The sequence below is a fragment of the Lonchura striata genome, chromosome 5 (genome assembly GCF_046129695.1).
Source record: "Lonchura striata isolate bLonStr1 chromosome 5, bLonStr1.mat, whole genome shotgun sequence".
Lineage (NCBI taxonomy): Eukaryota > Metazoa > Chordata > Aves > Passeriformes > Estrildidae > Lonchura > Lonchura striata.
In genome coordinates this window covers 28,612,208-28,735,036 of record NC_134607.1, presented here as the reverse complement: position 1 = coordinate 28,735,036, position 122,829 = coordinate 28,612,208, and the positions used below count along the sequence as shown (strand labels likewise).

General features: G+C 38.4%; 1 long non-coding RNA gene across 1 annotated transcript; it reads right to left on the bottom strand.

The window, feature by feature from the left end:
* Positions 1-41,185: 41,185 nt before the first annotated feature.
* Positions 41,186-122,620, bottom strand: LOC144246266 (uncharacterized). Its single transcript, XR_013339940.1, has 3 exons — positions 122,595-122,620; positions 106,662-106,746; positions 41,186-41,397 (listed from the first exon to the last, which is right to left on the bottom strand). It is a non-coding gene; the product is annotated as an uncharacterized LOC144246266 (long non-coding RNA).
* Between the last annotated feature and the right edge of the window lie 209 nt (positions 122,621-122,829).

Here is a 122,829-nt window from a genome sequence, read left to right as displayed (position 1 = left end):
TGGTATTATTTAGTAGTCTGAAAATAGTACACTTATTTTTGCAATAAAAATCAGGTACTGTATAAAGGTTTTTGGGTTCTTCAATAATTCACAAAAATTGACTTGAGATTTAGTTATGAGGAGTTTCAAATAAATTCTTATTATATGTTTTCTCTATCTTACATTCTTAAGATGAAAAGCAGAGGCATTCATCTCACCTCATTTTACACAGCTACAATGACAACAAGTTCATCTAATCTACTTGTATAACTTCCTTTTATTTTCAGTAACACATATGGGCATTTCCAGAATGCATCTCATCCCAATGAAGAGATGAAAAATGAGTCAGATGAGTCACAGCACAAATGTCTATTCCTGTGAACAGTTGCCAAAGGAAGCTTTGGTCAGCAACTCAGGTGCAGAATTCTAATGTGTAAATAACTAGTCAGGAAGTCTGGTGACACCAGCAGCCAGAAAAAAGTGGGACATAATAAATAATAAGAGACTTTAGAAAGCAGGATGGATGGGTTTTCTCATGACAAGAGTTAAAGGAAGGAGCAAATCTAGGAAAGAAAGTTCATATTTAAGTTCCTGGGATGAGGAGTTCAAGCCACAGATGACAAAAGCAGAAAATGGCCAATGATGTTTCATTGAAAGAAAGGAAATGAGGAGCCTAGCAAAATGCTCAAAGAAAAATGTGAAATGAAAAAATCGGACAAAATGGGCAAGTATCCCTTTGCTGAAAACAGGGAGACTGGGTATACCTTCTATTTCACTCCTTTAAAGGGAAATTATTTATGCTCCTCTGTAAGGTCTGTTGGAAAGAAGAAAGCAAAGAGGCTGGTGCTCCTCTGCCCCATCAGCACCGCTCAGTGAAATATCTGAACTCCCAGGCATGGGGCACAGTAGCAACTCTGATGTGATGCAACTCCCCTTTCAGTAACACTGCTACCTCTAACCTGCAACCCAGAGTCACTTTAATAACAGCCTCAGATCTCTGATTTGCCCTAATACTCCTTATAGTCAAAGGGAGTGTTTTTCCCTTTGACTTTCTCTGCGGTCAGCTACATTATGTCTATAATAACAGTCTTTATCAAGATCCTGATTTTGATCCAAATTTTCCATCACAGTTGTGCACTTCTTTCCTTATGTGGGCTTATTTCACATCCTTAATATTAATTAAATGCAGAGGAGTTGGTTTTTTCACATTAATTTCTTTTCTCAGATTTGTTCCTTTCTTTTTTCTCCAGTAATTGCAGTAGGATTAACTGCATTGTTAGAGTTCTGAACACAAATAAGAGGGTTTTTCCCTTTCTTTTCGCTGACTACATTTCTATTACTTCAATCATAAGTATTGTTAACAACATTAAAGACCACAGCAGATGTGAACCAGGCTATAGTGAGAGAATATTTTGATTCCACAAAAAGGTTTCGTGCTGAAACATAATGTTCTTGCTTCCCAGCTATTACAGGGCAAACTAGCATGCACTTTTGAAAGTTAATATCTAATTTTCTAGATGTCTGCTGCCAATCTGTTTTCATTCTACTTCAATATAGAAGGCAATGAGAAGGGATTTTGCAAAGATTACTACTGGGCTCATTATTATTGCACAAGTAGTTCTGGAAAACAAAATACCAAAACTCAGCTGATGATGACATAGTTATGCAACAAACTCAACTGCCCAGAACTCGGAGCTTGGAATGAGCCCCTAGAGGGGACCTCAGTCTCACACCCTGACAATGTAAATAAGCCCAACTTATCTTTTATGCTATGGCTTTAGCTGTATTGCAAAATGGGATTTATGTAGGAACTGAAGGGTTATGCAGACTTTAACCTCTCTTTTCACCCCATGTTTTGAAGATAAACTAGGCCAGGAATGACCATTGAAAGCTGCTGCCATCTCACAGCTGCAGAACCCCTTCAAAATACGTTGTCTGAAAACAGGTAGAAATCCTTCCAAGACTAAACTTGGTCTCTGTCATGTATGAGGTTATGGGCAATTTAATTGGTGGTCCTGGTGCCTCCAGCCTGGGCACTGCTGCCCACAGACCCCAGACACTCACAGGTGTCTTGTGTGGCATCTCTCAACTCTCCTGAGTTGCTCCCTCTGCTATCCTGCAGGCAGGGAATAAAGCAAAATGGAATGACTTCTGTAATTCTGGAGAAATTGGCAATATATTTATTCTTCTGGAGTGACTTGCCTCTACCAGAGGAGACAAATGAAGCTTTTGGCTCCAGAACAGAAGAAAGTAGATTCCTTCCTACCAGGAAGACTTCCTGAAAAAAACGGAGGTTGGCTTTGCCCCTACTTTTGCTAGAGGTGTTTTCCTAAATATGACCTGGAACCATGTTTGAATTTCAAGCTGATAGAGTCTTTGAAGTTTTACAACATATGCAGTATTTTGTTTCAATTATATTCCAGCTCTTATCCAACCTCAATTGTTTGATTATAATAATATCCACCTGAAATGTACATTGACAATTCAAGAATAAGGCTAGCGGAATAATGAGTAACTAGCAGTTAATAAAGAGTAGAAAAAATTAAAATAAAAAAAAGCATACAAAAAGTGTTAGAAACCCATACAAAATCCATAAAGTTGCATTAAAGAATTGCAGGAAAATTGAGCCAAGTTTAAACCAGAAAAAACATTCTGTAATATGTTCTCTACCAAAAGTGGGTACAAGAATTGCTGTTTCTTTTCCTAATTAAGGAAAAGAGCTTTCTAGGGATGCCCTCAGAACATTACAAGATGCTCTGAGGAGATGCAAAATCATAATGGAAATATGTTTGTTTTCAGTGTGAATACAAGCACTTGTGAACCCAGTTTTTAGAGGAACAGAGATAACAGATGCTGGCACAAATGCCTTCTTATATTCTGTCAAATAATTAGGCAGCACTAGATATTTTAGTCTAGATCAATTATTTCAAACACTCAAGCTAACAAATTTAATAAAGTCTAGGGCATCTATGAAGAAATATTTACAGGACCAAAAACAATTCAGTTACCATATTTTCAGAAGATACCTTCCCCACTTTCAAGTGGAGCTGAGCCAGCAGAATGTGTGCACACTCATCAGTGCGCTGAAAAGCAGAGCAGTGCTGATGGAAGGTCTCTTCCTTGTTTTGACAGCGTGCTTTAGGCAGGGGCTTAGTTATCGTACTTGTGACATAGGTCATAAGATAATCTTTTCCCTCATGTAGGATAAGAGATCTCGTTTAAACAGAAGAGGTTGTGAAGGACAAAAAAATAGGTGGCAATAGCAGAGTTGGAAACTGAAATATTTAATTTTCAGTTCAGTAAAACTTCTTTAACTGAAGAAGACCATCTTTGTAATTCTAAATTTATCTACCTCCAACACCTTCCCCCCCCCCCCCCCACCCCTTATCCAACAGCCTTTCCTTTCAAATAAAAAGTTTGTATATGAACTAAAATTTATAAGACAAAAATATTTCTGGGAGAATGTATGATGTGCTTGTCACACAAACAAGCACTACACAGTGACTCCCAAACATAAGATGTGACATTCAGGTGCTCAGGTTCACTGAAAATGCCATTCATGAAAGGGAGAGCTGAAACAGCCTCTTATTGCTACCTGTGCAAAAGAGAAAAAAAAAAAAAAAGTAAATTATGTATTCTATTTCTAAAGATAAGTGAGAGCAGAATAAAGGAAAAGGTGTACCCCTCCCCAGAAGAAGATGCTTCAGAAGGTCCATGAGCTCTTTCTCTCCCTCACAGAAGCTCACATTTTAATGTCACAAGGCATACATTAAATTAAGGATTTCTGTCTAAGCAATTATAGCATTTGAGAGAGTTTGTTCAGCAGTTGTTGAAAATAAGTATCAGCTACTCTGGTCAATTAAATTTCACAGCTCAAAATGACAGAAGGAGCTTACTCCATTAGCACAAGCAGTAGGGAAGAAGATATCTGAACATGGAAATTATTCTTGCTAAAGGAAAACTGGAAAGGCTATTGTCTCTTGCCAAATTATATTACAATTTTTAAAAGAAATATTAATTGATTTTATATACTAGAAGGATGAAAACTGTTAGCTGCTCCACATGGCTGTGTTCATATTAGAAAATATATTTAAGTTTTCAGTAATAAAAACTTTCATCACCTGTTCATACCATTCTCAGTACAACTGGTCTCTAGTATCTGGGCCCTGTAGTCTACTGTAAGATGGATTATTTTACCAGTGTAATGATGGAAAATCTAGTAGGGCTATCATGTTTCCTGAGTTTTCATTGTCATAGCAGAACAGGAACTTCAATTAAACCAACTAGATCCTCCCTAAACCACAGGTTTTCTAAACATTATATATTGTTTAAAATTATTTGGTTGATCAACAAAACAAAGTCACCATATGTTTTTTCATATTCAATAGCTCTCCAGATGGGATGATTAAAAACGTACTGTAATTACATGATGTACAAAAATCAACATTATTTACATTAATTGCATGAAACCATGACTAATACAGCAGAAGGTGTCAGAGACACTTTCTGGCAGCAGATACTAATTTGTGATCCAAAAAGACACGTGCAATATCTATCCAGCCTTGTGTAACAGCTCCACGTGTCACATCACCTTTCGGAAAATACCTAAGGCACTCACAAAAAGATATGGCATGCACAGTTTGAGTCACAGGCAAAGTGAGATCTTGGACAAAAAGCTACTCTAAAAATAAAAATTAGGTACAGGATCTCAGTACCTGCTCAACCCCAGAGGGAGAAAAATAAGAAAAAAGAGGTATAGAAAGCCTCTGCAAACTGGTTGCACATAAGTCAGAATTGGCAAAGTAGTAGAGGCTGCACAAGTAAAGTAACATGTGCCCCAAACCCAGGGTGATAGTGGGAGTCCTGAGCTTCATGAACTGCTCTGGGGAAAAATCTCTACAGAGATGTCAGTGCTTAACACATTTATCTTTATAGCTCTAAAATTTTCCTAAAATTTTGCTCTACATAGACAGAAACCATATTCTGCAGTTTATAAGGAGGGACAGGGCTGCCTAATGTTGCTATACTTGTGCCTTCACATGGCACCTGCAGGACACAAGGATATGCCAGTCTGAGCTTGGATCACTCATCACCGTCCTGCCTTAAATCTCAGAGCAATTCCAACTCCTACATCAAGTACCTATGACACATCACCCGAATGTTGCTCTTTGTTCCCACTCTTAGCACACCTTCACATTTGCAGCTCTCAGTTCATATCCGCAGCGCACTCTGTCACCTCCTGCCCCGACAGAGGGTGCAGGAAGAAACGTTCTCTATTGTACTGTTTACATCTTAATCTTGCAATTTATACTTTTTTACATTTGCTGTACTCTGAGCATAAAGATCAAGGCCAGAATACTTATTTTTTTACAAGAGAGTGCCTTTTGTTTTCCCTATAATTTCAGGGTAATAGCTATTCTGCAAAATTTACTGATTTAGTCTCCCTGTGCTATCTTACGATTTGCATACATAAGTCTTATCTCTTTTAATGGTGCTGGGAAGGATGTGCATAAATCCCCACATAGAGAGATGAAATAATGTGACTCATAAGGCTTATTTATTTCACATGGGAAAACATGTTATAGCTTTTGCAATAATCTCTACAGTTCTGATTCGGTATATGAAAAACAGGGACTCCATATATTGCCGTGTAACTTCATTTAATGATTACTATAAAATCCAAAAAACATTTGCTATCAAAAAAAAAAAAGTGATTTCAAGCACTTCTTACACATTATAATATGTATTTTGACTGCTAATTAGAAATCAATTTTTTCCTACAGATATATAACATTATTTTCTTTATATTATCTTTCATAGACTCTAGATACCATGCATGCCATTTTAAATTAGTAAAATTAGATTCCTGCAATTATTCTTCACTGAATCCAGTGATAGCATTAATAATTCCTTCAAATTGTTCTTCCAGACAATGTAATTTCTTCCAGGAAAATGTACAACATGTTCTCATTGAACATTTCATTAACTACTTCCCTTAGTGCTCTTTGGATTATCTTTACTATGGCATCTGTGTTTTTGTGAAATATTTAGAGCATTGCTTCAAATTCTTCATATTTAGTGCTGATATGTGGATTTTTCACTTTTTACTAAGTTGCAAAGTCTTATGTATGCATTGAACCATAGGCATGTAGTACTCGTTTGAATTTCTACTGTAATCTGCCCATTTCTTTTCTATGTGAGCAGATGAAAAATGTGGGTCAAGGGTAACTCTTAGCCAAATGGCAGTGAATAGTGAAAGCTGAACCTATCTGATCTGGTAGATGCCTGTAATCACATGAGCTGAAATTGCTGTGGATCAGATGTCATTCTATTTGAATATTTGGAGAATCAGCAAAGTGAACTTGCTGCTAGCTGATAAAGATTTGTTAACTACAGTGGTTAATTTTTAACTGAGGGAGGAGGTCTAAAGGTATAGCAAGTTATTAAAAACATGGGTTTTTTTAAGTGAAATGCATTTCTGGTTTTCAGTATCTGATGACAGCAAATCAATACCTTAGGGTATGTTCATATATTCATGGATTCAACAAATACACATTCTTGAACTTTAGTCTGCAGGCTATCTAACTTCACTAGGAAGCATGGTTAATAGGGCTTAGAAAAACAGTGCAGATTGAAAACATTTTTTTCTGAAAAACAAAGGGGTGTTACCCCCTTGCCCTTAATGAAGATAGTTGTTCAAATATTTAAGTTTCTGAATGGACTCAGAGCTTAAGCAGTAGATGCCTCAATCCCAAGTATGCCCCCATCCATGTTACACCATCCCAAACACTTTTGAAGGCATTCAGAAGCAGAGGAAATTTTCAAAGTTAGACTTTAGCAGAGATGTTAACTCCAAAGTGGGAAAAGGAACAGAGGATCTTTGAGAAGCAAAGCAAAAGAGACAAAGAAGTAATCACAAAAAGAAACAGAGGATCTCTGGGAGGGAGAAGCATCTGAACTCACCACTAATGGAGACAAAGGCAACTCTCTGAGCTCCACTCTCAACCTTGCCTGGTGCCAGAGGGAATGTGGCCATGCTGCAGTGTCCACCAGGCACTTCAGCCCTGTTAGCTTGTCCCACTTGCCACTCTTCCTCAGCTCTTTCACAGCTCATCACAAGGTGGGGCATCTGCCCCGGCAAGCCTCCCTGGATTTTTGGAACTGGGGCTTATATCAGGGAAATGGATCCTCAAAGTCTAGGATCCTGCGCTGTGGGGGATGCTGAGGGACATCCATGCTCTCACCCCAGCACGTAGGCACAGGGTGTCAGGCACCACTAGACATTCAGCTCAGTTTCAAAGTCCCAGCAACACTGAAAGGTTTTCCATGATAGGCAGGACCTGGAGAATTTACCAAAATTTTCACAGGACAAGGGTGCTGGTCCCACAAAGCAGCACATTTTTGAGCAAGTTCAAAGTTCTGTGTGGTACATGTGAAGGGAAACTGTGGAAAGAAAGAAGGAAGGGCCTTAGATTAAGGTACAGAAGAGCCAGCAGTTGTCCTGTGGATTGTCATCTGGGATGTAAGCAGAGTGAAGGAGTTCTGTAGTAAGGCAGGATTTGATAAGATTGGATTTATTCTGTATGATCTGATTTGCATAGGTGGTGGAATCCTGCTAGTCTTTTTGGCTTCAATATTTAGATCACGGATAATGTATTATATGGCTTGACAAACTGTGGATTGAAAACACAGAGTTTGTAACAACCATTTTCCAGAACAATCCTTTGATGCAAATGCTTATTTTGATACACCTACACAAAAAGAGTCATCTCCGTAGAAACCTCATGAACCTTATGTCTTAAATAACTACTTTAAAGGACTTATCTTGAGAGTTATTGAGGACACTCTGCTCTAGCTGTCTCCTAAAATAGCAATAACTCTGGAAACTGCAGTGCTATTTTCCACTGTGTATTAACAAAAGTGTAGACATTCAACTCAGATTAATGGAAAAAGGTCAATATTTTAATAAACTGAAAAACAAGTCTTTTTACATGTTCAAATATTTTTTAACTTATTTTGTGTATTTTTTCATCTGAGCAGATTCAAATAATGCATATGCAAACTTAAATTATTTTCCACTGAATTAATCATTAGATATTGGTCTCAGATAGTCAATATTTTCTCTGTAGTCAGGGGAGAGAATAGGGTACCTGCAGACAAATATTGTGCCTATTCCCTCTTCTCACAGACTCAGTTCAGCATCCTCATCCAGGATGTACCGACATGAGAACTGACAGGAAACTGTAGGATGAAGTTTCATTTTTTAGAGATTGCAAAGAACTCTCACAACTAAGCTGTTATTTCTCCAAAAGCCACTTTTTGCTTTGGCCAGTAGCTTTATGACATCTTATATTACTCATACTATGATACTAAAATGATACTAAATACTATTAGCTCAAAACATCTTGATTAAATGCCATGCCTTTCACAGTAAGCTAAAAAAAGAAAACCGTCCTTCTGATTGCCATTTGTAACTCTGTTAACAGGTATCCTCAGTTAATACTGATATCAGGTGATTATACTCAAGCTCCTCAACTACTCTGAGAGTTTAATCTTTCAAAGTGGAGATTTTCCTTAGTCTGGAAGCAGAGTGAATCATGCTAAAGTCAAATCTTACACTGAAAAGAGCTTGAACAGAAGGTAGGCTGAAAAGAGAGGGTAGCATTAGCAACAAGAAGTGCAGAGGAAAAATAACCTGGGCTGTATTTACTGCAATGGCTTCTCCCTAGTTCCTGGAGGCCTAGAGAGGTTCTAGAGTATTGTGCCTTAAATAACTGTACAGTAACCTCTTAAAGGAGCCTTGAGTGATCAGATCATAATGCTTTGGATCATAATGCTTTGACACTGGATTCAGTATCTCTGTGAGGTGATGCTCTGTGCCATGTAGATTTACTGGCAAAGGTTGGCTTTTGTTTTAGTATTAGATCTGTGCTCTATATCCACAGCAATGTGTAAACATACCTGAAGATTTGCAAAATATTCATGGCCCAAATGGTAGTATCAGAGGATCACTGAATAAATAGTTTTGGGAAAGACCTCTGGAGGCCATCTATTCCCAGTCCTCCTCAAAGTAAACTTAATTTCAAAGCTTTAAACAGGTTTCTCAGAGTTATGTCCAGTATGTTCTCTTTAAAAGAAATCCCAAGGATGAGACAGCCTCTTCAGACAAGATGCTCCAGTGCATGATGGCTCTTGTTGTGACGTTTCCATTTAAAAGTAAATAAAAGTATAAAAATGAAGAGAATAAGCTTTTTCACTGGCCACCTACACGAAACAAAAGCAAAACAAATATTTTGTTTCAAACCAGTTTATTTTCTGTTCCTGAAAACCTACACAGCATAAACTTGAAGCAGCTAAAAGGAATGTAATACTCATTATTATGGGAAAATGAACAAGATTTGTAAAGAGGTACAGAATTGAAGACTGTCTCAGATTTACTTATCAGGAAGGATTTCCCTCAAACTCCATCCTAGAGTCGTTATTCAGGAATACTTACCCCAGTGACAGTGTCACTAATCAACCTCCCTGGAAATAAAATGGAGCAGCTGTGCCATGAAACCATGAGTTCAGAAAAGAGAGGAGTAAAATAGATGTCTGCTTGGGATTAGAGGGCACTGGAGAAGCAAGTGTTGGTGATAAATTTGAAGGAGCCTATCACTGTATTATCCAAGCAATTTTGGAACATATGATCATCTAATGCAGCCTTTCTTTTAAATGATGTAATAAAATGTACATTCAATTAGGAAGAGATTTTTTAAATTAACTTGTGGTTTGGTTGCCTGAGACTTTTTCAAGGACAGGCTCATTTCAAGAAAGTATTGAGCACTGGGAATTTGGAATTGCCCATCCCTTTCTTTTTACTGAGAGCTATACATTCAAAGGCACTGTTCAATTTATTTACAAAGAGAATAATACATAATACCCATCAATTTGGCAAAAATTACTCTTACTGGGCAGTAATGCCCTCTATGAGGAGCTTCAGGCATCTTCTCCCATAAACAGCCACTCTTTTAACCCAGAGGATAGCAGCCTTCCACAATCCCCCACAAATCCAGTCAATAGGTAATGTAATGTGTAACAAGAGACTAAGGTGTAAAGGGAAAAGGCTGGCTCTGCTTCAGAAGTTTGATGATGCATTTTCTGCAGTCTACTGTTGCAGAAGTGGATGTACACATTGAATTTTGCCTTCCGATTCCACTAAGGTTATGTTAAAATGTAAGTTTTAATTATCAAAGCCAAAAAGGGAGTGTTTTCCTTGATTTCCTTTCCCTAACCACATCAATGTTTTATATAACATTCTACATGCTGGCTATCTCTTCTTCTGCTATAAGATAAAACTGTGAACCACATCTTTCTCATATTTTTGTTTTCAGCCTAACACAGCAGGAGCCAGGGGTCTCTGGTTGCTGCACAAAATGGTACTGATAAACATTTGTTTGGATACCAGGAAATGTGACAGCAGTAAACACATTTTTAAATATTTTGCCCTGGAGTTAGAATATATGTTTGTTCATCTCAGCAGAGCATGTTAGCTGAGGTTCAGTGACTCACTAAACTGTGGTCATGTGGGCTTTTTGTGAGTTTAGTGTGAGGACAGAGGTTGCTCATGTCTGCCTGCAGTGCATGCATGGATGTACCCTGAGTCCCTTGTGGATCTCGGTCTAAATTCTAGAGCTGCACAGATAATGGATCTTTGTCAGCATGGTTGCTGAGTCAAAAATTCTGTCTGTGTGTATGCTGTGGAGGGGAGAAGCCAGCAATGTGCAAGCCACATTGTTTTGTTCTGCTTTAGTGCAAAATGCTCCATTTGAAGGGAACCTCAAGGTCAATTGGCTTTCTTTCTGAGAGTTTTGAGCAGCTCACCTACTTTTGCAGGGCTACAAGCTCCGACCAAATAGTACCAGCAAAAGTGTCCATAAGTGTATATTGCAAACAAGACCAGCTATTATTGCAAGGAGAATCTGGATGGCTGAGCCTCACACCAGGCTAGAGAAGGTGTGAAGTGCAGCTGTTACCACAGGGGAAGTTCTTCTGCTCCACCAGCTGCATCCCACCAGCACTGCACATTGCTGCAGTGTCAGTGCAACACTTTGGGATATCCCTCCTGTTCTCAGTGTAGAGAAGACCAGGAACAGATTTACCTCAGGACCTTCAGAGTTTTTCACTGTGTGATCCAATGAATGATCCAAATTTTAAAGTAGAAGAGCCACTGCACAGCCCATCTTTTCCTTCTCATACACTGCTTTTACTCTGCCCTATGTATCTCTAAATGCATCTACTTCTAAGGAAGCATAACTCCAGAATGCAAAATTTCTCAAAGCCGCTCAAAGAGAATTTGTTCTGCGTTATGTTATCAGGACAGATTTAATATTAAAACTACCAGTCAGGGCCCATTTCTTCTTCATCAGCTGGTTTTCTGATATGGCTGTCACAAGAGATGGGCACAAAACCACATCTTGTTCCCAGCCTCATGGAAAGGAGGTCTGGCAAATTAAGCCTAAGGTGCATACTGCATTCCTAATACACTGTTCAGACACATCTGCCATGCCTTAGAGACTGCCCATTACCTGTGCTGGGAGCTTCATTTCAGTGCACTGACAATACAAATTTGTTTTGAACTCATACAATAAATCCCAGCCTTAAAGAATGTTGTTGTATGAGCCAAAAGCTGTATGCAGCTTGTTGAAATCAGTTTGTGGTTCAGGATAACTACTTGATACTCTCCTTGGCATCACTGACCTCTTTCACTTTTTTATTGCTGACATCTACATATAACTGTTTCTGACATTTCCAAACTACTATTCTTAACAGATTGCATCACACTTCCTACAGACAGTGTCAATTGTTTGGCCAGTCTGAGGCAGTCTCTGCCCAAGGCACCGAGGGTGCTGAAAAGCCAATGAACTCAGCACCCAGCATGATTTGGCCTTGCTACAACAAGGTGACCTGGTGAACGAGCAACCTGGCTGCCAGTGTAGCCCTTTGGAAACAGGTGGCAGCGTGATCATGTAATTTCCTTTCCACGAGCAGCCTGGCAGGTGCTCTGTGTGCTAGACCAAGAACTTTGGTCTCTGGCCAGCAAAGGTCTGTGAGTCCCTACTGTAAAGATCAAATGCAATCACCACAGTAAAATTAAAAAAAAAAAGAAACAGGCAAACAAGCACTTCTACCCTTCTCTCTCCCCTAAATATACTAAATACATGTCTCAAAGTAAATGGGCAGCTGTGTGTTCAAGGTCAAATTCCAGATGTTGCAACTCAGTTTTGTTGCAATCCTGCAATAGCAGCAAACAAACGCTTCATGGGGAGAGAGGAAACAACTAAGAAACCACCATATGAAATAGCTCGTTTCTTCAAAATTGAATGGAGCAAAAAGTGTTATTACACAAAGCACATCAGAAACAGCAACAAACTGGGAAGATTTCTTTACAACCCTACATATAACTTGAACATCTGTGAATAACATAGTTAAGCCTCTTATTATAACATTGAAATAAAACAGGAATTCTACCTCTGTGTGATCAAATAGATACAATTCCATGATGTAGTTGTTTGAGTTAATAAGATTCCCCAAAAGTTTATGCATTCAGCTTTCATGGGCTTATCTTCAATAGTTTTCCCAAAATTACTAAGAAAAGTTTCCTTCTCAGATTAATTTTTTTCAGCTAATATTTTTTCAGCAATTTCAAATCCAAGAAAATAGAGAAAAATGCAAAAATGTCTGCTTATCTTTAAGAATTGTTTAAACCTCCTTACTGAAAGGTCATACCTCTGAGCAGAGTCCTAAGTATAGTGTGATCATATTTGCAAGAACATACTTTTTCCTACCCAATAAACTGACAAATCTAATCTCATCTGTACTGTGTAATTATAAAATCTCCATTCAGCAGAGCCTTGAAAGCTAAGAGCAGAATTCCCTGAAGCTTTTTGTTACAAAGACCACTCTCTGTTCCCTCAAATGCCCCATGTTTCTATTTGTAGCAAATGAGTGGGGCAAAGACCTTATGAAATTATGGTGATTGCTTAATGAAATACAGAGCACCATTCACACTTGCCAAGGGATTGCATGAGTGAGCTACATTCTGGCATGTAGTTGTATCTTAATGTCTACTTTCTGAATAAGACATTTTTAATAATTTTGTTATTCTTAAGATGGTTTAGGTAAAGTGTTTGTGTTGAGCCTAAGTAAGGATCAGAAGCGAGAGGGTTATATTTGCATTGCACTATGCTGCAACATGAAAAGATACTCCAGGTAGTGCCACACAAGCTGGGTCTCAAATTGGAAGCCATGTAGCTGTAGCAGCACAAAAGCTCTGCTGGCTGTAAAATTATGCTGATGCAGTTTTTCTGAGATTCACTTGTGTCAAGTCTCTACATGGTGCTAACCAGACATAGCTAGACACTGTCAAAAACAGCATCAAAACTGAAGTATGACACTTGTATTAGCTGACAAAGATAAACATCAGTGCAGGGTACATCTACACTTGGCTTATCAAATGTAAGAAATTCTTCTTATGTATACAGGAAAGATCATTATATCTAAGGTCAAACCATGTAAAATTTGAAACTGGCCTTTGGGAGAAATAGGACTGAAACTTTTGAGGATATATAAAATAATAGTCTATAATCTTTTTCAGAATGCTGAGTACCTCCTAACATCAATGAGGGCCCAGACTGCAGATATAAATCTAAAAATAATGTAGAAATTCAAAGACTTCCCCAAAGGCGCTCAAGAAAGATGAATAACTTTCTTTAATGAGCTAGATTGTATGCTGCTGCTAGAACAAGTGTGGTCCAAGCCACATGACTACTGTCCTTCCAGTAGATGAATGGTTGAATGAATGGATGAATGAATGAGTGAGTGAGTGAATGAGTAAATCATTACAAGGTCTATTACAAGCAGAGTTAGTGTTATAACGAAGCCTGGAAACAGTCTTAGATTCCTTATGTACCTGATTATGTTTAAAGTGAAAAAGCAGCAGTACAAAGAGTCTTTTACATGACGCATTTCTTGACAAAACCTTCTTCAAAAATGCTTACTTTTATATGTAAGATTACTTATCAAAGACAGATTACTCTGTGTTTTTATCAGCAGTGAAGTAGAGTCTTTAAATAAATGGGAGGAAAAAACCAAAATCTTCACCCTTAAAATAAATTTGAAATTATTTAATCAAAATTAAAGTTTCGACAGCTAAGATATTTGAGTATGTCAGCCCTGTAATTAAAAGTCTCTGTTAAAATGAAGCAGGTAATTCAGACTTTATTTCTTGCTTTGCCATACCAGAATTGTGTAACTCAACTTTTCTGGATGGGTTTCTCCAGCTTTTTTCTATCTGTGCCCTTGCCATGGGTCTTACATTGCTCAAGTATCTAATAGCAATTGTGGTCTTTGAGACACTCTTGAAATTAACTGAAAATGGTCAGTACATTAATTAGTGTTGCAATCCCTTAAATGGAATTTCTTAAGCTAAATATGCACCACTCAGAACAAGTATGAGACTGGAACAGACTAAAGATACATACAGACTCAAACACTCCTGATCTTTACAAAGGCATGAGGGAAACAGCCTGGATTCTCAATCTCTGCTTTTGACACCCAGAAGGTGGAGTCTTTGTGTTCCAGCACGAAGAAAGTCTAAATGTCCCCAGACAAGCTCTCACTGACATTAGGAACAGTCCATACTACAGTGCTTATTCAGGTACCTGCTTTGAATTTTAGAATAAGACACCACAACACACAAGAAGGCATTTCTAATCTTGTTTGTTTATTTTTCCCAATGGCTCTAAAATTTCCGGAACGCAGAGTGAGTGTTATGTTGAGGGAACTCAATGGTGTTTCCAGATTTAGGATCAATCTCTGAACAATGGCTGAAACATCTCATTTATGTGGAGGCACCTGTGCAGAGAAATATGCACATTTGTGCTTATACAACATTCTTCAGAATCACATAGATTGTGAGAGCTTAATCATTACAAAAGTCATATTATTTTTATGTTACCAGATATCTCAAACAGAAAACTTAGAAATTTGCAATAATTTTGCCAGTTACATTGCCTGAATGACATAAAAACTAATAACATTCACTATAAATATCATCATTTGAAATAACCTCAGAGAAAGCATTACTCCTGGAGAAGAATTAGCTGCTTTGAATAGCAGAAATTCTGACAAGTAGCAACAATTTTCTACCCTAGTTGTGGAAATGTTCAGTTCACAATGCAACTATGGCTACTTGAATGAAATGCTTCAGTGATTAGCAACTATATGCTTCTGGAACATAATCAAGATAATTTTGAAAAGAGACTTCTTAAAATCCTCAATTTTAAAACATAGGGTTTTTTCTATGAGTGTTACCATTGCAGTTCTCATCTCCTTTGTGTTCATTAAATGAAAAAAATACAAAAATAATCACTTTTCTTTATTTTAAATTTTTTTTTTTTGTTCTGAAAAAGAGGAAATCTTACAGTTATAGAAAAGGTCAAGGACCTCTTAAGTCTTCAACACCTAACACATCAAGTGACACTCCTCTGATTAAATCAAGTCACAAGATGTGTGCCCTACAGGCATTGGTTAAACTGTTCTGGAGCTAAGTGGATTAGACTGGCATCCTGCATTTTACTTGAAAGTGTACTATGCCAGAAAGGTCAACAATATTTCAAGGAAGTTGTTAATTGAAATCAACCAAATGAGACAACTCTCTTCCTGGAGGAAAACTTTGTCCAGCCTTGCTTTGCCTTCAGGATAATACACATCAGAACTGGCATTTAGGCATTTTGATCAGAATTTAGCTGTTGAACAGTTTGCATAGCAAAAGCAATGATTCATGCAGTTTAGCAATTCTGCCCTGATCTTCAGAAAACTGCAGCATTTCTTCAGTATTTCTTCATTACTCTTATTTAGAAAAAAAATCAGGATGACCTGTGGTTGCAAGATTTTACTTATTTTAAGTTTGTGAATTTGCAAATACGGCAACTTTTATCATGAGTATCCAGCACATCCTCTGGGGTGTTCATGTCTTGGAAAATGGAGAAATAACTTAGTTTGACTGCAGTTGTGGTTACTCCAGATTTTTGGGAAGGGGTAACACCTTCTATTTGAAGTGGTTATAATGGAGAAAAATATATACAACTTTGTGTACATATTTTTCTTATATATAAGGAAAAAAAAAAGGGGGTTTCGTCACTGTCCAGATCTTAACAGTGATCCCCTGTTCTCTAAAACTTCACCTTGTAAATATTACTGCTTCAGAAGGAATCTGTAATTTAAAACCATAGTAATACACCTTTATCTTCTTCTTTTATCTTCTTTTTTTATTGTTTTTTTAAAGTATATTTTCTCTATAATTGCAACATCTGAGGTTTGTACCAAATGAACCATAACTGGCATTTCTACATCATTATTAATTTAGTGTGTGTTAGGCAACTAATTTGGGATGAGTTTAACAGGACTCTGAAACTCCAGATCTACTGCTATTAAAGGGAGTTCAGATGTACAGTTTAAATGTAGCCATCAGCTTTGTAAGTATTACATTTTTATCAAAGCTAAGAAGTCAATAATGAAATCTTAATTTCAACTTGCTTTAATGCAATCTAAAATGATATTCCTAGAAACTTTTGCTGCAAAATAATAATTTGATTCACACTTGGCTAGACATATGACAAATTAAGAGCAGCATAACAGTAAACACTGGGCTTGGAGCAATGTTATTTCCACTTACCTTGGAGCACTCTGGCACTGGGACTATAATCTCTAGACTTGTGGGTCTCCAGTGGTGTCTGCTAAAGACCTGCAAAAAGTTCTGGTTAAATCAGCTCTACATACTTGTTCTGTTAAAAGAGTTTGCAGACTCATAGACTGCTCTAAAGATATCTAAACATAGAATTCAAAATGAGAATAATGCCCAGTGATGGACTAACTATCGTTATCTGTAATGGACATATTGAACTCCAACTGAAGTCAACAGTATGAAATGTTAACAGGACAGTACAAATATCTATCCTTGAATTAGTAATAAACAAATTTAGGAACAACTTTATTTTCTTCACCCCTTTCAAACAAGTCTTTCAAAGCAGTAGCTGTCAGCATAAGCCAAGCAAATACGTGTACAATGCAGTGAACATGGAGCTTCTGTATGGAGTTCTCTAATTCCTCTCCAAAATCAGGATAAATGTACACATAAATATAACCAACAAGTGAGAGTGTGAATGAATCTCACTTACCTTAAAATTAAATTTTCCTTCTACATGCCAAATACTACAAAAGAACTACTTATGAAAATGTACTAACTCAAGCCAGTAGATTTTAGTTGTCACCTACCTACAATTCTTGAATAAACTGCTGCAAGAACAACTCCTACAATCAGTTAGAACTTCTTGCTTAATAAAGTGTAGAAAATATTTTTTTCAGTTCAGTGACAAAAAGATTTTTATCACCAGCATTCAAAGAGTCGTGTTGTCCTACTTCTACACCATTTTACTTTCTCGTGACCATGAAGTGGTGTAACTGTTTGGCTCAATAACTGGCTAACAAGTTATACTATATTCTTCATTAAAAAAAAAACTCTTCTTAGTAAATTAAACACAAGAGTGAACACAACCCTATGAATGTAATTCAAACACAGCATATTGACAATTAATTTCTTTCCTTCTGCCAAATGTGATACCCAGCAACAGCATCAGAGAGTTGCTATGCCACACTGCTGAACAGATCCAGTGTATAATTTTTTTCTTTTTTTCTACTTTAATTTGTTTCAAGCCTTAAGATTCAATAATATATGACTCAAGATTCAATGAAAGCTTAGAATTTTTCTCATTTCTTCATCAAGAATGCTGCATTTTGCCAGATAATAACAGAAATAGGTGAGATGGAATTTCTATTAAAACAAAATATTCCTTTTCCAACTTTTATTTTAAGTAGAGGAATCTAAGCCCTTAGTATTTCCATGAAATCTGAATGCACCTCACAGAGATCATCTCTCACTCATTGTGTGAGTTGAAAGTGAATGCTGTGAGAGAAAAGTTGCAGCACAGTATTAGAGACTGCTGCCAGACTTCAAAAAATGACCTATCCCCTAAATGAGAGTACTTCACTCTTAGTCAAAAGATCATCCCAGTACGTGAGTTACCTAAATGGAGTAGCAGTGCACATAAGGGTCATTATAAGCAATAACTGACTTAAGTAAGTTATTAATATTACTTAAGATATTCTCCACCTGCACACGAGGAAGAACTTCCTTCCTGTTCAAGTGACTGCACACTGGAAAAGGTCGCCCAGAGAGGTTGTGGAGTGTCCCTCACTGGACATATTCAAGAACAGTCTGGACACAACCCTGTGCCATGTGCTTTGGGATGACCCTGCTTGAGTAGGGAGGTTGGACAAGATGACCCATTAATGTGGACCCTTCCAACCTGACCCATTCTGTGACTCTGTGATTCTGTGGAGTGTACTGTCAGACTTGTCAGTCAGCCTTACACAAAGGCAAGCTGACATTCACTGTATCTACTTGCCAAATGATTTTAGGTTTCTATAAATTTAGTCCCATATAAGTAATAAGAGCAACTGTTAGTTGCTTATACCATCATTTAGTGGTGTCATGGCTCTGTTCTCTCCCATGCCTCAGCAGGAGCAGGCAGCCCATCTCACAGGTAATCTGCCACCTGACATGCAGTGTTACTGCACTTAACACTTTTGCAGGGCTCAAAGATCTGTCTTTACCTTCATATTACCATGACCTTTGCTTATGACTATTTATTTTCTACAAGTATTTGACAGAAAGGGGAAGGCGTCAGTACACCTGTGTTTTAGTTCCACTTCCCTAAATACTCCAGCTTAAATAATATTTGTTTATATGTTCCATACCTCCAGTGTGGCTTCCTTCAGAAGGACAACTTAATGACAAGGATGCTGCACTTAAATATTAACAACCTTCCTATATCCAAAGTCTGACTAATGTGTGGGAGCAATTAAATAATTGTACTAAATGTTAGACTTGAGTGCCCTTTCTACCATATATATGGATGAGGATTCTTCACCATTGAGATTTGTTGGGACAGCAGAACTTTTTGCCTCTGAAAGAAATGGAAAAAAAAAAAATAAAAGCCACTGTTACTAGAGAAATGGTTTCAAAGGCTTTCAAATTGTATTTTCAGGAAGCACCCAGAATAGTTTGGACAAGATGAGTCAGAAAGACAGAAGCAGTATAAGACATCTCTATTGCCAATTTAGCTGGGAGTATCCAAACACCAAAGTTATTCCCAAATTACTGCATTACTGTTTCTGCAGTTTCTGTGTGTCTGGAGACATGATCAATGACTTCTCTCTGGTAAACATTTCAGCACTCTTCCCTAGAAAGCTGTGTTAAGGCTGAAGTGATCTGTGCAACACATGAAATGAGAGAGCAGCAGATTAGCAGTGGTGCACAAAACCCAGGCAGAGCAATTCGTACACATGGAACAGGGCTTAAAGTCAGCTGTGGTCTAGTGCATGCACACACTCTAACAGCAGAGCTCCTACAGACCTCTCTTTATAACTGTGACAACATTGTGACTCTGTTTCAAGCTATGTTGTTTATTTAGATAGTTATGGACATTAGTATAATGCATTTGTAAACATATGTACACACAATGTATTTAAGTAGTTTGAGGAAATTCTGTGCAAACTGACTGGTCATTGTGAAACTGGGCCCTGCCCTGAGAGGTGCACAGGACAGATCCCACCCAGGACAATGCCCCTGCAAGAGCTGAGAGAAAGGCACGATTACCCCCGCTTCAGTGGCAAAGGGTAACCAGATTTCAAGTCTGTCTTGGGTGCTTACCACTCAACAGGACACCTTGTTGGTATGTGGGCATGGAACAGACCCAGCTGCACTGGCACTCTCTCAATTGTGTCTGTTTCACATGATGCCCTCTGAGCTACCACACACTAAGTCTCCTGGTCTGAACTGCTTTCAGGCATTCTGCCACTTGCTTCTGCAGACCTGACCCCAGTGATCCTTGCTCCAAATCACGTGTTGGTCACTGCAATCATCTGAGTTTTAAAAAAAAATAAAATGCCAGAGTACAAACTGGAATGAATTCAAGCCTCATGTGACTGTGTCCTGTTCATTGTATGCTTCATTGACTTTAGCACAGACACACTGTACTAGCCACAGATATTTTGTAAATACCATCAGCAGCATAATTTGAGTCTGTTCAGATGAGGGTGGAAGAATTTTTCTTACATGGATGGTACTTTTAATGGTCTGGGTTTTGGAAGCTAAAAAGCTTAACACATAATTTCCTGAGAACACAAGAGAGACCCTTTAAAAACAATACATGCAAGAAATGAAGGTTACATTGTGACAAAAAAACGGAACTATATGTTTTATTGCTGTAAACATAATTTTAACATGAAATTACCTATAAATTAATAGAAGTAAATGCTCCCACTTTCTTATAGAAAGGATACTTTAAATAATTGAGGAGAAATACAACAATTCTTGATTTGTATTGCTCATGATGGCTTTTTTCCTCATAATTTTTTTCCTAATAATCCATCTGAATAAATATAGGCCTTTCATTCCCTTACCTACCTTGGAAAACACAAAGAGTTAGGAAGCAAAAAGAGTTTTATTGCTTGACAAACAAACAAAGAACAGTAAAATATGGTCACTCCTGGCAATGTAAACAATATCAGCAAAGTACTGGTACATTGATCCAAAGTCCTTTCTGGTTTGCGCTACTGTTAATGTAGTTATTCCGGGTTTATACTAGTGTATCAAGGACCAGAATTTGTTGCATTCAAAGATCAGTTTTATCTTTGGATCAGCTGCTCTCCTTTCTGAATATCAGGCACTGTTTTCCACAGGCTGGCATTTGAATGTTTAGTAATTTCTGTGTCGCATGAGAGAGAAATGAGTAAATATGTTAACTCACTGCTCAGTCAGGACGGCTCATCAGTCACTCTGATTAGGCACATTGAATCCACCAGCACTAAGAATATAAGAAGAAGGATAGGGCTCATCCAGCCATCAGAAAATCAAGCATCTGCTCTGTTAAGTGCAGCCAGAAGTGAGGGACAGTGATTTTGAGCAAGGGAGGTTGTTATATCTCTTCTAAAGTCTTAGAAAGTAGTGAGTTTCGCTTTGGATTCATATAATTATTTTTTAAAATAAATTTTCTTCACTGAGAATATTCTGAATTTTTGACAAGGTCTCCTTTTTAAATGGCTATGCTTAGGAGACCCATGGCCCACCTGCAAATCCTGCTGCCTGAGTGCTTAAGGATATCAAATCCTTAGAGACAAGGCTTCAAATTCTGTGCCACTGAAAGCAAATGAAGTCTGAATCACTAAAATTAACTAAAAAGGGGGAAATGGAAAATTACCAGGACACAAACAATACCTTTGGATACAAATTAGTTGCCTGTAAATATAACACTTCTTTACTCACATATACAAAGGGAACTGGTTACCAAATCTGTGGTCAGAAAGATTTTCTTCCCCACATCTCCAGACATGTTGTGTGAGATCTAAATATTTTTATTGTCTTTGTTGGGCACACAAAGTCAGGCATCATTTGCTCCATGAAGACAGCATGTCCCCATGACCAGTATCGAGTGACTCTAGCAAGAGTGCAGACTTCTGGGCATTTTTTCTGCCATATCTCCTAATGTTTATGATTAGAGCTCAGCTTGAAGGTGGTGAAACAACTAGAAACTTGAAAATAAAAAAGTCTACTTTTTACAAATGTTTTACAAGCTATCCTTGAACCAGCATTTTGGTTCCACAAAGAGCAGAAGTAAAGGCATGAGGAAGTTTCTTTGGTTCATAAATTTAATTGAGCCATAGTTATGCCAATTTTCCTGACTAATTGGGAATGATGAGATGTTAGCAAGCCCTTTAAACACTGCACTCCCACATATGTAACTCTTTACAGACCAAAGACAGGCACCCAATAATACATACAGATATGTATTGTACATGCTACATTTTTTATACAGGCACATGAAAAAGACAACTGCAGGGTTTTTTTTTTTAAGCTGCCCACAAGAATGATCTACAAGAATGTAATGAGGGGAAAAAAAGAAAAGATAGAGGGAGAGAGAAATATAGTGAGAAATTACTTTCTTCATTTGCCATTTCAGAAATAAATCAAAAAGTCAGAAATATTTTTCAAAATTTCTCGTCTGGTTAGCTTGCATCTGGCTTACAGGTTATTGTTAACCATTCTATTGATAAAACTATCAATTAATATCCTTTTCTTCTCTGACATTCTATCACTATAGATATTGCAAATCTCTTAAAGCAAAAAATTAGCATCATGTTTCCATCGCACATTTTCTAGTTTTGAGTTAAGACTAATCCACGTGTCTTCATAACTGACAGAAAATTCCAAAAAACTTGATATTTATCAGATTTTTCTGGATGTAGGTAAAAACATTTGCCCTATTTTCAGAATAGGAAAGATAGAAACAAAGAAGAACCATAACCATCAAACTATATTTAATGGAGAGTCTCCCTTGTCAAGATTTTAGTTGTCTCTCCATGACAAATATAAACTTGCTGTGGTTTCTAGCTGGGACAACAGAACTGCTCTTAGGCATTTTCTTGTAAGGTTTTTATTACCATTTCTATCCCAATAAGTTAAGAGCTGGTTTGGAGCCCTATGGTCAGGCTCAGTTCTCAGTTGATGCAAGGCACCTTGCATTCATGAAAATGAATTAAGTTAACTTTCTGAACACAAATAAACATTTGACCCCTAAAGAGCACAGCTGAAGAGCTAAACTAAACCATTTGTAAATGAGCTAAAACAGATGTTCACGTACAGTTCTGCAAAGAATTGTCAAGAACTACCCAGAGCCTCTCTTAGAGTGACACATGGTCTGACTAGGATAGGATAGGATAGGATAGGATAGGATAGGATAGGATAGGATAGGATAGGATAGGATAGGAAGTGCTGAATTACAGCATCTCCTTTGAAGAGGTGTTTTGTGCTCACTGACTGACTCTTAAGTGGAAAGATATTTGCCACACCTTCACATAAGGTTCTTGATAGATACTTCCCAGTGCCTTCTTTAAAATTCTACTATTCAATATGAATAGGAAGGTATCTAAAACTTTTTTGTGTTCTTTGATAGTTTTAAATATTTTATTTTATTTACTTTAAATTACTTCTCTCTTAATTGGTATTATGTGATTAACTTCTGTTTTGCAAGACTTTAGCAAGGATTTCTGGTCTGTACAAAGTGTAGTACAATGGTTTGAAATTCACTCTTTCATAGAATAAGATTAGAGGAGGGATATGGGATTTGAGATACATTGTTAATTCATGGCTGAATTCCCCATAATCAAATATTAACTAAAATTATTTCACTATGTAGAAATTAGAATTCTTCTCAAAATAATGATGTAAAACTGATATATCCATCCATTGATGAAGGTAAACAAGTAAAATGAAATAAAAATGTAAAAATTTGGAAATCTCACAATGTGTGACTATGGCACAAGTGGGACACTAATATTTTACTACCACAGGTTTTTTGCACTGCCTTATCATTTTCCTTTCCAACTCTCACCCTTCATTTGTTGTGTTAGGGCTGTGAATTCTCTAGCATGGGAGCTGGGTCTTTGTTCTATTCTTTGCAGGGAGATCATATCAATAATTTGTAGGGTAGAATTTCACACTGTTCCCACTGCTGTCAATGGCATTTTACATTGAACTCTTCGTGAGAAGAGTATGAGTCATATAGTACATTTCTGAAAACTCCCAGCCCTCCATACACGAGGAGTAGTAAGTCCAGTTTAGGCTGTTCCTTTTCCCTGTCCTGTTCACTTTAATTGCTTTCAGCAGAGGAAGAAAGAAACTTTCACAACCAAGCTTGCAGTTGACATTAGGTTTCTCATTTTTAGGTAACAGTTATTTTGCAAACTATTCCTGTTACTCAAGTTCATTAAGCTGATTCTACACTATTATTCATTCTTGTGCTCTTCTAAGAAGGCTGTGAGATCTGGTGATTTCAGCAAGTCTTAGAAGTAAAAGGTCAAAGTTCCAGTACAGAAGAGAAGTTGATTCAATGAAAAACCATGACTAAACCATCTTATCCTCCTGTGTCACAGCCAGCTCCACTGAGTCTGGGGAGAAATGTTATGAAGCATGACTTTGGATTAAACTACATGATTCAAACACAGTGGTTGAGGTTTCCAAAGCTAATGAGGGAAATCCCCTCAATGGTTTTGAAAACCTCAAACACTTTTAAAAGATCTATTTACATTTTATATGTAGAAAGCATAAAATACTCTGCAGATCATTCATTGCATGCAGCGTTCATTACAAGTGCAAGAATTTGGTGTTCACTATAAAATACTTGTTTCATATACTGCCTTGCCCTTCCATAGTGCCCTTGCAAAAATGTCATTGTCAATGTGTTTTAATCATTATTAGAAGCCAGCATGTGAAAGCACAGTTAAACAGAACTTGAATTTTTAAAGGTGACCTTCAAGTGGTTTTGCATTTGTTGTGTTGGAGTGAGTGAACCAGGGACATCTTCACTTTCAGCTCATTTCAACTTTCCCCGGTTGTTCTGCAGTTATTTACCAGAAGGACAGGTGGGAATGCTGATTCTGCCCCAGAAGCTGCACTTTGTACACCTCCTTATTCATAAAATATTCAGCTTGCTTTTCAGGCAGACAAAATATAAAAGTATTGGCTGGAGCTGGAAATCCCTGCAAAACCACACTCTTCCCTTCATATTCAAATTCAAGGCAGGCAAAGCCTGTGAATAATGAAGACTGACTGAGGGTATAACTTTGCTTACAATGAAGGGAGTATAAATCAGCAAAGGACAAGCACCCACTTACATTTGAGACTGATGTACACAAGCCCATAAATTGTCCAAATGAGGAAAGCTAGAAGTGGAAGTCTGGAATGCCACATGTGCCGTGACACAGGGAGCAATACTTAAAGAGCATCTTACAGAATGATTCTAAGTATCAGCACAGCCATCCAAAATAGGAACCTGAGTCAATTAGGGTCACTGAACCCGTGCTTACAAACACAGCAAATTACTCACCATCACACCATGGTGATTATGGAGTTTCAGAAGTAGGTTATTAGCAAGGTTTTCTAACTTAATCCTTCATTTACAAAGTAATGTGTTTGCCTATTGTGAGCTCAGCCTCACAGTCTTGGGGCAGCAATTAATGCTGCCTCTTCCTGAAACATTCACTGGAGGTCAAAGCTCTTGGGGGTGGCTTCCAAAAATTCTCTCTGCCTGGACACTGCTGCCACCCACAGTTTAAAAGACAACTGATTATAAACCCATATTTTTTTCAGCAGATTTCAGAGCTCTTCCAAATCTTGATCATTTTTATGAACACAATAATTTCTTCTCCCAGCAGAATTCTTTGGCAGTCAGATTTTTACACAGGCAAAGGGCACACAAGATGTGTGCCCTTCCTAACCCTGATGCTGACTGCGGAGTGCGAGTCCTTCTTAGCACCTCAATGCAAATTGTATTTACAGAGCCAACTGATACACAGCCTATGAACACTCCTGGCTTAAGTTGCCATCAACGAGGGAAATAATAGTTAAAAAAAAAAAGAAGTGTAGTCATATTTAACACAGATTCATGTCTACTGTTTCTGTATTCCCAGTAAGGTTTCAAAGCAAAGCACAGAGGTTTTGCTACTTGAATTCCAGTTAAATTGTTTGAATTTTTGCCACTATTCAAGTCTTCCTCTGTTTTCCTTAAAAGCTTTATAACAAACAGTGTATGATCTGTTCTCTGGGATATGTCAGTCCCCACAAGGAAACCGTGAACTTTTAAAAACTATTTGTATCCATCAAAAAATGAGTGCCTTGCACAAGCTGCTACTGATGGGTCTCTGTTTGGTGCAACTGCAGGGACCCTCAGCTGTGGGCCAGAGTACACGAGGAAGGAGGAAGGAATATTTCCTCCTGAAAGCCTGAGTACAGAAAGAAGTCATAGGAGGCAGATTGCACAGGCTCTCAAGGGAAGCTGTAAACCCATGCAGACCAGTGCCTAAATGCTGTAATTTTGCACAGAATGTTGAATCCTGTTTATTTTTCTTATTTCCCATTTTATTGGAGCAAAGTTAAACCTGAAAATGATCTATTGCAAAACAGATCTGCAAGTACACATAGACCATCTTACTGTTGTTTGTTATTTGTCACAGCATTTGGGCTTCTGTTCTACTTCTCTGAAGTGCTGGAGAAAATGATCTGAAGATGACATGAATCTGTGAAACATCTTAATAACTGTCACCTTTGGGATATTTTTCCTGTGATGCCTCAACATTAATATTCATGTTATTATTGCTTTTTAAAGGTTTTTAATATTAATCCTTTGGGAGAGATTTTGGAATTAAGAAATACAGAAATGCACAAACCAATATAAAATTTCTTAAAAATTAAGAATTGTAGATATTGAGCATTGTAGTCCATTACCTTATCAGTAAGGATTTTCAGATTTCTTTCTATATATTTAATCTTCAATTCTATAAAATATTTTCTATAATGTATAATTATTTTACCTGTCCCTCAGCTTTCTAGGCTGAAAACATATCATGATGTGCTTTGCCAATTTCAACTAGATTTAGAACTGAAACAGATTTTGCTCTAAAGAATATAAATCTGCTATCTGCATGCTAGGAGTTTGACCTTATGAGGGTTTTTTTAATAGGATTGTTTTTATTTTTTATAAACAACCAAAAATTGTGAGGTACTGAGTCTATTGTTACAGGACACTCAGCATCATTTAAAATTATTTTGCATTAAACTTTGACTGTTCTGCCAGATAGGCAAGCACTTACTACTCTTCATAATTTACCCTATGTCATACTTTGTACAGAAGAAATGGAGATTGGGCTGGAAGGAAAACATTTATCCACCCTCCTCCTGGAAATGATCAGTAAGACTATCTTCCTTTTATAGTGAAGAAAGTCTGCAAAACTGCTATGTGGAAAAGAGACTGTGACCTACTCCACTGCATGTTTTTAAACTGAATGTAAACCACTGATTTCAATAATAAATCTTTCAAGGAGGAAAAAAAAAAACAACAACCCATTGGGCCTAAACCAAACTGCTGTGTTTAAAGAAAACTTATTCAATATTATGGGTTAGTCAAACAAATAATGTGTGTAAGCAGCACAAGGAGTTCCACACAGGCTTTGCTTCGGAGTCTGCAGACCCCACACTGGCAGCTCACTGCATGTGTAATGCTGCACAGCAGTGGTTCCAGCTCAGAGAACCTCAGAGGATTAGAGCTGGATCCAGCTGCTGAAAAGGCACTCTTCACATAAAGGAAATGGAAAGAGAGCTGAAGAGCAGTGTGGAATTCACTCAATATTGGTAGGGATTTCTTCCCTGCCAATACAAGAACACAGATTCTGTATTTTTGCTTGTATTCTTAACCTGTGCTGCTCATTTTTTTTTTTTCACAGAAGATGAAAACCTATAATTTAATTATATAATTTAATTATATAATTAATTCATTATATAATTAATTATGTTAGTTTAATGGGACATTAGAGATTTTTCATCACATTTTTTTGCAAAACTACACATGCCTGTTCATTAATACTCTTACTCAAATACTGTAACATCATGTTTGTACTAAATAAAAATGCTTATTTATCTGATTGCCATCATCGTGTATACGCATCAAGACCCTCACTTGTGGGAATCAATTTACACAAGACATTTCTTGTTTCATATCAATGAAAACAAATCTTTCATGCTTCTGGAAGCTGTCCTTTAGCTGGTAGAAGCAATTCTGCCAATATTCTTTGTGCTCCTGTGTGGTGTGTTGACCTTGACTAGACACCAGGTGTTCACCACTGTGAACACTCCCTTCCTCAGCTGGACAGAGGAGAGAAAATATAATGAAAGGCTCATGAGTCAAAATGAGGACAGGGAGAGGTTCCTCACCAGTGACTGTCACGGCCAAAACAAACTCAACTTGGGAAAATTAGCTTATTTTATTAACAATTAAATCAGAACAATTCAATGAGAATTAAAAATAAATCTTAAAACATCTTCTTCTGTGCTTCCCTTCTTCTTAAGCTCAAATTCATTCCCAATTTCTCCACTGATTTCTCTCCAGTGGAAGAGCTCAGCTTTGGCCAACAGCAGGTCTGTCTTGTTTTTGGCTGGCATTGGCTCCATTGGACAAATGGGAAGCTTCTGGAATCTTCTGACAGAAGATGCTCCTATAGCACCCCTGCTACCAAAACATGGCAAACCCAAGATGTATTGTCTCAACATTTTGTAGTGAAATGCCACTTGAACATATTTATACAAGATAGCTGAAATTTTCTATTTTCTTTATACAAGATAGCTGAATATTAACAAGATAGCTGAAATTTTCAAATTGAACAATGAAAGAACATTTTGCTGAACAGAGAGTGAAGAGATGCTCTTTAAGTCAGGATTAGGCCTTGTGAGAGTAGCCTGGTGTTTTGGGGAATTTGTTAGGTAATGTAAATAATCCCAATTCTTGTTATGAAATTGTTGTGTTGTTAAACACTTCCATACACAGCTAGCCATCAGAAGATTTTCCAACACCTCTCCCCACCCTTTTGGAAAGTGTTACAGCACAAACAAAAATGTCATTAGCGGTGGACAAACTGTGCTTGAACTAAAGGGAAAGCCCAATGGAAAACCTGTTTTTCCCTAGGGAGGTACACACAAAATAGGAAAATCCCTAAACCAAAGAACAGAGAAGCTGTCTTTTGTGTCAGAAGGGTTCTTTTTGCTGACAGCACAATACAACAAAGATAAAGAAAGACCACAGAAGAGAAAAGGATTCAGAAAAAACTTAATGTGACAAGGGCTCCTTGACCCATTCTTATAGAACTACAAAGAACAAGTGTTTGGACCCAAAATCATCCTGCCATAGCTACACCAAGGAAACAGCAGTGGAAACAGCCTTCAGAGGTTTCTGTACACACTTTGATAGTATCTCTCCAGCTGAGTACACAGTTTAAAGAGAGGTTCCAAGCACGGGAATTTGTTCTTCTGCATCTTGCTAAACTACAAGTATGGTCCCTGGGATAGGTCCCTCTACCAAACAGTAGGCTCTCCTGGCATGGGAGTGGCCTTTCCAGTGGGTGGTTTGGATGGAGATTTTTATTTTAAGAATGTTATATATTGCTATATATTCTGTTTGCTCTGGCTGCAGAGTCTAAGAACACCAGGATTTATCATTTTATTGATATACATGTAGTCTTTCCTTTTGAGGGTCCTGAGTGCCTCCCCAAGCTCCCCTCTACATTGTAATGAAGAAGCAGGCTTGCTTAACATGCCATGCCAGATGTTCATTAGTAATTCCTCTGCTTAGACTGGTCTTCACCTCATTTTTCAATAGCAACTTAGTATTAATAAAAAATACAAGTTAAATCAGAAATATGTGCTCCCAGTGATTGTCTCTCTTGTTCCCTGTGAGAGTGGCCTTGTAAAGCTTTCAGTGGAAGTGAAAATGAAAAGATCTATTTGCACCTTGGGAAAGATGGGTGCTCCTGTAGAGAAAAGGTGACATATGATCAATGAATAGCCTGTCTCTATCTTAACAGTTTTGATACTGTGTTTTAATAACTCAGTTTGGCCTCTTTAATTTCATATATTTGTTTTATTTGTCTAGATTCTCAAGATCGTTGTACTCTTGAGGACTTTTATAGAATTCCTAATTAAGAAATAAATGGCTTCCAGGAGAGCTACCAAAGTGGTCACATCTTTTTAAATATGCAAGAAACTTAACTCAGGCATCCCAACACACCAGGAATAATGTGTTCTTGATACTTTACTGGAAATGCACTCCACCATTATCCAACATCACAGTAAACTTTGTTGTGGTCCAATGTTGAATTTCCAAAGCTGGTGGACAATTAATTCTTCCATCTCCTACTGTCCCTCTGTCACTTAGGATCCTGCTGTTCTCCTGCTTTCCTCCTACCACAACTACCCCTTCAACCACTGTCAAAAGTCAGACTCTGATTGGAATTTTCCTGGTGGCTCACTGGCAGCATTCTTCTAATCTGTACTTGGAGAAATTGCCCTTCATATGGGAAAATTTTGCACCTTCCATTGTTTGCTTTAGATCTACAAATACATGGAAATTTCTTCAGATGAGCCAAATCAGTTAATAAAGTTCAGATGGTAAATTAACAACTTCACAAATTACTTCAAGTTTTAGATCTTTGTTGAAGGGCCCTTTCTCTTCCTTGCAAAGCAATTCCTCCTCCAAAAGTTTCATTATTTCAGCAGGCCAGAGCATAACTAAAAATGGGTTCACCACCAGGATGGATATTCTTTTACTGGGCAGCTCTTTGAAATCCAAGCTAGAGGGCATGTTCATTGACACAGACACCACCACAGACTGGGACACTTGGGCCCACAGGTGTGACAAGCATAAGAGAACAGACTGTGTCAGAATGACACACTGGGAAGGACATTGTCCATTTATCATAATTTCCCCCACGTTTTATGCTCTAAATTCCTCATTTGTGCCACACAGTAAAACTGAAAAGTCTACCCACTGTGCCTGTGGTGTGACCTGCTTTCATTGTGATACATTACTTCACATCCCGTAGTTCATTGCATCAGAAAGTGACAAAAGACCTACATGGTCTTTTACCAGGAAAAGTGCAAATTGTGAGGACACATAGTGCACAGACTCTTTGACCAGTGGTGCTCCTGCAGCTCAATTTTCTTATCACAGGTGATGACTCAGCAGAAGCATGCACGCCAAATTCTGTAACATAGAGGAAGCTTAAGTTAAATTAAATTCACTTCTCATAATACAAATTAGCTGGAAAACAATGACAGAGATAATATTTTAAATATTAGTCTGAATCACACCCCAAAACTGAGAACAGTTAATTTTAAGGGGACAAACATTTTGTACCTCTGGGAATATGCACAGTGGAGATAGTGCAATGCCCTTTATTTAAGGCTGGCTTCTCACAGCTCACAGCCTGTTATCCTGTTATTTAGATGACTAAATCACAAATGCATGCTCAAAACTCCAAATTAGAATTGGCTTGGCTGTCTCTGTACACACTGTATCTGTCATGTTTAGCTACTGCTAATGTTTTGCTATCAATATAAATGAATCATCCTCTGAATCACTTCAGATTTTCTCTCAGAGATTTTTTAAGAGCCCTTATAATACTGTTATTCTGAATGTCAGCTCTCAATGAACCAGAAAGTCTGATGTCAGTGGTAAGACTCACCAATAGCTGGAACAGGCTCCAAATATCACATGGTAAATCAGATTTCCAACAGTTCTCTTTTTATTGCTTTCTCCTCTCTCTGTGACTTCATCTGTTTGCTTCTCCTCCCCAGTATGTCAGATTCATGATACTTTGGGATGGCCAATTTCTCTAGTTAGTGAATCTGCAAAACACTATAGATTTGCACTTTAGCACAGATATTGCAATAAATCTGACGAGAGAAAGTAACTTCCCATCCCAGCTGGACTAGGCACCTTCAGGTCCTTTGAAAACACATTCCAGAAACATTGAAATATAGTTTACCAGTTTAATAGAAACTGTGCCTTCATTCATCAACATTGATTTCTTACTAGATTTTTCTGAAAGACTGGGCCTTTGTCTAATGATGTTCTTAAGAGAGACATTTAGCATGGAAGAACAAGATTAAATATTTGACAGAATTAATTTCTATCAAAGTATGCATTATTCCTTCAGTCATATATGTCAAATTTATTTCAATTATATCTTTAAATCTGAACAGAAAAATATATCAATAATGTGAAGTGATTAATTAGTTATATTAATATTAGAATTAGTACTTAGTATAGCAACAGTTTGTTGGCTTTTTCAGTTTCCAAGGTAAAACAGTATTGCTTTTAGAACACCAAAATTTCCTTTAGGATTAAAAAAATGCTTATTTTCAACTAGTTCTACATTAAAAATAATGGTGGGACAACCATCCCAATGAAGTACCTTTGTTTTATGCAAAACATAGAAGAAATCTTGCCTAAGGCAATAATTTATGACATAAATGCAGAATTGCTCAGAAATACAAGACTGAAGCCAAAGAAAGTTAGTGTTTCTAGGATGCTTATGCCAATATGGATTATGTCCAAAGGCCTACCAGGACCAAGGAGTGCTGTGAGTGGCAACCTGCAGCTATCAGGGTTGCTGCCCCTTGTACAGCACTTGACAGCCCACAGGGCAGCTGGAGGGAGTCAGTCTGGCACACAGTTTGACCCACATTGGTCCCTCCTACTGTGATGGATTCTGTGTCTTTGTCACTGTCTATGAGGCATCTTTTCAAATGACCAGCTACTCAGACCTCAGCCAGGAACAAAGAGAAAGAGCTCACCAGCTGGTAATGCTCTTTATTCCATCCTTCAGCTCTAAATTTCGATTTCTGCAAGCTTTACATGGCACATGGTAAGAGGTTTCACTGTGCTTTCCATCACTCTGAATTAACAGTGATAATAATAATGCTTAACCTTTGTAGAGTTCTTTCTGTCTCCGCAATGCTTAACTAACATTAGCTAATCACATTACAACGGCTGGGCTTATAATTCCTACTCTTTACAGTGCCATGAATAATCTGATAATTATTTCTTTAGCCAATATAAACAGCTTGTCCGCTCTTCTGTCATTTTCTATTTTGCTTAAGCTATAAATATCTGATACTAACTAAAGAAGTGATGAAGTTTTTCAGGATCATCCCAAACTAAAGCAGATAATTACGTTAATATGATAGATTTGAGAATGAATATGAGAATTTTATTGCATTTTTAAAATATCTATGTTCCTAATCATGAGCATCTGCTAAGGATTACCTTGTTCAAGACTGAAAATTTATGAACTAGTTTGTCTGGAATCTGTTCATGTCAATTATTTAAAAGCACTCTGTATTTATTGCTTCAAACATTAAGTACTGACAATACTACGCCAATAGCACTATACTGTAGCAATGTATATATATAAGAGTAGGCAGAGACTGTGGTTTAAGCAGCTTACAGTGAGTATTCAAACTCTGTCTTATTGTTGAGAAGCACCAGACTGTGTCTTTCCCACACCCTTCTCCATAAATTTATAACTTCATGCTTCAGATAATCAGCAGAAGTTTCAGGAAATAAGAATTGCAAACTTACCACATTTTATCCAAGGTTAACTATTTATGTAGAATGATCTCTCAGTAGCAAATAAATGAATTTACACATTCATTAATGAAATTAATTTCTTGGACAGATAACTGCTTTTATGGGATCTCCTTATTCAGTGGAATAGCACTATTGCATTATGTCATGAGATTTACCAATTTTAGGATATGATTGATTGCCAGTGATATTGAGAATCTCAGCTGAATATAATGCAAACTGCTTGCATTGATGGTGCATCTTCTTTAGGGTTTTGATCCTTGGTTTCTATTTTAAGACCCAATTGCTTTGAGTCTGCATCCACGGGCCTCTGAACTTTATAGCCCTTGTATTATCAGTCCCCAGCTTTATCCAAGATACAACACAAACTAGACGTCAACCTTATTGGCATCTGACACAAAATCAGTCATCTCTGACCCAGTCTCTAAGAGATGAGCAGATCCCATCATTATTCCTTTAATAATACTGTTCTGCGTGCATGGTGCTTTATAAGGAAAAGATGAGTCACTGTTCCAAGAGATCTCACCCTACAAATAAGATGTGCCACGTGGAATGATGACAGTAAAATGACTGAGGAAGGAATACATTTTAATACATGAATTTATTGAAAGATTTTGTGAAAAATTCCCTTTACATTGTATCTTTTTTGTCCAACAAATACTATTCAAAAACAAAATATAAGGTGCTATGGTCAAAGTGGGACTACACACCCATTCCTCTTGCAAGCTCTTCTGTAAGTGCAGGAAGGACAAAACTTGTACAAAATAAGGTCCTGTAGCACTTTGTCAATAAGATGTTTCTTACCTTCAAATTAATAATTACTCATCTCACTAGACGCTGAACTTCAGCCCTAGTGGGAGAATAACAGTCATAATGCTACAGGTCTGAAACAAATATATTTACACAATTACAGGTACTCCAAAAACATAAGTGAACATTTCTCTTACTTTAGTCTGTGAAAGAGCATCCTCCCTCTGCACCAGGACACAGGGATCTGACAGAAAACTTATTTCAGCCCCACAGGTGCTCCTTGCAGATGTTCCCCTCAGTGACCCCAGTACCTCAGCAGCATCTACTGATACAAACCCTACCAGCAGAAGTCAGGACAAGGAAAGATCATTTTTACTTTGAAAGGCAAATCTAGCAAATTTTTACTGGGGGAAATGGCAGTTTTGACCGTCCAGCCTGTACATTGTTGATATCTTGCACACCTGCAATAATGGGCAACAGGAAACACTTATTTTCCTAGGTATTCCTTGTCATGGTATAGTAAGATGTAGTTTAATCCTTCCAGCCAAATTGGCACAAAGCAGAGTATTTCAGTCCTTGTCACCTGAATTGTCACACTGCACACCACGGGAGTATTTTGTTGAAAACAAGTAAGAAGGTACCTAAGCCCAGTAAGCGTGGGGGTCAGGAGGAAGCCATTTCCTGGGAACACCTGGAGGCTGGGAGCACCGGGACCATACAGGACTGCACAGATAGTTAGAGGAGAGAGAGTTTTTAGTTATGAGCAAAGGAAGAAAGGGTGACATAAACAGGAGTCACCAGCAATCTTGGTCAGTTTCTGCCCTGTTTTGTTATAATGGACATCTATCTGCAAGCCCTGCACCTCCCCGTGGAGCCATAAAGGAGCTCCTACAGAGATGGCAGGCTCTGAGGATACAGAGCGGGATGCAGCCCAGCGCTCCGGGGCTGCTCCATTTCCTCGGGCGTGTCCGGAGGGAATTCAGACTGGCGCAAGGCACGGCTGAGCTGTAACTCAGAGGAGGTGTCCGTCTGTCTGGAAGGGTTTCTGCACCCGAGGCAGCCGCACATGAAGCGCGGTGTTTCCCTGGAACCCCCGCCCGGTTTAGCGCGGTGTCCGCAGGAAGCCGCGTGCGACAAAGGGATGCGGCGGACAAAGGGATGAATGTGGCAGTGTCGGGAAAGCCGCTGCTCCCGGCCTGGAGCAGCGCCGCTAATTGGCCCTGGGCTCATTCTGTGTTCTTACATTGCCACCCTCTGACAGCCCGGCGGATTCAATCCCGGCCCTTCGACCCACTGCTGAGGTTTGAGCCTGAACACAACGCAGTGGAAACGCATTGTTACTGCCACGCTTTGACTTGAATCTTTTAGGTTCTTTAGCCTAAAGTCTTCACGGATATTTGTCATCTATTGGTGTATAAGAAAGATTTGTTTAAAAGCTGATTTGGGGATGTGTAGCAGAGAGATAATTCAGCTCAGCGCAAAAACCTATATCAGACTTCGTGAGTGTCCCAGAGGAATCCGAGATGAGAAATGGTGTTATCCTGTGCCTGATAAATGGCACTAAGGCATTGGCTATATAGATGGCATGCTTTGACTCCAGCCAGCAATGAAGTATCAAACAGCCATTTGCTCACTATCCTTGTGAAGGATGTGGGAGAGAATCAGAAGAGTAAAGTATGAGAGAACTTGAGGGTTGAGATAAAGATAGTTTAGTAGATAAACAAAAACAAGGACTTAATTCACCACCTCCCATGGGCTGGCAGGTGTTCAGCCATCTCCAGGAAAGCAGGGCTCTATCACGTGCAACAGTTTCTTGGGAAGACAAACACCATCACTCTGAACTGCCTCCTCCCTTCTTCCCTCAGCTTTATATACTGAATGTGATGCTATATTGTCTGGAATATCCCTTGAGTCAGCTGGGGTCAGCTGTCCTGGCTGTGTCCTCTCTCAAATTCTTGCACATCCCCAGACTATTCACTGGTGGGGCAATATAAGAGGTAGAAAAGGCCTTGAGTCTGTGTAAGCCCTGTTCAGCAACAGCAAAAATATCCCTGTGTTATCACTCCTGTTTCCGTCACAAATCCAAAATACAGCCCCATACTAGCTCCTATGAAGAAAATTAACTCTATCCCAGCCAAAACCAGCACAAAAAAAAAAAAAAAAAAAAAAAAAAAAAAAAAAGGCATTTATGAGGAGTCTCAGAAGTGTGAATAACAAAATCTTAAACAAAACTGCCCAAGTGCATTGTACACAGACACTTTGAACACTAATCCACCTACAAGAATAGCAAGCATTGCTGCTGTTGAAACTGTTTATCATTTACTGGGGGATAAATTTTGTCATCCTGACCTACCTTCCCACCAAGAGCTTGTCTGTGAAAACTTAACATTTGCATCTGTGTGAATGTCAAATTATATAACACCTAAAGGGGACAAAATGCAGGGCACAAAGTAAACACTTACATCTGCTCATATGAAATGTGAAAGGTAATTTTACATAATGATTACTTTCAGCCAGAACTGCTTACATCGAGAGAGCAGTGCATGAAGAATAACTGAAAAGCAAAAAGCTATGCATATGTTTTTGAAATAGGGAGGATTATGTATGCTGTGTATGGCATGTTACTTGATACCTTCTTAAATTATTGTATTAGTAGAAAAGAGGCATGGATAAACTGAGAAGAGCACAGCAGAGGTTTACCAAGAGAGTCAGAGGCACAGAATATGGCACACATATTGTGCAGGGCTTACACAGACTCAAGAAGATGAAGAAACTGGTTGGACAATGCCCCACACAATCTGGTTTAATTTTGATGTTAGCCTTTCTGCCTCTCAAAGTTAGACCAGACAACTTCCAGAGGGGCTTGCCAATTTACATTTTTCTGTGGCTTGGGTGTACTTTCATGGGTATGTGGACCATGTTGTTCCACCTTGTTCATCTTGGGCTTACTTCCTAGTTTAAGTCCCTTCCTATCTCAGACAAAAGTAGTGCTGTGGGGCAGGTCCCTGTTTCAGCACCAGGAAAAAAGAGGAGTTTAAACCTACCAAGGTAATACTCACTGCAAATATGGGGTGTTGTTAGTTCTTTTTTACTTTTTCTGCCATCTTGTTTCACCAAAATGTGAAGTTTTACATGTACGTTCTTCTGTCTAGAAAAATTATGCAGTTTTATTTTTGTGGCCACAGAAAAAGGCTACAGAAAAACCTCTTTTTAAAGAGACATTTTTAATAATCTATTAATGATCATTATATGAATTTAAGGCCCACAAAATATGTCACATATTACAACTTTCACTGGGATCTCACCTTAACTTTGAGTAAATAAGATGGTGAATTTTGGCATAGTACCCATAGTGTGTACAACTGAAAAATAAAAATTCTCCCAAATAACTGTTGAGGTTTGGATTTTTTTCTTAAATTTGTTTGGTTTGTTTATTTTTTTTCTTTAATAATGTGTCTCCCGTTTATTTGTTATATCTTTGGAAAGAACACCTGAAGCATCAAAAAAAGCATTCCTGGACACAGTTTATATGCAATTTGAAAATAAATGGAAACCCTTTTAAAAAGTAAAGAATATGATAGTGAGACTGAAATTCTAGGAAGTGGCACCGTCCAGTAGTAAAGGATAAATAAACAAAACTACTAAAAATAGCTTGATTTTCTTTGTTTATAAGAACAGGTGTTTCTGTTTATTCAAGGGAATAATGACTAGATTTTTTACACAATGTTTATTGCCACAGTATTTAACTACAGCTGAGAAAATCCTCAATCACAGTTCCATTTATTTACTCATCTAAATTTATATTTTTTTCTAAAAAATTTTGTATACTGCAAAGCTTTTTAAGCAAATTGTCAGAAAACACAGATGCTGAGACACTGAAATTAGAATCAATTATATAGTTAGTAAGAAAAATTTTGGATGAAATTGGAAATAAATTTTACATCTCGAAACATCCATTAAGGGAATAAAATAACCCTTCTAATTAAGAAATATCAATGAATGAGAAAAATTCAAATAAATAATAGAATAATTCAGGATAATCATATGCAACATTTTAATGAATAATTTTAAAGAAAAATCAAAATTAATTTATTTTAAAATAATGCAGAATAGAAAATATTAGTAAGAAAGTCCTTAGTGACTATCTTAAACATTAGAATATGAAATATGATTCACATGTCATATCCAAAATGCTTAGCTTTGGTATCAGCCTTCTTTGTAGCTAAAATTCAGCTTTTGATTTTCTGTCATCTGTAGCTGAAAGATTAGATCATTCTTCATTTCTCAGTTTGAAATAAATGTAGATGTATGAGGAAGAACTTATTATCCAGCAGAAAAGACTGCAAAGGATATCTTTGTTATGGTAAACATGGCTGAAAGAAAACCTAGTGAGGCTAGAGAGCATTTTGCTGAATAGATAGTCATGAATTAAAATCCTTCTCTCTTTTGCATTGTCTACAGTTGACAAGACACAAGAAGAGAGGAGACAAGAAGTTATTTAGCTTCTACTCTAAGAGAAGTCAACAGTGAAGAAGCAAGCTTGAGAAAACATGGTGAGGTGGGAGGAAAATATTTCACTTTGCTTTTGTTTTGATTATCAAAACCTATTTTAATCTGGACCAAATAAAATTAATTTTCCCGACGTTGATTTCATTTTGTCCGTGATGATAACTGCCAACTGGTCTTCCTGTCCTTGCCTTGTCCCACATGCTTTTCATCCTATCCTCTCCTCTTGTCCTGTTGCAGATGGAAATAAGAGAGTGGATGAGTGGGCGTCTGACCACCATTCAAGGTCAACCCCTTGCAATTACAGGGGACAGAAATGTAGTACAAGAATAGTAAGCAATAAAAGACTGATCTAATCAGGACTAGGGTGTTAGTGACACATTCATTAAATGACTTCTTCTCATATTAGTTTCAGTATTAAAGAAATTACTTCTAAGTGCAATAAATATAATAAATACATCATTTAAGTATAATAAAGTACAGCATTCTGGAGACACAAAGAAAAAATAAAAAGCTTTCCAGATCAATAGCAAAATGATACTCATAGCCAGAACAGAAAAGGAAAATTGTGAATGTCCAATGTGATTATTGGAATTATTGTTATCTGACATCCCATGATTTTTACTGCATAGCTATAATGATGTATTGACTAGAGAAGAGAGAACAAGGCAAACCTTGTTCCATCATGGATTTTTTTTTTTTCCTTTGTGAAACTAAGTTGTCTAATTTTGTTGTCTTTCCTAAGAAAAACTCTGGTCCAGAAAGCATTCATCATAGCAAAAATCAGTCCAAATTTCTCTTGCTTTGGAAAGCTATGAGCACGGGAAAGCAGAAGGTAATAGTGGAAACTGTTTTGCAACTGTAACTACAGTGGCCTAAATGAATGCCTGCTCTTATGTGCAAAGATGTCCCAGGTGAATACTTCTGCTTCAGAAAGTATCATTGTGCTCAAATCCCAGGCAGCTGAACAAAATGTCCTCGGTGTTTTCACGGCAGACAGCACATAGTCTCTGTGTTGTTCTGGAATGGGAGTGAGTAGGTGTACACCAGGGTGCTCACATGGTTTCCTGTTTGGGGAGGTATTTGTCTGATGTTCATTTTAACATTCTGTTTTGGGTAATTTTTCTTCTAAATTCTCCAAAGCACATAATTAAGGAAAAGGGTTAACTGGTTAATTTAATTAAGTTTAAAACTCTTTCTAAAGTGTGTGCCAGCTACTAAGAAAACATTTGGAAAAGCTTCAGTTTTATCCTTACTTTCCAGAGTGGGCATTATTCCAGCCACTGAATCAAGAGACAGAAAAACCTTCTTAGAAAACCTTATCGAGTCAGCACACATTCTTCTGTTTCCACATCAATGTCTCCCAGATGCCTTGAAGCACCAGTTTCAACAGCTTCCAACACAGTCCCCCAAACTGGCAATCTTTTGATGATGTTAGGAGGACAAGCACTGTTATAGAATCTATAGTATTCTAGCCAGGGCTACAGGATTTCACCACATCATGCCCTACACAAACACAAAAAGAAGGTCTTGCTCTACAAGAGCTATAATTTAAGAATGACAAGAGCAAAATTATTTCCCTCAAAGGGCTTACCTGAAACAAAGTTTAAAGAACTGGAAGGAAAGACGTGTATACTTCTTTTCTGTGTTGTATATCACCTTAGGAAAGCACATGCAACTCTTTCCCTCTAAAAGGTGGAAAGGGTTCACAGCCTCCAGATGTGATGTGGGGACATGTTCTGTAGATGTGCTGACCTCCATCCTCTAAGTGCACTCTTAATAAGTTCACAGATGACACTAAATTGGGCATTGATCTGCTGGAGGGTTGGAGGGTCTGCAGAGGGATTTGAACAGGGTGGATTGGTGAGCCAAGGCCAGTGGTATGAGATTCAACAAGACCAAGTGTGAGGTTCTGCACTTCAATCACAATAATGCCATGCAGAGCTACAGACTGGGGGAAGAATGGCTACAAATCTTTCCACTGGAAAAGGACCTGGGGGTGCTGCTTGACAGTAGCTGAACATGAGCCAGCATGTGCCAGGTGGTCAGCAAGGCAAATGGTATCCTGGCTTTTTTCAAAAATAGTATGGCCAGCAGAACCAAGGAAATTATTGGTTCCCTGTACTCCTCACCAGTGAGGATGCATTTTGAGTGCTGTGTTCAATGACAGGCCTCTCAATTCAGGAAAGAAATTGAGGTGCTGGAGCAAGTCCAGAGAAGGGCAACAGAGCTGGTGAAGGGTCTGGAGTACAAGTGTGATGAGGAGTGGCTGAGGAAGCTGGGATTGATTAGTCTGGAGAAAAGGAGGCTCAGGTGAGACTTTATCACTCTCTACAAGTATCTGAAAGGACGTTGTAGCCAGGTGGTGGCTGGCCTCTTCTCCCAAGAAACAAGTGATAGGGTGAGGGGAAATGGCCTCAAGCTGCAACAGGGTAGTTTAATGTTGGATATAAGGGAGAATTTCTTCACTGAAAGTGTTGTCAAGCATTGGAACAGGCTGCCCAGGGAGGTGGCAGAGTCGCCATTCCTGGGCTTGTCCAGCTAACAACTGGATGTGGCACTTAGTGCTCTGTTCTAGTTGTCTGGCTGGTGATTTGGTCAAGCTTGATGATTCTGTGATTTTGTGTGATTCTGTTATTCCATGATGGTTTTTCTCACAATTACCAGTTGCTGTACACCATCCCAACTGAGCCCATGTCCAGTCTGGGGCAAGTTTTGAAGGGCACATCTGCCTGAGGACGTACGGCAGCATATGCAGCGGACTTCAGGAGCAGGAATGCAGCACTGACCTTAGGTAACCTAAGCAGACCTTCACTTCTTGTGTTCTCTGCTGGAATGAGTCAGTGTGGCATTGGCATGAGCAATCCTCAGTTAGCCAATGGCACACATGGAAGGAGAGGGAGGATTCAGAAGTAAACAAATATTTAGGCAATGGAGCCTTTTAAAGTTCAAGATGCTTTGCTTATACAGGGTCTCAATGGAAAAGGAGAACTCAGCTGAGACTTGAAGGAGATTAAACAGATAAAAGCTGAAAAAGGAACAGGAAAAATATGTCAAATCCAAGCAAATAGGACAAAGCAACAAATTGTCAGACAGAAACAGAAGACCAGCAATTATCAGCATCAAAAATAACAAACAGGTAGTCAAAAACTAAAAACAAGAAAAAAACCCAAAACATTCACACAGGTAGATTGAGTTCAACTTCCACTATTTTTCCTTAATTCTGGTGTCTCTGTTAATCAGATTACATCTAAACCAGTGTTCTGAGAAACACAATGAGGAGCCTCAGGACTCAGCTTGCTCCAGATGGCTCTATCACAAGGTTTGTTCCAGGGTGGGAAGTGTGCAAACTCATTTCCCATGAAAACATGGCAATTCCACTCTGAGTGGAAATGTCTGGAATCTATCTAGATGCACAAGTTTCTTTCCTCTAGCACACTTTTCCATGAGGGAGACTAAACCATCTCCACACCTTTGAACAGTATACACATTAGGTTCTTCCTATTGATACACATATTTTGAAGATCAAAGATAGAATGTGAGAGAAAAGATATTTATTTCACTTACAGTATCAAAATGTAATTCCTCTGACCTGTTCAAGTTTCATAAAGGGATTTACGTGACCTATATCTAACATCTGTTTTGGGCTTCAAATTGACATTTTTATCCTTGGAAATATCTAGCTTAAAGACTTGTGTTTCAACACCAGCTGAAACAATAGCAAGCTCAAATACAACACATAGTTCAGTTTGGAAATTAAATGACTGCACCCATTCATGTTGGGATTGCCTACAATAAAAAAATGTAAAGGCAATTATGACAATAATTTTCCTACTAGTTGGTTTATGTTGCAAAAGTTCTAGAAAAAAGTTCTTTTTCCCAAAATATTGTCTGAAAACCAACTTATTTTTTTGGCTACATCCATGTGCTCCTTAATGCAATCTTTATTAGAGAAGGGAAATATATTTTACTTCTCCCAGAGTGGGAGAAGCAGAAAAATTAAGGTAACAAGCAGCTGCCTCCTCTAAAATGCTGTAGAATAATTATTTTGTAGAACAAGCTCCATGCAGAACAAGAACAGTGCTGTTCAGATGAGATGTGAGAGCCAAGACAGCAGACTTTACTGGCATGAGCAAGGGGAGGGTGCACATGGTGCTTGCAGAGTCCATAAAGTGGTTGCATAGCAATTCCTTTGGTTATTGGGGTGATGATGTTAACTAGAAAAATCAAAAGCACTTGAATTGGCAAAACAGTTTTCAGTCCAAAACATGGCTAACACAACTTGCACTATTTCTGCCTTCCTAGGTAACCTCCTTTTTTTCTCTTTTTTTTTTTTTTTTTTTTTTTTTTTGTTGTCATCCCAAAACTTGTCTGGAAAGTCAGGAAAAACACACCATTTAACATGAGAGACATTCATGTCTGTGGTGTCACACTCTCCTGAATAAAAATTACAGAAAGGGATTGAGTCATTCTCAATGGAAAAAATGGTGCAAACTTTCTGCCATGGTGGTGCGTTCAATTTTTAAGGATTTCTACAAGTGTTCCATCAAGGCTCTTGTGAACATCATTAGAAACCTGAATAACTGTCTTACACCCATAATTCAGCAATTGACATTTCCCTGTGTTTAATAATGATTTAAACCAACACAGTTTATTGGGACAAAAGGAGAACACGATAACATAGTAGCTCCAGGAAGAACTATATGACAGCATGCAAGATTGTCATTTTCTACCCCAATTTCCCAGACCTCTCCCACAGCCACAGCCAAGGTAGCTGACTGCTATCTTCCCATCATTCAGTGTCTATGTTGACAGGATTCCCTGTGGATCATTTTACAGGGCTGCCTGGCTGATTTCAGCTGAAGTAACACAAATTCAGTGATACAGGGGCTGCATCACAGCTGCTCTGCTCTGGCCTGCTGGCATTCTCCTTCAGACCCTGAACTGCTCCCACACAGCCTCCAGGGTTTCAGATGTTTTTCAGAATAGAATTAAAGGTCCTTAGTAAGCCCTCTGCCTACAACAGAAACACTTCCTAGTCAAACGTAATTTTTTTCCTCATAAGCCATTTCCAGCCCACCCAGGGCCTCCCATACCCTGGGCATGTTTGCCTGTGCACTTTTAAACATGAATGCAAACCTTATATTCACTTCAACAGTAACATTTCATAGCTTATTTTTAAACAGAAAATTTATAAACTGTTACATAACTGACATGCAGCAGAGGCTTGGCCCATCCAGTAATTCCCTCTTTTTCAAAAGCAGATGTAGGCAAAGCATTCATCAGCCTGGCAGGAACCTTTGTACCTCTCCAGGCATTTTAGGCTGCTTTCTCCTACTTCAGTGTTGGGTATTAAGAGTAAGCTCATCATCTTTATAGGCTCAGACCACCAGGTTTACAGACATTTATGGCAGCATTAGTGCCTCCAAGATAAATTATAGGAAGTAACATAAACAAGTGATTCTTATGCACATTCCTATGTGGTCTGTAAGTGGCAGACAGAGGCAGAAAAAGCACATGGATGACAGTCTTGTTCCCACACAGGAACAAATCAGGCTTTGTCACCTGTAAAGTAGCTGCTAACATGAGAAAAAAATCCAATGGTTCCAGAAACTGTTATTGAAACTGATTAGTACTTCTTAACCACTCGTACATGGTGAGGGTAAAAATAAGGACCAAAGCAATAAACAGTCCTACCTCCCACCCCACCCCCAGCCTGCAGCAGAGTGAACAGAGGGATTACAAGGGAGAAACGGAAAGTCCAGGTTTCCCTGGGCCACTGGCTTAACGGTTGTCTGTGTGACTGTGGTTTCCAACACAGAATCAAAATAGTTTCTAGTAGCAACGAGTCATAAACATTTGAGAACCTGATGGTAATGAACTCACTCTCCAACTAACAAACAATAGAGTCATGAAGTACTACAATTTCAGTCCTGTAAATATAACACCAGCAAATATTGGTGAGCTGCTTCAATCCAAGCACCTCACTCTGGGCTAATACCATTCTTTAGAAAACAAACACATGCAGATGGGATTTGTTGTCAGAATAGGATCAGGATTGTAAATGAGTGAGGTCATTCCCAATAATGCTGCTGTTGTAGGAGCAGGTCCTTGGTAGTTGCTGGGAACAGCATGTTGTTTATTATCAGACAAACACATAACATTAGTCTTCCTCTGTTTCAAGAAAAGAGGACACACAGCATTTAGTAAGAGTTATGTAGATTACTTTTCAAATCTGCAAGGGAAATGTCTCTCCTTTTACAATGAGTTTGCATCATAAGCACAATTCTTTGCCAAAGAGTGATAAATACAAATCTGTTGTGACACAGGACTTCTGCTTCATTCACCTCATTATAATCTTCTCAGGAAATTGAGTCTTATTACACATGGAAGCAGTGGAGCAGAGCAAGGCAAAGTTACCTCCCAAGGAAACATCTGTCAGGATCAGTGGCAAAAGCAGATTCCCACTTGTCCAGAGTCTTGAGGCACATTCCCTCTATTTGTCACATTATAGTGTGGAAATACTTTGATAACTAACAGTGAAAGATAGTAGGAAGAAGCAAGAATACCTATCAGGTTTTTTTCTTAGATAATGATGTACCATCAATGGTACAATGAAAAACGTTCCTTTTTTCAAGACAAATATGAGAGTAGAAAAACATCCTGTAGAAAAGATCAGAATTAGATTTTCAACTAAATCAATAAGGATCATGTTCTGTGAGCCCAGGAGAGCATACAAGTTTCAGATTTACCTCTCCATCCACTTCACCAGCTTTCCTTATTTCTTAAATACATTTCATAATAAGAAGATATTTTTTCAAATAGAAGGGTTAAGCTGAAACCAAAAGAAGTTTGTGTCCTTGATAAAAACATGATGAATGAATATGGGGAACAAAAGTCCCTGTCCCGAAACACATGGTTGATCACAATTCTGTGCTGACACTTGTATCCTTTATGATCAGTTACCTAGACAGATACTTTATTGTATACCTATCTGTTGGTAGCTACCTGCTTTGAAAATTAGCCTAATTATTCCTGGATTCACCTGACCTGATTTAAAGGATGAGTCAATGAAAGCCAGGTGATATAAGGGAGCAAATGCTTTCATTGTGTGCCTCTCTCCCCACCTGCTGTTGAGGGAGCCAAGGTGACTGCTTCTACTTTTATGTCCCATACTGTACCCAGATCTTGTTGAGGCGTAACTGTGCCCAGATGTCCAAATTACAGGGATTGGATTCTGACTCCAGCAGATTGTCACACTGGAAACTTCAGCAGAAACAAGATTGCACGAAGATTTAAAGGAAGGGTATAAAATGTATTTAGATTCACTGGGGAGAGGAGCTTTAGCTGAGTTTTCCCATTAACAGGATCCTTCCAAATACTCAGTTTCTTTCTCACAATTTACCTGGAGACTCAGCTATGATAAAAGAATGTATTGGCTAGTAGCATCATGCACACCAAAGGGTCAAAGCTGAAACTGCCTGTTTGTGTGCCTGTCCAGGCTTTCTGCTGCAAAGGACTGTACAAAAGCTAGTTTTTTCCAGAAGTGACAGTGACGAACTCTGCCCAGGCCTCTTGGAAACTCATACAACATACTTCAAATGGGTGCAGCACATTCTCCCATCCCGTTCCATATCTGGCTGGATCTGCTACAGACTGTCTTAATCTTTCCTCACATCCAAATAAGTCCAAGAGTGGCCTCAGTGGATGCAGCAATCAGCTCTCTTTAAAGAATGATGAAAAATGAAGATTTCTGACAATCTTGTTGCTTCCAAAATTGTACAAGGGCACACTGTAAAGCTGGCTGTGCTTAATATTATGAATGCCAGTGGAGCTTAAAGATTTTTCCACTACCTTCAAGGGGAGTAACTGTTGAACTCAGACTGAGAGAGGGAGGCAAACTGTTGAACACAGACAGAGAGACACAGAGACAACACCTCGTTTAAGGAACAACTGACAGATTGAAGGAAAACTGGGAACTTCTGTCAAAAAGATTCTTCTGTGAAATAGGATCTTACCTGCTTATAACTAATAACGCCAACAGATTAACAGATCATATATAAGTTCTCTCCAGGATAGGTGCAGGGCCAGTTTCAGGCTAAGTAGCTTGAGAAATTAGTATTTTGATACTTTGACAGCCATGAGCTTTGGCTGGGGAAGGAAAACACAAGGCAGGACAGAGAGACAGCTGTCAGGACATCAACCAATGTGAAGCTTGCTGCCCCTGAAGAAGACAGACACCCTTATTTCCCATCACCAGCCCATAGCTAACAAAAACCTGCACCTTCTAAGACCAGTGTGAGTCAATGGGGATTTTGAGGTTTGGCTGCCAGCATAGCACTTAGCCAGCACTCAGGTTGTTTTGCTGTCCTCTGGAAATGCATCACTTTCCGAGATTCCATTCACTGACCAATGGTCAGCCTTGGTGCTGTGTGTACTCTGTCTCCGTACATATCTTTTTTAGTAACATTTAATTTAAGCTGTTTGATTTTTTAAAGTGAAATCAGATCTATCTTGTTACAGACCATAGAAGTGAAAAGGGACCTAGATTAAAATCCAGTCTAGATCTGCAGATAGAAGTCATTCTGCATGGCTATACAAGGTATGGTGAACACGGGGCATGCACAAACAAAGTGATCTTAGAAAGGTTTGTGTTGGAAGGAACCATACAGATCATCCAGTTCTAATCCTCCTGCCATGGACAGGGGCACCTTACACTAGACCAGGTAAAAATATCAAAGCATTATATAATTATATATCTTGACAGACACTTTGAAGTGGTTGAGTGTCAAGGTGATCAATTAGAACGTTAAAAAATATTCATTCTCTGGTGTCAAGATTATTCAAACACTGGCTGAAAAAATCTGCTACAACCTAAAATTTATTTAGTTCAAAATTAGTACAGTGGTTTTGGAATCACCACAATAAAAAAAAAAAAAAACCATCAATTAATAACACTTGCAAAATGAGGATCTATCCTGCAGAAAGACTGAAGAAAATCATACCTTTTACATGGGGACCAAAGCACAGCTACATTAAATCATAAATTCACCAATAAAAGGCAATTTGGGCAGAATTATAGAGGAGTAGAGTTCATCTGCTACACAGAGGACATGTCCTGCATTGATTCCTGTATTCCAGTGGCCATAAATGCACCCAGCCAGCAGAGTTCAGAGGTGGCTTTCTCCATCTTTCCAGCCACAGCTAGAATATATATAGCTCTTAGTATTTCTTTTTCATGTAATAAAAGAGGATGCAACAAATGAAGATAAAACTGGATGTAAGATTTACTTTAACTAGACATGCATAAGGCAAATTAAACCATAATTCATTAAATACAAATTCTGCAGTGATCAGTAAAGGTTATTGCCTCAAGATATGCCCTGGATATTATGTGTAACTCCACAGTCATCCACTTCTGTAATCGAACTATTTACTAACAGAGTGTTGGGACAATTCAGACCTAGGGGATAGGTGTGTGGGGTAAGAAGAATTAAATGCTGGAAGTTTGTTGGTAAATGTGAAGAGTGTTAGCAATGTAGTACTAATGTATCTTACACCTTTGTCTGAACTTTTCTATCATCTCATTTTCTGTTGCATTTTGCAGTGACAAATTAATTTCATTTATAAGATTTCAATGCCCTCATAGGTGCATATTTTCATATGTATGTGTACATTTTATTGTTAATTTGAGGTCAGTTTGTAGGAAAACAGGAGTGGTCACACAGTTCTGAGCCCCATGATGGTTTCAAACCCCACAGAAAATTACTGCTTGCAAGATGAGGCACATTTATGCAGCAGCAGCACCATAGTCTTATCATTTATTATTTTAACTTACTAAAAAACTAATTTACTAACTTACTCATATGTTTGCTCACTAACTGATCCTTTGAGTAACGATTCTGCACTGTGGACAACAAAAATTATATATACATACATACATACATACATATATATATGTATATGTGTATGTGTCTGTACATATATATACACACATCTTTATTATTATTTTAATATGTACTACACATTCAGAAGAAACTTAGGCCACAGTGGTTTTATAGCAGGTCTGTTACTGGATTATCATCTGATTCAGTGCATTTGAAATAATATAAACATCACAGTATTGTCAGAAATTCTGACAAGAACATCACTTTTAAATTATGGAAATGTTTGGAGGGCAAACCATTTACAATGGACACAGTGAAGCATTAAAAAATATTGAATAATGTGACAGGATGGGGAGAAAGGAATATGATCACCATTTTCTTTCCAGGTATTTTGCCAGACTGATCTTCTTGCAATACAGTCAAGGGCTAATATGGATATATATATTTTTTTTTTTTTTCAAAATTGGGAAATTTCATATGTTTTTTTTGCCTAAGGCCACACTTAAAAGTGTCCACCTAAGTATTTAGCCAACAGCTTGGAGTAAGAGTCAGTTTTGTCACAAATGTAAGTTTGCAAGACCAAAACATTGAAAAAGAAAATATTAATGACATTTGATGATGATAGGTAACACACTAACCTTTCCACATACAGAATTTCCTAGCATTTACTTCAGTGGCCCATTTTTTCTGTCAGAAATATACCATGAGTTTATTGTTACATTTAAATTTCTCTCAATTTCTCTGCAAAAGAAATGCAATTCTATGAAAAGCTGAGAAAATTATAATTCTGATGAAAAGATTTCCCACCCTTACCTTTCTTTTAACTTTTTTATATTTGACAGCCAAGTTGTGAAAGATCAATGATAGAGCTTTGGGCTCAATTATGCCATCTCTAAGTCTCTCTAGCTAATTTATACACTAGAGATGCTTAAATTGATTCTCTTGTGTAACTTAACATGCACTGAAAGTTCTGCCATTGGGAAGAACGTCAATCAAATCAGGAAGATCCACGCAGAAAGCAAGAACAGATGGTAGGTGATGAGTGCTCATTTTGGAAAACAGAGAAAATAATATAAAAGAGTTTTTTTTTTACTAAGGAAGCTACTTTTTTTGTTTGTCATTGTTTGATACGTAAGCAGTTTTTCCTGTTAGATATATCTTTAAAATTTATGGGTTAAACACAGTTTCTTAATCAACCACTCAGCAGTACCTAGATTACAGGCTAAAATGACTATGACAATTGTACACGTAGGTAAGTATGTGATACTGAAATCTGCTAGAACAGAGGTAGCTTTCCCGTGTCATTCTCAGGGCATTTCTGCCAGTAATCCTCAAAATTGAGAGTGTCAAGTATTATTCAAGCAAATTACAAAATAAATTAATTTGAAGTGAAAATTGCATTTTGTAAACAGTTTATATTTGTCTAAAATATCACATTAGTTTCAATTATAGGGTTATAGATTTGTGAATTTTTTTCAGACACTGCAGTAATTATGAAAAAATTCAAAATTTGGTATAGATCATGATGTGTGTGTGGATATTACATGATAACACTCTGCTATGAATGAGACAGATCAGAAATAAATTCTCTTTATTGTCCTACATGTCTCTTTTTCAATCTCTTCCTCTTTCTTCTCCAAATAACAAAGGAGAGAGTCCTAGGGTTAATAATAAAGATGGAAGCTACATGATCTGATCTTCATTCTTAATCACTGTGCAAATTTTTGCTTGATTATTTGTACCTGTTATTCGCTATGGCCCAAATTTCCTTTAAGCCAATATCTGCCATACTGACTTTCACTCTAAATCTCTCCTTGAAAGTGGCACACCTTGTGAGGAAGGTGTTGCAGAAGTGTAAAGACAGCCCAGGAACCCCAGACTGAAGCTTCAGGTGTCAGCTCTGATGGGGTAACAGTTCAATAATACACTGTGCTGCCAGACAGATTGCTTAAATCTCAGGAAAGAGTCATATGAATGTTTCAATAAATGCTTACTCATAAAATGTAGGAAAAGAAAAAGCTGTTATGAATAGCCATAATATCATGGATATTTCAAACTTCACACTGCCAGTGAAAAAAAATCTCCACTATTTCTGAAAACAAGAGATAATAAAAGCACCATCTCAGTGGAATAGAAAGTTTATCTTTGAAGAATAATAGGCTATGAACAAACATTTAAGGAGCTTTTAAACATTGTATTTGTACTGCCACCAAATATTTAGCAAAATGAGAAGCACTAGAAGCTGGCTTAAACAAATTCAGGCAAATTTTGACAGAGTAAGAAATCAATAATGTTCTTCCAATACTTGAAAAGAATAAGGGGTATTTATTAGCTGTGGATTGATTCTATGTGGAATTGTTAAGTGGTTAATTGGAGATTCAGCAAAGAATGTAAGGTAATAAACATATGCAAGAACAGTTAGTGTATTTATTTCTGTGTCTGCCTGACCCAAAAGTCTTGTTATATTTTCTGGAAACATTTTAAATCTAGCTAGAAAATATACCTGAGTTCTTACTGTAACCCTGGATTTTTATGAGTTAATTGACTTAGTACTTTTGACTTAAAAAAGCATTTGCTACACGTGGCACTGGCAAGGTCTACATTTGAGACACTAAAAGCATTGGCTAACTGAGAAATCTTAGAACAGTCACTGTAAAGTCATTGATGAGTAGGACATTTTCTAGCAAAATCCTGCAGAAATTACTTTTTGGTCCTGTTCTCTTTTACCAGTGATGTAAACAGGGATTGATTGCCTTTTCTGGCCTATCTAGAAGACACAATATTTGAAAGGGTTATACATAATTGGGATGACAAATCACTATAAAAGAATAATCTCAATCGTGCATCTAAAAAAGTCACAAAAAAGCAAAATGTGTTTTAATTTGACCTGTAACCAGTTCATTATGGGAAGTGGTGGTCTCAACATATCTGGAAGTGGTCACTTTAAACATTTTTATGGATTTAATTTGGTTTCTTCAGAAAATCCTTAACGACTGTGAACTCAAACATTTATGTAGCATGGTCATGGCAATTTGGCTTGGAAATATTAATTATAGGAAACTGTGAGTCCATCTTTTTGGGGAGAAAGCAAAACCTGCACTGCCTTTCAGGTTCTCATCATTCCTGAAGCTCTGTAGTATAAAAATGCCTGTAACACATCTATCCTAAAACATCCTGAAGAAATTATCTTTCCTCAGATACTTAGAAGCTACTGTGGTTTTGCCACTTGATGGATGAGCAGCAACTGGCCTTGCAGCCCACAGAGGAAAAGCTGAAGAAGAGCCATAAAGGATGTGATTCAAGTAGAAAAAGTTCACTGTCAGGTGTCAGGTTTTGTAGCCTCATGGAACCCTGCAGAACAAACTAATCCCCATAATTCAGGTTAGGAGCTGATTTGCATAGTTTAGGTTTGGAAGGCTGTAACAGCAAGGGTCCACGGGAGCAGCAGAAATGCTGTGGGTGATGTGAGAGGCCAGCAGGCACCCCAGACACCTTTGGGATGCAGCCTCCGTGAGCGCCCGGAGTGTCCCTCAGTGCCAGGGCTGCACACCTCGGGCCTGGGGGACAGCACTGCCCTTCTCATGGAATCAGCCCCAGCTGAGTGCACAGAGAGCATCAGGCAAACAGCAGCCACGGTTCTGTCTGGCCTCCAGCTCTGAGCAACCACTCCACAGCCTGCCACAGCCATTCTGGATTTCAGGCTTTCTTCTGGTCTTTCCTGCTTTCCTCCCTAAAGACGACAGCTGGTGGATCCAGACAAAAATTAGACAAAAATAGCATTAGATCCAACCTGTTCTCAGAAACCCAGGTACTTGGTTGAAACGAGAGAAAAAAAGTAAAAGCAACTGGAAAAATATTTTCCTTCTGAAGTCTCTTTCAGTTAATTTGTTTGCATGTAGTAATAGCAGATAAAAATTCAGGCTGAAGTGTAGCTTTGAAGCTGGCAGTATATCTCAAGTTTATTTTTTTTACCCCAGCAGTATCAGAGACTTTGATTTGGAATGTACACAACAAAGGTATAATCTTTCAGATTCAGATTAAAGAAAAACAAAACCACGATTCTTGTCATGTGAAGCCGTAATATTGCCCAGGTTTTTGCTTTTGTATCATCCAGAGTTGGTCACCCGGGATACAAATTATAAAGCTCTAAATCCTACAGCCAATCACTGTGCCTTTTAAGGGGGTGTTGGTTTCACGTGCTGAAGTGTGTGCACCAGTTTATAGCAGTAAGAAAAGCTCCTTTCTGCTTGCCATAAACTGAGCTGACTCAAGTCACTACAGTAAGGTGGTTGTTTAAAGTGGGTTTCTCCAAATGTGGCATCTTGCTCAACAGCTGGTTCTAGTTAACTACTGAGAAAATTGTTGTGTTGAATCCATATTAAATTTCAAAACAGGACTGAGTATAAAGCTAGAAGCTCACCTTATTTGTACAAAGAAAATTACTACAGAACAAATGTTATTGGCCAGTTCACACTTGGAGAATTAAGTGCTATCACATGGCAATTTTTGTCCTAAATCTGATGCTTGTAATTTCTGCTAGAAATGCTCATTTAAGTATCCTTTGTAACCATGCCTAAGAGTACACTGAAGTTAGCTTTCCCTGAGATCTGTTATGCACCATATTACACAAAGTAAGTCTTCATGTACTGTGACTGCATGTAACTTCTGATAGTACCAGAAACCATCATTTATATTTATAGAGTAAATTTAAAGCATAGTGATTTATTTCAATTTTTTGTGTAGTTAACCATAGTATATTTTTACTGGAAAATCACATTATGTATCATAGTTTAACAGCTGATTTAGTCTTGTAAAAAGCTAAACATAATGCATGTACTCATGCCTTCTTCAGCTGATTTAAGGCAATTAAGCAAACAGAATACAGCCTTTTAATGTACAGTCTCATCCCACTTCTGGCTGTCAAGCAGTTTTTAGTGATCTCAGCATTATGACACCTCATCTCATCCAGACAGCTCGTCACTCTTGTTCAAGTGGACTGATCTTAACCGAATGAAGCATCAGATACTCAGCTGCAATTAAACAAGCCACTCCAGAAGATATTACAATATATTTTTCCTAAAGAATTCAAAAACATGTTCTCACAAATTGCATATCCATCCAATTGACTTTTAGAACCCACAATCTAGGTTTTATTTTATTTAAACTTGCAATGTTCCTTTAATTTCCTAATCTGCCTGTTCTGGGGCATTTGATCATGCCTGTTTCACCACCATCAGCAATGAAACAATGAAATTTAGTGCAGTAGCAGCAGAACAGGAAAAATAAGTTTATATTTTGTTACATCTTATTCCTATGCCTATGTCCAGCAGCTGCAGTGAAGAATTACTTCCTGCTTCTGTGGTTCCTCCTTCCTTCTGAATACATGGATTTCTGGATATCTCCAAATGTTGTCTCAGTTGGCCACTGATTTTTTCCAGTTCTTTTGCCCAGTTTTTCTGTATTACACTTCTGACTTGAAAAATTTACATCTTGCCTCATCAATTGCTTATTAATTCTTAATTTCACCCATCAGTGAAAAACTATCTGAATGGTACAGGAAGAATGATACAGGCATTTGTCAGTGGTGCCTGGTGACAGGAACAGAGGCAGTGGGCACAAAGTGAAACAGAGAAGGTGACATTTGAGCACAGAACACTTGAGTGCTGTGCTCCTGACCAAGCACTGGCATAGATTGCCCAGGGAGGTTGAAGTCTCTCACCTTGCAGATAGTCAAAAAACAGCTAGGCAGAGTTCTGGGAAGCTGTAGGTGGTCAGGCTTCTTCCCCAAAGGGAATCAGTGAGAATTTTCATCACTGGAAATTAAAACAACTATCAATCAGTGGATTCCTTAAGGGATGTGGAAGCAGAGATTGTCAAACCTATGAATAAAAGTGAAACAGTAGGTGGGCATGAGGGAATTGTGGGATAAGTGTGATCATTTCACTCCTTTCACTGTGGCTCTTGCCATCCATAACACTTTCCTGAGGAAGATCCCACCACAGCCAGCAGAGCACCAACAAACCTCAGGTGTGTGGAGAAAACTGATCAGACTGGAACAATGGCCATGTTTCAGAAATATCTAATTAAAATGAGGTCAAGCTTTATATTAAAGGACTGTCAGTTCCTGAAGACTAAGTGAGGAGGGTTTTCCTGCTCTTAGCCCATAATTTAATCTCAAAGAAGTGAAGTGTTTTTATAATGTTATTGTAATAAATATATCTATTTTCCTGTCTACAAGTTTCAGTTTTTCTAAGACAACTTGTCATACCCCAGCCCTCATCAGAGAGGCTGGATTTCCTCTGTTATTTCCTTTGGTGGATGTTGAACTTCCTAATATAAGAAAAAATATTTGATTCTTAGCAAGTAGTATTTTAAAAACACAAACATAAAATAATTTTATATTAATACTTCAATCTCACTAGGATTTCAAGCTGCTTAAATGTCCTGTAAATCTTTATATTTGTATAATGCCTAGAATACTAATAAGACTGATAATGTGTTAGTATCTGACTATAACATATCATTTTAAAAATGTATTCTATAAGCAAAATTGCATAAACATGGCAATGCATACTAAAAAAAAAAAATCATTATTAGCTGTTTTCTTTAGGACCACCACCCACCAGTATATAATAGCTGTCTAGTGCAAGGAAAACTGAACTTGTGATTCAACCGAAAAACTATTTCATCTGCAAAATTTTCAGTCCAAAAAATGTGTGTACTACATTACTATCTTCTAGACCTCTGAGGTATGTCACTCTTATATTTTACAGAGGCACATCTGCTTCCATACCTGAAAATTTCCTGGTCTTTGAAAAAAAATCTTAAAAATTCTTAAATGCTCAAAAACTTTTACATGGTAGATGAACATTGCCAGACTGTTTAATGCTAATTACTTTACTGGAAGTATCAGCATGAAAAAGACTTCACAAGGTAGATTTTCCAAAATCTTTAGTATCAGACAGGCCTTTCAGTTGCAAGCAGAAAATTGTTTATTAATTATACTATTAAGAACATGATGCTTCGTTGGCACTCCCTTCTACAGATTTTTTTAAAAAACAAGGTCTTGCAAAAAAAGTGTATTCATTAAATATGTGGCTGATCTGCTGGATAGGAATAGACAGCTACAGTAGACTGTGCCATAAGAAATGTCTGTGTCTGGGTTTGTTTGGTTTTATTTTACTTACAGATCATTACTGTGAGGAAGCAGCAGCTTGAGCCTAATACAATTGCTCTGGTGGTTTTTATAGAGCTCTTACCATTATTGAAATTGGACTCGCTATTTCCCCCAAGCATATGCCTGAGTAGCTGAAAGATCTGTGCATCAGAATGGAATTTAAAAAGGGGTAGAACTATATTTTAAATGGTACGTAGAATAGGGGATATTTTTTTCCCTTCTCCTAGAATAATGTAAGGTCATTAAGAGTCAAGTATAATTTTTGTCTTTACCAGAGGTAAGGACAAAAAAAACAGTTGTGGATGCAACTTGGGCTACAATGAACAATCCTAACAGAACGCTTAAGTTTTTGGAATCTGTGGTTACTCACTTCTAGAATGACATTGTAGAAATAAATCTGATTCTCCAACTTTATGGAAGAATGACACCAGCGTATGAGCTCCAGAATGTCTGCAAGTGCAGGAAGTGTCAGATCATCTTGCTCTCCAGACTATAAACAAAAATCACTATGTCTGAGAGTAACTTAAAAATAGAAAAAGGCTCTACATAATTGTAGGCTTTTACAACTGACAAAATATTGTTCATTTTAATTAGCCTTTCTCCTACACTGTGGCCTGAAAATATTCTATCTGAGACCTTAGTCATCTGCCTAAAAAGAAGCAAAATATTAAACCTACAATTTCACATTATGGAGGTAACCTTCTATAAAAACATATTGAACCAGTGCATAACATTACAAAATATTTTGCTGGCAGGGAGTACCTGCTTGTCCACAGTATTTTCATGTGTAATAACCTGAAATTTGAGGTAAAAAAAATGTTCTCAGATAAATATTCTATGATGGAAAAGAATATAAATCTGGTCTGTAAACTGATCAAGGTCTTAATTTTACTGTATTGCCAGGTTAAAACACAAGTCTTAATTAAGGTTCACTACTCATTACTGTATTATTCGGAATACAGCATAAGATGGACAGGACACAGTTTATGGTTTTTTCAGAGGTTCATGAGAAGGTGTAATAACCAGAGAGTATCACATAAATTAAATATTTGGCTTAGATAATTTATTTGCATACAATTTGATATTTTTTAGTTCATTGTCCAAAGGAAAAGAAAATCAGAAAAAGTAAATAGTGTGGGGGAAAAAAAGCTTTCCATTTTCTGTTGCTTCTGTACTGCACATCACAGCTACAATTGTGCATTAAGTATTCTGTTTAATCTAGTCTATGTGTGTCAATCAGAAAGGCTTTCACCATTTCCTTTGGGAAAATTCTCCACAGACTTGTAGATTTTGCTGTCATAGAGGTTATCCAGACAGTTAACTTTTGTCCTTCCTTAACTCCATGCAGTTGCTCATGTTTCTGTTCTCCTTCAGTCTCCTTAACTGATTCCTGCCCATTTCTGAGAAAGCCTTTAGAAATTTGCAGAGAGCTAAACATCTGCTCCTTCGTCCTGCCAGTGAGGATTTTCTGCTATCAGTAATGCTTCTGAAGCAGCAAAAATAAATTTGCCATAGGCTGGAGATAAAATTGCATGCTATTGTATCAGCACACCTGTGACCCTCAGCTACTCCTGCATCCTGGTGTGCTAGGTGCTCTGTGTGCATGATGGTGGACATGGAACCAGAGCCAGGGACTTCTCACAATCAGAGGAACTTCTCAGCTCGTACTTTACTAACTTGTCACACCTAGATCTTTATTTCCTGGATCATTACCCCCTTAAAGAAGTGAAGGAGACCACAGTAGACAAGTTATACTTTAAATTTGGATCAGTGCTGAGGGAAACTTTGTCACTCCTGAGAGAAACAGGAAAGGAAGGACAAGTGAGGGAACCCAGGGCTCTTGAGTACTTTGGTAAACTCTGGCGTTGAAGTTGTCACCTCGTGTGGTTTGGGTGCTAATAGGAATTTGAATCTTTGCTGATAAAGCTTGATTCTAGATGAAAAATGATGGACGATATGTTCTACCATGCTGAATTCTCCCACCTATCCAAAGAGTGGCTCCCAGCCCAGGGCATGTAAACTGCAGTTAGTTATTGAAAAGGTGTGACTAATGCCATAGACAGTGAGTGGGAGGGTGGAAGGGTATGATCCCAGGTTCCAAAGCCTGTGTTGTAGGCTTGTACCAGCCTCAGTGGCAGCGAGATGAAAGGAACTGCTACATTGAGTCCTTCTAGGGCAATGGGGAGCACAGAGTTGCACTCCCAAAATGAACCTCTGGGAGCTGGTGCACCCAAGGGCACCAGAGGCACCCAGTAGTGGGTCACACCTGCCCTTGGGAGGCTCCCTGCACTTCTCTTTCTGTTGGGTCTTCCCCTTTCTGTTGCCTCATTCAATCCAGTCCTGCTTTCCCATATAAGGAACAGGTGGCTGTTTGCTTCTTTCCTTGTCTTGGTCTTGCCTCAAGAACACAGGAGTATGCTATCCCTGATGCAAATGCTAACTTTTATTTGTTATTCCATTTCCTACATCTCTTCAGCCCCTGTGTAACACAAAAACTCCCAGGACTTGCTCTAACCAGCAGTGCTGAGAGATTTCAAGCCAACAAAAAGCCTTTGAGAAGTCTGAAAGCACAATCAAATGAGAAAGAGTGAGCTCTTCTCCCCAAGCCTTAGCTGGACCCCTTGAAACCCTCACACCTACAGATCATCTAGTTACAAATGCACAGGAAGTTTCTGACCACTGTCTTTATTTGACTAGTTAACATTTTTTTCATTATAAATTGTTATTCCTTATGGGATCCATTATGATTTAATTAACAAATATGTTTAGGATTTTTTTCCCCCATTAATACTGTGTCTCTATGTCAATTAAAAATAAAATTTGACTTCAATCATACAATATAGAGCTGTTAAAAATTGCTATGCAAACTTTTGTGGGAGAAAAAGTGTTGAGGGGGGAGGGTTTACTATGACAATATATCATAAATTTATATTGAAAAACAGCACAGAAATCAAAGAAATAGCCTGTGTTCTTTTTGTGACACATTTTTAAGATGACATAGTCTTGAAATTTGGTAGCAGTATTAGTATCTTTTGGTGGTTTAGGCTGGGTTGTTCTCTTCCAGCTTTCTTTTTCTTTTTCTAATTATCCAGAACAGAACCAGAAAAAACTTTTCATATTTTCCTCTTAAATAGACTAATAGAAGGGTTTACCTCAGTGCAAATCACTTACTTGCACCATTTTAATATAACCATTGACACACTGTTCAAAATATTTTTTAAAGCCAGCTGAGGGAATGGAATAGGTACATTTCTTTGCAGCAGTGAGTCAGTGGAAAGAGACACAGTGACTCCAGGGGGAACAACTTACATATTCCATTGCCTTTTGAGCAGGCATTAGCCATCTTGTGGAGATTACAAGACAGCCCACCTCCACATTAACCAGGTACAGAACTCTTTTTAGAAGTATGCTGATCATTTTTCAGTGTGAGGCTCTTTTCTCTTAGCTTTACAGTCACTTCTTATTTCTCATGATTGAACAGAACACCTCTGAACGTAGAACACCTGAAAGGTGACAGTAATATGTCTTCTGCAAATTATATACTTTGGCTATCTCTACACTTCCTGCTTTAAAAGGAAATGTTCACAAAGACAACAAACCGTAGGAATTTTCTGATTTAAATGAAATACTCCATGTTCAGGATTCCAAGGAAGGTGCTAAGGTGAATCCATGGCTTCCCCAGAACACTGCAATGATAAATGAAATCATACTGTAATGCTTGATATATATTCTAAACTCCCTGCCTTCACTCCATGGAAGGTTACATTTCTACTCCCAGTCCAAGAAACATGAATAATTTGATTATCTGTGTATATGCAAAATCCCACTGGGAATCAATGCAAACATAAATTTCCCCATGTGTTTTCTAGCATGTAAAGCTCTGCTTATATCCATATGCAGCCAAGAAAATTGATAAAGAAGTAATAATTTTAAATCAAAACCAGAAATTAATCCATCTGTTTCATATTTCCAATCTACCAAGTGGCAATGGTCCATACTCAAGATATATACCAGAAGAAAAGCATTCCAGTGGCATTATACTCTGTGTCATGGACAAGATCTTGTTCTCCACTGTGGTTTTCACTGAAAACTGTAAAAGATGCTTGGAAAAATTATAAATGTGGTATTATTAAATATTTAATTTATTAAACAGTTAAAAAGTACTTCTTTAATTAAAACTAGATATATTCATATCTACATATTTTTAGTGTAAGAAGTATATCTTGCCTAGTATTTCTTATCAGACAAAAGGAATCCTAGTTTGAACCTCAGTTAAACATTCCCATGCTTTCATTGCTTGCAACAGGCCTTTGAAATTCAGTGAGAAGAAAGCCCTGAAGATGAATACCTCTACTATCTCTCATGAAATTCCATTTGTCTATGTCCCAGGTACATGTGTGGTGCCATTCCCATCTATCAGTGAAGCCGTGGCAGCATGCCAAAATAACAACTGAACAGGAATGCTTGGACACAACAAAATAACCAGAAACACCTGCTAAATCAGGAGCTCTGTGCAGGAAACCTCCCTGAGTAAAGAGCAGGGATAGAAATCTAAACCACCTTTCCTTCCTTGCAGAGTCTCCCTCAGATGTGTTGCATGGCCTCAAAGTCTCATTCTCAGCTCTGAAGGAACCATGTGAACAAAGAGTTTTCCCACCTTCTCTATATAAGCAGAGACCCAAATCAGGATTTTTCAAATATTTCACAAAGCCAGTACAAGGCCCAAATATACCTTCCCTTGCTAAGATATTCCTCCAGACAGCTGCAGTAGTTATTCAGAGTTCAGGCTAACTTTGGACGCTCAGAGCTTGATAAAACTGATAATATTTGATAATAACATTGCCACATGTACTAACAGAATTATTGCCAACCCATGTGAGAGACCTAGGAGATAGATCTAACAGCATTCAAATAAAATTATGACACTTTTTGAAAATTCAAAAATCTGTCAGCTAAAAAAGGACAAAATTAATATCATCTGACATTTTACTTCAGTCCTCTTGTATCTATAGTTGTGACAATCCTTCATGACATGGCATGGTGAATTCAGGAGTCTTCAGGAGTCTCTGTCCTTTTACTGCACAGATGAGACAGTGCAAAGGAAGTCTGAGATTGGGATGACCATAGCTGGTTACCAAAGATTTCCCTGGCACATTTCTTCCAGAAGGCTGGAAGGATTCTCCAGGAGGCAATGGTCACTTTGGTGGCTCCTGTAGATACAGCTATACAGACAAGCTCAGTGACTGGAGAGCTACAAGCAGGCATGTGGGAAGCTGGTTTGGCAAGGGCTTCACAAGGACCTCTTGCTGAAAAAAGCTCAGTAACAGTTGTTATTATTGAGCACTTTGGGATAAAATAACATATTCCCATAGTAAATGTCTGCAGAAAGAAGAAAAAGAGGGTTGGGAGGGTACGTTGAATTATGCATTCATGTAAACAATTTTCTTCCTGCAGATACATTTGGAGTTGATTAATGTATACAGATATATTTGGCACCCTGGCTGCAGTGAATTTCCCTTCAAGCAAAGTAACAGTTCTTTTACTTCTTTTCATTCATTGAGTTCCACCAGATATAAGAGAACAAAGTATACCTGGAGCCTGAATAGGGCCTCTATGTCCTAAAATAGTGTAAAAGCCGAGTTTATTAGCACACATCATTAAACATTTCATACAGAAAGGCACCATCTGCTCTTGAAAATTCTGGGACCTCAGCACAGAAGGTATTGATTGCCCTCAGCAAAGAGGGAGAAAGAACCTTTTTGACTGAACCTGCTAGACTTGGAACTGGGTTTATTTTGCCAAAATTAGGGTTTTTCTTTGCTATACTGACCAGTTCTCCCCTGATCTTGCTGGATATCAAGAGCAGTCTCCAGTTCTTTCCCACTTGCTGCTGGGTTCCTGAGGAACCATGGACCAGTTGGACAGTAGTACTCAAAATTCATCAATTACGTGTATCCATTTTCCCTCCTGTAATCTCACAGCATCAGGCAGCTGCACCCTCACACTGTATGGTGATACAGGGGCTTACACCAAAGCAAACACTGAGCTTAATTTTAGCACTGATTGCTACCCCAAGAGCAAGAAGGGCAGGGCCAATGTCACAAACAGGGTCTTCAGTGTCCCAGCTCTGTCCTACGTCACTGTGGCCATGTCAGCAGGTAGAAAAATGCTGCAACCTTCAGGATGTCACAGCTCATAAACTGAGCTCAGAATACCCTGAGAACTTCTCAGAACTGACTGTCAGACCAAAGAGCTGAAGCTGAGGGATGTGGCTACTGCCATGATTTTGTGCTGAATCAGTAAATGTCCCTCTGCTGGTTTTTCAGAAAGCTGATCACACAAAACAAATTTCATTATGCAGAAGAAAAAACATTAATGAAATTTTGTATTTCCTTAATAGCCAAGAAACCAATTATAATTAGGGCTAAACCATAGTTCATAGAAATGTCAAATTATTTGGAATATTTATATAATATTTAAATATGTGTAAGCTTATATCAGATCCACAGTATATACTGGTAGTGCACACTACAGAATTCTGTGGTTTTTCCCTCTGTATTTTTGAAAAAGATAGTGTAATATTTCTAGGAAATTCCCCCCAAAAAAAGAAAACTCCTAATAAAGTACACACTAGTATATTTAATGTTGTACATTACTGGAATAATACTGATTTCAAAAATAAAATCATTATTTGAAACTTGTAAATCTTTTATTCAAAGAAAACAAGGTCGTTTCAGTGAAAAAAAAAATTATGAAAATTATTTTTCCATCTTTTGTATAATCATGCTAGAATTATTCATTTTCACAACAAATGACACTTTTTATAAAAGCTGTGATATTATTTGAAAACCAAGAGATATTATGTCTAATGCCATGAAAATTACCATCTTTGAAAATAACCATCTTATCACAAATGAGAAAATTATCAGCTAGGGGTTGCATATCTGGCAATGTCATCTAACCCACAGTCTTTTCCTGTTTTCCAAATGTGATTATTTTAAGTTTTTTCATGGTTAACAGCCAAATTGTCCCTGTGTTTTGCTCTCTTCTTTAATGCAAGACCAAAATATAGATAAAGCTTCCCAGCAGCTCTTTTGTTCTACCCTTCATTTGCCCAATTACTTGTTACAAACTCCGGGGCTTATCTGAAATGCAGAGAATGCTTTTTCCTACATCATTAGTGTGAAACTGGTTTATATCCCTCAGAAATGCCTCATCTTTATTGCTTTTTAAAAATCATTATTGTAGACTGAATTATTTACATTTGTATTTCTGGAAGTACTTACTACCACCAAATTACTGACATCCCTTTCTTCTTCTGAGTTCTTTTGCCTGCCTAACATCTGATTGGAATGATTCCAGCACTGCTAGGTATGTTTCAGTGTTTTATTCATATCAGCTCTTTATAAAATTGTAGGACCATGTTTCACAATGCAATATTAATTTTTCTTATGTGTTTTTACTTACTAAAGTATATTAACACGTTTGGAAAAAAAAGGTTCATAAACTTTCCTGTAAAAATATGTTTCTTCAAGACATTTGGCATGTTGCTGTAGTGCACAGTCATTCCTCATCATTGCTAGTAAAGAGAATTAGCATTCCTTCAATCACTTATCTTTATAAGAATTAAAATTCTTTCCAGGATATTTAGTTCTTAGGGCATTTTATCACAGCACGTTTATGTTATAAACACGCGCTTTCTTGTTAGGAATGACATTAATTTTCCAGTTAGTTATCAAAGCAAATAAATTCTAAATTTATAGCAGTCTGACATAGATTTACAGAATTAGAGCATAAATCTTTCTTGCTATCTTCAAAAACAAAAGATGATACGTGCTTTTGCCCAGTCACAGTATGTAACCAGATGTGCTTGTTTATTTAAGAAAAAAAGTTATTCTCTCCTTATCTAAATCATATGTCTCTGTGATTTGATGAATATGTTCCTTCAATCACTTCATCACCTTCATAACAAAGTTATTTTCTAACAGGGAAGACTGACAATACTGAACTGCTGCTCCCCAAATTTGTACTGCATACGTGACGTGACCTTGAATTAGAGACTAAAGCAGCACTGCTGCTTCCTCAGAGGCACAGAACTAAGGAAGTTAGTCTGTCATGTGGATAAAGAGGATTCTACAGGGCAAGTCTAGTGCAGGAATAACACTCTTTATTATTTTAGTATCAAGATGTCTGCCTCTTGATTTCCCATTTCTCTCATGAGGTTGATTTGGTATTTGCTGATGATTCATTATTATTTTTTCTCTTGCACAAAGCAAGGAAAGCTCTCTCACTCCAGGACAAAACCAAATTCAAGCAAAACAGTTCTCCAGCATTTCTGAGTCTCAGTTGCTCTTTTTGCTGCAGTACATCTCTGGCACTATGCTCACAGTCATGCTTCTGCTCTATTACTAATTTTAGCCTTTAGATACTTCAGCTGTGAGCCATAGCCTCCGTTTAACCACAAATTACTCTCTGGGTTCCTATGGGCCTGTTCTTGTTCATGTTTTTCTCTTCTGACTCTCCTTTCTCCCAAAGGGGAGTGAACTTCTACTATCCTTTCATGCAATGGCCTTTCTTACTTGATAATTGTTTTCTTATTTTCCCACCTCCATTTCAGCCTATTTTCTTTCCTCAGTAATGTAAGTACTGACTTTTTTCCTTAAGAACATTTTCTCTAAAAATACCCTCCAGTGGATAGAATTGACTAGTTTTGACTGAAAATTTTCCCTATTAAAATTGAATTGGTAAACTTATAAAAAATTAGAGAGAGACAGAGAAAAGAGAGAGGATACAGAAAGAAAAATGAGACATGTTATTTAACATTTTTCAGGGGAAAATTTCTGATGCTTACCTTAGAAAGACCTTTTGGAGAAGATTTATGCATGACATGAAGTCAAAGAGTAAATGGCTATTTCACATACTCTAATGGTCATCTCCAATATTGATATTAAATGGACAATATTGATGATCCACTGGTCATCTTATACTGAAGCCTAACCCATAAATTCTCTTTTAGATGAGCTTCTATGTTATTTTGCTTTTTTTTTTTTTTCATTAAAATATCTGGTGCATCTCTGATTTGTGCTATAATAATACTTATTATTGTGATTATATGAAAGCAAGGTTAATAAATAAATTATTCTAAAGCCCTAACTCCAGAAATTGTAGATATAATGTTTTGGAAAATGGAAGCAAGTCAAATATTTGAGAAGTTAATCAACTGGAATCTCTATGCAAATATGTACTGTTCAATTATATAGAAGTAGAGCCACACAAGCACCCATACATGCATGTGTGAGTAGGTGTCTATACACCATCTGAATATCTAGAATATTTAAATTACAAACAAAACATAGAAGCCTCTAGATCTGTCATTTCAGTAAGATCAGAGCTTAATGAGTGAAGCATGAGATGCAATGCAGAAAGTAATTACTCAGAAGAGGAAATCAAGTATCATTTCCCTTCCTGATGTAACCAAAGATAAACTGGTAAATGTCACAAAACTTTACTAATGTATCAGCATAATTTGCTGCTCTTGAAGCATTATTATACTAGTGAGTCAAGGGGCATTCTAACATTAAAATACATAATTTAATATAAAAGCTAAACTTTGCAGAGACTTAGCTTCCAACCAATTGTGGCAGTGTTAGCTTTATGGTTAGACTTGATGGTGTTAAGTGTTTTCCAGTCTAAATGATTCAGTAATTCTACTAGAAGTAAATAACTAAAATGGCATATCTGACATATTTAAAGAAGACTTGAGGGGTGAGCTAGTCAGCAATTATTCATTAAGGTTATTTTCATTAAAAGAGAAAATGTCTGTTCCATGAAATTGAGTTTTTCTAGTGGCTGTCTTCATTTTTCTCTTCTGTTACTGATAAGAGCTACAGCTACCCATGCCATAGCCCCCTGCATTTCATTTTGGGAAAGCTGCAAAGCTAACAGAACTCCCTGAATGGGCATCAGCAGAGAGGAGCAGAAAGGCAAAATATTTCACATTTAGCTCATAACCCCAGCTGAAAACTAATATTTTCACTTATGGAAAGGAAGAGAAAAGTGAGCAGTACTTTCTGGGCAGGCAGACAGCTACCAAGCCAAAATGCTCTGCAAACTTCTTTTTTTTTTTTTTTTTTAAATTAAAAAAATTCCTTCTGTTGAAGTAAATAAAAAAATTATATGTGATATTGGAAATGGGAGGGAGGAAGGGAGGGAGGGAGGGAGGTCTGTTCATCATACTTTTTACCCCCAATTCTGGAGGCAAATATTTTCCAAACTTTTTATTAAGCCAAATGGATTTCTAGCTTCCAAATATCTAGCTATGATCAGTCAGATTTCCGACCACATGCCAAATATACATCATATATTTACATGGGGTTTCACTAGAGAAAGATTTACATGGTTCACAAAAACCAGCCCCTCCCTGCTCCCACCAGGCTCCCAGAAATCATGTCCCACCCAGTGAGGGTGCTCCTCTCCATCCTCCCTGCTCAACCCACTCTGCTCGTTCCTCCCTCCAGAAGAACGGGATCCTTCTCACTCTCCCAGTGCTCATGTGGCCCAGGCCCCACATTCCTTCATTCTGCTGATTTTTCATAGGCATTTACTTGTGTTTCCCAGATATCACTGTTCTTTACTGATAGGGAAAGAGTTACTCACTTTTTCCTTTTGATTTCTAAGGGAATATCAGTGGGTAGATGGAAGCCAGAAAGGAGTATGTGGTTTATATGACTTTTATAACTGACTTTTCTTTATGTACCAGTACCGTTTCAGTGTTTTATATAGTGTAAAATTTTTATTCTACTGAAAATTGCAGTGCATTTTAAAATATTTGTTTTATTTTATTTTATTATTTTATTAATATGTATATGAATGTAATTTTTTTTGTCTGATCATTAGCTGTCAGAATTTTTCTTTTGATAAATATAGTTTATTTTTAAAATAATATTTTTGCAAAAGAATTAACAATGAGGAGAACACTGAAGGGAACTTATACAATTGTTTGGGCAAAATAAATAAGGCAGCTTGCTATGGTTTTCCACAAATAACATTTTGTGTGGTATGCACTGACTGGAGCATGAGTTGAAAAGATGCCTTCCCTCAAAGTAGCTGCTGTGCTTTCCTCTCAGTGAAGGAAGAAATGATCACCAGCTGCCAGAATCAAGCTACTATACAGTAGCAAGTAAATGTTTCAGCACAAAGATGTTATTTATTTAGTTTATCACCAGGCATGTAGAAGAAAAGAAGATTGTCAGGAGTAGTTAGCACGGATTCACCAAGGAGGAAGCATGCTTGACCAAACTAAGAGCCTTCCATGATGACTTGACAGAATGGGTCACTGAGGGGACAGCAGTGGATGTTGTCTACCTTGACTTCAGCAAAGCTTTTGACACTGTCTCACACAACATCTTTGCAGGCAAGCTTAGGAAATGACAGTAAAATAGATCAAGAACTGCCTGAATGACAGAGCTCAGAGGGTTGAGATCAGTGGAATAGAATCCAGTTGGAGGCCTGCAGTCTTGTGGCATTCCCCAGGGATCAATACTGGGTCCAGTTTTATTCCAGGTGTTTAGCAACGACCTGGATGAAGGGGTAGAATGTACCCTCAGCAGGCTTGATGATGATGTGAGACTGGGGAGTGTGGCTGGCCCACCTGAATGCTGTGCTGCCATCCAGTGGGACCTTGCTAGGCTGGAGAATTGGACAGAGACTAAATGAGGTTCAACAAGGGCAAATGCAGGGTCCTGCACCTGGGAGGAATAACCCCAAGTGCCAGCTGGGGGCTGACCTGCTAGAGGCAGCTCTGCTGAGAGGGCCCTGGACTCTTGGTGGATGACAAACCCTCTGTGAGCCAGCAGTGTGCCCTTGCCACAGGAGGGCATGGGGAAGAGGGTGGCCAGCAGGTCAAGGGAGGTGATCCCACTCCTCTACTCAGCCCTGGTGAGGCCACATCAGGAACACTGTGTCCCATTATGGACTCCTGAGCACAAGACAAGGAGCTACTGGAGAGGCCCAGCAAAGGCCACAAAGATCACGGAGGAGTCTGGAGGATCTCTCTTGTGAGGAGAGATTGCAGGAGATGGGCTTGCTTAGTCTAAAGAAAACTGAGAGGGAATCTCTTTAATGCATAAAATATCTCAAAGGCAGGTGCCAAGACAATAGTGCCAGACTCTTTTCAGTGCTCCCAGTTACTGGACAAGGAGCAATGGTCATACACTAAACAGAAGAAATTTTGCCTCAACGCAAAGAAGTTATTTACATTAAGGGTGGCAGAGCACTGGAAAAGGCTGAACAGGGATGTCATGAAGTCTCCCTCACTGGAGACATTCAACAACCACCTGGATGTGTTCCCATTTGTCCTGCTCCAGGTGACCCTGCCTTGGCAGGGGGGTTGGACTGGGTGACCTGCAGAGGTCCTTTCCAAACCTAACACTTCTGTGATTCTGTATGTTATTAGCATAGCTTACTGTGATGACAGAGAAAGAACTACTAGAATTTCAGAGTGCAATAGTATTTCTACAATTGGTGGACAAGATATCAGCCAAAGATCTTGACATTAAACTGTTTTCCTCAAATCTGAAACAAACACAAGATCAGTTATGTTGATTCAATGGATGGGTGACAACATATTAGTTTACCACAACTGAACTGTGTTTGGCTGTGAGCCCTGGTCTTCCACTTATAGACACCGTGTTTCCACCTGTCCCACTCATTGTAGTATTAACTCATCAGTGATGCTATTAATATTTTCATTATGTAAACCTGCCACCCAAGTAGTACTCACTATATTGAGACAAACCATTCCAGCCTACTGGTGGAAAACATCAGTAGCTGTCACATTTTATAAGCTTCAAATTAATGATAAAGTGGGAGATTATTAGTTTATTCTATATGTATAAAATCACTAATTCAGAAAATAAGTTAATGTGCATTACTGTGTTTTTACCACCATGGGCCCCAACACATGCAGATAGCTGCATCAATGTGCAAAAATAAACATTGTGTCTTGAATTTTTTATGGAAATACAAAATTTTTGTTCCATGTGTTTTATGTCATAATACCATTTTCAGAGAATCTGTTTCTTACAGATTTTAGTCATTCAGTTGAAGCTTAGAAAGCCTCATCAAAAGCTGTAAACTAATGAGTACACTCTTAAATAAGGCAAAACCAAACAAACATTGGCTTTTGCAAGGCGTGTGAATATATTCAGGAAATAATTATGCTTGACATTCTTGGAGTTTGACCTCCTGGAGCCCCCAAAACAATCATGTACATGACAGAACAAGGGAATTCTGACATAATCTCATGAATATAACAGTTTAATAAATTGTAACTTGTACAGTGAGCCACAGCACATGGGATTTAGCTGCCATTGGTTATATATTTGGAGCAACTCAGGTTAAAAAATACAGCTCAGCTATGAAAAGATTTTTTATGTCTTACTCCTGTGATTCAGGAAAAAAAAAAAGTCTGATTTTCTCAGAACTAAAGAGCACACTACCAGGTAGGTTCCCCTATCCTGAGCAAAGTACTTCCTAATCCATCTCATTGATAGTACTGTTATCATATGAACTGCCATAGTCACGTTCCAAGAAAACGACAACTTCAAGCATGAACCTGTATTTAAAACATCTTGTCCATTAGCCTAGCAAGTAAAAAAAGAGATACCAAAACAACTTTTGTAAAGTCTTTGTGTCCTGTATTTGCAATGTTAAGGCAGTCTATAATCAGAACACACAGGGACCAGTGACTAATGCACATGAAGCTACTGTGAATTAGCTGAAGTGTTGCCATTATTTTTGCTCATAGATGTGAACACCAGGCATTCTGATGTTGTTCCTCAGAGTGCAAATATTGGCACACCCTGCTCAAATACAACCACAGAAAGAAAACACAAAAGAAAGAAAAAACCTCCAAGTGCAAGATGTCATGTCTTCTCTAAAAGTATTTACAATTAATATGTTCATACCCAGCATGACCATAATTGCAACATACACAAAAATTCCATGCCTATTCTGCAGCAACACACTTATGTGTATGACCATTTACAAAAAAGCACCAGTTTTTCACTTGCTCTTACATTGACTTTACTGCCCTCTCCTTGACTTTCACATTTTCCCTGTCTACAAAATCTTTTTGGTATCTTGGAACAATGGTTGAACATGGTAGAAAACACTGGGTAGTTTTTATTATTATTCACTAAGACATGAAAGAATGTCTTTAACTGTTGCTTTTCTCTTCAAACCAAGCAGTGCCTGCAGTGCTAAACAGTCACTGGACTGTCAGCTTCTTCTTGGTAAACAAAAATATTGTGTATTTGCAAAGAATATTAATGTTTTAACTGATTAAGTGGGAGAACTGGACAGCTGGCTTGCAAATATTGTCCAAATATGTGAACACAAGACAAAAGAATTTACATTGTCCTAACAAAATCAAGATAGCTCCTGCGGATTGCTAAGTATGTCTGTATCTGAACACACTCCATTATTTTTTACACAGATATATAAAATCTATCAGTTCTCATACATTTTAGAGTTTGGTGAAATTCAGCTCAGTGCCAGGAGCCAGTTTATAGGATCAATGCACCTTTGAAGTAGTGCCTAGGTCTGTGTTGACCTTTGATAAGAGGATAAATTTCACCCTGTGTCATTAGCGCTGCCCACAAACATAAAAGGGGTATGTTTGCCTTGCCTTAACATCTTTGATATTTACCCACTGCTTTGCTTGAGATATCAGGTATAAAGATGACCCTATCTTTCCTGACTGTGCTGAAAAGGAGAGATATTTGTATTTAAAATAAGGTTCAAACCTAGGCCGGAAAGATAGTGCCGGCTCTTGCTGAACTTTTCCCTAGCATAGTGCAAGAAACCAGCAGAGGTGAGCTGATGCAACTTTGCTGTAATAAAAGACTTCAAAACCAGACATCATTTGTCAACCCAGAGGTCAAAACTTAGCCCAAGAGAAAAGGTTATGATAGGACAGAGATCAGACATTACCCAGTGACTGTGATACCCCACTAAGAGGAGAGGAAAAGCTCAAAGCCAGTAGTTTTCCAACCATTTGAGGGCATGAGGCACAGTGGGTAAAAACTAGCCCTGTCCATGGTTGCACTGTCCTGCCCTGGTCAGCCCCCTGCAGCAGGGTGTTGAATTTGGCTATGACCACTTTGGGCTAACAAAGCCTCCCCGGGCAATCACATCAAGTCCCTGACATGGGGAAGCAGGGCTGAGCTTAGGGTGTGGGCTACAAAACAAAACACGCTTCAGATACAAACTCTTTTGCTATCCAAGGAAGTACTACCAGGCAGCTCCACTGCTCTCCAAAACAGGCAGGTCCCATCCCTTCATCTCAGCCCTGCCGCTCTCCACGCTGCTCAGAAGCCAAAGGCTGCCGCAGGTGCCCGGCTGGCCGGTGTGCTGCAGGCCAGCAGAGGAGCAGTGACCAGGGCCAGCTCTGCTTGTCAACAAAACAGGCCTTGACCCATCCCTTCAGCCTGCTGTGCGTGGGGCTTTTGCATGTGACTGAGAGACACATAGACACAGAGAGTGAAAAATTAAGCTGATTTGGGGAAATCGGTTCAAATTATGTTTGTGATCCTTAAGAAGGTGGGTAGAGGCTAAGGTTCAAATTCCCGGTGTTACACACAGAAACGCAGACCATGACTTTTTAAATGTAGACTCTTTTTTGACAGAAGATTAAATACAGGAACGTGAAGGTACAACTATACATATTTCCTAATGCAGTTCCTTAAAAATAGTTGCTGGTAAAACAAAATTTCTGCTACAAACAAATTGTCATATTGGTAGTCAGTTCCCTATTAATTTCAGTCCTCAATTTCAAAAAAACAGGGGCTATGTAGGGGCTATGTCCCTAAGAGTTCCTCTGGCAAAGGGGTCCCTCAGAATCTGGAAGACTGCCCAAATACAATTTAAAGAAATTTACAGCAAGGATGACTGACTACAGACAGAAGTCTCTAACAGCATCAGGAAAATAGAAAGAAAGGCTGTAAGAGGGTAATTGTGTGTGTCAGAGCACTTTGTTTTCTCATATGAGTGAAGTGAGGACAATTTTTCTTGTTAAGTTTTCAAGTGAGTGGAATCAAGATCCTGTTTTGTTTTTTTCTTTCGTCTCTCTCTCTTTTACTGTGTGCAGACTCTCTACTAACATGAAAAACTTAAATTGTTTATTATGGACTCTTTTTAGACTTACATGTGGTAACAAAAAGGGGCTTTTAAAACTCTGCTTTGGGCAGAATGGGGAGAAAATTGCATTTATCTGTGGGCTTAGGCAGGGAAGCAGATGATGTCTTCTTCCTCTGGGAACTAGAAGGAGCTGCCAGAGAGCTGTTGCACTGGAAATTCCACCCAGAAGAGAATTGTCAGAGAAATGTTTAGGTCAGAAAGGACCTCTAATAACACTGAGTCCCAGTCATTAACCCAGCACTAAATCCACCACTAAACACTGTCCCTAAGTGCCACATCTACACGTTTTTAAAATATTCCCAGGGATGTGATTCCAACACTTCCCTGTTCCAACACTTGATCATTCGTTCAGTGGAGAAATTCTTCCTAATATCTCATCTAAACCTTCCCTGGTGCAACTTGAGGTAATTTTCTCTCATCCTGTCAAGTATTACATGCGAGCGAAATTCAACTTCCACCTGGCTACCACCTCCTCTCAGGTAGTTGTAGAGATAAGGGTGGTTGTTGCAATAAGGTCACCCCTGAGCCTCCTTCCGTCCAGCCTCAACACCCCCAGCTCCCTCAGCTGCTCCTCATAAGATTTATGCTCCAAAACCTTCACCAGCTCCATTGCCCTTCTCTGGACACAATCCAGCATCTCAATGTCTTTTTTGTAGAGAGGGGATGGGACAGAACTGAGCACAGGGTTTGAGGTGTGGCCTCACCCTTCCTACCAAGGGATACTAATTGCCCTGGTCCTGCTGGCCACAGTATTTTTTACCAAAGAAAAGTTTTTCACCTCTTCAAGTCATGATCAGTTAGTTTATCCGGGAGAATGCTTGGGGAGACAGCTTCAAAGGCCTTAATAAAGTGCAGGTAGACCCTCTTCCAAGGGTCACCTTGTCATGGAAATACCTCCTTCCATACCTAAAAGGGGCTTACTAGGAAACTGGGGAGGGGCTTGTAGGGCCTAGGAGGGTCATGTAGTGACAAAACAAGGAGAAATGGCCTTAAAATGAAGGAAAGTAGGTTTAGATTTGATATTAGGAAGAAATTATTTACTGTAAAACTGGTGAGACACTGGACCAGTTTGTCCTGAGAGGATGTGGATCCCCATCCCTGGAGGTGTTCAGGGCCAGGCTGGACAGGGCTCTGAGCACCTGGTCTAGTGGAAAGTGTTCTTGCCCATGGAAGGGGAGCTGGAACTAGATGATTTTTAAGGTCTTTTCCAACCCAAACCATTCAGTGATTTTATAATATCAGAGATGAGGATCTGAAGATCAGATCAAGAGCTAAACACATTTTCAGGAGCTAAGGAGTTTTCCTAGCTCTCTTTCTAGTTTCTGGGAGTTGTCCATAGAAAGAGGCCGTACCATTGCGCCTGGAACAAGGATTGTTTACTCATGCAATCCCATCCCATGGCCATCATAAGTATTCCAATCCAGTATTGAGCTGGTGCAGGAGAGTGGCCAAATGATATAGCTAAGATTGATTATAATCAAGTCCATTTGCTCTTTTATATTGCAAATATCTCCTGCCTGACTCACCTTCAAGTGTGGCTGAACCTTACTGTTTTATCCTTGCAGCTTCCAATCTGACCTTCTGCCTCATCAGCAGGGCTGTGAGTCAGTGCACTGCCCAGACATGCACTGGGAGCTTCTGGTTACCAGGCTGAGAGAAAATGAGGCAGTCCAGGTCATGGTGTTCAGCCAGGAGCCCTTACCAGCCTAAACTCTGTGGCCTCACCCATGAAGGGAATGGTCTTTGGCCTATGCCATCCTATGAAAGTCTTCTGGGCATTATCCTAGGCAGTTTAAATATTCCAAAACTCTAACATGGGGCTTATTTCAACAGTCACAGAAAAAGTTGATTTTCATTTAGATAGATCCCATAAATCCTCACAAAAGCACATGAAAAATCGCTCAGTTAAAATTTTTATTTGATTTAGGACAATTCCCATGATTTCTCAAACAGCAAAGGAGAAATAATGCAGAGCAGTTAATAAGCTGTCCAAGTAGATAAATGAATAAATAGATATGTTCACACACTTCTCAAGTAATAATGTAACAAAGCACAATACTCAGAAATATCTGAGCTATCTACAAGTCAAAGAAAAACAGGTCTTCTCTTCAGGTTTAGTAATAACATTACTAGAACTTATCAGCATCTTTAAAATTGGTCATAGAAATATGACACTAACATTATTTCTGGAAAAGGACACTACATTTTATGTAAAGAATTGTGTAACATTATTTCTTTCCTCTTACATTTTCAGTTATTTGCTCCCTAATTCTAGCCTCCACCAAGTTCAAAAGCCTGACAGGATTCTATATGTGATTAAAGCATATCTTCATTAGTGCCAGATCCAAATAATTTCAGATCAGTGTCAATTCCCAAGAAATATCATCATGATGATCTCACTGCCTTGTAGGAGAATCTAAAGTGGTTGCAGCCAGATCCAGCCCTCACTGGAATGGTTGTCATTTACTTCCTCTGGCTTACCTGTCCATCTTTCACCTGTATTATGCAGGCTTCTTCATCTCTTTCAGGGCAGTAAGGCCCCTGAGTCATATATGACAGAAATAGGCCATGGGTTATTCTTATGTTGGAAAATGGGTTATTCCTATAAAAGTGAATCCAAATATTTCTGACACACTTTGGATACACACTAAGGCACCAAACATACTGTTTTTATGATACTGGCAAAATACATAATTAGAACTGTGCATGTCCATGTTTAATTGACTGATACTAATTTCCTTTACGAAAACAACATTAAGAAAATTATTTTGTGAAGAAATTGGATGAAGTGTGTCATAATATTTAATGATCTTACTTGTTCCAGCCTGAATTAATGACATGTCACCTTACTGAAAGATGGATTTATGAGTGATTTAGCTTCAGCTCAGTTCCTCTGTTTATCATCTTTCACCACAATGGGAACTATACTATTCAAACAATTCCAAAATAAGAAAATAAATAAAATTGATGATGACAGTTTCTCAATATAATTGTCTTGAATGTTTAATATTTTGACATCTGCATTATTAAACCAAATTGCTCCATTTTTATTCAGTGGCTGCAAGTGGAGTTGCAAATCTTGCAAATATCAGTGAACTGCATGCACAGGAAACCTCCACTTCTTTGTAATGTACAGGCACCTCCTTGGGCAGATTAACTGTACCTTGGACATTGGCTGATTCATCACCATGAAAACGCAGCTGTGCTGCTTCTTCATCTGTCTTGGGTCTGGGATTAGTGTTATGGTTTTCATATCATAACCTGTCTGAACTAATAATCTGTTCAGAACTTTACTTGGCTTTATGAAGGATAGGCATACTTCATCTGTCCTTTCCCAGAACAAGGAGTCCATAAGAAAACAAGATGCAGTGAACCAATAACCTCCAGATTTAGTTACTACAGCTGAGCTTTGGTTTATTAATTTATTAACAGGAGTTGGACTTGTTATCCTTGTGGGATCCCTTCAGGATTCTATGATTCCATAGTTATGCTTTGTATTAGACTTAAGGATTTTGTATTAGAGTGAGAGATGCTGCTGGAAGCAAAAGAAGGTGACAGTGTCAGTACCATGCTGCTCAGGATGAGTTAACTCAGGTGGAGAGCAATTTTAGTGCAGAGCCTGACCTTGAAACTCATTCTGCACTTAGTTCTGGAATTGGAAGCACTGGGAATAATGGGCATGTGGAATGCTACAGAATGCTACAGACATGGCTCTGTAGAGTTATAGCTTTACAGTGAGCAGGAGCACAAAATCAACAAAAAATTCAGTTTGGAAGGAATATCTGGAAACCTTTTGATCCAAACACCTTCTCAAAGCAGGGCCTATTTGGAAGACAGTTCAGCTTGCAGACATTGCATTGCACCAGTAAACACTGGTGATGTCCAGAATTTTCCAATTTCTAGATGTGTTTATATTGAATAAACCAGGAAAACCACAGAATAAGTTCTCTCTGTCTTTTGGTCTTATCACTGACAGACTGTTTCATGCTAAAATATAATCAACCTCTAACTTTCCTTATTTCTACGGAAGCTGGTAACAAATTCAATAAGTCAATAGTACTTCCATAATGTGAAATGGGTATAAGTCAAAAGAAAACCAAAGCCAGATATTTTTTACAGCAGTGATTTCATGGGAAGAGAACTTCTGCTCCATGGCTTTTTCCTCAATCGTCTTCCCTAAGGCAGAATCCAGAGTTTCCACTCTATAGTTCTCCAAGCCAAGAATGGTAGAAAGGAGTCCACAGCAGTGTGTATTGATCCTTCCTGAATTAAGAACCTTTCCAATAACTTCATTCCTCTTGCTTCATTTTACTCTATCTGTCACCCTGTAAGTCCTGGAGAACACTTCATGAGCATCCTGACTTTCAATGTGTTCAGGGAGAAGGTGTGCTGGTTCTTTTAGGATGCATCTTTCTGTATTATAAAGGTCTCAAAACTCGAAATTTTCTGTCATATAGAATAAACTAAATTTGTATAAACACCTATACAAAGGCATAATTGATTATAGGTTTGCGCAAAGTAGATCCAAATCTCTAGTTAAAAAAAAAATCTTATATTGATAGCGATAATTAGAAAAGAAATAAAACCTTTACTGAATGAAACATTTACTATACTTGCACATAGTTATGTGTAAGTATATGTAAGTGTAGCACACTTAGCAAAGCAGCTGGGAGCTGGAAGTGGTCTTACCACACAATGGAGCTTACTCCTTGCAACAGCACAGCCAACCTGGCTGATCCTGTCCTCCTAACAAAACAGAATGCAGACAAAACATCCACTTGCATTCTTAAGTTTTTAAATCAAGACAGATTTATGAGTGTGTAGATTCATTGCAAAGTGAAAGGCATCATGACAATGCAATCCAGCCCTCATAAAATTATAGCTATACATAAAAGTAGTCCAAAACCCCCTCATAGTTAGTTAAGGACAGAGCTTTAAAAAAAAAAAGTGTCAAAATACCAATAACTTATAACAATATATAACTTCAGTTTGAAAAAGTACTAGTAACTCTATCGCAGGCAAAATTGAGATGAGGAAATCTGCTATATCTGAGTCTGTATCCATTTATTATTATATTTTCAAAGAAGTTTTGAGATCCTTCAGAGTCTGGTTTTGGCTCTCTTTTGTTGCTTCACAAGTTACAGCAGCCAGGAAAAACTCTGGCTTTCTTCTGGACAAGGGGTTTTCCAGATATATGTTGAGGTTAAGAATCAGTTTTGCATGGATTTGGGCTAGAGAAAAGTGTTCAAGAGAACAGAATTTAAATAAGCTAGAATCCCCAAAGCAAAGATAATCAGAAGCTAAGAATGTGTTGTGGTTTAAATACAGAGTTTGAAAAATCCAGTGAGAGATGTCAGGCACATCACAAAGTCTCTCTGTCTCCATGCTCCAGCTGTAAAATAGAGATAATATTTCTCCTCTAATTCTCCAGGAGGTTATAGCATAAATTCATTAACATTTTCAAGGCATTCAGATGTTGTGTGAATATCTGAGAGCAAAAGAAGAAACTGCTGTTGGTGAATGAAGGCCTTATAAATTGTTATATAGATAAGTCTTGATCCCTTTTATATTTACCATGGAAATTTGAACTTAATTCTGAAAAAGAATGCAAGGGTAGAAAATGAGTTCTTTGAGAACTAAAATCAGGTATCATTAATATCTCTAAGGGCGAAAAGGACTAATAACCTCTTAATATTTGCAATCTCAGCTCCTATCCCTGTTCACATTCATATTACTTCTGCCTTTTCTGTTGCTCTTCTATTCCCTCTCTATTTATTATGAGTGGTAAGGGAACACTTTTATGCAATATAATATCAGATTATTTTAATGAGATTTTTTGAAATTTACTCTTGTTATTAATAAGGAAAGATAAGCAATGAAATCTTGGCCTCATTGAGACCAATGAGGTTTTTTCTGTTGATCTCAGTAGAACCAGAATTTCATGCAGGAATCAATACTGACACCTTAAACCCCTTGACAGCTTTGATATATCTTCGAGTGAAAGTGCATTGACTTTGTTGCAGACCCTAATAGGAAAACATGATTTCAATATCACTTTTTTGAGGGTTAATTTTCTACCCAAGAGATATAATCAGTACCCAGAATAACAGTTCATTCAGCAGGAGAGTGGTGCCATACACACTTGTATTCTGATTCCCTCAGTACCTGAGCCATAGATTAAGGTAAATTTGAGGCGACCTTTTGGTCTCTTTTCTTCTATGGCTGAATGACTGCTCATAGGCAAATAGAACATATTAAGAACATGGAGAATTATCTGACTGGAAGAAAACAATGTAGCTATGAAAGGTCTGCCTAGACTTATTAAATAATTATTTAAAAGGCTCAGAGATTTTTGTATTTTGTTTGAAGTGCTGGCTAATAAAAGCATGTGACAGTCTGTATGATATAAACAGAATCTACTATAAAGAATAAGTATTTGCATCAGATATTTACAAGGTCAACAACCGAAGGAAAAGAGGTATAATGTCAAGATAGTGAAACTGAAAAACAGTGAGTAAAAGGTATTAACAGCTGTCCTCTCATATTCTTCTTTCCTTTTTGCTTCTGTATCCAATAATATATTTCAAGCAATGACTTATAAACAACATTATATAAACATTATTTACTGTAATGGCATTTTTTCAAATACAAGGAGCTAAATGTATGTTTCACATCACAAAGGGTAAGGAGATTATTATTCTGCTTTTGATGGAGGTTCATTTCCCAGAAACTATTTGTTAGGAATATTATTTAAATACAGACATCCTTTAAATTTGTCAGAATTAAAAAGTCTCCAATCTTCAAGCACCTGTTGGATCAATTTTGAGATAACTCTTAAGAGTTGTGACTAACACAAATCAAAAATGAAAAGTATTCATTTTGTGAGTATGTATTACTTACAAAATAAGAATGATATCAGGAGTTTTCATAACTTCAAAAATACCAATTACATTCACGGGAAAAAGATAGTGTTATAGTACATTTGATGCTCAATTTGATCTTTTCAGCACTGTAGATTCCTAGGGCCCAAGGTATTTACTATCATTCCTTAGACATGTTCCAGTTGAAGGACAGACTTTTCACCTTACGGAACTCTTCTCTGTGTCTTGCAGGTTTTCTTCCTGATTTCAACTCTTTTTTCAAAACAAATGCATTATAACCTGGGCCCTTTTTGTTACATCTAACTTTGTAAGCATATGGAAGAGTATGATCATCTTTGTACAAATAAATATGTCAGTTTTATCTTTATTTGTTGACCGCCAGAGATCTAGTAAAAATATTGTATTTTTTTTTTAATGGCAGGATACTCCTTTGGTTTCTTATTATTCAGACTAATACAGGAGAATAGAGTTTCCTACCTTTTTTCTTTTTAACATAAGTGCTCCTTTAAGTTCCTAGTGGTTTTGGGGACCTGATTTGCCAGCACTGATGATTATGAAATGAACTAAATCCTGTCAATAGAAACACAAGAGGAAAATTTAGAGGGCACCAAGGAAGATCTTTCATTTACTAATTAGAAAGGAATTGATATAATATTTGTCCCTGCTGGTGAAAGCCTGAGATCCCAACTCTATTTTGACAGATTTCCAGTGACTCAGTTTTGTAAGGCTTACTCATGAGTACCAGATGACCCCAGAAAAACCTAAAATCAGTTATGGCATTCAAATCAGAACACAAAGTTCCCAAGGATCTGTGCCCAGAAGTTGCTCCTGTGGATGCCCAGGAGTGTTTTGGTCTGGGGACCAAACAGTTGCCCAAGTTCTGTAATAACACAGTAATGCCTTGTAAATGCTGTGTAAAGCATAGTCACCGTGTTTTTGTGTACCAAAAATCTTGTTGCTACCTCACTCACCATTTTGTAGCTTTGCCATAAAGAATTTCATGTTTGTTAACCACTCTGCTCTGCTAACTGCTGGCACTATCCCACTCTTCTGTACTTCACCTTTGATTTATTTAATTTGCCTTCATAAGAAAAGAACTGATGATGACTAGGATAAAAATATAACAACTCATAAGGAGGCAAAAGAACACATGCACTAGAAGATGTAGGTCAAGTGTTCAATATTTTGTGAATTGATGAGTAATTATAGAGTTGTGGCCTACTTTAAGAAAGACTGGACACCACAAGACTCATCCCAACTTGCAAAGTGAGGTACCACTCGAAACCTCATAGCAGTATGTAGATCATATCCTGAGCTGAGTTTTAAAAGTCAAACGAGCATTTTAATTAGCATCTCAGTCCTGAGAAGTCAGCTTCTCTCCCAGCTGACTGATCAACCTGAGGATCTTGCTTCTGCCCCTGTCCTCCCTGCAGCACTCCCTGCCCCATCAATTTAGCTCGTGTACCTTTCATGACTCACTAAGGATGGCACCTCCCAGGAGTGGGCTTGTAGTGCCAGCAAGTACACTTGAGAGACCAAAACTGCTGCATGTCCTTCTTGCTAAAGCATGGTTGCCTCTCCTCTGAGAGAGACCGGGGAGAAAATACCTTCTCTATCTTTCATGAGAACTCCTCATTTTATAGGTGAGAGTCACTAGGAAAAATATATTGGCCAGAGTTAAAGCAGGAATCAGCTTCTGTCTGTCCCTTTCTCCCTCCTGCCCCTACACATGGTTGATTTTTCCTTGGTGGACACACAAGCCAACAAGGAGTTCTGGAATGCTCCAGCCAGGGCTATGATCTAGATGAGCCAGAGAAAAGATCTGGAGGGTATAATAGAGGTTGGTGCAGCCTTAACTCCCATAAGGCATCTGTAGAAACTCTTCACATCTACAGCATGTGCTGGGCATGAGGGGAGAGCAGAGAGAAGTATAGAAAGGCATTCACAGCGGCCTTATAATTTTTATTTTTATTGGAGGACAGTTTGGCTGATCCCAAATGGTAGGAACACCAGAAGGAAGGGATTAAGAAGTCTATAAAGTTTGTGAACACAAAATAAAACTATACCTGGCAAGGAAGAGTGAATTTCCACATCCATACTTAAATTCAGTGTCATTTCAGCTTGCTATGGAAGACATTGTCTGAGAAACTACAGGACACCTTAGCACCTTTACAGCAGATAGCTTAAAGCCAGTGAAGGATTCTTATCCCAATTGGTATTTGCAAAGAACTATGAAGAGGCAAGTGAGATACTTGTTAGGGAGGCAGCACTTGGAGTGACGGTGCAGTGGGGGTAGTCCCTTGTGATTTTAAAAAAACATTTAGACAGCTAAGAGCAGCAGGTGTTCAGTGTTAGTGAACAGACATGTTGGATTGCACTGCAAGAAAATAAAAAACACATCTGTGAGGCAAGGTCAAAGCAGACTGACAGCACACAGATGCCCGGTGTATGTCCCAGCTCTTCCATCAGCTAAGCCAGGATTCATCCCTAGAGAATTCAGCAATTGTATCTTGTGACATTAGGGCATTACACTTGACCTATTTAACATTACAAAATAGATGCAAATTATGTCTTTAGGAAATCCTCCCATTTGCTATTGACAAAGATCAAAACATAACTTCTGGGTCACATGTAAAAACCTCTAAACAGAACCTTAGACCAGTTAACACCAACAAGAGCCAGCTCCTGTTTGACACAAGTAAACAAAAGCCACTTCTTGTTACTTTTTCATAAGGGTTTAAATAAGCAACGGTTTGAAACACAATATTTTACACTGAGAAAGCAAGAGAACCATGTTTCATTAAGAGCATTACTTTTTGTAGTCAGAAACAGCACCAAATAGATCAAAGATACAGCTCTTTATTGATTAGTCCTCAGTGTGTGTTTAATCAGTGACTGGACTCTTCCAGGTAGACTGACAGTAAATTAACAGAGACGCTCATCTGTTCTTGGAAATATCACGTTGTTGGTCATCAGAAGGTTCTCTAAGTCCAGTGTTTTTAGTGAATTCACGTGACCATAGTCTAAATTATCAGCACACAGAGGATTAAAGATGTCTTAGTTAATGACCAATGAACAAGCAAACAAAAACTATTTGCATTATAATATTATGCTCTTAACATTGATAGTCACCTTAGTCTTTTTTTTTTACAGTTATTTTCCATAGCTGATGAAACCAAAGCATACCTTCAACTGAAGGTTGAAGGCACTCTGTATTGCTGTTTCTATTTTGTTTCAGCTATTTTTGATGCATAGAAGACCAAGAAGGGATTGCAAACACTCAATCAGAAATAAAAAACAAAAGCCAGTCTGAGTGGTTTTTAAAAAGCTTTACTCATAGCAAGGTGCTTTCCATTTCCACAAGTTTTGAAGACAGGTGCAGCCTCTATTTCCAAAGGCAATGTAGCTGATCCACCGAAAATGTTCACCCAAGTTTCATCAACCTATGTTATTATTCTGATACCAGAAACAAACTTTGACTACAGTGGCCGTCATCAATCAGACTACAGATAAACACTTTCCCACAAAGAGCAGAAAAGCCCTCTCTCCACGTGACAGTGTACCCAGGACTCATGTTCCAGGAATCAGGTTTTCATTGCTACGTGGCACCAGCACAAAGGCAGTGGGCAGCACGACCAGGGCTGGACTGACAGCACACCCTGACCTGTGTATGCTGCAGCTCTGTGGGTGCCTGGCTCTCCCTTTACTGCTGCTAAGCTTATGCTCATCACCCTGCCTGAGATAGGTCTGGACTTGATGAGGCTCATGCTTACATTTAAACCATTAGTCAAGCTGCAAAAAGTGCTCTTACAGTGGAAAGGGAGATTATGGGTGGCACAGTCTCTTGTTTTCCCATAGCTGTAGAAAATGCAATTTTCTATGAGTTGAAGGACAGGGCCTCTACCACATAAGCCCATTTTACCTGCTCTTAGCCATCCTGCATGCTCTCAGCTGATGCAGCCTCACTAACTGGAATTATATAACGTGTTTGCTATCAGCTGTGTTCTACTTGTATTTCAACTGCATATATTTGCTGCTGAGGTATTTTTTTCCCCTCAAACTTTACAGAGTAGTCTTCTTTTGTAAACTTTCTTCCTACTTTTTAAATTGGAAGAGCCTCAAACTAAAAGGAAGTTTTGTAAAGGCTCCATCCAGTAAGGTCTTAGAATTTCACATTCCATTGAATGAGGCAGGGTCTTTGTGACTTTGAGGGTCAGAAATAGGAGGGAGGGGAGGTTGCACATAAATTAGGCAAAAATGCAAACTTTATTTGAATTTTTTTTGGTACTTTTGAGACAAGAGTATTTTTTAATGTCCCTAGGGGGTTTCAATCTTCAAGACATATTACTGCTACTGCTACAGCAGTCTGCTCACCAGCTAGTCCCTGGAGGATATGACAACTGATTAAACTAGAAATACCACCCAAACTATACAACACCTCCTGGATGTGCACACAGCTTAATCAAGAGAGTGTGGGCTAATTTTTCTGCTGTGATAAGGAAATCTACACAAGCTCCCAGCACAGGAACTGATATCACTCCTACCCTCACCACAGTTACACTAGGGAAGGGTAATTGAACATTTCATAGCCTGACAAAGGTCTGCAAAGGAGGTGGGTATTACTCTCTATTTTGCAGCTCAAGACCTGAGACCATGTGGAATGACCTGCATGACAGAAAATCTGAATCTGAGCAGGGATTCCACGCTTGCCTTGTATTTTGGAGGGGGCTTTTTTCTTGCATGGTTGGATAGTAACATGGAATACCATACTTCAGACATAAAAATAACAGGAAAAGTTAATTAAAGCATATCCATAATGAGATCATTATATTCTGCTTGACAAAATCCTTTCTTGGGGAAAGAATACTACCTGGCTGTTACTCAGAGAAGAAAATCAAAGGGACAGTCATACTGACCCTGCCACACTGAGTGGTTTTCAGGAAATATTAAATGTAATGTAATAATTTCTAGGGCAGTGTTTTGGCTCAGGGCATAGGAAGATGAGAAAATCTGAAATTGAAAATCCAACTCTTCAAATGAGATAAAACAGCCAGCTGAATTTGCATCAGTCAAGGTGACAGTACAATTAATAATATAGGCAGCACTTCATTTGAAAATCAAAGGAACTGTGGATGTATGATTAGCAAAATACCTGTAAATCCTGTTTGAATAGAGGAGGGAGCTATGTTTTGTCTTATAAATCAGGATTTTAGTTGCTGTGGTAATGTTCCTTGTATAACTTGTCTACATAAATTAAACTCAAGCTCAGTTGTCTCAAGCCACAGAGGATTATAGAATAATGAAAAACAAAACTAAATGAAAGGAACCTAGTTAACTGAAGACTTACAGTGAAAATTTTAAGTAAAATTTACACAAAAAAGTTACACCAACAGATTAACACTTTTTATTTTCATTTCACTAAGGAAAATAAATTTTGGAAATATTTTACAACTGAAAAACACAGTACTGATGTTAAAACAATCCCGTGCAGCTGTGTCTGTCTCCTGCACCTGCCTCTGGCACCTTGGTAGATGTCTTTCAGAAAAAGTACAGAGGTGCTGACTAACAGCTGGTGGAGAAGACAGCTGGGGATGGTCATGAACAAAGGCGGAGGCAGAGTATTAGAAGATAACTGGGTAGATTTGAGGACAGACCAATCTAACAGTAATCAATGAACACATAGAAATTTTTTTTCTTATAAAACTTCAATGCAGTTGAAATTCATTTATGTTTAGTATTCTGTAAAGAACAAAACAGAGTTTCATAGTTTACTAAATAGAGCTAGACCATGGCCAATGTTTTACTGGCTTTATCACTAGATGCAAAGTGTTGTACAAACAGATTGAGCCAGTGCATAATAAAGCAACAAGTCTGGACTGAGCATAACTACCACCCTACAGTAAACAACACTGGTCTAATCATCAAATATTATGAAGCCCTGGGAACAGCTTTTGGAAGACAAAACATTGCACTTTTTCCAAGTGCCTGAAGCTGTTGGCTGTGGCAGGGCACTAGTTCAGGGTCCTCAGGGAAATCCATTTTCTTCCCAGTGTGCACATCTTTCTAGCTAAAGAGAAGCCAAAAAAAGCAGCAGCAAGTGGGCAAATGTCAGGATTGTGTAATCTACCACCTTATTTTTTCCCTCTCCAGGAAATAACTAGAGAAATTAATATAATGTATGAAAGCCATGAGATAATGTCTTATTTCTCTTGGTAGAGGGCATGGATTTAACTGCTCTTACTGTAGTTGGATTTCACAGGCCATGTCTAACCATAAAGCTATGCTGATATTTAACTGAATCTTTAAAAGAAAAGGAAAATCTCTCTACAGAACCCCTTTGTAAAAGGCAAAATTTCCTGTCCTCATAGTGCTTACCCAGAATGCCTGGGGTACACTAATCTGATTTTGCTATTAATAATTGAGTTATCTCTCTACCTAATTATCTACCTCTCTGACTAATTGCATCTGGGAGGCCAGTAACTGCAAGGTAGAGAAGTTTGTGTCTATTTATCTCATATTTGCACCTGACAAGTAGTTTAAACATGGGCTCCTCCCATGGCTGACCTAACATGGCATATTATGCCTTGCCACAGGAATTCATCAAGAAGCTGGTTCCCTTCAGATTGTTTTATCAGTGTTGTACATGCTTTTTCCTCCTTTGGATGCAAAATTTTCTAGGTGTCCCTTGATGCTGGGATCACCTGGTGGTTCTGTCTGATGGCTCATGAAGACTTCCCAAGAGGAGCTGTACACACAGGCAATGCTTGAACCCATATTTGAACATTTACAGCTATTTCTAGGTGGACTTCAGACTGCTGATTTTTGGTCTTAGAGGCAACTTAGAGGCGACTTTAGCTGCCACACAGAGAATAGAGAAGCGGAGGCAGAAAAGCAGAAAAGGGAATCATTCTCTCCTCCCCCATCATTTAAACTGGAGACATAGTATGGAAGAGACTCCTGAGCTGAGTATAACCCAAATTCTGACTGAATAGAAGAAATTATTATGCTGCAACATTTCACTGAGAGCTGGAGAGATGCTGGCCATGGACTCAAAAAGAACAAGAACTACCTAGCAGAATTGCCTCCATCTTTGGAGGCAATAAAACCTATGCTATACCCCCAAGTCCAACAGAAACTGATCTGATTGTTTGTTGAGGGGGGTGGTGGGTGGCATTTCAGAGCTTGCTGTATGGAGACTTTTTAAATCTATTTTTGAGGCAGTTGAGGGAAGTATGAGCTAAAGGCAAAATATCATGGCGGAAAATATTTGTAGAAAATATTTTATATGAGGTTACAGGACTTTTAAAAAATTTATGTGTCAAGAAAGCAGAGATTTATATAAATGCCAAAGCTGCATTATCAAAATGTTAGTAGGTAAACATATCAATAAAAATGCTGTGAAATGAAGAATCATCTGAATTTCTTTTAACGCAGAAGAGATGTTAATAATGATCCCTGCCTCAACCCACTGCCAATGTGCTTCAGGGCTCAAAGCTGCACATAACTCTGAGCTCCACAACTCATCCCATTTGTCCTTGCTTCCGGACTGCCAGAGTGCAGGTCGGTTCATGGTCAACAGTACTGGAGGCAGCTGACACATCCAAAAGAATCAGAAATGACACCTGATCTTGATCCATCATTGACAAAGGATTATCAGCCAACACAAATATGTGCTGTGACTTCTGTTATCAAGTGGTTTGTAAACAACCATGTATTACAGACAGATTTCAAGAGAGCTCAGTGTTGCCCTATCCAGAAAGAAAAACAGAACAAAAATGTGCTTACATGAACAGATGCAAATTCAGTGCTCATAGCATACAGAGAGTAGGATTAGATGGCCATCTACTGAAGGATCTGGGATTTGACTGAAGGATTTGGGATCAGTTTCCTACAGAGAAGAGATATTTAAGGAAATAACGAAGATTAAATTGATGTATGTCATTGTATGGAAGAGCGTCTGGTTTAAAACTGGGATTTATTAGGAACACTTTCTGTGTGAAACAAGTTACATTTCAATCTCTCAAACTGGCTGTCATGTAGAAAATTTTCATATGGCACATTTATTCCATAGATCAGTCAGAATTCATGTCATTTTGACATGAAAGGTAATTTCTGGATTATTCTGTCCAAATAGGGCTATTTTAATTTCTACAAACAGAGATAAAGGGAAGGGCTGTTCTTTGGATAAGGAGGCAGTTCTCTCTGTCTCAAGGTGCCTCTTCTCTGACATCAGAGTCCAGAAAATAATGTTCTCCCAGATTGGTAATCCTAACTTCTCCCTCACACCATACTGTCCTCAGTCCCTTCTGTACCAAGCCTTAAACTTCCCAGTCCTTCCTGACTAAAAGCTCTTCCAAATGCCTTCTGTGTTGAGGCTCCCCTTCCATATTGTCCATTTCCAAGGTCTCTGATGTTTCAAATCACCTTTCTGCCATACAAAAGCCACTCATCTTCCTCCCCATCTCTCCTTGCTTAGATTTACTTAATCTCTGACAATTATTTCCCCATAAGGAACCCCGTTCCTTATTTCTCTTGATAGAGAGCATGGATTTAACTGTCTCTTACTGTAGTAGGATTTCACAGGCCATGTCTAACCATAGAGCTATGCTGACATATAACTGAATCTTTAAAAAAAAAGGAAAATCCCTTCCTGCTGCCCCTGCTCTCCTCTCCTGCTGCCCCTGTGCTCCACATCCATAGTACTCCCAGCCTTGCTCCCACCTCCCGAGTGGTGCCATTCATTTATAATTGTGTATATAATTTGTATATTCCCCCCTGTTGACTGTCAAGGGGCAGTACAGCCTTCTCATCCACCCTTGCCTCCAGGAAAGCCCACCCCTTCCTTATGTTGTCCTCAGAGAAACTCTTTGGAGATGCTGGGCACACACTTGGAGCCAGCTGCATTGCTTCCATCAGACAAAAAGGAAGCTTTTAGCAGCTTCTCACAGGAGCCAGACCTGTAGCCACCCAGCTACCAAAAACTTGCCATGCAAAGCCAAGACAAAAGCAATTATTCAAGAAGTACGCACATGAAGTTTAATTTCTCTCCTCAGTCAGTGGGAATTCAAACTCATTTCTCCCCCTGCTTTGTAACCTCCTTTCCATCTTGTTAGTCCTCTTTTTCCAACTATTCCAACTTCAACTCAAGAAGATGCAACAAAATATACAGAACAACCTGCATCTGAAGAGGTCTGATGCTCAATCAAGAAATTGAAAGACTTGACATTGAACTTTCTCAGTCTAGCCAAGAAAGGCCTAGAGACAAAAATTCACAAATTTTCCAAGTATTATAAAAAGTTATTGTATCCTATTATGAAGGAATTAAAATAGCCTGTTTCCTTTAAAAATATTCATAACAGTGTTTTTCAAGCAGCACGCTGTTCTGCATCTTTGCTATGAATGTTCTGAGAATATATTCAAACTTAAAGAGAGACTTAGGGGAAAATTCCTATTTCTGAAACCTGATCAAGTGTTAAACCAGCTGCTGAACTTCTCATATTAGGGCAATTTGAGATGGCCTGCAGAGAACTAAATTCTCATAATAGCAATGTTAAACAGCAAACATGGGGGCCCCTGATGAGTTTAGGTATCTATACTGGGTGAGCTGCAGCTCAGCAGGAGATTTCAGGATCATAGTTATGCTCAGCTACACACAATTTTATCCAGAACTTTCTCAACCTTGAGTCCTTTTGCAGATATGACCTTGTTTTGACTTTTTTTCCTTCTAGTGCTCCAAAATCTCTTCCATATCATTCTCAGAAATATATGAGGTTGAAGTAGTTTTCTGTTTTTTTCATCTATACTTGGACAAAATACAATGGTTAAATGACCTCAGAAAGCTTTATGGAAGGGATTATATGTTGTCATAGCAAATTACCAGCTCCTGATCAACATTAGTGTTGGCTCCTCACAAAAGCAAGACACTCACGAGACAAGAAAAGCTCCTCCAGCTGAAGGAAGGAGACTCCCCTGCCAGAACATTTTTCATAGTGCAGAGGATCACCAGTAGCTGTCCTGGCTCTCTCTATTGGCCTCTGCCAGGGGAGCACATAAGGACAGTGCAACTTCCTCTCCGTGTGCCCGGGGTGCTGGGATTCCCTCATGTCCTCAGGCTGGGACCTGTAGCCTCTCTCTACAGAACCATTCCAGATGGGATGTGGCTTTGACAGCTGGACTGAAACTGTCCTTTGGGAAGTGACTCAAATGAAGCATGTCAAAGTTGTCATGCAAAGGGTGACAACTGTCAGATAGCCATTGTCATTGATTTCTGTAGTTATGTTTTTTCCAATTTACACAATATTTTGACTGTGAACTATCATCTAATTGCATATTTCCTCGTGGGAAAAATTGTTAATTTTTCTCATTTTTATTCCACGTACTAGAATGTCTTTCCTATACTCTTTTCTTACACCTCCAAGCCTTGCTGTAGTGATTTAAAAATTGAGTAACTAGCACTGAAAACAAAAGAACAATTAATTCCAACTGTCACATCCACATTAGGGGGCTCACCTCTGGGGCAGATTTGGCTCTCCCATTTAAAGTTTTAAACTCAGTTTGTCAGTTGCAAAACAGAGATTTTAGAGCAGCCCCCATACTGTCTAGAAAACTTCTGAAATAAACCTGCAAGTCTTCTAAGAATCTGTTTTGCCTAAATGGCACTTTTCAATGAGGTAGTTTTTTTTTGAGACTAAAAACAAGTGTGAGTAAAGAAACATTACACTGGGCTGTATCACTAAAGCCCCTATTTTTCTCATCTGCTTAAAGCCTAAAGGATACTATTAAATGGAACGTCTCTGAAAGAGAAACTAAATAATCTCAGTAACAATTATCACTCACTTCTATATTCCTTTCAACTATAAATAAATAAGGAAATATCTAACAGAACCATGATGTGCTGCAAAGAAGTTTTCCCTTTGTTACCTCCCCAAAGAGGATTCTGGTGCTTTTTTAGTAAAAGTTAAATGAAATGTTCTATAGATCCCTGCAAATGGTTTGCTTTCATTTCAATACAAGAAAGATACCTATAGCACTAGTCATGAGAATAGGCCTTCTGTACAGTGACCACTTCAGACAACACTCAAATCACTCACCTTTTGCTTCTGATTCAGGAAATTATGACATGAGCTCCTTACTGTCTGTCTGATTCCCATGCATGTGATTGTCTGACTGAAGTGCTTGGTGCAAAGATGTGCCAGGGCTCATCAATAGTTTCTACACAAATTGCAGTCCTATCCAGAAATACCTGTTCTCACATCTGCCATTCATTCAGCAGAGCTCTGGGGTCAGAGGAACAAGGTAATCCACAGCAACCATTTAGCAGGTGAGTAAATTTGGTCATTTCAAACTAGCCTGTGCTTTGCCACACAGAAGATTCAAAGACTATCAACAGAACTGGAGAATTAAAGCTGGTCTATCAAGCACCCCCCTATTTTATTGCATGGCAGCCAAAGGTCTGCCCTGATGTAATGGTTATTTGCACTGTGAAACTTATGTGGTACCAATAGCTCTGTTGGTAATTAAAATTTTCCTCATATTGATCCTGGAGTCTCCTATTTTGAGTTAGTGGCAGCCAGACACTGGGCCAGCAGCATGATGAAATGGGAGGCAGGAATAGGAGGGTTGTAGACAGAATATCATCAGGAACTGAGTGTGTTGTTATGTGCAAAGCACAACCACACATGCAAAATGCTGATTCCATCCAAACCCATAAAGCCTGACTTTAAGCTGATTTAGCTCCATCTTTTCTGCTCCTTGTTGAGTCATCACAAGGCTTTCTTGTCCAGGATTAGACATAATCCTTCTGTGACATCACTCTTTACACCCAATAATGTATAAAGTGAGGGCTGGACCCTGGCCACAATAGCTCCCACAGATTTGTAAGTCATAGCATACACGAGACAGCTTTTTCCTGCCTGTGGTATAAAGTATCAGGTTTCTTTTTTCCTTTTCTAATTTCTGAAAAACATCTTGATGTAATTTTTTCTACTTCAGTGTTTTTTACAAAGTGAAATAGCATAATCCAACATTTATAAAAACCACAATGATTTTTATTTTCTACAAAATACTTGCATTTCAGCTATAACTTTGAAGTTAAAAAGAAATGGTTTTTTCACATCTACCGTAATTCTAACATCTAGAAGTCTATCATTTCATGTAGACGCCCTACTTCATGTTACCTTTATTCTTCTTCCTCTCTTCATGCTTCCATTGCTCATTTTCTCATTTTACACTGCTCTTTTTCTGTGACTGCTTCCATTTCTCCATAATTTATGTTACTCTAAGATTCTCTCATTCCTCTGTTCTGGCTCTACTCATGTTCTTTCTTTCTTTCTTTCTTTCCCTTTGGTCTTCTTCCTCCTCCATTTCCCTCTTGTTCTCTGCTATACCAGCTCCCTTATTATCCGTCTTTGTCACATTCCTACTTCCCTACTTCTTCCTGTCTTTCCCTTCTCCTTTTCTGCAAGATACTCCTTCCCCCTTTCTTCTTCCTCCATTCCCACCTGCTCTTCTGTGTATCAGTTTTCCACTTTGACATCTTCTCACTCTCACTGCTCTCACGCCCTCACTTCAACCTGCCTCCTCTAAGTCCCTATGTCTCTTACCATTTCTGTCTGTTCCTGCTCTACCATTTGAATTTGCTTGGGTGTTTTTGATGGCTCCTTTTCTTCCTCTTTCCTCCCCATTCCCTAAGTGATTCTCCAGTGTTACAGGTTTTACCAATTCTGTGTGAGCCCTAGGAATAAAAATACCTGTCCTCCAAATTTCAGCAACCCAAACCTCCTGAAAGGACATCTTGAATGGTACCACAGCTCTTCATCTTCACTAGGCCAACACTAAAAAGGAGTTTAGGTGGAAGGATAGTCCTTGCTTGTTTCTGGTCTTCAGATTGGGAAGGACCTTGTTGTATAATCTCCCACCTGTGCACCCAAGTTTTCTTTGGAAGAAGTGCTTATTGCACTTCACATTGTGCTTCAGCCTGGACAGCAGACTAGGGTTGCATCCATTCATCAGAACACATGGAACAGCATGATTTCCAGTTTCCCCAGGCTGGGGGATAGGAGGTTGCACCTGTAGATTTCAGGTAAGTTGTGCTTTGGTTTTCTCTGAGATGTACAATAAATTCTGCTTGTTTCCCACCATACAGTCCATGTACTAGGAAGTATACAGGACAGAGGAGACATCACAGCTCTAGCCTGAAAGTATTCAGGTGTTTAAAAAGTCAGTTCTCTGAAGAATAGGAAGGGGAGAAGCAAGAGATAGTACAGGTTATGTGTGTCTGGAATTGAGCAATTTGCCTTTTTTGAATGGGCCAAAGAAGTTAAGAAGCAGTTCTGTCAATCCTGGAAAGACTGGATGGCTGCAAAACCCAAAATGCATTGGCTTTGCATTTTACTTTTTTAAAAACCAATGCAGCAATAGAGGGGTTTCAGCTCCTAGGGCCACTTTCCACTCTCTTCCTACATTTGGAAGGTCTAGCAGCTCTATCCACTTAACAGTCTATCAATAGGGAAAATACTCTTGGTTTTATTTGCTGCAACATTATGTGAGAAAGAACAGAGTCTCACATCCAGCAACCATTAGGAACTGATGCCTGTCCTTGGTTTCAATGTTCTCAACCAGCAAAGAGAACTGAGCTTCTCGGTCAAGGCCCATTCCTGCTAACTGCTAGGTTATTGCAATCTGCAGGAAGAATCTGATTCTTAAAAACAACCAAAAAGCAATTTGTCATCCCAGTAGAGTTTTAAGATAATTTTCTTAAACCAGTTATGCATACCACCTAAAAACAATAAGACATAGATAGACATAGATCCTCAGATATATTTAGATTCCTAAATCCCATTTATTTTGGTATAAATTTCACATGAACTGGAAAGGACTCAGTCTGTCCAATTTTTAACAATCCCAGATCCATTAAAGAGTAAATAGATATAGATAAGTAATTGTACTATAGCAATGGGAAAGGAAGGGCTTATAAGAATAAAGCTAAGGTTTGAGACATGAAACTTTCCAGTCACTGGAGCAAGATCGATTCAACTTATCCAGGGAAAAACCAATGAAAGAAGAATTGTTGTGCAAAGAAAGAATCAAAGAGTCTCAGGCTAGAAAAGAAAGTTGTAAGTGACATGGCAAAACTTACTATTTTCATGCTACATAAAAAGTGAAGGTAGCATTAGAAGGAGACAAACAGAGGAAAATGCCAAACTACAGATCCTGCACTAGCAGTCAGTATTTCTTCTCAAGACAATCTTCTATCTTTCACTCTGTCAGTTCTTGGCACAGAGATTGCAAACACAGCCTACAATGCTCAGGGTTGATGAGGTTCCAGACTGGAGACAACAGCCTGAGGAGTGATCTGTAGATTGTCTAAATGACACTGGACACTTCTTAACTGAAAGGCCTCAGCACCTTTTCAGCACAGTGACCACTTTGAATTAAAAAAGCTCTCAAAATTGATCAGACAACTGACAGCTCTGAACATGCAGAAAGGTCTAAAGAGGCAGAGCAGTTCCCTACAGCAACCAGCAAAATCCAGAAAAAAGGCAGCCAGGAAAGCTTGGAACCTGTGTTCACCAGCGTGCTGGTGATCCTATATTATTCCCAAGTATCTTGGGTGCATGCATGCTGCACGTTTCAATCACAGCTTAGATACTCCTCTGGGCAGATGGAGTCACTTTTTTGGACAAAAGAATGAGCACATTCCTCTTGCTGTTTGATTTTATTATTGAAATACCACTGGATTTTGTCTGAATTTCTCGTGTAAATACATATAGCTGTGCTCAGCAAATTCCTTTTTGCAGTCCTTCAAAACGAGCCCTCATTTATACCTAGGCCTCCCAAGAATGGTGATAATGCAGCTGATTAAGTAATAGCAATACTGAAGCAAATTCTTTTGGAATTACATTACTTTGGAGTCTACTGCTACTCCTCAGCATGTCTCTCCTAAAGAGTTATTTGGACTTTCACTCAATTAACTCAGCATCCCCCGAAATGAGTAAGCCTCCAGATGGTCTCTTCTTTTGAGGTGGCTAAGATATTTTTACTGGGAGGGGGATGTAATTTCTTTCAGACTGCATCTGTGAGACATTTAGGAATTTATATCAGTATTCACAAAATAATGATGCCTGTCCTGAAAAATCATCCTGCTCTTTTATGACAGTCTGTTTTAATTGGCTGCCTACCTAGTATAGCTGTCTTCTTGGCCCACACTTCTGCCTGATCTGGGCTGAGATGTCAAAAATGGAAGAAAAAATGAATTATTTAAACCTTCATGTAAAAAAGCACTCAATTCCTTTTGTCATTACATTGGTTTTACATTAGTTTGTAGAGTTTATCATTTATATTAATGCATTTCGCAAAATCACTTTTAATTGACTGGACTGCGAGATGTCAAATGGGCATTAGGAGGTTGCTCAAAATTAAACATGGCTCTTTATTCTGATATTTGGATTTAGCACTAAACCTTTTTGAAGCTTGATATATTTGAATTTATGGCAAAGCTGATACTGCATCACAGAATTTGGATCTGAATAAGATCCCTCAGTATCTACTGAAACTGCAAACTCAGTAACTATTGAAAAGCATTGCTCATGCTTTTCTATGGGGCCTTCTGAACCAAGCTGTCAACAATTTATTTTTGTAACTGAAAACAGGCTCTAATATGGTTCCATCCTTTATTTCATTTTGGTTTTTTTTTTATTTTATTTTTTAAATTTTTTTGGGTGGAGGCATTAATTGAGATTGACAAAATTCCTAAAAAAATTTAAAATACTCTACAACAACCTTAGGCAGATTTTAAAATATCACATAATATAATTTCCCACAAAAGAGTTAAATTTCCACTGATATTTATGAATGTCAGATAATTCTTGAAAATGTGTGATTAAAACTCAATTCTTTCTGTTCTTCTACCAAAAACTTGAAGTCACTTTTTGTTGCATTATCTCAAATAACAAAATTATTGTTTGAATAATATAAAATAGGTTTTGGTTTGTATATTTTAAAATGTGAACTATTGCAGTTGAGATTAACAACAGGGAACTAAAAATACTTTAAAAATGTTTCCTATATAATACTCTTTTAGTTAAACAATATTATTTTATAAAGTATCTTAGTTTACCAGTCCCTCCAACCTCTATTTCAGAGCAACATCACTTTAGTATCATCTTGATACTAATGGACAGAATCTAAAAAGGTATCTTAAATGCTCTGATTCATAATTTAGAATATTGGTCCAACTCCAGTATAGCCCCCATGTTTTGCACTGAAACCTGCACTAAATTTACATGAAACAATCTTTCTACGTTCTTAGTTCTGTATTCTTTCATTTTTCTTTTTTTTTTTTTTTCTTCTCCTTTATTAATCTCTTTGCTCTTACCCATACTCAGGCTTCCTACCCTTGTTCACAGAGGCTTTAAGAGCTGTTTCCTGACTGTTCAAGTTATTGTGGCTGCCTTCTGGTATATCAAGGACATATAGACATATATTAGGACAAAGTATTTGGTTTGAAAGCAGAAGTTTCATCATCAATGGAAAGAGTAACATGCTGACTTCTTCCACCTCTCTAATTGTAATGATACCATGATTGCCAATTTGAGAATCATAGGGACTATTTTGAAAATATAACCCTCTGCTGAAAATATACCTGGCTTGTTTTTTGGCTAATTGCAACACAAAAACACAGGAATAGATTGAGTATTCAATCTCATTTTTTAGTTGCATAGCATTTTCTCCCACACTGCAATTTTCCTAGGTAATAATATCACCCTCGCTTTCAAAGGGAGAAAAATATTTATAAATGTGTCAGAGCCCTAAAAGACAATTCTTTATTGAAAGCTAAAATTTGCTCAAGTAAGAACTTCAGTCATCAGATTTTCTGTGCCCTCTGCTACAGCATACTTTCATTAAACCTTAACAATGAGTATGAAAAACATGACATAGTAACCAAACAGTTACATAAACCATAGAGATGCTTCTGATGAAAGACCTAATCACAAGCCCTGCTAAAGTATGCTGAAGTGAGGGTAGTAGAGTCCCTATCACCGATATAAAACTCTTCTTGCCATGTGGTTTTTGCTTGCAACCTTTGCTGTAGTTTTCTGAGTGGATAACTGGTAAATGCTGGTCCATACATGATGGCAGCAGGACCCTGTCTTCACAGAGTCCATGAGCCAGGGAAGACCTACTACACTCTAAGTCTCAGAGGACACTCTGAATACCAACCGTGTTGCTAAGATAGATATAGGTGGAATTTAATATCCACTCCCAAAGGAGAGAGGAATGTCAGAAACCTCTATCCCAATATTAAGTTTTCCCACACCAAACAAATAATGGAAATGTAGCACTGGGTTGATTGAAAAGCATTTCCTAATACTGCAGTCACCAAGTTACTGAAAGGCTCTTTACTGGAGAAGAAGTTCAAACCATCACTTAAATTAAATTTTAACTCCCTCATCTTATGCTATAATTAATGAAGTCATACAAAAATGATTACTGCGCTTCCTTTTCTATCCATGTGCAGAAAGGAAAGTATTCATCTCTAAAGCAATTTAATTTGCATTTCTAGAAAAACAAAATAAAGGTCTAGATTAAGACGTGCTCCCATCCTCAGCATGTTCTGTTGATTAGTGATGAGTAGCAGTGCAGTTAATGTATTTGTGATTTTGGGATTCTCTCCACAGCAGTTAAATGCCTAACTGTGAGTTAAAGTATCTATTTAGGAGGTCAAGCACCTCTGTGCTCCTTTAGGTCTGTGAGCTCCTTTAGTTCCTTTTGCTTATCTGGCCTAATTGATTTCTTCTTGTTTTTTAGGGAGACAGAGAGGTAGGATGCTCACAGGGATCATTGGGAATTCAGCATTCCTGCAAGCAAGACCGGTTACCAGAGCAGACCTATTTCCTCACTAATATAGAGTTGCTATTCACTTGTTTCAAATAAATATACTTTCCTGCCCTTCCACACACTTTGCATTATTCTACCCAATTTTACACTCTCCAGGAGTGAATGTAGCCAATTTTACCCTCTCCAGGAGTCATGTGTTCTTCTCTCCCAGCTATGGAACTGAAAGGTAGAGCTGTGTGACTCCAGATATTGATGATAAAAAAATTTTGTTTTCTTTAACAAAAAATTTTCAGACTTTTTTGTTGTTGTTGTCAGGAGTTCTGCAGAGACAGTGCATCTGTCTTCGGTTTGACACTGCTTTCTGTAATCTAGTCTGAATCCCACAGCTCTGAACCCCAGCAATTTCTCATAAGCAAGTCCTTCGTATTTGTCTTCTCATGGAAATTTGCACCATTCCACACTAGTTCTCTCCCACAGATGATCTGTGGATGTGATGTCAAGCATCATCACTATGTACTGGAGAGAGGACATGGCCCATTAGAACAAAATAACAATAATCATCACCTCTTGGACTGGAGTGACAGACTCTAAATTCTGGGGGTTTGTACTTGCAGACAGGAATTGGTGGGATTACCTTCATGTCCATCTTTCCCTTTCACCCAAACAGTAAGGGGTGCTGAAATGTTAGTAAGGAAGGTGTTATATTAAAAATGAAATAGCCATGTGTTCTTGCAATAGAAGAACCACATCACTCAGGTGCAGGCTACATGAAACTCTGAGGAATGCACAGGCACAGTGCTCTGAGGTCAGCATGAGAGGGCAAATGGGACAGAGGGTGAGACCCAGGGATAAACCCTACCTGTGCAGGTGCCTGGAGGTGGGATCAGTGGATGCACAGCCGACATGCTCAAGAAAACCAGAGTGCACACCAGAGCTTACTTTCCTTAGGCATTGTGTTAAAGAATTTCTGCTTAGTGGGCCACTGGAAGCATTGCAACAGGACAGGCCACAGGAAGATTTCTAAGCTAAGAGCCCCAGGATTACTGTGTGAAGAGAACCTACACTGCACACACGTCCCATCTAGTGAGTGGGAAAGGAGGCTACTGCAAAATTTTCCTGTGCTGACTTCACCAGCAAGACTGCAATAAGCAGCAGTGTGATCACTTGGCAGAAAGTATACTATTTCTTCTACCCTTTTCAGGTCTCATAAAAATGAAATGAGCTTACTTAACTTCATGTTTTCATTGCTCAACCATCCCTAAAATTTGGGAAAACCTAATCCATAGGGGAGATACCAAGAAACAGCTTTAAAAAGACCCAACCTTAAAATAACTTGCAATTATCACAAGCAAATACTTAATAAAAGCAAATGTGCTTTTTTTGCTTTTTGTATAAGTTCCAAGCAAAATGCCTGTCCATTACCTTGTCTTCCAAAAATAATAAAAGAAAAATTATAAAAGAATAAAAATCTTCCATTGTTTTAGAATAAAAACACTGTACATTTACTACACCTTTGTAAAGGCCTGGTTTTCCTGGAGTTTCCTGGTAATTCTAAGGCTCTAAAAATTACATATACAAAAGAATTTATAAAAAACATGAGAAGACGAGATATCTTTTTTCCCAAAGAAACCATCAATTCAAACTAGATTTCTTACTTTAAAAACTGAAAAGTAAACCAAACTACAGTCATTTAAGGTCATTAGACTGAAAAATCACATTTCTTGAAAGTACTTCCAAGTGTAATAACAGAAGATAAGAGGCTCTTTCCTTGACTGTTTCCAACAAGTACTCAAGGAGCTTTGCAGTAGCAAAGGAGAGGAAACCCTGCAGCTTGCTTGTTCAAGGGGTTGTTCTGTACTGATTCCATGCTTATTATGATCTGCGTGCATCTCAGGGCTGCTTAACCCAAGCTGAATGGCCAGTGCAGCTCACCCCATTCCTTACAGAAATTGCCCCAGAACTCACAGGCAAATCTTCCTCAGTCCATAAAAGGATGCAGCCAAATGGCAAAATATATCTAAAAAAAATCCCCTGTAGCCGCTCATGGCAGCTTCTGGCAGCCTCTGCATCTCCAGCGGAGCACAGAGGGTTCCAAATGTGGCTGAAGTTGCTGCCTGCAGATTTTATAGCAATGATTGTGGAAACAAAAACCCCAGAACTAAGTTCATAGAAATAAAATTCTCTCTCTCTCTCTCTCAATGTCATTTACTTTACAAACCTTCTGGAATGTGGTAGCATCCAAGTATTAGTCGCGCATCACTATCAAGCTGAGTGCTGGAGTAAACATGAAAAAAAACCACAGATAAGCCCATTCTGACTTGCAAAAGCCAAAAGTGAGCTGGGATGTAACAAGGGATAAGTGTAGCATGTTCTGTGATAAGGAGGAGCCTAATCAGGGAAGGGCTCTTGTTTTCAATTTGCTAATTTCCTTTTTCTACAACATTGTCAATAACAAGGGTGTAGAGGGCCTTTTTAATTGGCAAATGTCTTATGTCTTCACTGGTTCAGGCACTTGCCGGGTGTGGGTGGGACTGTTAGCCCTAGCCAGCACTGCCCCAGTGTTTCAATGTTTCCTGTCCCTCTGTATCCTGCATTGAGAGGTAAGGCAACCTTGTCATGTCAACACATATTGCCACCAGGGAATGTAGAATAAAGTACTGAAAAGGAGATTAACTTGGAAGAAAGCTGGCTGAATCTCTAAGTATAGGGAATCACTAATGCCAGTGTATAAATCAACTTCATTCTTAGTGGCCAAATTCTGGTCTGATTTACACCTATGTGGATCCAGATAAACTCTGTGAAAGTGAAAGGAGGTCCTGTGAAGCTGCATCACAATAAAGCAGAAACAGAATATACCCCTTTTTTGAAATCCATCATGGCTTCAGGACTACAAAGAACTTGGGAAGACCATTTTTTTTATGCTTATGAACTAATAAAAAAGGTAATCCAGAAAGAAAAAAGGTTTCTTAGGACTCTTACACAGTGACCAGAAACACAAATAGGGTGCTACTAGATTGTTAATCTCAGAGTTGCACTCCCGGGAGAACAAATCAAAATAAAATAAAAGAATTTTAAAAAATCAAAGTCTAAAAGAGCAAAAGAGAAAATCAGAATAATAAAGTTTTCATTCTGTATAATTAAAACTTTGTATTTGTATTTGTTTCCAGCTGGAAACAAATTGTGCTTTATAACAGGTAAGAAACACATTAAACTCATTTGTTTGAGAGACTGTTTCCCCAGATTCTGCATGGCAAGAACCATGATTAACTGAGAGCCACCCACTGGAAGTGACATTTTGCATCACCAAATTCATAAAGTATCGCCTTGTTTTTTTCTATGTACAACACAGTACCAGCTTTCACTACTTGTTTCATCATATTTCTAGTGGGACAGAAGACCAAAGAACAGAATGCCAGGCCTGGTATAATGTTTTTAGGATAGAAGGATGTGGGGAACGAAGGTCATTGCTACTGGAAAAGAACAACCTACTTCACAGAAGCAAGACAGAACAGGGAGAACTGGAAACCAGCAGCTTTGTCTCTGGCTCCCATGCTGCACACATTGATGCTGCCTATAACTTGTCAGTGACTGGAAGTCCCCACTGATATCACGATGTGAAGAGAGAGATGCCACCATTTTTTCCAGGGGCATAAAATGAGAAAGCTAAATCTGGACTAGTGGAGAGATTCTCCTGAGCAGGAGGAGGAAAGCAACTGCAGTGTTTCAGAGGGATCATATGTTTCTGTGAATTCAAGCTGTGAGAGTACAGCAGAATGACCTGCTCAGTCACAAAATCCCCCCCAAAATCCCTGGCTGTTAGACAGAGCTGACAGATCTCAGCTTTCCTGCAGAAACTAGCCAGATGCTGTAGTCTCTCATATGGCTAGCTGTGTCAGGCAGAACAGGGTATGTATATGTAATCCATGAGCCAGGAAAAATTTTGCAGTGTCTTCCTCTGCCCCACTTGTCTTGGTTTCCAGGGACTGAAATAACTTCTTGTGAATATAAACAAGTACAATCCTGAGACACAGGACATAACCACAAGAATTTGATGTTCACAGTTGAGTTGCAATGCCAGTTCTCTTTCTGCTCCCAAAATTTAGACATATTCAGCTCTGGAGAAGTCACGTCTACTCAGCTTAGCTCTCTGCCCCTCCACAGCAGAGTAGTCCCATCCTTGATGTCCCAGAGGAGAACAATTCCAGGAGCAGTCTATCCCTGGCAACAAGGCCAGGTACCTGTTTGTAGAGTCCTGGATAGGGCAGTAAACACACGCCAGAGGCTGGGCTGTAGCAGGAGAGGGGGAAGCAATTGCAGCTCTAATCCTTTTACCAGTGTACTCAGGGCCCTTCAGAAGGCCAAAAGAGCAGGAGAGACTGCAGGACTCAGCAGTAATGGCACTGACCTCTGGTCACCCTCTGTCACCTGCCACGGGCAGCTTCTCCTCTGTTCAATCACTGCAGTGCAGACCAGACTAGCCCACAAAATTACTTATGTTCAGAGGAGCTTTGGCTACCAAAGTGATTTACTTTACATACAACAGTCCCAGTCAAAATATTTGAAATGAACACAAAAGATAGACAACAAAATATTCCTGTTCCAGAGGATCCAATGAAGGAGTTACCTTCCAAAGAAGACGGAGCAAATTTCCTAAAGACACCTTCCAAAACATCCTGTCCAAAAAACAACTACGCTGTCACAACAAAAGCCTCTGCCCAATCCCATGGGAGAATGGCCAAGGGACCCTGTAAAATCTGCTTCTGGAGAAAACAAGTGTTCAGATCTGATGCAGTGTACAGACTTCTATAGATTCCTAAACAGTTTTGAAAAGAATTAGTTTAAATTTAACTAAGAAAAAGACACACAACATATATTTCTTGAGCTCTCTTACCAATTTTCTTGCTTTAGTCGTTCATGGCTCAGCAGGGATGCTAACCAATTTACTTCATATTGCCAGCAGTTTCAGGATTTCAGCATCACTAGCAAATGCCAAGACTTTAATGGTATCTGTGATATTTGAAATAGAGCTTTAATTATGAACATTTGTTTATAGAGTGTTTTCAATCCAAACTCCCAAAACACTGACCATCACAGAAATCCCTGCTCTGGTACTAACAGGAATCCCTTCACTGGTCCCTGGATTATTAAAACCTCTGGCAAAGCAGCAGCAGCTCTTCATACAGGAGCTCTGTACTACAGCCTAAGACAAGAAAGGAATAATAATGTATCTAACAAAATGACATGCAAAAGTCAGCTAGACAAAATAGAATAGACATAGAATTTGGACAGAGCACTCATGTTAACACCCTAGCTCCTGGCCAAAGTGCCAAAGCACTTCTGGAAGTTAAGACTAGCCAAGAACTTGGTTTTGCAGCTTATCCAAAAGTCCATAATGTTTGCATTAACTAATGCATTATAGAATTACCATTTTAGTGACAAGTTGCAGCTCTTCATATTATGATTTTTTTTTTTTTTGTGGTGGTGGTGGTAATGGTGCCTGACTTAAAATGACCTGTCATTCATTGCTGTTGGCTTTTCCAATTCTGAGTGGTTTTAGTCCACTTAAAGTCTTGCAGGCAGTCTTTCTTTTCTGTGTCTCTTGCTGATAAGCATTTATACAGACATACAGATCAGGTAATTTTTCAGAGAGAAACTCTGAGATTTAAGGGAAATGCAGATTTTGCACTATTCTGCAAAAGTTCACTGCAGTTCAAGGAAATTCTGTGTGACCTGCTCATAGCTGATTTTAGAAAGTTTCTTTCTTTCTTTCTTTCTTTCTTCCTTTCTTTCTTTCTTTCCTTCCTTCTTTGTGTGTGTGTTGTTATGAGGCAAATAATTTAAAAAATCTGTTAGCAGCAAAATCTATTGAGCACCAGGGGAGACTAATTATAAAGCTCCAATACAAGACTGACACCACCTGGCTACTACAAGAGTTTGCAGGACTTACAACATTTGTGTGAAATACTCCACTTACACCTGGAAAACTACAGTATTTTGAGATCCAGTTCCAAGTGGCAATCCCCAGTGAACAGTCAGCATCACCAGTGTTCACCCTATGGAAGCTGAAAAAGCAGAGGGCTTGTCAGCAGCAGACACCCTCCTGCTGCTCCTCCATCACTGCTCTCAGAGCAGGTGCAGGTATTTTATCAGCACAGCTCTGCAATGTTGCCAACTAAAGCTGTCCTCTAGTGTAAGCAGTTTATAGTAAAGAAATTGATTTAGCTTTTTTTATATCTGCAGGGTGAACCTCCAGCTTTTGTAGTATCTTCCCAGGAGCACACAAGAAAATGAGGTGAGAAGTCAAAGTGTTCTTTGAGAAACTGCAATGCTTCCCCCAGTAAATCACCAGAGGCTTAAGCTGATGCACTTGAACAATGTACCAAAGTCAATGAAATTGTTCATGCTCTTAAACTGAAATGACAGGATAAGCATCTCTGAACAACAGCTTGAAAAACAAATTTAACTTAATGCGACCTATTATTTACCCAATTCCTGTACTGAGCTTGGATTCACAACCTATGAACTTCATTCCCTCCATCAGGAAAGAAAAATAAGATAATGATGAAAATTACACTGCAGTTGAATATGAGATGACAAAAAGTAATTTCTCACTTCTCTAACTGCTTTTCCCCACATACTTGCAGATGACTTATTTGCATTTATTTGGAGCAGAATTGCTTTTTCTTTGCACTTTCCCAGAAAGGAGTAACACTGGCTGCTTTCTTGAGCTCAGTGAGTCAGAATGAGTCAGACTACAAGGCGAGAGAAGGGTCCCTGGCACAGAACTCCCTGCAGAGGCTTTGAGGAAGAAAGGAGTTTGAAACCATACATGGAGCTCCCTTCGTGGAGCTTTTTCCAGGATGCCACAAGTGTGGCACATTTCCCCAGTCGGATCAGAGCAAGGGGAAATGGAATTATAACCTTGCTGACTGATAAGGTGAACAATTGCACTTTTGAGGAAGGAGTAGAGTCATGCAATAAATAAAGAATATGATCCAAAGAAATCATCATTGCAATTATACAGAGAAGCACTTCAAAGATATTACAAGCAGATGGAGAAATAGGATTTTCAAAAGTACGATGTTTCCTTAATAAGAATTCCATCTGGGATTTAAAGTTTCCAGCTTTTTCTAGTTTCCATAGAAAACTATTTGCGTATCTTAACATAATATAGATTATTACCGTGGGTCTACCAAATTTACTAAAGGAGTGTTCAAACTCTACCCAGAAAAGGAATTTTCATTCTTCACATTGTGTGTTAAATTCAAATTTGTGTGTTCAAATCAAAAAGAGATTAATTTTTTTTCCTTCCTTGCAATCCTGAAAACCGCATACAAGGGTAAATAAGTAGGAAAGAATTACGAAATCTCAAATATACTTCCCTTCCTTATAAATGGTCTAGCTTCCCAAATATGTCTTGGAAAACAGCCATCACCAGAAATACTAGCCAAAGCTATGTGAATATCTGTTTGTATCATTTGGTTGCCAAAAAAGTGATCAAATAATGAAATAAAAACTATTTTGACCTAAAATGAACTTTTGCTAATTCCTTGGAAGAAACCAGACAAATCAGTGAAAATTATTTGAGGATAACAAACACAAAACTCCCTTTTTTTAAGCTTTATGTTTTCTTCATATACTGAACCTATTACAAATGTTTGCATTTGTTAGTATAGGATTTTTTTTCTGAAAATGAGGTAACTCCTTTTAATTAGGTTACCAGATTAAATCCAAATGCTTCTCCCAGTGTTTGCTGTTCTGTGTCCTGTCTTTAAGAGACTTCAGTGCTTCTGACTGTGCTCCATTATTAACATTTCAGCAGCTCTGAGATGGAGTCAAATGCTGCTGTGGGGAGTTGTTATTCTGCACTTTGCTGGAGAGCCATGGGCTCAGCTAGGGAAGAACCTCTTTTCTGTCTGGCAGTTCCTTGCTGCACTTATATGCTATTTTCTACCTTGTATCAAAATGGGCAGCGACAATTTATTAAAAATTCATGCGAGCATTTCCATGAGTTCACACTCTGTTCTTATCACAGATGGACCCAAATTGCAAAATCTGGATCCTGAATTAAATATTCTTTTGCTTTGGTATGCCAGATGCAAGGTCTTGCCTTCATTAAGGTAAAAAAAAAAAAGGCAAAATTAAAAAAAAAAAAAAGCAAAAGGTGTGTTCTTATTTTGAATTAGTTAACTAAAGGTTAAATCCTAGAAAAGGCAAAGAAACTCTGATTTTATTTGGCTTGTCTACAGTCATCAGCTCAATGTGTAACTTATTTGAAGCCTATAAACTGCCTTGACTTCAATGAAGTATTGCTGTGCATCAGTTGTTGTGAGTTATGAGCTCCTATTATCTATCTTTAGTGAGGAATACACACGAGTACCTGAGCAAGGCCTAGTTCCAGCCTGAAAAACACCAGAAACACTAAAGCACTGGATGTTAAGGTATTTATCATTTGGTTGTGCTGCCAGCACACTGCACATTGTCAGAGGCAGCAGCGAGGCAGGATCCCAGGATGAGAGACATCACTCAGATCTCCAGTACCACGGGAGAGCAAAGGAATTCTGCAGAAGACATAAGGATTTTGATAGAAAAGCACCATGTTTTGCTTATGCTAGTTTATGACCAGGACCACCAATAATAGCATTTTTCACACTCTTATTTTTGGCTGGTCTGTGTGTTGTAACACAAGGAAGAGAAAATGAGGACCAGTCAAAATGTAGCATAACTTAGATGATTATGATGAAAACAATTAAATTTTGACATGCACTTAACAGTTCTGCACCCATCAATGCTTGAAATAAGATGAACATGTTTTGCAGTAATGCCAGATCCCATAATATCACCCAAGATCAGTAATGAGAAGGGCTGCTCTCTCTAAAGATTACTGCAATCACATCTTTCCACAGAAGGTTTAATGTTCAGCAGTCTGTTAGGAAGAAATGTGTTTTAAAACAGAGTTGGAAATAGAAAAGATAATTATGACACAATTATACAGAAAGAGAATGACACAGAAGACTTCATAGAGAGCAGTCTGGGAGAAGTCAAAGCAAACAAACAAAAAAAAATGAAGCCTTTTTTTCTGTGTTACATCCAGCTTCTTAACAGATACCTCAGTGGGACTGCTACAGCTTCTTCTCTCTATTGGTGTATCTTCAGTCACATTAAAAGATCCTTCTGTCACATTCTGAACCTTCCAGAGGGTAAAATACATAATGCTGTGTACAGCTAAAACTCAGTGCTTCACAAATATTGCAGCCAAGGCCAAAATCTTTGGATTGCAGTGTCAGCTTTACGATAGTACTTTGTAGAACCAAAGTTATCTCTTTCCACTTCATAAGCATTTTTTAATTTGTTATGCTTTTTTGTATGCTTTTTGAAGTCCAGAAAATCTTACAGCACAGCATGCTGTATCACCAGACAATTTTTCCTTTAGAATTTTCTTTAGATATTTCCTAGAAGATTGTCATCATGAAATTTGTACTGTTCTATGATTTATGCTTTTTCCCTGTGCCAAATATATACATACTAATATACTACAATATATGCTCTTAGTATAACCAAGCAGAAACACACGATCTATTAAGTGTCCACTAAGTTTACCACAAGAGATCATGTAATTTATGTTTAAGTGACTTCAATCCTCCAAATTCATTTAAAACCCAAAGAGCCAGCATAAGTCCAGAAGCAATCAGAAGGAAGCCAAGACCTACAGGAGATCAATATAAAATTTTAAATTTAGAGTCTCTGAATCCAAACTGCTGACAAAGAATGCAAGCTTAAAAAAAAAAAAAAAAAAAAAAAAACTACAAAAAACCCCACAAAAAAACCCCATAAGCCAGTTAATGGTTTTTCTAAGTAAACATCCAACATATTTTTTATCATGCAATGAAGCTTTTTGATCTATGTAATCTTTGCTCTTTTCCAGCTTCTATCTGTCAGTGGAAATATAGTCTTTTATATACAAACAGATTAATGTTCTCAAAAGAAAGAAAAAGGCAAAGGAATGCAATATAGCAATCACTTTTTTGAAACACAGTTAACTAAACATTGAACATTTGACATTGGGTAGTGTAAAGATAGACTTTATGTCAGAACACGTTTTTATTTTTAAGCAGTGACTAACTATAGAAGCAGCACCGCATATATGCTACAATAATTAATGTGGTGACAGCTTTTCCACTACAAATTTCTGTTTTCAGGGATTTGTAACTCATCTGTGGAAGACCGTTCCAGGAAAAAAAAAGAAAATCTTTTTGAAGTGCAAAGATCAAAGATCACATTAAACTACATGTTTAAAAGAAGACTGTACCTTTTTTCTTCAGCACAGCAAGCCAAAAGTTCAAAACAGGAGCAAAAGGATAAATGGATCTGGTCTGCTTTATTTTGACTTCACACTGGAAGAAGGGAGAGAATTTATATGTTTAAAAGTAAACATCAATACTAGAAGAACATTACACTGATTTTGAGGCAGCATGGAGGCTGGCATTCACTATCACAATTTAAATTACTTCAATTCATTGTAAGACAAGAATGTGTCCTAAGAGTTTCAGAAACAATTATTTTAATTTAGATTTGGGGTAACCCTTGATTTCATAATAGCAATGATTTTGCCCCCAGCAGACTGTACACAGTAAAAATTCAGTTTCATCAAGGGAATGCTTATGTAATAGGGAAAAATAAAGTGAAGGTTTATTTAAGTGTTGAGAAGAATGAAAATACTAGATCAAGCAGAAAATTTAAAAAAAAATTACTTGAATCTTGTCACAAAAAGCAAATGAACCCTTCTAAAGCAAAAGAACCCTTCTATGTGTGGTATTTCCATAGAAGTATGTACTTTTGCAAGGTAAAACTGAAATACAAGGATAGCTTGAAAACAAAATCAGACAGGCATAAATACCAGAGAGACAAGCTATCAAAGAGAGTTCTCTAGCACTAAAAAAGCACCATCAACCCATCATACTATGATATTTAGTCACTAATATTTTTTTCTTATTTACTTTTTAAATATGTGCAGTAGTTTTGATGTTACATGATATATATATAAAATAATAGATTATAAATCATTAAACCTGATGATACTTTTTCACTTAGCATTTATGTTTTATTGGTGTGATGGAATTTTTTTTGCAGTCTGTCTCTAATTATAGGAAGACTTTTTTTCCTGTAGTTTATTTGACTTCATTTACCACTTCTCAACATATGCCCTATTTAGGATGTGGTATAACTAAAATTTTGTGTGAAACCATGCCAGTTCTTCCATTTTTGGGCCAACTAAGGAATGTATCCCCTTTAAGTAAGTGTTTAAATCTCCTTTGGTTAAATATCATAATTAAAATAAGTCCAAGAAGACCACCTCTGTGGAGACCAAAGTGATGGTGCTTGTAGGAGAGAGCTTGGGCAGGTTATAGGAGACAGCCCCAGTGATGGAATTCTTTCAGGGTGGGCATCGTCACTGGGCTTTTCAGAAGAAACTCAGGAATTTTGCACATCAATTTTCTGTGAGTACAAGCTGATTCTGTGGCTCTTCTTCTAGAGTGTATCACTTTAGACATTATTTAATTAGATATTATTTATTAATATGTTGACTTTAGACATTATATATTTGGCTCTTGTTAGTATTCATTTCTAATCTATGATCAGAAGAACATAAAACCATTTAAGTATTTTTAAAAATTTATGTTAGATCTAGCAAATCCTTGGGTGAAAAATCCATATTTTATTTTGTCTGTTTCTTTCTCTGTCTCTCTGGCTGATAAATTTATGAAATATATTTCATAAATTATATATATGAAATTATATATAAATTATATATAAATTTATATATGAAATATAAAAACTCTGCATCCCACCAGTATTTTATAAGTACAAAAGAAATTCACCCTCCAGATGCACACAATCCAAACCCTAACATGTCACTTCCCTGCCAAAGATATATGCACTCCTTGGGAATCACGAGCAGAACATAGAACAAATCTAAACCATTCACTTGAATGATAATGATACTAATAATAAATATATGCAGTTTGTAAGTTCTCTTGTTCAAATGAAAAGGTCAGATTACCTAGTCTGCACTCTGACATATTACAGGTCATTACATTTTATCAACTTACACTTCTCAGATGTTTAAATATCTAAATTTAGGACTCTAAAAGAAATGCTCAAATGCCCTGAGTTGAATTAAACTATTTATCACATGAAGTCTTCTACTCTCTCCTTATCCCAAAGGTTCCTGCTCCTGTAGCCAGGTAAAGGGGTAATTGTTACAGCCTGCATCCTGTTGCTCCATCTTTAAACCAGGAAAAGAGAAAGAGGAGGTGGGAATACACAGCTTTATTACTACCTCCAAAACCAGAAACTAGATCCAAATCTGAGCTCATCTTTCCAGCTCTTGGGTCAAAATGCTCTGAAGCTCATCAGTGATCCTGTTTACAACAGGGGAAATCAAAGTCCACAGTGTCCAAGGCCCTTTATGTGACACAATATGAAATTATTTCTATTGCTAATCTTGCTGTTATTCTCTGCATTTCCTGTGTATACAATGTCATTTCAAATACAATTCAAATGTAAATAGCAGACTCTTTTATCCCTGGAGTCAAGCTATTCTCCCAAAATACTGCAGAGGTCAGTAGGAGAGTTTGCACCAAGAATAGTTTTTGGTCTGTCAACTGTTTTTGACACCTCAAACATACGCAGTTTTTTTCATGTGGGGCATGTGAACCATCTTCAAGAGAAAATGCTCACACAAGGCCACTGAAGAAAGTCCTCCACTGTTATGTGCCTTCCTATGACTGGAGTAGTGCTGTTCTGCTGCCTGTCTTTCTTCAGCTGCCTGACTTTTGACGTAATGTTCTGGGAGTAGGATCTGAAAGGTGTCAAATGGGAGGTAACATACATCAGTAGATCTGTTTATTCTAACTTCATATGGAAACTTTTCTTCAACAGGTGCCCATTAAAGAATCCTGTTTTAACTTATGCTGGGATCACGTATCCTGAAATCAGTGACCTGTCAATCCCTGCAGCAGAACAGACATTTTGTGTAAAGCCATGACACAGCACATGTGTCAACCTGGGTAACCACAGTCTAATGCTGAGTTTCCATGCAGGGACCTTTGGGTTTGCTCATGGCTAGGTGTCAATACCATCTTCTCTTTGCTTCATCTAAGACAGGTTCTTGAAGAAAGCTTTCTATGAAAATCCACCAGAAAGATAATCCTGTAAGAAGGCTGGGTGATGTAAACTCCAATGTCATGGCAACGGGCTAATGAAGTTTTATGCTATTTTTGCTTTTTTTCAGGACACATGTTAATGCAAAAGAGGATTTTGTCCCACTGATTAACACTGTCTGATTTTTGTTGAGTCACCTCACAATAAAACTACTAATTTCTACTGGCTTAGTAGAAAAATAAAAGATGAAGCAAAGTTCCCATAAAAATCATCTAGATTAGCCCTGTGACCGAGGGTATTGCACAGAGATTATAGTAATTCAAGTAAAATGTCTTGAACTTACTTAGTTAAAATCCATGACATTTCCATATCCTTAGAGAAATTTATTTGACTGGATGTACATTTATTTTAGGCACTGGCACAGATTGATAAATTTTTACAAAAGGGAGTGAGTCCCAGATTATCCAAATGAATTTACAAATTGAAAAACTCTATTATCACACTGCGACTGAAACTTATAAATGTCTTTTTCTCTTCTATTAACTGAAATGATCACATGAAAGTTCCTGAAATTTTTAAGTAATGTATCCCTGATTACTGTAGAGAAAACAAACAGCTTCTATATTCGCAGTGTCAAAGAGCAGAAGTATGGTGAGGCCATTTCTAAAATATTTCCCATAAATTAGCACACAACTTTCTCACAAATCCAGAAATTATTTCTCTTATCAACCCAGGATTATTTTGGCATTAAGTCAGAGAATAACTCAAGCACTTCAAAAGTAAAAAGCTGGAAGAGGAGAGAAATGTCTGGAAAAGTAAATCTGGTTGACTCCTGCTAAATTTCTGGAATGTCAACTATTGTTACAGTCGTACTTTGTAATGTGTGTCTCATAGGTACCACTGTACTACATTCTAAATGGAAGATGTGATCCCTGATCCAACAAGTTTACATCACCTTTTCAGTTTTGGAGCACAGGAAACACATAAGAAAAGGCCAAAATACAGAGTCTAAAAGTCTACAGTAACCAGTCACGCCATAGTTTGATCATAAGAAAGAACATCAAAGATTAGATTTGGATTTTTCCTAACTGAGAAAGGAAATTGTTGGAGTTTTTAACTCATCTGTTAGACCAGGTGAATTAACAAGCTCAAATAAAGCACTTGCTCTCCTGTATCCAATTTCAGAAGGATACAAGAGCATTGCAAGAGCTTGCAATCTAAAAGACCACTTAATTCTTTGGCGCAGAAGCTGTAGTGTACATTATTACCAACTTAATGGATATTGTAATGGTAAGAAAGAAAACATCCAAGAAATACAAACCTGGAAGGTCCATCCTTTCTGATTATTGATCTGCTTGTGTCCTTCCCTTTACACTAGTGCTGCATGGACACCTATGGCAAGTGACTGGTTTTGATGACAGGAAATATTGCAGGTTGTGTTGAATTGCTTATTACCATCAGTAGAGGAAAAAGTGGGAGAAGTGAGTTTCATAATATGAAACTGGGATAGTTTCAACCCATCACTGTGATGGTGGGCTTGTTTAAGCCAAAAGGTAATACTCAGCTAGGACACCCATAGGCAGTAACAGGTTCAAGTCTGTGCTTGATATTGAGATCCCCATCTTCCATATTTTTCCCTAGGTGTGAAGGCATGGAAGCCTCTCTTAATTGCTTCAGTGGTGTTAAGGATTTACCAGCTCTGAGGAGAGACCAGAAGAAATGTCTTACAAACCGATTTAGTGTCTTGCCAATCAGGCCATAGGACTAATCACAGAGGTATGGGAATGTGCACATCTGGGTGTGTGAACATAGGCACATTTGCAAATGTTTAAGGAAGTCACATCTGTACACCATCAGGAGTCAGTGCCTCACTTTGAAACCACTTCAGAAATCCACAGAGCCTGTCTCATGAGGGTGGAGGACAAGCTGGGACCCCAGGGAATGTGATATGTGGGTATTTGTTCATCATTCTCCAAGACAGCGGCATCCCCATAGACTGTCTGCAATTATTTACTTATTTTGTTGGCACTGGTCATGGAGGTTTAAAATCATCCTAAATGAAACATTTGAATAAAAATGCCTGAGAGTTGTCAGCATGAAATTCCACTCTTTATTTTCTAAGCTTTGCATCCAGCCTTCACAATTCAGATGCTTGCAGTCTGGTGTGCTATAACTTGCTTTTATTTTCAAATAGTGCATTTTTTCAACATTTCAGAGCTACACAACCTCCATAAGGACATGACAGCTGAACACAGGCTTTAAATAGTTTCCTGATATTTAGAAATACAGCTTTCTAGGTGTCCAAGATTAATTCTGTGATTCATTCAAAGTTGAAAGAAGGAAGGTAGTGACTCTTCTCTGATGCACTGTGATTATGAAGAGGATCTACTTTTAAAAATTTCTGACTAACCAAATTGTAAAGCAAGGGAGAATAGTTAGTGTGTTAAAGAATGACTACTACATAGGAAGGTCAGTATCAACATATAGACAGAGAGCCATGGAGGTGTCCTTCACCACAGCTCTCCATAAGCTAAGGCTGTATTGTCTATAGGATCTCCAAAGAGCATTGGCAAAAAAAGACCATAACAAAGCCCAGCAAATCTCTCTTGCTTGCCCATTCTTTGGCCCACAACCCAGAGGCAAGTAGAGCTGTGCAGACTTGCAACAGCAAGGTCTGAGGCCAGCAGAGCATGCAGGGTATGTTGGCAGTCCATCGGGATACTCAGCACACAGGCTGAGCACCAGCACTGCTGGCTGTGCAGCCCCAAAACCAGGCCCCAGGCAGAGCTAGCTCAGGCTCAGAGCAGTGCTTGCAGCAACACGCTGCTTCTGTGGCCAAGTCAGCATCTGCATCTAGCAGGGCTGTAGACAAAGCCATCACTCAGAGCTAGCTAGCTTAGGGCTCTCCTGACAGCCCACCAGTTAAAATTTTGTCTTGCCTCAATAGCGGCAGGTTAAAGCTCAGGAGTCAAGAATTAAATGCTGACTTTGTTACATCTGACTGACTGCTTCAGTTACTCACAGCTCACTACTGAACCTTCTGGAGTCTCCCTCACTGGAGATACTCAAGAACCATCTGGACACAATTCTGCGCCGTGTGCTCTGGGATGACCCTGCTTGAGTGGGGAGGTTGATCCAGATGAAACACTGTGGTCCTTTCCAACCTTATCCATACTGTAATTCTGTATGGTGATTTAGTTCCACAATATTTTTTACAGATGCAATTTTTAAAGAGGGAGCATAACAGTAAATACTGAAATAAAATTTCCTAGTAAGCTTTGAAAACTGAGGAAGCATTACTGAAGGAACTGTAGCACTCTTTTGTATAAAATTATTTGCAAATAATATTATATAAATATAATATATAAATAAATTATATCTTATATAAATATATAAATATATTATATAAATAATTTGGAAATAAAATCATTTGCAAATTGTGAAATGTAGCTATTTTTTATAATTGACTACTTAAGAAATGTAGTACAAAGAAACAATCATAGCCAGCCACCTGAGACAATAAACAAAAAAACAAGTCTATTCTATAACTCAGCAATTCAAAATAGTTGGTCTGACATATTTTAACTGAGGTATTGTATCTAATTTCAAGTGTGGTGATAAGGAAAAATACTGCTTATGTAACTTTCCTAAACCAACTACTCTGTTTATTCTTTATGTAAATGATATCTGAGGTCAAGTCCTGATGCTTCATTACACTTCAGGTTCACTTTTTTTTTTATTTAGAATGTTTGAATAACTGGCAGGATGACCCATTATCATGTTATCATGTTGCTCATTCAGGCTTTGGTGGTCACTGAAAGGAATGTTTTGGTGAACACCAACCAGGAGAAAATTAGCTTAAATTTTGTTTAAACAATCACTGGCAATTTAGAGATAGGAGCTTCTAGTCATAATACACATCCCTGCCCTTAATCACTAGATTTAATAGTCCTACTCTCATTGGTACTGTACCTCTCACCCAACTTATATATCTTTCTAATGTCCTCTGAAAGTGTCTAGAATATCAAGAAAAACTTGTCATGTTGCTATGATCATAGATAATAAATGACAGCTGACTGTAACTCAAGATACTGTCAAATCCCTCTATTAAAAATCTCCTAATTTAGCAAGCAATGTTATCCATATAAAGAGAAACACCAGCATATCCTGCACTATTCCTTGAACAAAGGGAAGAACATTAATTTATAATATTTGCCAGGATGTTTTTGGATTGTTTTTCTACCAGAGAAGGACACTAGCCATTTGATTCACTGACTGATCTCACTGACTCCATTTTCTCAATAGATCCCATGGAATACATGAGTAGCACCATGAGTATGATTTGGCAGGGACATAATTAATCTTAAACATCACTTGCCTTGATTGCTGAAACCTCTTAAGTTTTTCCAAGATAAGATTCTGTTTTGAAGGACTTCTATTTATGTTGAAAAATGGACAGGTCCAAGGAAAATCCTATCTGGAGATGAGAATTCCTTTCAGTTTCATGCAGCCTCATGGCATATCAAGCTCTACAGGATGAAAACCTCTTGTGTAGTGCCCACCTGCCCCTGCTGCCTCCAGCACTGTGTCAGCACAGGGACAAAGCTTCCTGCATGATTTCAGAGTGGTTGTGGGGTGCAGAGACAAACAGAAGATGGGGCAACAACCTTGGAAGTGAGATCCTAAATGCCAAGAAACCACTGGAAGACTCCAGAGCTGGGATAGCAGCATCATGGACAGATCCTTCTCACATGACCCAACACAGAGGAGAGAGAGCAGAAACACTACCATTATATGACCCAGCCTGAGATAAGCAGCTCCCAAATAAAATGCTTTATATACTAAAAAATGATTAAAAAAGATTAGGTTTCTCCTCAGACATCGGCGAGGTCAGTGTTCTCATCTTGCACTTAAAGAAACAGTTCCCCACTGTGCTGTTCCTCATGTTGGCACAGTCCATTCTCTCTGCAAATAGAGATAGAGCTCCATCTTGGCTCTAGCTTCCCATTTATCCAGTGCCTCCTCTACCTGCAGCAGTAGCTCCATCCTCCAGCATCCTCAGCACCTGCCTTCATGTTCTAACCTATTGTTCTCACCTCATTCTTATGTCTTAACACTCGTCCATTCTTCCCATATGGGAAGGACCAATTAGCAGCAATTTAGCACCAATCTCCGATCTCACCAATCTCTGACTGAGAAAAACAATTTAGAAGTCATGGTGACTATTGATTAACATCACCCCTCTCTACACTTTGCCATGACTGCCTCATACAACATAAAAGCCCTGCCCTGCCACGTGTTGAATTTGCCTCATTATAGGTCACTGGATCAAGCACACAGATCAATGTGGAAGCAGGAAGCAGAAATGAGGCCTTCTCCTTGCCAAGGATGTACCTATAAATAGTAGCCTGTAAATTTAGACACTTTTCTGCTTTCTATTCTCTCATCAGTTTCACATTTTGGATGTAGAGTAAATGACCATCACCACAGTCTTGTCTGTAGGCAGCCAAGGAGTGCAATATCCTGGGAAGGACAATCTGAATCTCACCAGGATGAGAAGAATATTAAACCATATTTCTCTGTTTCTGATTAACATCTACAGTCTTGCAGTACTATCTGTTTTTAGCCGTGATTTGGAAAATGCTGAGTTTTTTCTGTGCTGAACACAATACTGTGTGATAGACAGGTCTAATTTGCTACAAAATCTGCTTAGATTTAAAGCAGGTGACAGCAAGCTCCCACTAGCTATCCCAGCCAGCCTCAAGGCACAAGCCACAGAGCTTTGACCACCCCTGCAAGTGCAGGAAGTGTGGTTGTGCAGAGCATAGCACTGTCACCTGGAGAGCCCAGGGAACTGAGCACCCTGGCTGAGTTCTGCAGTCCCTGTGCTTTGTGTGGTTCAATTGGCATTGCTCAGAATTAGCTGAGACCGATGCCTGCATGAACAGGTCTAAGCAGGTACACACCAGTCCGGGGGGCTGCTGATGGTGTCAGACTGATGTATCCCCTCCTGCAGCAGGGAGGGCAAAGGGCCACAGCTACAGGGCTGAGCCACAGCAGCTTGTGTGCTGGGACAAACTCAGGAACAAGCTCAGATGTTCAAGTTCAGTGCTGTGTCTTTGTTCAGCAGTGCTTTGAAAGTCTTTTGGTTCTCTGTTCACATTCTCTCCTTAGAGGCATTCTCTCCTTAGCAGGGATGGAATAAGAAAAAACATTGAATATTGTGAAGCTTGTAGACATTTGGATAATGGGGCTGTGCAGCACCCTCAGATGCATTGTTAGAAACTATATAGCACACTGGTGATTTCTTAGGAAATACTGGGGTTTTATTATTTTGTCTACATAGGCACATAAGTAAAGAGGGGTAAGCACCCCTGAATCTTGCAACAGGCTAAATCTTTCTTTTCTATTTTCTGTCCCAAGGTGAAACTTTTTTTAAAGACACTTCAGTAAATTGCTTCATCCATCCCAAAGTTCTGCCAGGGTAAAAATTACATTTTGTTTCTCTCTTCTACAGAATTAGAAGAGTCGTTTTCATGACAATAACTCAGGAACATTTAGAGAGGAAGAGACAGACTGCCACCTACTAAGCACACCACGCAAAATAAAAATACATACCCTATACCTCATAGCTAGAAACATGGTTTTTTTGAAGGTTTAACTCCATATAAGCAATAACATCAGTTACTATAGACTAAATGTCCTAAATTAAAACAGCAATATCAGACTATGAAGTGCTCTTAAATAAGGTAAAAACCAGTGTGAAATATTCTTTTTTCTGTGTATATGGTTGAATGAACCAATAATGAGATTTGTTGGAGTCTGGCTACACCCAGGTGACTGGTCTGCTCTACCAAGGCTGGGTGACTGCTTTTGTATATACATGGAGCCCATCCTAAGAAATCAGCTGCTGCACAAAAACCTGACAGTATCCTGATAAAACCAAATAATGAGGGATAAGACTCTTCTCATGTCAAAGGATTGGAGTTACCAATCCTTTGCAGTAGAAATGAAGGTGTCATAATGGATACCATGAAGCATATTTTATGTGTGGTTCCACACAACATCCAGAACAGACATTGTGGCATTCAATGGAGATATGGCAGTGAGAAGTAGCACCATGTTTATTAAAATTAAAATAATTAAATTTCTTAAACCATATTTGGCTCAAACTGGGAATTTCCATAACCATCACAGAGCAATGAGATGACCTCCAGCAGACATGCTCATGTGCATATTTGGGGATCAGGACACCCCGAGTTCCTCCTTTCCTTTGTACTTCCTGATGGAATCCAAGCCTATATCTGTGTCTGAGACCTGTCAAGAGTGACATCTGGGCAGTTCTGTGCCATATTAATTTTTTTTTTTTTTACAGCACAGCAGATTTTACAGATTTAAAAATATTTTAGAGGTAGTTGATCACCTGGAACTATGAAAAAGGATATTATGATTGCTTGGTGAGTGTTAGCATGTGCCACAGAAATTTGACTATCTTAATTTAGGTCAGATGGAATAAATACATAGTAATACAACAAGAAGTGCAGACAAAGTTAACTAAAAGCTCTCTGGCACCAAAGGTTATCAAGATGCCACTATTCTGGAAGAATCACTACTTAAGAGTTTGAGACCTGGTTAAAAGACAGAAAGCAAAAGATAGGGCTTAAGTTTCACTTATAGGATGGATAAAATATTGGAGTATCTCCAGGTACAAGATACTGGAACTAGTTTTATTTAATATATTCAGGAATGACCTGGAAAAGCAAGTATGCAGTGAAACCCTCAATTATCCAGTCCTTACTACTACATGTAGTGAAAAGCCATACCAATGGAGAGAAGACACAGAAGCAAAAGTGACCCAAGCAAAAGTGTAAAGCTCCCCTTGAAAGAAATGATCCACTTCAGAACAGACTACATCTGCACTAGTGCTCACTGACACTGCTATGCAGGAGAGGACTTCTCATGTGGGCAAGGATTTACTCCTTCATTGTAGAGGCCATTTTCCATGAGGTTGTGGCAATAGATGTTCTTTTTTCCAGGAAAAAAATCTCAACCTTCATTTTGCTATCATTCAAAAATTTCCATATTTCAGAAAGAAGCTTAAGACTCAAGGAGATCTTGCAGGATTTTTTGTCCTTGCTGGATGAAATGTTGCATGAAAACAGGTTCCAGAGAGGACTCCAGTAACATCTCCAGGTTCCAGATTGGATTCAGTAACTGATGACATCTTATTAGGTGTGAGAACACTACATTGTTCCATTCATCATTATAAATAAAGCAATATTTTTTATTTTCCAAATTTGAAGAGCTGTGAGGCTCTTTTTTTATCTCAGCCATTCAAGGAAGCAAAAATCTAACTCCTTCATATTTTCAAAGAATAATGAGATCAGCTGTCCTCCATCTTAGTTCAAGCCTATCCAAAGTCTTCATCACTACTAACCCAGTATGATACTGATAGCTATTACTCATAGTGATAGATACTTGCAAAGCTGAAGCTTTGAAGTCTGTTTTTTTTTTAATGGATTTCACTGAATTTTTGGGAGTAGGATGTAGTTTTAGATTAAGACAATGATGTCTTGGTGTTTAAATGATATAAAGTATTCAAGGAATACTTGTAGGTTCTTGTGCTACTTCAGAGAACTTAGGTACTTCAAGCCATTTGGAGGTAGAACAGAGCTTGCATATGACACTGAATTTGCAAAATATTTCACGTTTCTTGGAACAGCAGGTGGTATGTCTCACAAGCAATTAAAATTACACAGGATCTATATTTAGATAATTGTAACCAGATGCACATCATTGTACTCTAGAATGAAATAAACTTGCATTTTGGCACCTTAGATTTAAACAGCTAATTCTTTGAGCAACTGGTGTCAGATGAACTTTGTTTCTATCATATTTTTTCATGTAATGAATATAGGTTTCCTCCACGTTTTCTTATCACCTCACACTCATTACTTTGACTTTAACTATCAATGATCTCCTGTTCCCAAGTGGCCAGGGAGAGGGTATGAGATCACAGCCATCAGATTCACATTAAATATACACACCCTGTATGTATCTCCAACATGGTTAGAAGTTGCTGTCTGATAGCTGACTGATAGTTGCTCTCCAGATAGCTTTAGTCATATCAGCCATTACATTTAAATAAATTTGCAGCAATGTTATCTTGGCTCTGGGCTGGGCACACGCTTACCCCAGCTGCTGGCCTTCCTCCTACTCAGCAACTGCTCCGTGCGTGGGCAAGATCAGGCTGACCGGTGGCAGCTGGCATTGTGCTCACAGAGCAGAAGGGAGGCTGCTGGTAGGGTTTAAAATACATGTTTTACAGCATGCCAGTGCAAGGCAGGAGCCAGTTTTATGACATTTGGTTGGTATGAAATGTCTATCCTCGATGCTTTAGGGAACGAGAAAATAAACAGCGCCAAATATGCAAATTGAAATCATTCTATTCCATACACACATTTTACTGGTATGATAGTGTGCCTGGCAATTATGTCCTCAGTTAACCCTATATCTAGGTAATTTCTCACTCCCCAGGCCAAACCTTTGTGATTATCAGCTATAAAATTTGTATTTTTCACTCTGCCTTGAAAATTATTAAGTTGGGTGTTGCTTATACATGCTGCAACTCACTGCAAGTAATTTGGTGAAACATGATAAGCAAGAGAACCCCTGTCTTTCCACAGTGGTATGATTTGGCTATAATATCACTTTTAAATTGACATCACTTTTAAATCAACATTTATATATAAATAATGAACTTGTGTTGAATTTGATCTTTCTTGAACTCTTGCACTACAAAATTTATTTATACAGGAGTGTTTATGTGCAATAATTTTTTTATACTTTTAAATTTTCAACCTGCTAAAGAAACTGCTCTAAACAAGTTCTAGGACTCCTACATTTTTCAGTACTACATGACTTCTGCAATACTATTAAATGAAGCCTTTCATACTTTTATCTGAACTAAAGGTAATATTTACTGGAGCATACTTCTATGGAATTTTTCAGCAAAAGCCTCTTTTGCAAAGACTCTGAAATCCACTTCACACGGAGATGCTTCAGCAGCTTGGTCCTTAACTATTGGATGTAAGAGGGATGTTGTGTGACACCTGAGGTCATGAAGCAGCTTACAGTCAGCATTCAAAAGCATGTATGAATGAATCCAAACTAACTGTATGAACACAAGAACCCTCCATTTACTTGTAAAGCCTGACAATGAAAGAGCTCATTGTATCTGTGTATGTACATGTGTGTGTGTGTGCAGATACAATCACTGGCAACTGGCCCTTCATGGCAGACCAAAGTCAAACAGCAAATGAAAATGAGGACATGAAAAACCTACTCTGTAGTCACCTCAGTTCTTCCTGATATTAATTTTAATATTTTATTCAATGAACGAGATCAATTATGACAAACAAGCAAGAAACCAACCATGACAATTATTCAGCCCAACACAAATATGTAACCAAGCAGCAGAGAAATCACCCAATAAAAAGACATAAAGATAAATAAGTGAAAAAAGGGAAGTGGTCCATGTTGCTTAGCGTGGATATGAGTAGGATGGAGTGGGATGTGCACAGCACAGGCTACAAAGCACCTGTTCAAAGCCAGGGGTTGGAACTTTTCTACTATACCCTGGTTACCCAGAAGTTTCTTTGTAGTGTGGTTGGTTGGTGTAAGCTTAAAGCCACCATGACACCTGATGATGACTCTGAAGCCCTGTCAGGAAAGAGAAAATGATGATATCTGGAAGTACAAGAAGTAGCATATTTCCAGCTGGATTCATGAGGCCAGGATGTTGTCTGCATGACTGTGGAGTTTTCATTCTCCTTCTACCTGGGGTGATTCACCTCAATCCCCATCACTACTTAAAATGTCAAGTCACCCTAGGTGACCACAGAAAGCCACAAAAGCTCTGTTTCTCACTGTGGCTGAACCACAGTGTTTGCTTCCTGCCTTCTGGAACTTCCTTATATAAATTGGAGCTCAGAGGGCTCCCTATCCTACTGCTTTTATAAGAGCTGTTCCTAGACTGTCCTTAGTTTCCCCTTCCTGGACACACTGCTGCCTATTATGACACTGCACTTTTGACCTGCAATCCCCTGTTGTTTTTGGTTTTGTTTTTTTTTATTTCCTTCTTTTGTTAAGAAAAGGCATTTCCAGCTGATTTTCTTATATCATCTGGTTTCTAAGAAGCTCCTAAATAATCTCACAGATTTCTCCAGTACCTTTGGTTCTCTGAATACAACTCAGATTAGAACTGCACAAACCAGAGAGAATGGGAGTCCCTGTTTATTGGTCCCTTACCCCAGCAGAGAGGCTCCTACCTGTCAGCCAGCTCCTGACTGGGAGCCTCCAACCCAGTACCAGTGTACACTGTGAGCTCCCACAGTTATTCCAGACCCTTTGAAAGCTTCATGGTCAGACACCTTACCCATCACATAAATCAAACTCCAACCCAGTACCAGTGTACACTGTGAGCTCCCACAGTTATTCCAGACCCTTTGAAAGCTTCATGGTCAGACACCTTACCCATCACATAAATCAAACTCAGCCAGAGCTCAGATGAAGAAGCCTTCCAATTGATTTTTACAAACAAACAAATCTCCAGTATGATCTGAGGGCAGGGAGGGTGTTCTTGGAGCCTGGCCATTGGCTTTGCTGCTCATCTGAGATTTTGAGAGTGCAGAGGCAGTTAAATACATTAAAGCTATCAGCATGCTTCTCCATCTCACAAATGCTTGAAAAACATAAGATTATGAGTTTTAAAGCAGGATGGAAGATTTACTCAGAGTAACTTAAATCATTCCTAACTGACTCCACTGGTTTATAAGCTGGACTATTCCCTAAAGTTTTCAAGGCATTTTTAGAGCTTTGGGGAATTATAGGGAACAGTATACCAAAAAAGTACAGTAAAGCAAGCTGTGAGGAATTGGGAAGATGACAAGACTTTCAGCGTTTTTGAACCATATGCCAGGGACTTGGCACTATACTCAGCCATAACAAAATATCCCACAAAAAGGGGAAGATCGTAGTATTTATCCTGAAAAGAAATGGTAAAGGTATTATTGCTTTTACTACTGTATCTCTATGCTCAGAACCCTTCTCTTGGCCCCAAGGGAAACAAAGGACTTCATCCACATGGGTTTACTCTTTTATACTGTCACATGTCTCTAATAAACATACAGGACATGAAAATAACAGTGGATGCAAACCAGGTGTCTCAGCTCTATCCAGAATCCAAGCTTACTTTAGCCACTGTTTCTGAACAAATATCATAACTGCATGAGGGAATGCTATATACTAAATATATCCAGATAATGCATGCATAGTTTAAGCTTTCTCCTTTCCATAAAAAACAAAATTGCAGTTTCTTTACCATTTAAAGAAGTATCATTGAACGGGCTCTTTGTGAAACCAAGTGCGCATATACCTGTCTTGGCATTACGGAAATGATGGGGATGTGCATGGGTTACACTTTCGCCTGACCAGATCTTAGCAGGTTTCCCTGTGAACACCCCTGGAGCACTTGTAGGTCTCTAGAAGCAAAGGTCGAGGGGACAGGAGGGGCTTTGGGGACCCCCTTGCCCTCCAGCTGCGCAGTCAGGAGTTGGTGCGGGGGCAGCAGCTCCTCGCCGAAACCCCGTCCGTGCCCTCCGCCATCCGACTGGGTGAAAGGGAAAGCTCCAAGCACAACCGGCTCCTGCCTCTGCGGACTTATCACAGACACAGGCCAGACCTGGCAACGCAACATTAAACAAACGCGTATTAGCAACCAAAAGTCCGCACCGTGAGCCCCGCAAGCCGCGGCCCTGGCATGGAGCCGCGCTTCCCTCCGGCGGCCGCGCCACTCCCCGGAGACCTCAGCTGCAAAGCAGCAAAGGTCCCACCGCAGGAGTGTGCGACACGATTATACAGACGGATACACTCGTGTGTGTCGTGTAGAAACACGTAAAGATAGGCACATGCAAGGAATCTTCAGTCAGGAATGTAAACGGCTTTGGCCTGAAGGATGATTATTTTAGGATCCATCACACACAGTGTTTAATACATTTATATGCATGCATATACTTACGTCTACATACAGACTTCTTAGTGCTGTTCCATCTGTGTTGGTTTTTAAATCAGCACCCTACTAGATAGCTTTTCCTTTTTATTTAGGCATTTGCTGTTCATAGATAGACGTGAGCCAGAAAGAGATCAGAACAGACAAACATTGCATTCCCAGACTCTTTCACTTTGCAAAGGGAAGTCGAAAAACTCCCCAATAACAGGATGTAGGTTTCTCCGATGGAAAACACCCAGGGAAC